The sequence below is a fragment of the Carassius auratus genome, chromosome 48, assembly GCF_003368295.1.
Source record: "Carassius auratus strain Wakin chromosome 48, ASM336829v1, whole genome shotgun sequence".
Classification (NCBI taxonomy): domain Eukaryota; kingdom Metazoa; phylum Chordata; class Actinopteri; order Cypriniformes; family Cyprinidae; genus Carassius; species Carassius auratus.
In genome coordinates, this window is record NC_039290.1 from 1,773,911 (window position 1) to 1,888,461 (window position 114,551).

At 37.0% G+C, this 114,551-nt stretch overlaps 3 protein-coding genes, 1 long non-coding RNA gene and 1 pseudogene across 7 annotated transcripts; 2 read left to right on the forward strand and 3 right to left on the reverse strand.

Moving 5' to 3' along the window:
* Positions 1 to 16,661: 16,661 nt before the first annotated feature.
* On the reverse strand, positions 16,662 to 20,382 carry LOC113065333 (uncharacterized). Its single transcript, XR_003278990.1, has 4 exons — positions 20,332 to 20,382; positions 18,246 to 18,415; positions 17,288 to 17,390; positions 16,662 to 17,099 (listed from the first exon to the last, which is right to left on the reverse strand). It is a non-coding gene; the product is annotated as an uncharacterized LOC113065333 (long non-coding RNA).
* Positions 18,410 to 20,893, forward strand: LOC113065332 (tachykinin-3-like). The gene is made up of 7 exons (XM_026236559.1): positions 18,410 to 18,942; positions 19,176 to 19,287; positions 19,373 to 19,472; positions 19,585 to 19,614; positions 19,697 to 19,750; positions 20,349 to 20,427; positions 20,605 to 20,893. Exons 2-7 carry the CDS (start codon positions 19,186 to 19,188, stop codon positions 20,621 to 20,623), a joined length of 384 nt encoding a protein of 127 aa, XP_026092344.1. The 5' UTR covers positions 18,410 to 18,942; positions 19,176 to 19,185; the 3' UTR covers positions 20,624 to 20,893.
* A 3,558-nt stretch (positions 20,894 to 24,451) lies between these two features.
* On the reverse strand, positions 24,452 to 26,393 carry LOC113065335 (glycoprotein-N-acetylgalactosamine 3-beta-galactosyltransferase 1-A pseudogene; annotated as a pseudogene).
* A 17,432-nt stretch (positions 26,394 to 43,825) lies between these two features.
* LOC113065476 (transcription factor Sp5-like) lies at positions 43,826 to 46,494 on the forward strand. The gene is made up of 2 exons (XM_026236727.1): positions 43,826 to 44,306; positions 44,773 to 46,494. The coding sequence occupies exons 1-2, from the start codon at positions 44,253 to 44,255 to the stop codon at positions 45,805 to 45,807; spliced, it is 1,089 nt and encodes a 362-aa protein (XP_026092512.1). The 5' UTR covers positions 43,826 to 44,252; the 3' UTR covers positions 45,808 to 46,494.
* A 1,272-nt stretch (positions 46,495 to 47,766) lies between these two features.
* LOC113065477 (rho guanine nucleotide exchange factor 25-like) lies at positions 47,767 to 110,273 on the reverse strand. 4 transcript variants are annotated; one of them, XM_026236729.1, is made up of 17 exons: positions 109,736 to 110,273; positions 107,753 to 107,891; positions 68,045 to 68,352; positions 67,182 to 67,265; positions 62,137 to 62,261; positions 60,331 to 60,397; positions 59,884 to 59,987; positions 59,576 to 59,645; positions 56,649 to 56,738; positions 55,676 to 55,768; positions 54,744 to 54,794; positions 54,400 to 54,477; positions 53,101 to 53,292; positions 52,813 to 52,993; positions 52,365 to 52,582; positions 51,335 to 51,496; positions 47,767 to 49,853 (listed from the first exon to the last, which is right to left on the reverse strand). In XM_026236729.1, the coding sequence occupies exons 1-17, from the start codon at positions 109,886 to 109,888 to the stop codon at positions 49,734 to 49,736; spliced, it is 2,235 nt and encodes a 744-aa protein (XP_026092514.1). In that variant the 5' UTR covers positions 109,889 to 110,273; the 3' UTR covers positions 47,767 to 49,733. The 4 variants fall into 4 exon arrangements, with proteins under 4 accessions (XP_026092514.1, XP_026092513.1, XP_026092515.1 ...); XM_026236728.1 differs by having other exon boundaries at positions 67,155 to 67,265; positions 109,736 to 110,266; XM_026236730.1 differs by having other exon boundaries at positions 67,155 to 67,265; positions 109,740 to 109,870.
* Positions 110,274 to 114,551: the final 4,278 nt, after the last annotated feature.

A 114,551-nucleotide genomic window follows, 5' to 3' on the forward strand; every position in this document is an offset into this window, starting at 1 on the left:
TTAACCAGCATAAACAAAAATAGTCTTTAGTCACAGTAGTGTTTCTAATGCTTAAAAAATATAATTAGAATTTGATTGATTCAAAGATAGATTGCACAAAAGTTTCATCAAAAGGGTGTCTTTGGGAACAACTAGAAATGATGTGGAAGTCAATAACAACAGAGACTTTTGAAGAGTACCTAAAAACAATGCAAGGTGTTATCAAGGCCAAAGGAAGCCATACAAAATAAAATAAATACGTATTACGGTAATTGTGTGTTTGTGTGCTTGTTTTTGTGACTTTGTATAATGACATGGGTGTGACACAGGTATTCCAAGGAGAGGGTGACTTATGAGGACATAACCCATGTCCCCACTTTTCAAAATGCTTATAAACCATACAGAATGAGTTTTTTTTTTTTTTTGTATAAGTAAAAATGCACAAAGTTTCCTGTGAGGGTTAGGGTTAGGTGTAGGGTTGGTGAAGGGTCATAGAATATACAGTTTGTACAGTATAAAAACCATTACGCCTATGGGATGTCCCCACTTTTCACAAAAACGTGTGTGTGTCTGTGTGAATAAAGGGATTAAACATAACAGATTAAAAAATATTAGGAAACAATTATTATTATTACAATTGTAACCACCGTTGCCTTTGGCTTGCTTGCTGTATGTATGACGACTAATGCATTTAACACCAACTATTAAAACAGTGAGGGTGTTTTTGACCACATAGACACAACAGTATGCATTTCTGTAAAGATTCTTTGAAAATGTTATGCATTTTGAAAAATTGCTTGAACATTTATATGTAAAAAAAGTAGGCTTTTGCGTTGAGAGCGTTTGGAAGCTGTGACATTACCGTGAGGGAAAAACCATCATCCAAAACAAACCATGGCTTATAGTCAGATTCAGCCGTTTATTTATGATCCAGAATCAGATCCCGAGGCTGAAACTGAACGAGAGCAGCAGCAGCAACGACTCGCTCCGAGCGGGGCTCGAACCCGGGTCTCCGGCATGGTAGGCAGACCCACTAACAAGGAGGCAGAGATATTTTAAGCAGTTTTACTCACCGCCTGCGGTTCCAACACACGATCGTCACCCTTTTTCGTTGGGATGGCATCATCCTTAAAGTCGGCATGAAACGGAAGTTGAGATAGTCATTTTTTCCTTGCTGTGACGTATATCCGAGTTAAACGGCTTCTGAAATTAGAAAAGAATGCAGGGCGGGGCTTGGTTTCGTCCATCGGGGAATTGATTGGATCGTTGGAGGTTGGGCGTTGCAAACAAAATGGATGCAGATTTGAATGCTAGTTTACATTCAGTTGTGGAGGATTTCTCTCCACCGGGGTCTCCACCGTTACCCTCCCATGAAGGATTTTTTATTGAGGAGCCCGGCGACGAGAACGAGGACTAAATTTTCAGGCAGGACTCCCGCAAACCAAGATGAGTCGAGTGAAGTTGTCGGTCAAGTTCACTCTCGAGAGTTTCTCTGAGAGGCGGTGCAGAAACGAGACAGACACCTATAGCTGCACCCTCATCGGCTCTGGCCGCACTCTTTCGCCATTGCATGTGACCGAAAGAGAAGAGAGGTCGTTTCGAGGGGGGATGGTAGGGCAATGTATTTGATTAAAGATTATAAGGGTACATGAATTTTAAAAAAATAATGAAGTGCACAGATAAATCATTTATAATAAAAACTACAATATTACATATAAAAAGAAGATTTGCCAAATTTGATTTCATGCCGACTTTAAGAAATAAACGATACGCAAATCCATCGTCAAACTGGGCCTTGTTTGTAAAACAAGCATCTTCGAAATGCAGGGAACAAACAAAAACACTTGCACAACTCCGTTGATGGTCTGTAAAAATAAACTCCATCCACTGGTCCCTCAATGCTGTTTTTTTTTTTTTTGGTAATCTGTGCAGGGTTGTCTTGCCCTGGCAACCAAAAACACACTCCTTTTGTGACATTTCGCGACGCTCTCGCTCTGATCAGTGAACGTCTGTTGTGCTCTCAGTGCTCTGCTATACGGGAGCGCGCACTCTTCCGGCAGACGTGCCCTCAGGACCAGGGCCGTGCAGAGACCTTTGGAGGGGCAGGTGCTCAAAGTATAAAAGGGGCACATGGAACAAGGCTTTAAATAGCGCGGTTCAAAATAGCAATACAGCAATATATTGTGATGCATTCCTTGCCGATTTGCATATTGATATGGATGATTATGTATTGATATGGCAGCAAATGCTGTGATGCAGTTTTGAAAAAGAAAAAGATTAGAAGAGACAATTTTACGTTTAAAAGTAAAAAAAGAAAAATTATTTCCACCTAATAATAACTCTGGGATTAGAAACTGAAATGTCTTAAATTGTCCCAACCTGATGGCTTTTTCTTCTATGTTCAACAGAATAATTAAGAACAGCCGTTATAGTAAAAACTATAGAAAACGCTTGTTCCTCTACATTTTCCTCTTTCTCACCAGCTTCTGTCTCCTGGCTTGCTTACCTGCTCTTTTTGTCACTTGTGCGTCTACATTTGCCTCTTTTTCTTCCTCTATCTTCATCTCCTCATCTGATCTATTACTTTCCAGTCTCTGTCCATCTAGGAACAAGGCACAATCTACTATTTCATTATCAATCTATTATTTTAACCATCACTACTATTCTTGCACCTAATCAATAAGTCCACCTTAAATATTGATACAAAACAACAAACAACTGAGTCATGCAATGAAAGCACTGTATAACTTATATAGGCTTATGTTTTATTTATTTTTCCTTTTTATTCAAAACAATTCCAAATATGCTTAATATATCAGGAAATATCTCGATTCTCAAACGTGTAAGTAAACGCGTTCTGCACCTTTATAGATTGTTATTTGATCAATAAATGGAAAGGTAGTGTAATCTATTAACTACACATAAAAACCCCGACTTTTTACTTAAGTGCCATATCATGCCATAAAATATTTTTAATACGACATTGCATTTAATGTAAATTTTAATAACAATATTGTAAGTTACTTATTTTAACACTTTCATTTTACAGAGAGTAAAGAACATTTACATTATCAAATAACATTTTCATTCAGTTTAGCCAGAGTTCAGGCACTCTCAAAAACTACCATTAAAATCACTGAAGCACTTTATATTACATTATGCACATCAGGATTTTTTTGTTTTTGTTTTCTCTCTCTCTCTCTGAAGAAAGAATTCGCTAAATAATTCAGTCAGCGATCAAGTGAACAAAAACACAGCGTTTCATGATGACTCTTCTGCACGTCTCCGATTGGCCATTGCATTCGCGCAACAGAACCGTTGATTGGTTATCATGAAGCGTGGTACGGAACGTCTCTGGCTCAGCGCCAGCCAGCGAACACAGATTTGAATTTAGCAGCTGATGCTGCGCTGAACGATCTAATCACAACAGTGTGATTATATCAAATATATAAAAAATATTATTCTGCTGGTTTTTTTTTTTTTTTTGTCTTTTGGAAGCTGCATTTAAAATCAACTTGGCTCAGGAATCTTTGAATGGGCATGACGCCTCTGCCCTCATGCCTGTGAAACGTTTCTCCCTCAAACAGCACGCTAACGTTACTCAACACTACAGGCTACACACCGCAATATAAACAACATATCTGCATGTTCTCACATCACGTCGTTCTTGTAAAATAATAATAAGTAAATAAATATCAAAACCACTTCGCTGAGAATGAAACACCACTTACCAGCAGCTTTGGCGGTGATGAAAATATCCTCTGACAATTACAAAATGCGCGTGCGGCGTGACGAATCATCCCGGTCGGATGAGGAGGTCGTCGTCGTCAGGTCAAAGGTCATCATGTTTGTCATCTTATTGACGGCTAAATTACCATTCAAAATTTGACTAATATTTAGATTGGGCATGAGCAGGCATTCACAAAAGGAAACGGTATGACAAAAAAAAAAAAAAAAGACAAAAGGGCACTTTGGGCACCAAAGGGCAAAGGGGCAGGTGCTCAAGCCACCTACCCACCCCCCACCCCCCCCACCCCCCTCTGCACGTGCCTGCTCAGGACCCATATAAGGAAATTCTGCTCCATCTAACATCACACAGAGCCATACTCGAAAAAAACTTTCCGAAACTTGTGACAAACCGGATGGAGTATTTTCACCGGCGGCGCCAGGGGGGGTCTCAAGACCCTGCCAAAAAATGCCTTGACCCCCCATTTGACCCCCCATCCTCTTCCTGATTAAAAAATATATATATTCGGGATAAAGATCCAAAAATGTTTCTCTTCAAACTACGCAGAACAATAATAAATAATAATTATTTCGACATTTATTCATACACTGAACCGAGAACTGTTTCTGTCGGACGCGTCCGATTCGAGAACCGATGAGCTGACGATAACTGCTCATGCGTGATTCAGTGTGAAGCAGACTGACACAGAGCGCATCTGAACCGAACTGATTCTTTTGGTGATTGATTCTGAACTGATTCTGTGCTAATGTTATAAGCGCGGGTAAACCAAAGGCTTGAATGAAGGGCAATCATCGCCAATGACGGCATTACATCGAGCGCAAAAGAACCGGTGAACCATTTTTTTCAGCTGGTTTATTTGATCGAATTGTCCGAAAGAACCGGTTCAATTGAGCACCTGCTCCTTTGCCCCTTAAGTGCCCTTTTGTCAAAGCAAAATTTCCTCAATTTTTTTTTGTAATAACATAAACTTTTGTGAATGCCTGCCCACGCCCAATCATAATATTAGTACAATTTATTAATAATAATTTAGACGTAAATAAAATGACCAACATGATGACCTTTCACCTGACTACGACCTCATCCAACCGGGAAGATTCCTCATGCTGCACTTTAGCCTGTAAACTCAATAATATCTATCTGGAAATAAATGTAAAAATATCAATGTCAATATAAATGCATAATATACCTGACATGAAAGTGCAGTGTGAAGGATATGAATAACAAATGTAGCCTGTCATTTGTTTACATTGCAAAGGTGTTTTTGTTGTTTAGTAGCAGAAATATGCAGTTATTAGCCATGTCCACTGTATTTTTTGTTGTTTTTCATGAGACCCCCCTTGAAAAGACCAGGACCCCCCCATTGCCCCCCCCCCCCCCCAATCAAAATTGTCTGGAGCCGCCACTGAGTATTTTGGGAACAAAAATACTCCTTCAAACGTACAACTTAATTTTTGAAACTTTGTCCATGTTTAGCATGGGAATCCAACTTTTTAACAGTGTAAAAAACTTAGTATGCATGAAATAGCATTTCACCCCCCCTTTAAACAACATTGATTGTAAAGTGTCACACAGGTAATTCTGGTAATGTAAGTTTATGTTTTAGGTTATGAAACGTACCATTTTTACCGGATTTTAAAAGTAAATCTTTCGTTTCGGTTCGTTGTTTCAACAGTACATTACACAGAAAGTGAGGAATTACATCCCAGCTCACAATTGTGGAGAATCACTTTCGCGCACTAGATGGCGCTGTAGGACTGATATACTCAAAGTGCATCAGGCGACTGGTCCGCCGAGGATTTTATACACCGTCTGTCTGCTGCAAAATACTAAAACAATTACTGAGTTAATAGCTAATAAACAGGCTTTATATGAACTAACACCTGCTGTAATGTGTTCATGTTTTAGTTGTAAACTAAATGAACTTTTTAAATTTTAATGCTGATTTCTTTAATATGCCAATATACATCATATCACACAAAATATGGGGACAGGATGTGTCTGTCTGAACTTGTTTACCCGTCCTCATCTGTTGCTCTATGAACACATTTCAGTCCATAATCTGTCGATGTTGCCATACAGCACATTATCACTTTTATCTCACTCTGAATAATATTTTTATTAGATACATCATTCAAAATGATTCAATCAAGTAGTTCGCACTCACCTTTGCGTAATTTCCCAATCTAGATAAAATGTGTATTTTCAAGGAATCACATTAATACTGGGTATAATAATGTTTATATGATGATAAACATTTAGGCACTTTTTTATGGTTATTATTATTTGTGTTAAATGTAATGATCTGTTAAGAGCTACATCCTATGTTGAAACACTGGTAATATAAAATAGACCTACAATGACAGTGTCATCACCAACGATTATGGTTTTTATTAATGCCTATCAATAAAATAAAATCTGCAAGGACTTCTAATATAGATCATTATTTAAAGAGTAACCATGCAACTGCTATTGAGAAGGAATGATAACACAGAGCTCTCTTCAGATGTTGGCATATACATTTATATGATCATATGTTAATGAATTAATATCCACAGGTCAAGGGTTTTGGAACAAGACACTTTTCTTTTTTTTTTTTTTTGCAGCGTACAGTTGCAAAAAGTGGTCTTTTTGAACTGAGCAAGAACCTTTCAGTTCAGTTTTCTGTAGTCTCTTTTATCTCCAAAGATCAAGGCAGATTCTGTTTTTCATAATATCCACCCTTTTAAAGTTAAATCAGTCTGTTCCCAAAATTTCAGAACAGTATCATCCAAAATCAAGGAACATGAACAGTTGAGCACTGAAATCTGAGTGTCATTAGTTCTATACTCCTCTCCATGACACTTGAGAGCAGGACGGAGCACAGCTGAAGTACACACACTGGGGTAGAGAGGATGGGTGCAGTGAAGAGGAGACAGGAAAGCTGTGGCAGACACACATTTCTCATAAGGACACGGTGTCAGGGTTTGAAAGGTTCACGCGTCGCGCTCTGCAAATGGGGATCTCCATTAGCTGAAATATGTGCCTGTGCTTTTACCAAAGATTTTAGCACTAACCTAACAGGTCTGTGGGGGTAATTACACAGCAAAATAACACATATATCCAACAACAGCAAATCGTGGAAGGTGAACGACATGCAGAGGAGACTATTAATGCACTTTTATATACTTGACACCTATGAAATATTCTTATGCTGACAAAACAAAACAGTGACAATGCTGAACTTGAGTTCTTTGTGTACGCTTTGAGATTATACACAAACAAGTAGTGGATTTCATTATAGTTTCTGTTCAAAAATCTTTGCACATTCAGTTATTACAAGGAAACTGAGCCACAGTGTGCCACTGAAAAAAGCTGAAATCCACTGTCTGACCCACAGTTAACAGTAAAACCCACTGCTTTACCACAATATACGATCAAAGTTCGGAATCACTTTTTTAATTATTTAATGTTTTTTCAAAGAAGTCTTTTATGCTCATTAAGGCTGCATTTATCTGATAAAATACAGTAAAAGCAGAAATATGGTGAAATATTATTACAATTTAAAATTTCATATTATAAAATAAATTATTTTTGTGATGGCAAAGATGAATTTTCAGCTGTCATTACTCCAGTCTTCAGTGTCACATGATCCTTCTAACATTTGCTGCTCAAGAAGCATTTCTTATTATCATCATCATCTTTGTTGAAAACATTTTTTGATGAAACTATGATACACATAGATTGGGAAAAAATAATAATAATACTTTAATTCAGCAAGAATGCATAAAAGACAACTGAAGACAAAATATTTTTATTGAAAAAATCGCTAAATGATTTCTAAAGGATCATGTGACACTAAAGATTGGAGTAATGGCTGCAAAAAAAAAAAAATAAAAGAAAAAAAAAATATATATATATATATATTGTGTGCAAATACTTCTTGTATTATTTGTGCAGTTCACTATGTTCTCTAACTGCCTAAATACTAACATATTGATTTTCCCATCCCTTCACCCACACCTCTTTATCATTCCCATAGAGATGTGCCTCTCTTTGCTATGATGCTCCGGTTGCACACATCTGGGTGAGAGAGCCTGGCTTTATGAAGCCCATCCACATCCCAGCGGTGGCAGCATACATGTAGAGTGAATGCTGGAGGCTACACTTCTCTGGAGCTTTCAACCTCTCTGTGTGACACCCATCTAAGAGAGAGAGCAACAAAACTAATAACTCGCGTCCCTGAGGGGCTGGGGGTTGGGGGCGGTTATTGTTCTGATGTCTGTTTGAAAGGACATTTGACAGCTTTCTTTCCCCAGTCATGATTATTTAGGACGCTACCTCAAACTACAATTCAGAACAGGTGTGTATCTTGCAATCTGACTTCAAAGGAAAGCAAACAATCCTGATAATAGGAGAGGGTGCAATTTGATATATAATAAAAAGTAAATTATATCGAATGATATAATAACTCTACTCCTCTAAACAAATTAATATCCCAGGCTTGCGCTGCCTCAAGTTGCTACTGCATGAGGGTTACATATAATTGAATAATACAAATGCAGGCTCTTGATTAAATAGACGCTCACAATGTTGCATCCGTTTACGTAAACTTATTTGAGCTAAATTCTGAGTGTCTTGGAAAGAAAACAAAAACAAACAAAACATAAGTGAAAATTATGACAATATGAAAATAAATATTGCAAAATATATCAATTATATAAAATATGTCAATTAAATATATAAACTATTATTCTCTGGATACAAAAATTGGTAAAGCCTCAGAATAAGGCAGCATCTCTCTTGTCAAAGTCAATATTAATGTAAAAACAAATACTTGAAATAATGATTTTAAGAACCACATTCATGTCTGTGACCATCATGCTATTTCAAAAGAAGTTGACTATATTAAAAAATAGCCTTATTTTGGAAATAACGTGACATGGTTTTAATAGTATGGTTCTATAAAATATAATAATATAAAAACATATGTGACCCTAGACCAAAAAAGCATTGTATGGGTCAAAATGATAGATTATTATTTTATGCCAAAAATCATTAGGATATAAAGTAAAGATGTTCCATAAAGATATTTTGTAAATTTTCTTACATAAATATATCAAAACATAATTTTTGATTAGTAATATGCATCGCTAAGAATTAATTTTCTCAGTATTTTTATTTTGTTGCACCCTCAGATTACAGATTTTCAAATAGTTGTTTCTCGACCAACTCAATGGAATGCTTATTTCTTTCAGCTTTCACATTATGTATAAATCTCAATTTTGAAAAATTGACAACTAAGGTTTTGTGGTCCAGGATGTGTGTGCGCGTGCGCGCGTGTCTGTGTGTGTGTGTCTGTCTGTCTGTCTGTCTGTCTGTCTGTCTGTCTATCTATCTATCTATCTATCTATCTTTACTTACTTATTTGTGTGTGTGTTTGTTTTGATTGTCCAAACTATAAAAGTATAGTTTTATAGTTTTGGAACACAAACTTACATTGGACTTAAAACCCAGATTCAGAAAGGGGAGTTTGTACATGCACATTCGTGTGCTTCCAGATGTTTCCAATAAAGAAGACATTATAATCTGTCTCAGTTTCCCAATGATGCTTCCCCTGAACAAAAGCTGGCAGGTTCAGGTGTGAGCGCATCATACTGATAATTAGACCAATCTCCCTATACATATCACGTCACAAGAGAAACTATAGTCGGACACAAACAGTTGTAGTCCTTTTCTTCTCAAAGCCTCAAATGAATCAGCCTGTAATAGATTCATTTGCAGGCTGAATTGTCTGTTTGGTTCTAAACAACTGACTACAATCCAAGTGGGGATTAAATGGGAAAACTGATAGATGTAGACATGCATAGCTGGAGGGATGTAATCACATAATTATAGATTTGCTTTAGCATTCATAGGTTCCAATGTGTAGCTTACAACAATGGACTTGTCAAATAAGATCTCAAAGCTAGATCCAAGTGCAAATATATTAATGTGGTTCAGCCTCAAAGGACCTTCTGTAAAACCGGTTATTGAATGAAATATAATTTCTAAGAAAAGAGGCAAACTGACTTGGTACTACATACTCTGCTCAGCTGCAGTGAGCATCCCAGCATTCATTGTGGATGAAACTAAAACAGCACATAGAAGAAAGTTCACATTGATGCCATCTTTTTACTGAGGAAACAACATCAAACTAGAGGTCTGTTAAGACCTTGTATTTTCATGTCATAAAGAGTATTCTTGCAAATTGAAAATGATCTATTATAAAGTGGAAAGAAATGTAGTTATGAACAGAATTCAAATAATATGTTAGAATAAATAAATTATTCACTAAATATTAAATGAACATTAAAATTGTCATTTCCCATCATTTTTAAATAATTTGTTTCACTGTTATTATTGCTATTAAGCTAAATACTATTAGATTTGATTGATATATAAAATGAATACTATTAATATTATTAGATATGTTAAATTAAATTACTTAAATATTACAAGTACACCACTAGACAAAACTGAACCCAAATTAACTCTGCAGCTCTGTTACCATTATGACCAATTTATTTTTAATTATTTTTTAATTTTAAAAAAATCACACAAAGCAGTATTTTAATCTGTCTTTAGACAGTCCCAAATTTTGTTGAGAGGGCTGCCAAAATTATAAACCTCACTTAAAATAAAAACAAAATAAAACAGAATTATCACTCATTTAATACCCAATTTGACTTTTTTCACCTCTGTTCAATTTAAAAAAAAAAAAAAAACTGCCATTTACATTTTCTGAACAATATGTGGCATTTCTTGGGAGTTGTATGTGATGAATGGATAGAGGAAACTGCTATTTACTGTGATTGTGTGTGTTATGACAATAATCTAATCAACATGCAATGGGCAGCTTGGATGGCAGTTGTCTGTTATAGAGCAACAACAGTTTGAGAAGCCTATGTCAATCAGTCTTGTTTGTGCATTTGTGTGTATTCGTGTACTGTATCTGCGTATGCATGTGCGTACAGAGTGTAGGCGTCGGAAGTGATGGGATGATGCCATTCAACAACTTGTCAGCTTTTCTTCTGGAACATTCTACAGAAGAACATCAAAGAGACACACAAAGACTCCAAACATTTGCAATGCATCAATGAAGATCTAGAAATAAAGCGTATCATAGCGAGTAAAGAATAATGCGAGAGCAGCAAATGTGCACAAGACAATATAGAGCTGTCATCATCTCTCATAATTCACAGCTATTATATCAAGTGACATGGGGGACATTGTCAGCTACTGTACATTTCTAACTGAAAATTTAACTCATCTAATGATGTAGAGGACGATCAGATACAGGGAGCATTTGTTTCTTTCTGTTTGCACAGACACCTTAAAACATTTCCACCATGCTTATAAATAAAACAAGTATAATATTTAAAAAAATTACTGTAAGGAATTTAATTCAGCCTATGGAACACATAAGCATTGTAAGCAAAGCATCTTATATATGTCAAGGCTGTTGACAAATTACATTCTACATGTTTTCTTCATCTGTCTTGACCAGTTTGACCCTGCAAGTGAAAGACATCAATTAAACTCGCATTTAGCCGAAAGCATCAATATCTGCAGCCCTACGAAGGCAACTATTCACATGCTGAGCATCACAGAACATCTTTATCCTAACTGACAGACATGACAACAACGGTGAAGCCAAGACAGATCACAGCCACTGTGGCCTTTCTAGAAAAAGACAGAAACACGTTCTGTTAGGAAAACTTAACCATTTCACAGCAAAGATAATATACAGAGAATATAAAGCATGGAGCGTTGCGTCAAAACGTGAATGTATGCAGTAAGGTAAACTGGAGAAAGACAGTTCTCTTAATGCTGTATTTATGGAAAACTTTATGACAGCTCCTCTGGAGGGCCATAAGTCACTTGATACCTGGAGATTTCAAGGGCAGAACACTAGGAGAAGTTCTCCGCTGTGTTATGTCAGAAACCATTAAGCAACATCTCTGAACGTTTTGAAAGCAATAATCATACCTATGTGTATGTAATGGATCTAGAGTCCACAGAGATGCTTGACTAATATCTTTAATAGGCCCTCAATTCTTTGTCCTCTTCCAAAAAGGAAACAAAAGAGAAAAATGTCAAAAGTAATGATAAGGTGAGAGCTGTATTATTGCTTTGGAAATTACTTTTACACCCATGGCCTTTACCCCTAGAGAAGCCGTATGTTGCCATGGCAATAAATCACCTTCCAGAGAGCCGCGGGGCCTGATGGTTATTCACGAGTCTGACCACGTTGTTTATTGGTGCATTCATTCTTCAGTCTCAAAGACACATTAAACCCCAGTTTCCAATGCCGATGTGAACATAGACCAGCTCTGATCATTAGAAAATGGGGCTTTGGGCCAGTTTTAGCACTTTGGAAGCGATCAGCCTTGAGTAATTGCAGGATTGAGAGGCATCTTAATATATAATGGATATCATTGGCTGCCACCGATTGGACGCTGAAAGAACTGTGGCCCACAGGTGTCAAGCAATGTGCAACATCGTAGCTGGAACAGATTAAGCATGCAGAAAAGGTACAAGAATAAATCTGGTAAAGATTGATCCCCCTTCCTGCAATCAGTGAATGCATAATGGCAGTCAGACAAGTTTAATCCTTTCCAATCTCACTTTCTGTTATTGCTTGGCCTATACTGTTCCCTGTCGTATTGCAATTTCCGTTAAACATTTTAGATGATCGCCAAAGGAATAAGAGGCAGAGGAGTTGAGAGCGCAGAGACTCTTATCTGGCTGGTTGGAAAGGATTGGTCTGTCACGGATGGTGTACTATCACTGGAATAAGCCACTATGTTATTGGGCATCATAAGAGCAGACGTACTCATCACATTTTGCGCCACATTGATTGAGCTACAACACTATTTCCTGTCTGAAGGGCTAAGAAACGTGTATCGACACGAGTGCAAAGGAAAGAAACACTACAAACTGTAGTCAATCTGAAGAAAAGAACCATTTCGTTCACCTGATGAATGAAGCTCACCCGTAACCCAACATACCTAACAGGTCTGAACTGAGAGAGGTGGCATCAAAGGACACTGCCTTCATTATGGAGTTACTTAGAGTTACATGGGCAGTTCATGGGTCAGTATATATACTTAAGCATTAATTTCAGCAAGATTTGACAGAACTGTTTAATAAGATAATGATTGAGAGGGCAGATGCAATTTCGATGGAGTCCTTGGACTGAGCCATTTCTACTGTGAAACATAATAAATGGGTGTTGATTTATGTCAGCTATTGTGCAACACTAACAGCAGCTATTTTGGCAAGGAAAAATTATGTAAAGGTGTGTTTTAAATGATTGTTAATATCACTCCATTGCTCCAAAGCCCTCACTGCAGACAATAGAAAGTGTAAATTTGACTCCAGAATAATACAGAAACCTCTGAAACGTGAAGTGTTCGATTTCTGCAGCATTAGCTGTACCAACCAATTTCCCCAAAACTGCCAGCAATAAACATAGCTCTGGTATTTGGTTAAACTTCCTGTGTGTGCTCTGTAAGAAGTCATAATGGTTTAGGGTAACATCTGGATGAGTAAATGACAAGTGCTCACACACAAAAGAGAAACTGAAAACAGTATAAGGGAAACTATCTTTGATAGATTTAGTCCGAGAGCTCTCAGTCCTTCCATTGAAGCTGTGTGTACGGTATACTGTCCATGTCCAGAAAGGTAATAAAAACATCATCAATGTAGTCCATGTGACATCAGAGGGTCAGTTAGAATTTTTGAAGCATCGAAAATACATTTTGGTCTAAAAATGGCAAAAACTACAACTTTATTCATCATCGTCTTCTCTTCTGTGTCTGTTGTGAGAGAGTTCAAAACAAAGCAGTTTGTGATCCGGTTCGCGAACGAATCATTCGATGTAACCGGATCTTTTTGAACCATTTGAAGGGGTTCTCCTCTCCAATCAGCATTAATCCACAAATGACTTAAGCTGTTAACTTTTTAACGTGGCTGACACTCCCTCTGAGTTAAAACAAACCAATATCCCGGAGTAATTAATTTACTCAAACAGTACACTGACTGAACTGCTGTGAAGAGAGAACTAAGATTTTCTCAAAAGATATTAAAAGTGCCCAAGTATTTGCTTTGTAATCAATTAAGTTTTTTGTGTATTTGTTCCTTTTGCATTACACCAATAGCAGATTTAGTCAATATTCTGGTGTAAGAATTGACATAATCCTGTGATATCTCAAAACTTATCATTAAAAATGATATCAGCTCACAGGGAAAGCAAAGCAATCAAACAATAAACGGAAACAGAAAAGTACAGCTAAAAAAGAAAGAGAAATGCTAATTACTGAACAGCCAAATGTCCAGAAATGCTGCTCATCATACACAGATATCACGACACAGCATTACCTTGACAGACTGAACAGACAATATAATACCTTCAAACAGCATTTTTTTGAAGGGCTAACTGAAAACACAAGATTGGATTTCCACTTATGTGCAAAGATTGAATCATTTTGTCCAGAGAAAACACAGTGGCAAAGCACTGATGAGGAGATATGAATGCAACAGATGGGAGATGCACCTTAACGACACAACATGCTGCCTAACAACCCTAAATGTCTCTAAGTGCAGAACATTCAACTCTTTCGATAAGAGGATGCAATCAGACTTAAATTAACATTTAGATGACCATAAAACCTTGAAAGCTATCAAGAAGGGGGAAAAATGTGAAATCGCTGTTCATCACGAAGACCTGTGGGTAGAAGCAGCTCAAAAAGGGATATGACTAAGTCTCACAAGTTATAACAGCTAATCAATCAAATTAGTGTAACGCGTATGTGAGGTCACACATGCAGGAGAGAGGACTGGGCTTCCTCTTGTCCATTTTATTTATGGCTCTGTTATGTCGCCTCTGGGTGACATGAGCAGCGGGGGATTCTGAGCTACATTGAACTCACCCTACTGTCAGACACATCCCTTACAAAAAACGAAGCCACCTCTGATGCTTCACTGGCTATCAACCCTTGGATGCCCCGGCAAAGCCTGTCTTCACATTTAACTCCCCTAAGCCTCGCTACTTCACTGACCCACCTCCGGCCCGGCTTTTAATAACTCTTCAGTTGTATCTGCTTCCTGCGACACTCTCCTGCATCTGCCGCCCTCTTTCTGAATTGCAATACTTTGCTGCTTTTCCTCCTCCATCCATAAAAGCCACCACAAACCTGCAAGGGGAAGTGAGGTAGAGGACAGCATGAGTGTTGTCCTGTCCTTGAGCTCAAGTCCATTCTAATGCTTCGATAGACACGAGGCTTTGAACTGTAATGTGGAAAGTCTAATACAAAGTTACAGAGATAGGGGTTACATGGCCTTCCGCAGCCCCTGCCAACACAGCAGAGGTGAGGAACAACAGCCTCCTGCCTTCATAATCTGCTACTTTATAGACCTGATCTGTACAAAGACGTGGAGGTTGAATTGTTGCTTTATATGCAGTAATTTTTTTGAATTTATGGAGGTTGCAGTTGATTCAGACACTTACATAAAATGTAAGAAAAAAACTATCAGTCTGTGCAAGAAACTGAACAGTATATATATATATATATATATATATATATTCTTTTTTTTTTCTCTCTGATTCAGACAATGTCCAACTGTTGGAAAACTGTGTCCATCTTCATTTCAGGCTGTAAACAAAAAGTGATTATTTTAAAGGGGGATGATTCTTTTCTATACCCACTGTAGTTCAGCGTCATCTATATCAAGAGATTTTCAAACTTTATCATGCAAGGACCCACATTTATGATGACTATGATGATGAAATATGAGGAACCCACTTTCTAGAATATAAAGGCAGTAATGATAAAAAAAGTGATATTGAAAATATAATGATGTTATATGTTTTGAGAGGGATATTAGAAAGACAACATTATTAAATATTATTTCAAATGAATTGATTTATTTTCCCCAAAATAAATAATTGGCTTATTTAATATCATTGTACTGACACAGTTTTTTTTTTTCCAATCTCATACATTTTTTTTACTGTCCATAAAATAATAGTTGCAGTTCATCTCATGATTTCTGACCAGTCTTTAGATTAGATGAAAGTGAATGTTAAAATCATTAATATTAAAAATATTTAATTATATCGTGAAAACGTTAACTTTGAAATTAAATTTGAAAAAACTTTGAAAAGTCATTTAAGTAAAAACACTACAGTCCTAAAAATGCATTTGTAGAAAAAAATAAAATAAAATAAAAAATACTAGGGGAAGTCGTGGCCTAATGGTTAGAGGGTTGGACTCCCAATCGAAGGGTTGTGAGTTCTAGTCCCGGGCCGGACGGAATTGTGGGTGGGGGGAGTGCATGAACAGCTCTCTCTCCACCTTCAATACCATGACTTAGGTGCCCTTGAGCAAGGCATCGAACCCCCAACTGCTCCCCGGGTGCCGCAGCATAAATGGCTGCCCACTGCTCCGGGTGTGTGCTCACAGTGTGTGTGTGTGTGTGTTCACTGCTCTGTGTGTGTGCATTTCGGATGGGTTAAATGCAGAGCACAAATTCTGAGTATGGGTCACCATACTTGGCTGAATGTCACTCCACTTTCACTTTCACTTCACTTCACTAATAAAACTGACCCCTTGCACCATTTTTGGTCCCTGGACTCCAGTTTGAAAATCCCTGATCATATCATTGATTTAGTTCATATAATAAGTTCATATAAATATCATATGTATATTTTAAAAGGAACAGATATATGCACCAGTATAATATACTTTTCTGAAGCCAACTTAACCATCATATTTCATATTGCTCAATAGTGATTAGTTCTCATCAGTCCCCGTTCCAGATGTGTTTGTCCTGGTCTGCCAACACCCTGCTAATCCTGAGCCTAGCTGAGACCAGTAATCTGACTTGTCAGTCACTCCATCATGTGTCAAAACTCATTTACTCATTTATTTCCATGCGCAGGACAACACAACATCATGTAAGCATTTACAAGAAAATACCTGGAATTAATCGAAAACCCACCAAAAAAAAAAAAAAAGAGAGACCAGGCCTTTTGAAAAGTTCTATGCAACCCTGAGAAAGATATTTCTATGAGCAGATTCATGATTCAGGACTTCTCATGTGCATCCTTTAGTAAATACATAATTTAAATGACATCCTAAGATAATTACAGTAAAATCTTCCTTGGCAGCAATACATAGCTTCCTCTCACGTTTTGAGTGTGCTAAATGATATCTAATACAGTCATGAGTTTACCACTATGGCATCCACTTCCTGTCATCATCCTCTCAGCAGCAGGGGCCCTCCAACCTAGCATGCTCCAAATAAACAGCCCTATGGTGTTTCTCATTGATACTCCCAGGATGTGGCTCTGTGATTAAGGGAAAGAAGAAGTCATTAATTATGGAAGAATGCAATTAATTACTTTTTCTTCCCCTACTGCTGTCAGATCTGTCTCCCATCCATCCCCATATCCTTAATCTGACCTGCTGCGTGATCCACACAGAGCAGGAAGAGACATATGTGGGTTGGGACTTATCTTAATACTAATCCGCTAACCTTTAGGAAAACCGTTCATTTGGAACTCCAACCTGTCCTTTGTTGTAGACGACATGTCCCCGCAAGTCATAGCTTGGTCCACACAGAACATCAGCAGTGACCCCTGTGGATCAACACAGTCAGCGATGAAGTCCAAACATCTGCATCAAAAGCATTATAAAACACACATGGTTTGCCTAGTAGAAGTACAGCATATTCACAAACATCCCTTGCAGTGAAAAATAATTAGCATGTGGGTACAGTACTGGCTCCATTGTTTGTCGAAATAATAATAAAGCCTTACGCAAGCAAAAATTTTTGACAGTAAACATTATTATAGCTATTTAGAATATTATTCCCTTAATATTTATGCCTGCTTTCGGTAACACTTTAGAATAGGTAACACTTATTAGTTGCTTATTAGCATGCTTATTACTAGAATATTTGCCATGTATTAGTGCCAATTAAGAACATATTAATGCCTTATTCTACTTGACCTTATTCTACATCCCTAATCTTACCCAATACCTAAACCTAACAACTACCTTACTAACTATTAATAAGCAGCATTTCAAGTTTTTTTTTAAAATGTTATATGAATAAAATATGTTGTATAAATAAAAAGCCATTGTAAATTTAGAGTTAAATGGGACACAGCCCTTGTAAATACATTCTTCACACTCAACAGGACACCATGTCAAACTTTTCATTTTGATTACTTCACAGAGGATGATGATGAAAACAATCAAGTCAACAACAACAAAAAATAATGTCATGACATTGATGATTGTGTTGGAGTCTCACAGGCTTTATGTTGATGTGGAAGTGGGTTAGTACTGTCCGGGCTGTTGCTATCATAGGTTTCTGTTGATAAACTGATCAAATCTGTTCTCTAACAGAAACTTCAAAACACAGCTGCCCTTTGCATGCTGCATACTGAGTGTGGGCAGCAACTAATGGATGTTCTCACTTATCAAACCTGCATGTCGCCGGGCCAGTCAGATGCCCCCTCAAGATGTCCATAGAGTCCGTGAGACACTGTTCTCATCATTCACCGCTCCATCTGTGTAATTGCTTCCTTGAGAGATTACATTCCCGCCAGTGACAGCACCAATTAGGCAGTCAGGAGGAAAATACGACAATAAGTCCCTACTTAGCAGAGAAAAGTAGCATTCAGATAGATATCAGCATAATCTTAATGAGTCAACAAACATGACATTTAGACATGCTCTCATGCATATGTTTGAGTTTGACCCACAGAGGCAAGAGACCTGTTTTCATTCAAGCCTGTTATTCTGTAACCCTGAAGGGGGGAAGAAATCTGGCAAAGTTACAAATATGAGATTAAAGTCGCAAGAATTAAAATCTGAGTAACTGATGAAAGGGGTTTGACAAAAAAAAATGCTATGGTTTGTCCTTTTAAGGAATGCCTCAAGCCTCTGATGTCAGGATCTCAATTGCACGGTCATCACTGATGCAGACTACAAACCCTTAAACCACACCTACACTGCGACATCTAAATGGACTTACTCACATGTTGCTATCATTTAACAATCATACAGGAGAGAATCCCTGTCTCTGTGTCTCTTGTCTCAGAGTCCATCACAAAAAGATTTAACTCCTCAAACCACAAACTGTAACTCAGCTGTTTCTACATAGCATTAACCTCAGCTTAGGTAAGTACAATACCTTGTAAAATGTATTTCATATTACAAGTTTATATTATCGTTTTAGATTTTTACATTTTTGTATTATTATTATTATTGATTTAACAATGGTTTTCTGCTGGTTTAGTGGTAAATTATACTTAATTACCAGTGTAAGAGAAAACATGTATAACTGCAATCAGGATTGTAGAGGAGAAACTTTCATTTTCTTTAAAATGTTGAAACAAATATTTTCTCCTCAGATCTGTAAAGATGTATCGTGGGCTAGTGTTACTGTTCTTGGTTTTGGTGCTGGAAACCCGATGGAGTGAGTCGAGCTGTCAGCAGTCAGAGTCTCATAGATCAGTTTCAGGCGTAAGTGACAGATTATGATCATCTAAAAGATATTAATATATAGTTTTGCACGAGCTGTATAATAAAAACTTAATTTCATGCACAGGAGAGTCCAAGTTTTCGGCTGTCGGCTCATAACACGCTGAAGAGGTATAATGACATAGATTATGACAGTTTCGTCGGATTAATGGGGCGAAGGAACGTCGGTGAGTGAAGAGATTTTTGTTGTTGTTGTTGTTGTAATTTTGTATCAATTTTACTTAAGTTTCCTACTGAAACATGTTTTTAATTTGTTTTGCGAATGCATATTTCCCCCAGACACAGCTGATATACCACCTCAGCGTAAAAGTAAGACATTTGAATGGGTTTTGTGCTTTCTTATTTTCTGTTTTAAATTATCTAAGAAAGCCTAATATATATTGTCTTTCAGGGGAAATGCAGGATATCTTTGTTGGACTCATGGGTCGACGAAACGCTGACCCTGGTAAGTTAACAGCTTTTCTCTTTCTTTCAGTGTCGTTTGTGAAAGGTATTAGTTACCAATAGATGACCGTTGTCTTGATGTCAAATTACATCTACACGAAATCATTTTTGTGGGTTTAGAAGGAATTGAACACGATCCTGAATAAAAACCGTCCTCGCGGGTTGCCCGAAATAAAGCTCGAACAATCGTTCGGTTTAACAAACAAATGACTCTTATGAGTTTAGGGAGTCAAAAACATACAGCTTAACCAATGCAGTCTGATTCACACGCGAATGACTCTTATGAGCCGGTTTTTAGTGAATCAAAATATACATCAGGAGCAGTGTGAATTAGTTTACGAACAAATGAGTATGTTATTTGAACTAATGGATCATTGATTCACACGAGTTATCGATTGAATCTGATGAATCATTTATTGAATGAATTCATTGAACCTTAAAGCGGTGACTGAATCAAAATCTGCAAGTTTTTATTACTTTTAGTCAAATCCAGCTCGAAAACCTGTAGTTAAATTTACATATTTGTAACTGTCTTTATTGAACCGTGTGGGTTCATATGACAGACTTACATCTAAGACTCACTGTATTTGTGTTGTCAGAAACTGGGCGTCCGTGGAGGAAAGAGAATCCAGAAACAGGCGCAAGAGGAGGCAACTTCTTCAACAAATGCAAACTGAGGTGAGCAATTCAGTGAAGCTGTTCTGCCATCTGGCTTTCTAAAGCTATTACAACACTTATCTTTCTAACGGCACATTTGTTCCTAAAGCATGTCTGAATATTATAACAAAATTACTGACTTTTCTTGTAAATGTATATACTTTTCTTTTTTTTTCCTTTTTTTACAATTTGTTGCAGGTTTCGTCGTGGGTTATAGGCAAATGAATTATTCCATTTCCAGTGAATCATCTATCCCACCCTTTCATGACAATTCTTTTGAGCAACAACAGAAAGTCATAATTTATTTTACAAAAGTTATAGAGCAAAATAAAATATTTATATAAGAATGAATCAAATAAACATAATTTCTTATGGTGTGATTTGTTTCATTGTACTGCAGATTATACTACATTTACCTAGATATATCACCACATTTGCATATCCACTCACATCCCCTGCATTTTAATATATTTATTAAGTTATTTTTGCTGTCTAATGTATAAAACATGATTTTTTAAAATAAAAAATTATCTCTGATCTCACAATGTTTTATTTCTTAAACGTCCAAAGCTGTATAAAATGTGGTGACTAAAGCCCAATCCCAATTCTATTTTATACCCCTTCCCCTACCCCTCCGCCTACCCCTTGTCCCTTGAAACAGAGTGTCAAGGGGTAGGGGAGAAAATATTCCCCTAATGATTGGGACATCACTACCATGACGTCACACGCCATCATACTCTTTCAATACACACATATACTGATGTGCATTAGAGCCTTTAATTATCGTTCTGTATTAATTAGCTGCTTACTGACACACACACATATCGGAAATCGCGCAGCTCACACATCCAGGAGAAAATAAACTTGTCAACGCTGCCCCACGACTTTTATTAAATACAGTTTAAATACTGAATCGCTACATTATATTCTCCAGCGACGAGAGGATACAATCGTTTTTAAGTAAACTCACTCTAAAAAGATAAACGCACAGACGCGAATACATGCAACTTCCAATTCTTTCTCTTTCTCTCTCGAATAGGCAATATTTGAGAAAATGGTTTAGAGATTTCTAATTATTGGGGGGATTAGCCCCCATCAGTGTCTACGGCAGTTATCGATCAGACATACCTGATCAGACATATGTTGTGGCACTATCATGCAGTCTGTAATAATATAACTTTAGCAAATATTAGCGATTTTTTTGCAAAAAATTATTTGAGTAACACGACACCGTTAATATGAACTCACAATTGAATGTAACATAAAACAGATTACTTTTCCTTAAAAATTTTATTTATGCCAAAAAAGCTTGCATTTCTGTCTTTTTGTTCGCTGTAGCAGCCATTTTGCCGAGATAATTCATATCCCTTCGTTTGAAGTGTGGTCCCGAAAAATATTAGTTTGAAGGGCTATCTGCCCCTTCCCCTTACCCCTACCCCTCCAACCAAAGGAGAATCGGGACACCCCTACCCACTATCAAAACATTAACAATAGGGCTTGGGCGCCAAGTTGCATTCTGGGACGTGGCGGCCATGTTGCCAGCTTCGCGAATGTAAACATACAGCCAGTTGAACGAGAAGAGCAGAGTTGGTAGAAAGAAAAAAAGATGTCAAAATCGCGAAAAGGTTGTGGGATTTATAGGGATACGCTAAATAGGGATACCCGGGACCGGTATGTGGACAAAATCGGCTCTATTAACGGTTTGGATCCATATGAAATTCCCAACAAATAGTGGAGTACCGACGGAGACTTTTTGCCGCACGTTTGCATTACAGATATCTTCGGCTACCTTGTTTGTTTTGTGAGCGCCTACACTTCAGAATAGTTCCGAAGCTACAAGTCAAGTCTCATGTACAGTTCACAAATGGATGGGTTCAGGAGCTGCAAATCATAGAAACGGAACAGCGGCAAAACAGTATACAGTAATCGGGTAAGCTGCGCTCTAACGTTACCTAGCTGCTAGTTTAGTAACCGTTAGTGCTAACAACCATTCACACATGGACTTTTAACAATGTGTTTCAAAAGTGTAGGGTTCTCACGAGGTTCTCACGTATTTGAGCTGTTTTCCCGCTGTCTTCCCGTTTTAGTATTTTCCTGTAAAATATCCCGTTAGCCCCTCCATCAGACCTGTCAAGTCTCTGTGTTGTTGTCCTGTTGCTACTCCTTGTCCTTCCAGCGAAACAGATGTTTTCAAAGCATCGTTTTGATTACTTGAAAGCAACCTTAGCGTGATGTTGGGCTTTTTAAGATAGCGTTGTTGTTGTGAGAGCACGATTTCACGCCAATCTGTAACTAAAGTCACGTGAGACCTAGCTTCACAAATCGCTTAACCTTAGTTAATGCAGCAGTTTTATAGTACGAATTTTTGCTGTCAGCAGAGGGATAGCAACAAAAAGATGAATGTTGAAATTTCCCTCATTTTCAATGTTGACTTAAGCTATATAAATTAATATTCAGATGTTATGGTCTCCGTAGTCGCGCCTCCAAGCAGGAAAGCGGTGTAAAGTTAATCCATTCTCATTTTATTTTCCCCATGGCTATTATGTGTTGCGCTATTGCACCCCACAATACAGCAACGGTTGAAAATGGTTAAAATAGATTTTTAATTCATCAAATTAAGACACACAGATGAGAGGGAGTATGTCTAAACACTGCGCAGTAGTCCGAGTGGCAGTAAAGGAAGCATTCAACGTGGCGGCCACGCCAAGTAATGACGTCACGACGCCCAAGCCCTATTGCGTGGTTTGATAATGCTAAGGAGTGTGGAAGGACGCGATCAGAGACGCGATCAGAAGACAGATCAGACGCATCCTCACGCGGGTCTAGAGATGCGATGCACCGCGTTTGCCATATATGCCCCATTATACTAATCTTGTTGATCGTTATAATAGCATACGTTTTCTGTAAAGATACGAATCAAAACAACTCAGCTGTCGAGTGAAAAACAAGTGAGATCGGCATCTCTTTCTAGTTTAAGTTTGTCGCGAAGCTACTTCCGCATGTCCACGCCACAGTTTCTACGTCAGTAAAGGCGGTAACAAAGGGTAACTAACGTCATTGACAGGCGACTGCACTGCCCCTTGTCACTGTTTAGAATTGGAATTTTATTTTACTATCTATGGAATTTTCTCATGATTTACAAGTAGATGAAAACATTAGAGATATTGTTAATATTCAGTTGGACAAAATATATAACTACAATTCAATTGCTAATGACCAAAAAGAGAACTTTACAACTTAAAAAATTGTTTTAACAGAAGAATAATTTAGGTGCTTTAAAAAATAATAAGCTTTGCATTTCTCATTTGAAATTTACTTTTATTGTTAGAGCTTCAGTATAACATTGATCTTAATTTAAAATGTAAGAAAATATATATTTTTTAATTAAATCGACAATCACACCTGTGTGATAGGTGCATCGGATAAAGGACCAATTATTCTTTACAATAAATTACAATAAATGGATAAACAAATATTTATCTATAACATATTTATAATTTTTTTGCTTTGATGTCATTCTATCATTAACATTGTTCGATTGAGCTTAACTTCTATTAAAAATGATTCTTTTCTGAAAGAAATTGCACAATTTTATTCCTAATCATATTTGTTTTTATACTAACTTTATAAACTCTGAAATAGCATATGTATCCTTTCTTGTTGCCACTCTGATGACCACGACAGGACAAAAAAGTGTTAATTTCTTAGATTTTGTATTGCTAGTCATTAACTTTCTAGTCACGAAACACATCATTATGTACATGAAAGAAAAACTTTCAACCACTGCAGTTGCCATTAAATCTATCCATTGTAGGTTTCACTTGCAATCACCTGAAGGAATTTCTAGTTTAGTGTGGCATTTAAAAAAATGAGAGGGCTAAGATTATGAGGTAATACCCTCTCAAAGTATATTTCTCAAACAATGTTGTTGATTTTTAGTCATACTCAAATTACTATCTTTAATGGAAAACTGCTTTTGACATTTTAATTATTTTTTTCTTTTTATGCATAGATGGTACTTAAGTTCTTAAAACTTTTCAAAAATTTAATTTTACTTTCATCATTACCAAAGTACAAACTAATTAGCCTTCTGTGTGTAGGAGACGGAAGCTGTGGAATGTAGAGAAATGTCATGAAGGACATGAAGGGCATAGAATATCTTAGGAAAAATGAGAATGACTGCATATTTTATTCTTCGCTACCATTCAAAAGTTTGTATTAAATTAAAATTGTTTGACCTACTTCTACAATTGGGTAGAAGCAGTAGTTCCAGTACCAGAAGGTCTTTGAGAACTTTCCTGTGAGATGATGCTCAGGAATGAAAGGATGGAAGGTTTCGCGGTGCAGTGTGTCCCTGGAGTCCACTGCTACCACCCCCATTTTATCCAGACACTGACCCATCGCTAGATCCTCTACTGAGGTGGTATGAGTGCACACTTTAGTGCTAAAACCCTCCACAAACCTTCTCAGGGCCTCTTTGTTGAGCACATAACCTGCGCCACCGCTCATGTAGCCCTGTTTGGTGTTTGGCTTGAATCTCTTTCCAAAGTATATGGGCTGCTCTGCAGTGTAGTTCGACAAGATCCAGCGCAAGTTGTCCACAACGAAGAATGTGTCATCATGAGAAACCAGTCTGCCTCATCGCCGTGGTTCTTCAGAGCATAGTGGAAAGCACGAATGGTCTTTCAGTACAGCAGGTCGCAGCTTTCTCCTGTGCTAAGGCCCACTGTGGAGAAGCTGCGGTCTTCTTCAGAGATCATGAACAGCACTAGGTTACAGCGACGGCTCCATGTTGCCTTCACATGCCCAACCTTTGACTGCAGATTACTAGGCCCTGTCATCACCCAGCACAAGATACGTACTTTCTTAAACAGCTCATCTGCGATGTGACCTTTCTCTCCTGTGTATTTAAAACAAATTTCATCGTTATGTTGCAATTTAATATAATAAAAAATATTATATTCATTGGATACTTTATACTGTAGTGATTCTAAGCATTGCATTTTAAAAATGTAAAAAGCATTGCACATAAAGAAAACAACGGTAATTGTGAAAAAATATGATTCAAAGTATGTATACCTATCAAGTAGCCTTATAAAAGCGATTTTACTTTACATTTATTATAGTAAAGTATTATACCAGCAAACTCAAAATTGGATTAAAAATGAACAAACTAGGCTATAAATTCTTCGTATTGTAGGCTTAGATTATTATATTATTATATAGCCTAGTGGGTTTTTTTTACTGATAGACAGTCAAAAAGACAAATTAACACACCACATATACTGAAGAAGTGGTAACAAAAACACAGTGACAGAAATAGCGTAGGGGCTGTCACATGATTAAGGATCGAGTCAAAAACCCGGGGACTTGTCAGACAAGAGGTGATGTGAGCTAATCACAGACTGAAGACCCAGGTAAAAAATTAATTAATCTTTTCTGTATCTTATAGCATATTAGTTTTGTATTGTTTGTAGTGTGTTCAACATTTGCGTAAGTACTAGATGCGTTGGGGAAGTAACACGTAACATTTTTATTACATTTTGCTAAAATGAACGAAATGACTCGAAAAATAGATTTGTTCATTTTGCTAAACGAGACTTGAAAGTCTGAGTCGGTAAAATGATCCAAACTTCCCATCACTACTTTGCATCAGCTATTATGTTGCAGTGCTTTTATATCATGCTACAATCATTAATGTATGTAACATAAATGATGCACTAGAGGGCGCTGCAGCACCTGGCTGGTGAGGGTGCTTGTGGTTGAACAGGGCAGATCCATCCACTCTTCAGGTAAGGTTGGCGGTGTTTTGTTTAGGCCCAAGTGGAGCAGGGTTGCTCTTGCCATCACGCTTGCAGCCGCAGCTATCCTCAAACCACACCTGTCTCAAGAAGACGTACAAGGTGCAACTGCCCACCTGGAAGCCCAGAGAGAAAGCACATCTTGTATACAATATATTCCCTGCTTTCATGGTGACAATTCAGGGATCCGGCCAACATTGGTCACTGTGAGGCTAGAAGAATACTGGTTACTTTAAGTGTATTAATTTTCAGTGATTGTTTTAACAGTCTGGATACAAAGATCCAAATATATTATATATATGTGTGTGTGTGTGTGTGTGTGTGTGTGTGTTGACTGCAGAGTTATCCCTTTGTATGATGGATGAAACACTTCTAAAAATAATCTAAATAATTCTCTATTATTACGGTTAGTTTTGAGAAGCAAGTGGGCAGGAGCATGTGGTGGAAATATAATCACAGGAGCGTTTTTACTGACGAGATGCGCATGAAAATCGCATTCGTTTTTTTTTTTTTGCACAGCCCTAACATCACAAAGCTAAACAGCTTTGCCCTTTGCGTTATAAGTTACAGAAACTGTTAAACGCATCAACTTAAATAATAAAATAGCCTTACCGGTTGTGGTCCATAAACAATGCCTTCTCCAGACAAAGAGGGAACTGCTCCATCTTTCAAGAATAATATTTGTGCGAATCCGGCATTAAACTGATTGAGATTGAGGAAGTTGTCCTCAGCAAGCCGTCCTCAGCAAAATGTGCTGCACATACTTTTACATGTGGATTATAATTTTCGGGAACAGAGTTAAACATAAATTGTAACCATTAGTCTCCAAGTACAGCGTCCCTGGGAAGCCCAAACAAAGATGATTGGACTCCGAGATGAAAATAACAGCGTTTCAACAACATGACGACAAACAAAAACACAGTCGGAGCGCAATTAGGCCACGCCCCCTTTTGTGAATTGTTGTAGGCGGAGGTTAGTAAAAATAACTGTGACGTCATTCCTGCAGGAACTAGAGGGATGTAGTCCAAACGGGTCGTTTTTTGTAGGTGAATTCTGTTAAATAAAATATCTCGCTTGGCATTGAACTTTGAGCTTTAGAATTTTACAGATATTATTTATACTCTAACAAGAACATTACACACTAACTAAAGTTTAAAACATGGAATCACAAAGAAGGGGGACAAATTTTATAACCTTTGTGTGTGATATTTGTCAGAGTACTTTTTGTCTACCTGTTAAGTAAAATGAATGTTGTTTCAAATCTGAAAACAAAAAAGTGTCTGTTAAAGGTGCTGTATGTAAGTTTTTGACTCTACTAAGGCATAAGAATCGAGCATCACGTTAGTTCAGTCAGGTCATGATAGTCATGCTTGCATCAGCTGACAGTCAGCTGTTCCTGACGTGTACCAATCCAGTCTTGACACCTATCTCCTGCGGTCTGTTTAAATTCCCATTATTCAGTTTCTCTCCATCGCATTGCTGCTAATTAACTCCCTCCTCCAACCCCAACTCCACCAACTGAACCTGTAATCTGATCTAATTTGTCCTTTCTTTACAGTGTCTTCATTGGAAGCAGTCTCCATGACATTTTGTTTACAACTCATGTAATTGAGAATTGTAATTATGTATGCTTATGGTTCTGTTCTGTACCCCAGGGGGGTTTGTCTTGCTGCTTTCCCCGCTCTGTCCAAGCATGGCTGCTTGGACAGGCGTGTGGAGTGTTGCCCAGAACATAACCATACCGCCAACCTGTATGCAATTATAATTGTCATTAATTGTATAATTGTTATTAAATATATAATACTTGACGGAAGTGGTCCTGATTGAAATACCATATGTTTACAGATATTTAGTGTAAAAACAGATACGACAGGTGGACTATGACCCACGCCAGTCTTGGGTTGGCTATTTAGGTAAGAGGCCTAATGCAAATATTATGCATTGTGTGCGTTACCATTTCATTTTTGGTTCTTCTTTAGGATTTATTTTGCTTGGATCCCTTCATGTGGGCTCCTGTGATGATATAATTTTCAGTCATTCAGTCATAATTTCAGCTTTTCCCCTCAAGAGGCCTCTATGAGAGAATATGAACTTTATTATCTTAAGAATCATTTTAAATGTGTCACCAGTGACTAAATGTGGAATGTAAAAGCTTCTGCGAAGCACTTTAATGGCAAACACTCGATAAAAAAAGAGACAACGAGTCTTTAACAACACCAGAAACAATGGACATGAATTGTGGACATGAACTGGGACATTAATTATGTCGCTTCATCTCGAAAAGAGTTATTTAATTGAGGTTAACTGAGGTAATTTGGTAATTAATTAATTTTATTTATTTTGAAGAGAGTTAAAATTATACTTGGGGTAGAAAATATAAATATATTATAAAGTGTATATTATAAATAATTTGACATTTTGTAGAATACTATGCCAGCTAAAATATCAAACTATAATATTTATTTCCCTTATTAACAAATTGTCTCTTGAAAATATTTTGCTGGCAATTTAATGTGGCCATTTCCTTTTCAAGACACATGATGGCGGCAGATCATCAGAACGTCCACTAAATTGACGAAATTCTACAGTACAGCTGGCACATTTGGGATTTGTTTTCTATCTCATAATATTTCTCTACTTTTTTATTATTATTATTATTTTGTGTAGAGACATATTACACAAGTGAGGGACAGAAAATGACACATTTGCCCTTGTGACAGATTTGCCCAGTCTTTATTTTATTTGTCTTGATTTTAACTACAGTATGATCATCCTATAATTTGTTGAATATTTATTAATTTATTAATATATAAATGATCATTAAAATGTATTGTCACAATAAAAATAACACCTTAGATTTTAAATGTCTTCGTAAAGAAAATAGAAAAAGCAGCATCAGATCACATCATCAATGAATACAATTATTATCGTAAGTCTTTTGTATAACACCAACATTCAGTGCGGCTGAGACATGGCAGCTGGGCAGTCCTCTGCACCAGTAATATTGGCTGATTTCCATTATAATCTGTTTGTAAATGCCACCAACTCTAGCTTAATGTAACAACAGTGGTTCTGGGTAAGTAACCAAAAGCATGTATCTAATTGGTTGATAAGGTAAATAGATTAAAACAACTCTTCATAAAAGAATCCTTGTGCTGGTCATGTAATTTCAAATTAAAATGTGTATGGCAATTAATTTTCGCACTTAACATTTGTCTTTCTGTGAACAGGCTGTGTACAGGTGCATCTCAAAAAATTTAGAATATCATGGAAAAGGTCTTTATTTTTTGTATTAAATTTAATTAAAAAAGCAAACTTTCTTATATTCTAGATTCATTGTACACAAACTGAAAAATATTTTACAAAAAAATTGTTTGTTTGTTTGTTTTAATTCTGATGGTCACAGCTTACAGCTTAGGAAAAAAGTATTAATTCTTTATTTCAAATATTAGAATATTAAATTTTGAGCTCGATTAGTTAGAATAATTTTGAGTATAAATACTGGGTACCTCTTGGGCTAGTTTAAAACATGCAACTACAATTATGGGAAAGACCACTGACTTGATCAGTAAGCCACAGAAGGTCATTGCTGAAAGGGCTGGCTGTTCACAGATTGCTGTATCAAAATATATTAATAGACAGTTGACTGGAAGGAAAAAGTGTGGTAGGAAAAGGTGCACAAGCAACAGGGATGACCACAGCCTTGGGACGATTGTCAGGAAAAGCCAATTCAAGAACTTTGGAAAGCTTCACAAGGAGTGGACTGAAGCCGGAGTCAGTGCATCAAGAGTCACCACGGTCAGACGTCTTCAGGTAAAGGGCTACAGCTGTCACATTCCTAGAACCAAGCCACTCCTGAACCTGAAAAACATCAGAAGCATTTCACCTGGGCTAAGGAGAAAAAGAACTGGACTGTTGCTCAGTGGTCCACAGTCCTCTTTTCAGATGAAAGTAAATTTACCCTTTCATTTAAAAATCAAGGTCTGGAGTCTGGAGGAAGACTGGAGAGACACAGAATCCAAAGTCCAGTGTGAAGTTTTCAAAGTCAGTGATGATTTGGGGAGCCATGACATCTGCTGGTGGTGGTTCATTGTGTTTTATCCAAAGTCAATACAGCCATCTACCAGATTTTGGGGCACTTTATGCCTCCCATCTGCTGATAAGCTTTATGGAGATGCTGATTTGATTTTGCGGCTAACTACAGAGCTAATGGCCTCTCTCTCTCTCTCTCTCTCTCTCTCTCTCTCTCTCTCTCTCTCTCTCTCTCTCTCTCTCTCTCTCTCTCATTTCCATGGCCTTCAGGGCTTTCTCTCGACTGTGTATCCTCTCAGGGGTCAGGCCCAGAAGTTGAACCATATGAGCCTTAAAAAAGCTACGGTTCCCATAGTAGATGGGTCCATTGTAGGTCAGGATCTTTCCACCAGGGACTTCATAGCACTGCAGTACAGAGGGATGAACAGTGTATAATCACATTGTCATTTACACAACAGAGATGTGACTAAGACAAATGTCAAGACAAACAGAACAAAGGTTATTTGATATGATTTCTAAATGCACAAAGGCCCAATTCTAATTATAGCAAATTACATTACATGTGTTAATAAGAAAATAAACTTAATATGATGACTGTTGACTCACTTTATTATGGTTGTTGATGGACCTGTAGATCTCCGTGTTGGCAGCTCTTCCTAAAACAAAGCAGCTGGCTCTGAAAACAGAAAGTTTACTATGAGTTCAGGGACATCTTTTTGTCTCAACTTTATCTCCCCTTTCCTTAAATGTGAATTTCATATCCGCCAGGATAGGAAGGTTGTTTTGGAACACAGGGGTCTGTAAGGGATACTGGTTCGCTGTTTTTATACAGCCCCTGAGCTTTGAAACGCATAATTAAAGGATGTAGTAAACATTATTATTAAAGCAGATAAATACACAAATCTAATTAGGTAGTTTCAATCTCAATTAAATTATGTACTCAATACCTCGTTTCACAGGGGCTGCTCTAGTTGGATTGATAATATCGTTATCTCTATACAGCCAGATTGATGCACATACTCTAATTCAGTGGTTCCCAGTCTTCCTCCCAGAGGATCCCTATTTTACATGTTATGTTCAACAACCCTTCTTAAATCTAAGCATACATTTAATTAGATTTATACAGAAGTCCCCGAAATCCACAGACAGTTTTGGTTTTAATGGAAAACTTGCACAAATTTATTCTGCAAATACATTGAGTAGTTTGCTATACAAAAATCATTACTCATTTCCAATATGTTTATTGCATGGTTTTGCTTAAAATTTATAGAGCTGAACTCCCTTAGCCATATGATTTTAATCTATTTTTATAATATATTATATTTTTTTCTCTAACAGAAGATCTTTCACTCATTCATGTTTTTATTGCACAGATTAGAGTGAAATCATAATAATTTATGTTTGGCGACCCTTAAGAGAGCACTAGTGACCCCTAGTGGGCATCATGACCCTGAAGTTAGTATACCTTGCTCTAATTTATACTATATAAGGGACTACATGAAAGGCCAAATAGTCATAATGGAAAGTGTCATAGTATTTTATACAAGAAACAGAATTATTCAATACATTTGTAACAAAGTGAGAATATAATGTCATAATGATACCTCTGTGTGCGACAGATAACTGTCATCATGGAGAGACCACCCCAATGGCCAGGCCCAGGTCTACATTTAACACAACTACCGAAAGCCAGGTTACAAGCCACACCATCTGCTCAAACATACATGGCAAGAATTGAAATTAATCAGCTGGAAACAATGCCAGTTAGAAGCTAAAGATACTTCTCTGGGAACGAGAGGAGGTAAAAATATCCAAAATCTATTTTGCTAATTCTCCAAAGATCTGGGAGATCTGTCTCAGGCTGGTCACAAGAACTGCCTTTATTGGATTGAAGAGAGAGAGACAGTGATGTTGCTGGTTACACTGGTAATTCTTTAAGTTAATATACTTTAAATTGTATGATGGGAAGGCTGAATTTTCAGCAGCTAGTCCTGTAATGATTTGGTGCTCAAAAATGTTTTTTTTTTTTTTTTTTTTTTTTTTTACCGAACAACAGCATTTATTTAAAAGCATGTACAATCTTTGATGGATCCATGCTGAATAAAACTATTAATTAGAAAAAAAGACTACTGACCCAAAACCTTAGAATGGTTTACATTATTATTTATATAATACATGTTTTATCAATTAACTAAAGGCCGTCATGTAATATTATTAATACAAATGTATGACTTATTGATTTAAAGACTGTCCCCTAGAGAAAAGGTTGACACAGGACAACCTCACACTTTATAAGCCGTAAATTAATTTTTTCACTCACAAGTCACAACCCACTCTACAAGCTCAGCAGGCATCATCCCTGTGTAATGACCTGCTGTTTGGGTCAGAGGCATCCCCTTAGTGCCCTCGTTTCACACAGGTAGACTGGTGATGGCTGTCATTGTGTTTCTCATCAAAGAGAGAGTTGTTAAAGATGCTGTGCTGTTCTGGACTATCATACACATCAGTGCAGGTGAGCAGAGGGGGATGGTCGCTGCCGAATCACTCACATTTCAGCCATGCCTATTCTTCTCCATGAATGTATATGTGTTTTTACCATATATAAAGTGTATATCTCATCCTACAGAGTTCTGTCTCATGAAGTCTGTGCAGAACAAATTCTGTCCATTTATTATGTGATACTACGATTATGAAAATTGCTTATGTAAGGCACCTCTTGTATTGACTCACTGGTTCCGCATTGACCCAGCACTGCTCTCTGCTGGATCAGAACTTGCAATACAGACGGTTGAAACTATTGTATTTTTCTATGAAAAAAGATGATTGATTAATACAGATTAAATAATCAATTTAATTGAAATGTATAGTATCTTTAAAACACACACACACACATTCCAACTTCCATATCGGAAAAACATTTTAAATGAAAATATTAATAATAAAACAGTAAACAGTACATCAATAAATATTCTATCTTCTGAATATTTTCACATACTGAAAATGAACAAAACTGGACTGTCTGAGCTCATTTACTCTAATTTTTTAATGCTTAAATTAATAAATGACAAACCCACAAGAAAAGGTATGCAGATTTATTTTGATGTGAACATTATCTTTTCGTTCATATGGATTAACTACTTTGATATATACATACATACATACATACACAGGACAGATCTTTACAACAAATGTGAAGAAGAGTAAAAGCAGAATGATAAATAAGCAGAAGGCACCCAACCTAGACCGATCTATCCATCTCTGCTTTTCCCCACTTTCACTTCTTTTATTTTTGAAGATCAAGCAATGGCAAAAAAGTTTTTTCTTTGATCCACACACACAAGTACGAGTTAATTTCCATTTTTAATTTTTTTTCTTCCTCTCTGTAAAAGTGCCAGCATCAAGATTTACCTTGGTGTGCAAATGTGCTGGAATAGGTTAAAAGGAAATCTCCCTGCTCTCTCAAAGCTGAAGTGCAGATGTTATGAAGTTAATTAAAAATTTAGCAATTTGTTTCTTCAGCACCAATTTAGGTTGCATCAAATGGGAGAAAGAAGAAGGGGAAAAATGTTGAGCTAGAGAGATGCCTCAACCTGTCACATTACACATTTGACTAGGAAATGTTACTACAGATATCTGGAATAAGTAAGTATTATTTTGTATTTATTATATTAAAAATAGAATTTACAGTGAGAATGAAAACTTTTGATTTTGTTTTGGCAATACACTCTCTTTGGTTCCATGTAGAACGTTTAACATCTAAAGTTCTGAGAAAAAAGTTTTTAAACAATTTTAAAAACTGGATGTTTTGAATGTTCAGAGAACATAATGGGAACATTAGCGAAATGTTCTTAGAACTTATTTTTGCAGGGCTGGGTAAAGTTTCCATTGCACAAAAGGTTCTTTAAAATAGGAAAAGTTTCTTTAAATTATTCAAATGTTCTTCACAATAAGAAAAAATAAAAATATTATTTTAAGAACTGTTTAATGAAAGGTTATAGACTAAAAATGCTATGGTATCCCTGAGAAAACACAAATTCTTTCAGAGTGTACATTAATTTACCCCAGACTGACAATCCGGTTATCATTTACTCACCTTGTAAAGGATATTTAAATAGAACTGTTTCTTTTCCAAAATACAGTGAAGGTCAATAAGGTCCAAAACACCACTGGACCCCACTGACTTTCATTGCACAGACAGAAAACAAAAAACAAATAAACTATGAGACATTTTAGCAAAATATGTTATTTTGTGTTCCACAGAAGAAAATATCAAATGATGACATTTTTCATTTTGGGAAATCTAGGTCCCTATCACATATCACATTACATTCTTTTTTCTGTTAGGGGTCTTTGCAGACAATCATGCATCTCCACCTCCATCAATACCTGTTGGCAACTAACTTGACCTGTCAACGCTCATTACTCACAAGCTTCAATATCCAGAGGACACGTGCACTGAGCATATTCCACAAGCTTTTTTAACAACTATCACAGTACAGTATGCCAGCACTCCATAAATAATTATCAGTGTTTACTGATATTGCATCAGATTGTTGACACAGACTGTGTGTTTCTTTCTATTCGCATCTAAATAACGATGCCGTGCAGAAAAGGTGTCAAGTCTCCAGGGAGGGTCTGCCAGCCCAGCCCCCCCCACCCCCTACTACCAACTGCCTGATCATGGCCATGACATGAGTGGGGCTTGGATCCTTGGCACAGGTGTTGCAGCAGCGCTGGCACAGAATTCCCATGCCCGAGCACACAGCCCAGTGTTAACCGCTATCTGCTGGCTCTTCCCAGCGGACCTGTGCTTCCATTGAGGGATATTACAAGTGGCAGGCGCTCTCCTCTGATCTGAATGTGCTCGGCACTCTCTCAGTCCTGGGTGAATAGTGCTTGACTTGTTCAATTTGTTTAGAAGCCTCATTCGGTGCTTTGAAGCCACGCATCTTAGCATAAATCATAACCTGTCTAGTTGCTCACAAGTGCTTTGAAATGCAGCATCTGCTTTGAGTCCCTGCTTTACAATTAGTTAGGCAACATCAATAGATTGACTAAATATCATCTTTCTTCATAATGAAGTGTTTGGGGTATACTGTATCCTGTAAAAGGAGAGTGTTGCCTTATTATTATTATTATTTTTTTTATTTAAACTTACCTGGATTTAGTGGACAGTTGGAATTCGTCTTTCAGATAGCTAAATGTAACAATCAAATTGGGATATGAAAGATAACCTACTTAGAGTGTATTATGGTTGTGGGGCATCGAACTTGTTGTTTACTCTTTCATCACTCCATTCCTGTTATCTGTTTGTTCATTTGTTTTGCAAACTAGAGCCGTCTGTTCTGTTGTGGGGAAAGAGGAAGAAGACAAGGAGTAAAACTGCCTCTGCTTGTCATCAGCGGGTGACGTGAACTCAATGAAGGAAAGTCAAAAACATAACGTACAGTAGACCAAGATGTCCTGAGAGGACTTTTCTCACAAATGCCTCACTCAATGTGTATCATTCCATAGGTGACACAGAAGTATGTCATTTGTTCAACGCAAATCTCACAACCAATTCGTAAGTATTTTACGAGGTAGCTTATTCGTACGAATTTATACGACCTCACTTGTACAATTTTAGTACAATTTTTGTCTAAACCCAAGTGACAGTTAGGTTTAGGGGTGGGGCTAGGTGTAGGTCATTCGTACAAATTCATACGAATTGTGCAACTCGTAAAATACGTACGATTTGCCAAAAATCGTATGAATTTGTACGAGTGTGGTAGTACGAATTCATACGAATAAGCCACCTTGTAAAATATGTACGTATTGCTGTGAGATCGGGATGCATTTGCAATTTTCTTTTTTATATCTATCTATCTATCTATATATCTATCTACTGCTTTTACTCTTCTTTAAACCTTATTTATTACATAGTCGTACGCAATGCTATATGAACAATATATAACCAAATTATCGTAAATTATAACAGTACAGTATGTGTTTTAATAACAGAAAAAAATAAGACATATTAATTTCAGTTCAGTTTAATTCAATACCAGGAAAGGTTATGATAGAATATAATAATGGTAATAATAATAATAATAATAAAAAGTAAAATCATGCATTTCTGGTTGTGTTATTTCTTGATATATACTCAGCTCTAAAATATTGAAGCAGCAAGGAATATGAAGCATACACTACAATAAACGCCTTGAATTTCATTGAACATAAGGTGTGGGAACCTACATTGCATATGGAAATGCCCATCCTTTCTTAGTACATTGTGCAAATTGGCATAATAAATTTGTATCAGGAATGTTTTTGTCACAGATCCATCACAGTAGGTTCGGTCTTATGTCTGTCTGCATGCTCAATTAGATCAAAGAAGCATTGAACCGGCGCTTTTCTCCATCATAATGTGCACCCCCTTCAACCTGCAACATTAGGAATTCTTTTTGCATCGAGAAAAGAAGTAAAAAAAGAGAGAGAGAAAAACACTTAAGTTTCTCATTTCCCAAAGGCAGCTATTTGATCAGTAGTCATAAATTAAAGGTACGGGGGTGCAAATCATAGCATGAGGATTAGATAAAAGCACCCCTCTGTCAAAAGGTGGCATCTTCAAAGCGCCCTTGGTTAAGCAGCACACAACAGCATGCCGCCAATGCCTGGCATGGCCTGCTGCCGGATGACATCTCTCTGTGCATTACGGGGGCTGTACTAACCGTGGGGGCCAAACAGCTGCTGATGGAGGTGTGTAAACACAAATAAATCCACATCTGTGAGCAGAGAGCTGCTCCTCGTGTCAGGGACTCTGCCACCAGCTCATCACTAATGCATTGCATGAGTAGATCGCATATGGCCTGAGATACAGGGTGGAGGAGAGCCACAGAGGGGTCTGAGTAAGGAGACTTCACCCGAAAATGAAGATTCTGTCATTAATCAAAATCTAAATGCAGATGTTTTTATCTTTTGATAGATTTAGTGGATAGTCTATCCAAAAATAAAAAAATTCTGTTCACATTTACTCATCCTCATGTCATAAAAGAATCTTAATAACCAAACTGTTTGTGTCACATTGACTCTCGTTGTAATTTTGTCTATGCAGTGAAAGTCAAAGGGAACCGAAATGTTTAGTTTATCAACGTTGCTCAAATTATCTTCTTTTATATTCTGCAAAATAAAGTTAATACAGGTTTGGAATGACATGAAGGTATGCATCATGTTTTCGCCATGGCATAAAAAAATAAAAAGTTAATTATGACTTTTTCATAACATTTCATTGTAATTTTTAGGTGCTTTAAGAGCGATTATAGACTGTAATGCTCAAAAAAGTATGTATGTATATATGGTATGTCTGTTCCGTGGAAAAACATAAAATAATAGCATGCAGATTTTTATTTTGGGGTAAATTATTCTATTAAAATGCATATGGTAAATATGATTAATTAATTATTTCCTGATACTTATTACTTAGCGTGTTAAGCTAATGCATTTTAAGCACTTCATAATTAGCATGTTAAACTATTGCATTTTCTGCACATCTAAGTACATCAGTTGTGTGCACATAAGAGAGTGTGTTTGTAGAAGCACCTGCATTTTATGAGTTTAAAGAAACACATTCTTTACAGTTAAGAAAACATTGAAGTCATTACTCACTTTTGTCCCTTCCATGTGAATCTCATCATTGTCAGACTCAAACGTCATATTACAACAGCTTTTCTTGGAATATAGGAATAGCTCCAGCCCAGAATGTTGAACCCCTCTAACCAAATGTTTTGCACCTGTTCCGTTAAGACTGGTTTTGATTGGTGATTACGCATGATAGGTTGTTTTTCACTCCATCTCCCAATGAAGTAAAGCAATTTCTCAGAAATGGTTCTAATGAAATAAAAGTAATTTGGCAGGAATATAATTTATTGTGAAGTAAGTTGACATTATAACAGAAATCTATGATTAGATTAGTGATTTCCACAGAGCAAAGCTTTCTGCCATGTAATCAAATGGAGGTACAGGTATCATACGTGTAATTAGAACAGCCTGACATATTGCTCACATGTCTCTCTGTAATTCTGAGTTTCTAAGGAAATTGGCTTGGGTCCATGTGCTGCACAATACCCACATTAACTCGGCATTGTCAGGTGTACTGACTATTTATTTTCTTTTGTTTTCAGTGTGTGTTTGCGTGTTATGAGCCATATTTGATTGATAATCCTCTTGTTCTTTGCTTTTGTTTTCAGCCGGGCTTGTATATTATTTATATTATGTTGCCTTAGACTGACAGCTATTTTGGGGAATTAGTCTTTATTCTTAAAAGGATTTAATGAACATGATCCATAAATAAACAATGTCCCCCTCGCACTGTAAATTAGTAATCATTCATTTTACATTTCAGATTTTATTTGCACACACCAACATCTGTTGTGTATGAGTTCAGCGCATTTTAATAAAGTGTCAGAGACTGAGTAATAAAGAATATTGTGGGTCCAAAATCCACATTGAAAACATTGGATTTAGGATTAAATTTAAAACTATAAATAAATTGAATAAGACATATTGGACACTAAGACATTCTGAAATACAAGCAATTCACTAAAAAAAACTTCACTATACAGTTCAAAGGTTTGGGGTCAGTAAGGATTTTTTATGTTTTAAAATGTCTTTCCAATGGTCCATTAATTGTACAAAATATACAGCAAAAACTGTAATATTGTGAAATATTATTAAATCAATTATTACAATAATAATAGGAAAAATAATACATTTTAAAATGTAATACATTACTGTGATGGCAAAGCTACATTTTTAGCAGCCATTACTCCATGTCACATGATCCTTCAGACATTTTAATTTTCTGCTCAAGAAACATTTCTTATTAATAAAGTTTAAAACAGTTGTTTAAAACTGACCCCAGACTTTTGAACAGTAGTCAGTATCATGTTGTCTGTCTTCCACTGAATCTGAGTGCTTGAGGTTGAATGTCTGGTCTTCAAACAGGGTGTCTTTTCAATATGTGAGAGTTCAAAGTGCTGAGGGATTCTTCAAAGCGTGAACACTGAGCAAATTTCTTTCAGATGGCAACTTTAGGAATTTGTCACATGACTTTGTGTGGGTCAAAGACCTGAATCGCTCTGGTTTACCATCCATTGTTGCTGTAGGATTAAGCAGTCAGGGTGTATTTAAATGACAGACGAGGCAGCTCAGTGCTGAGGAAGGGAGTTTTTCCTTTCTGTAAAGTCTTCACTCGCATTTTTACAGTTCAAGTACCCCCTCCATTTCGCGCTTTCCTTTCGTCTTTCGTCTCAGGGAGTGCAGGCGCATGTCGAGCGATTGTTGAATTGAAATATTGATGCAGAATATCAAAGCATGGGGTATAGCTCCTGTGTTTCCTGAACTAACCGAAAGCTGCTTTGATCACAGGCTCCTGTGATCTGACTTCTGAAGTTGTTAAGAGTACTGAAAAACAAAATGCAAACAAACTTCCAGTGCCCCTAGTAATGATAAAAGTTTTTTTTCTGACAAGTAGATTTTTTTGCTTTTGCATTTTCAGACACAAATGATGGAGTTCAATCTCATATTAATGCAAATGGACAGTTAATAAAGCACTTCATACGCATGCATCATTTTTTTCATCATAGTTTCAAAATGGCTGGTGTGAAATTTTCACAGTAAAATAACTTTCATTTCAATCATTTTCTTTCTTTTGTTATATAGTTTCTATATTTTGATATGTACCTATAACTTTAAAAGTGAGAAATGTGAGGTAACTCCCAAATGTGAGACATAACTGTGACACATACAAAAAACACACAAAAGCTGATTTTAAGAGATGTAACTCAGAAACATAGAGGGGGGAAATTCTGAATTGTGTTCAAAAAAAGTTTTATGACTAATTTTCTCAAAACGGCAAGAAACAAAGTTTAAATTGTGAGAGATCATCTTTTAAATGTGTGTGGGGGGGGGATAATTATGTTATAAAAAGTTGCAATTAATTAATTTATTTGTTTTTATTTTGTGGCACAAACTAGTTTTCAGATATTTGAATTCTTTTAGTGCTAATATATGATATTAGAAGCCCCTTCAAAAGGTGCTAAAGGTTCTCCATAAGGTTCTGCCATGCCTCAAGAATCCTTTCAATTTTATAATGTCCATTACATGTTTCATGTGATCTAAATATGCATTATATGAACCTTAAATGAAAGCTTATGCCAATAAAATCAAATATATTTGCAAATTCATTGGTAAGCTAGACCAAAAGCCCAGCATCCTAAACTATTCAACATTCCTTGTCGTGGTAATTATGACCAGTGCTGTTCCTGATTGTATTGATTAGTGTTTAAGATGGAAAGATGCAGGGGGCAGCAGGTTTTTACATGCACTCTGTCTCATCCATTATGCCACATTTGTCAAGTTGGGGGGTTTTGAGTCATTTAGTCCATGTGGGGCTGTAAACTGTCTTTAGGAGATGGCCAACAGTACAAAAGCTTGTGGCTGGCTGTTTGGAGTGCAGATGGTCAAGACAGCTGGGATAATTTAGTGATCTGAGACTCTTAAACTGCCCTCCAGACATGCTAAAAAACAGCTTGACAACATGCCTGCCATTGTTTTGTTCAGTTTATGAGGACATTGATCTCTGAATGAATGGATTTTGCATTTGTGATAGATAAGAGTAGAAATCTTGCTGTCTGGATCAATAACAATTAAACAAAAATGAGAAATGAGTTAAATTAAATCTCTCTCTCTCTCTCTCTCTCTCTCTCTCTCTCTCTCTCTCTCTCTCTCTCTCTCTCTCTCTCTCTCTATATATATATATATATATATATATATATATATATATATACATTCTATATCATAAATTAGAATTCATTTGCTAATTTAATACAATTATTTAAAACAATATTTGTCTGAAATTACATAATGAAAAACGTAATATGCTATATATTATATTTTTTTATATATAATATCATTTTGACATTTAATTTTCTATTGGAAATCTATATATTTTCTATTGAATTTTGCATTTGTCATGGGGAAAAGTAAGACATCTACCTGCCTGGATCAATATTACATTTTAGAAATTAGATTGTAGAAAAAAATTAAATCTACATACTATAACCATCCACATAATAATAGTTTAAACTGAAATTTAAAAAGGCTATGAGGAGTAATATATTTTTTGTTACACATATCTTATATGTATTATATCTAATTTACTACCACTTAAAATATTTACAAAAATAATATTTATAAATGTTGTGGGGATACAATAGTGAATATTAAACATGATTTTATACATTATAAAATTATGTATTTTGTATATAAGATATTACCCATATATATATATATATATATATATATATATATATATATATATATATATATATATATATATATATATATATATATATATATATATATATAATTTGTTTATATACAATGTTTTTAATAATAATAGTGATAGAAAATAAATAAATAATGATAGTAAATTTGCAATATATATATATATATATATATATATATATATATATATATATATATATATATATATATATATATATATATATACATATATATATAAATAACTTTTTTTTTAAATTATTTTCTTAGTGCAAACCATATAAATGGAAGAGCCAAACATTTTATGTCTGAAAGGATGCAGTAAACCAATCATGCTCAGGAAATAGTGTGCACCCACCTAACAGCAGCTGAAACCTCTGTTAAAGGCAGTTCTCCTGATTGCCTGCCATCTCTACAGCTTCCTAATGAAGGCTGGGATCTGCGCTTGCTTTGGAAATGAGTTTTCCCTTGAAAACGACTATAAGCCGTATCCAGGTCTATTTAAATGAGGTAACACGGGGAAGGTAAGCACAACCACTGGAGCATTGTTTGCACAGTTCAAAGTGAGGAGAGCATACTTTGCACTTCAAAGACACTCATCTGGGAGGCAGTGAGAGGAGTGGGGGTGGCTGGGGGGGAAGGAGGGGGATTTAGGGGACAGGAAATAAGAATCTGGGTAATTAACAACTTCTGCTCAGTTATAAAGCATGCAATAGGAGAAAGAGACAGCCTCCCCTATAAAGCTACAAAATATTTGATGTGTTATTTCATCCTTTACCTGTTCCCTGTTTTGACTATTATTTTGTTTTATTAGTTCTGCACACCTTAATTGCCCCCTTACAGGGCAGGGATGTGCTGTTTATCATGTTGTGTTTTAAAATTCAGTCTCTCTAACGTGGTTTTTACACAGAGCAACAATTTAGCAGGTTAATTTAGAACAAAATGATGTTGATGGTTTGTTCATATGTTTTATTAAGAATATGATTAATTAATTTGTTTTTATTTTAATGAACTCTAAGAAGTCAGTAAACAGAAAACAGGACAAATGTGTCTTTTAATAACTAGGAATAAAATATCCCAACAAAGTTATCTATCTCTATCTATCTATTAGAAACATTTCTTATTAAACAACTTATTTTTCGTCTTTCAGTGTGTGAATGAAACCACTAATTTAGTATAACTGAGTAAAATTATTTAAAGACTTTAAAATCAAATTTCGAGCAGTCACATTAACCAAATTTAATGTTAAAGCTACTCAATCTGACACATTTGACATAAGTTTAGCACGTTTCCTACGTGTCATCAAGTTCTCCATCACTGTGGTATATTTTAGCAGAATAATACAAAGCATCTGCTGGGACAAAGGTCGATTGTTATGCGACTAGAAGTGAGAGGCAACACATAGCAGTGAGGATTTTCTGTGCATTAAGATGTTAAATGGCTCTCTGACTTCAATGTAAATTCTCTGAGAGAAAGACTCAAAGTGTTAGATGAACTTTGGATGCTCTGTATTTAATCTCTTTAAAAGTGATGACGCCCTTAACTTGAACCCGGAGTGTGAAAATGTCACGCAGGGCTCTTTATTTGTAATATCACTTCAGATTGCGCACTACTGAGTGTGCAAATAGATTTATTTCATTTCTTTTGTTGCAAACTTTTACAAATTCCTGGTTAACTGGAATAGCTTCTTCGTCCGCTTTTATTAATGAGACAAGAATAATACCTAATTCGATCGTCTTCATTAAACATCATTTAGCGTCATTATTAATGCGTCGTCTTTCCAGAACGATCAGCTAATAACAGTTGAAGAGATTAAAAGACAGATTAACATAAAACTCAAACAGCCCACAGTGGACTAATATACATAAAATATACAAAGTTATAATTTGCAGTGGTTCATACGCACTTTTAACCACTTTTAATTCAAGTATAGGCTACTGATGGAGAAAAATCAAGTTGAAAATTAAAATCGAGTGGAAATCATTTGTTGATATTATTAAAGTTATTTAATGTCTTTATTGTAAAAAGCAAGTGTGCAAGAACCAGTCGTTAAACTTTTAAATATCAGATACATTTTAAACAAACTTTCTCAAATTGGACTCTTCTCATCAACAACCTGTAAAGTGAAGGGCTTTCACAGGTTAATATTTTGGAAAGTGAAATTAGAATGAAATGAAGGTTATAATACACACCCCTCTTGCTAATCTTCCAAAGATTGCCCTCCCCAATATTCCCCCTCCGCATCTCTCCTCCATTCACTGGCCCTCCTGATACATAGAAGAGACCCCGCCGAGAGGATCTTTTCCCTATAAAGAGAAGATGCGACCCCACTGCCTTTGAAATGATCCTCAGGACTTATTGCGACAGGCCCTTCAGTCGCACTTCAAAAGGAAGAGTCTTGGTTTGAAAGCCGCTGCTTTCAGCACAAAAGGACCCAGATAACCAGGAGCAAGAGCGCAAAGTGGACAAAGATTTACACTCGATAAAGGACAGGAGTAGGAAAAGAGAATATAAGGATTATTGATGATCACTATATCTAAACTCCTGCAACGGTAACCTGGTTGTCTAACGGGGTCAATCCGAGCAGGATCTTTGCGCGCCTCCTCGCCCACACGCTCTGACTTTGGCACAGTTACGCACTGCGCGCTGCGCTTTACGCAGGTGTGGATATCTTGAAGCTCCCGTGCACACATGGCTGCGTTAACCTTATCCAGAGCGGACAATTTCCTGCACAATTTCTTACAGGTACTGCACTTCTGTTCATGTTCCAATATCATAGTGACACTTTGGCTCAATGAAATCCACAATTTAGATAGCATTTTTTTCGCTGCATAACTTTTATTGTAGTGCAATAAAATAAAATCTATCTATCTATATATCATTTAAAATGTCATTATTTTAAGAACTATACTGAGTTTCAGAGCAGCTATTAAATGAAAAAGTGCAATTCAAGTTGTCTCTTTGGCAAGACTTTGTATTGTATTCAGTATATTCACTGTAAAAAAAAGTTATTTTATTAGTATTCTGGAAATATTTATTAATGTGTTGATTAAAAAAATAAGGTTTGTAAGGTTTGTAAAAAAAAATATTTTTTACAAATGTATATTTAATAGCTATAAATAGTATATCTAATTGTAAATCAATTCTGTATATATTAATTATGCTGTATGAAGTTTCATTTAGTTACAATTATTTGCTTTTTCCTCTACAGGATCGTACTCCCAGCTCCTCTCCAGAAAGTGGTCCTAACACCCTTTCCTTTTTGGCCACCACATGCAGTCAGGCTTGGCAGGAGGGGTCCCAGCTCCCTTACGAGGGGCCGGTGGGCTCTGCTTCCAGCATGTTTCAGCTCTGGAGCAACGACGTAGCCCCAAACTCCAGCTTGAGCACTCACCAGATGGCCTTCACCATGCCCAAAATGCAGTTTCCTGGCCACATGCAACCCACCCTGGGCTCGCACTCCCATCATCACCATCATCACCACCATCACCACCATGAGCTCCCCCTCACCCCTCCAGCCGAGCCTCCGTCTGCTTACTCGTTCGATCTGTCGCCAGTAAAGATGCTCTCCTCTCAGGCGCAGGGGAATGCATCATACTACACACAGCACAATGCCGTAGGTCAGAACTTTCCTAGCTTCCTTCAAAACGCTTCAGGAAGATCTCACCTAACAGGAGCTCATGTTGAGGACGCCCAGCAGTGGTGGAGTCTCCCTCAGAGTAACAGCGCATCTTCCGGGCATCCATTCTCTCTGGGACGCCAACTGGTTTTGGGCCACCAGCCTCAAATTGCTGCTCTTCTGCAAGGAACCTCAAAAGGTCTGTTGAGCTCAACCCGTCGCTGTCGCAGGTGCAAATGCCCCAACTGTCAGTCCGCGGGAAACGGAGGTGGTGCTCTGGAGTTCGGGAAGAAAAGACTACACATTTGTCACATTCCAGATTGTGGCAAGGTCTACAAAAAAACCTCTCACCTGAAAGCACATCTGCGCTGGCATGCCGGCGAGCGGCCCTTCATCTGCAACTGGCTCTTCTGTGGAAAGAGCTTCACACGTTCAGATGAGCTACAGAGGCATCTCCGCACACACACCGGGGAGAAGCGTTTCGGCTGTCAGCAGTGTGGGAAAAGGTTTATGCGGAGCGATCACCTCTCCAAGCATGTGAAGACTCACCAGAGCAGGAAGAGTCGGTCCAGTCAGCCTTCTCACAATGGGACCGATGCACTGCTAAGCAACATTAAGAGAGAGTAAAGGATGCTGAATGCAAAAATATCATACCAGGAATGAAACCAGAGACCCTTTGAGGCCATTTGCATCATCTACAAATTTTATATAAAATGTAAAATGGTTAAACATATATTCCAAAAAAGCAATAGATGCATGGGACAGTTTATTTTGAAAACACTGGAGCGAACGCACACCATGCTGCACCGATAATGATCTTTGAGACTTTAAAGAGAATTTAGTTCACAGCAGAAGTGATAGACCTGATATAAGTGACATTTTTATGGCAAAGATTTCTTATGTTCAAACTTTGCCCTTGCACATTTATTTAAAGAATATACAATTTCATTCAAAAGAAAATTCTCTGAACAGCACAATTGAAAGAATTTGTTATTTGGTGAAAATTTAATTTGTTTACTTTTTTCTATTTTTTGTTTTTTTAGGGAAAACTGATGCCTTATATTGAAATCATGAGTTCGGCGGGTTGCAATGTTTGCCAACATTATTCCCAGACAGATCACCTTAGGTCTTGTTATACAGTCTATGTATACTGCTAGAAATCTATTTCACTCTAAATCAAAATCCCTATAGTTTCAAGACGTGAACCAAATGTATATAATGTTTATATAGTGCACAGTTCTCTAAAGACCAGCATGTGAAATATTAATAAACATGAATAGCTGTGCAAATAAAAATCTTGTGCTTCGTTTTGTTCATTCCTTCGCAGCGTTTAATACATTGTAAAGCACACTTGCATTTAACAGATGTGTGAAGTTCAGCAAATGGCTAATGTTAAATTTAACATGGCGTGTTGGACCTCAGTGTTTTGCATTTATTTAAATGGTAATGCATTGTTTCCAAGGTGCCGAGGAAGCACTTAAAAACAAAGACAAATAACTGGAGAGTCTTCAGACATTTAACAGTTGTCACTAAATAGTCAGGCAATTAATGGGAACAGTGGTCTGACCTCCTCCCGTCAAGTTCACAGTCATGTTGTCTCCTAATGGCCGGTGTAAATAACAGACAACAGTTACTGAGGATAGCGTTCTACTGGAGCTCACTGTGAATGGACCCCCGGCTGTTTATATCCCACTGGCCGTGACAGAAGTCGCTTTGATTTGGGACCTTTGTGATAGTGAATGCTCAAAAACCCTCTTCCCCCATCTGTGTGCATGTGTAAATGAACCCTTTACTGCTCAAGAATGCATAGAATGTGACTTAGACAAATTAACCAGATGTCTGCATGTGTTAACTAGATTCCCTACAGCCAGATCACAGAAAGCTCACTGATTTGGAGGATATCTTTTTGTTGTCTTTTGTTTTAAAACATCTTTTAAAGATTAAAAAAATTATAATAAATTATAATAAATTATAATAAATAAAAATAAATAAATACTGCTGAGCTGCATCAAAACATTCATGTAAAGGTTTTCATCCATGCAGGTAAACATAAAGTGTCAGATGGAGTTTAATCATAAACAATTTAACACAACATTTTCAGTCAAAAAGTCCTTATAGACAAATATTAATTTTTTTCAAAGCAGCGATTTTGTATATTAGTTTAATTGGTTTAATATTTTGTGGATTAACTAATTACCACAATGACACCATGCTGGGAAGCAAAAAAGGTAAATTAGTGTTTTCAGGGCAAGAAAAGTTTACAGAATATAAGGGCAAGTTTTAGATGTTTTACATGTTATGATTTTATACAATTTATCATTATAATTTAATTGATAGTTGTTTTACTGCACAATTTCTTTTTTTTACGGAACAAATAAAACTGTCTAATGGCAGGTTTCACTGTGGTTTCTTCAGCTGTTTTGGGTCTTTTTATAGGTTTGTTTCTTCGATACTGACTTTCAAAATAATCATATAATAATTTTTTAAGTGTGACAACTAGCCCCAGTCTCCCCTATTCCACAAATACACATCCTCAATGACACCACACAGCAAACGTCCATGAATACAGCAGAAAAGGAGACACTGTGTGTTCCAAAACACTCTTGTGTTCCAAAAGGAACCAGTTTAATTTGATATAATACAATTATAGGGTTTGTCACATAGACATAGATAATGTCCAATTCTTTCTCTACATCATTTCCGTCATCATTTAGAGGTGTTCTTCAGAAAAGCATGCAACAATGTAAGATTCAAATCCACATTTGTGGAAAGGCAGTAGGTCTACAGGAAAAGCTTTCAGTTTATACAGGGCTAAGTCAAATTATTCGATTTCTGCTGATTTTAATATTACATCAAGGCAAGAGAAGATTGTTACAATCATTTTAAGGATATTTATGCGAATGCATCTGAAACATGCTGACAGTAAAGCATATGAGCTTTGGTACCGAGTTTTGCATTCAAAGTTTTAAACTGATCTGTGGAAAAGACTGATTGGTTGTGTTTACAGCGCTAGAGTCCTCTGGCTCCATCTGTTGGAAAGAATGTGCAATGAGCTAAACCGAGTGAAAGTGCTTTTTGATCATTTCAACATCAAAAACCAAACACATACCATCCCTTCTTTGGTGAGACATCTAACATTTTATGACAAACTGTATGTTTCTGACTTGATTTACAATGCCAGTCCTTTTTTATAACGAATGATTTGGTTTGTCATTAACTAATACTTTGCTTTAAAAAGAACAATAAAACGACTGTACAAAACACAATAACCAAGAAACCAAGAAACCAAAAAAAATAAACAAATAAAAATAAATGTTGAACATTTTTTAAAATAAAAACTGACATTTTTAGCTTTAGCATCTTTAGAACATTTCCCCCAAACTTAAACAAGTGTTTTAGCTTGTTTTCAAGTGGTCTATAAATGAACTGAATTACATTTTATGCTTAATGTTTTTGTGTAAAGGGTACTGGCACCTGCCTTTGGCACATAATGATATAACATTTTACCTTTGGCCTTCATTAACTTTAAATAATAATACTTATTATTAGTAGTAGTAGTAGTAGTAGTAGTAGTATTGTTATTATCATCATCCTCTAATAATTCAGAAACCTTCATTTGTATGAAAAGAAGTAATCCAGACAGTGTGCATTACACAAGGAGGGGCTGCAGAAGCTAAAAAGAGTCATTTAACCACAGCTAACTACTTTTATACTGTGCATTCTTCTGCCGTAACAACTGTGGTCCATCTTTCAGTCCTTCCCTTGAGCAAGTCCTCCTGCTCAACATGGCAGATGCTCATTGCGTGTCCTCCTGTAGTTGTGGAGTGTTAATACGAAGCTCTGCAAGCAGCGTCATTCACTGTCCACTAAAACAGAGTTGATTGATCTTCGAGAATTCAAACACCCAGTTAGAGAAGAGAAAGCCACGCGTCCGTGTCTCCATCCATGCACAGATCATTCTTCTAACTACGGTACGTATAAATTAGCTGCATTTAGAGTCTGTTTCCCCTTAGCTCCGTCATTAGAGTTTACGCAGCCCAAAAGAGCTTTCAACACAGACGGGAGACAGAAAGACAGCTTTTGTAAAGAGGCACCAATAGTGCCAAAACTTTAAAATCCAGCAAGAGCCCACTAAGGACCCTCATATGTTTATAATAATACAGTATGTTCTTTGCAAAATGCATCTGATGTTTGCAAAACGTTCAGCATTTTTGCAAGGATGAAGAATTTAGCACACAAATATACATTCATTCATACATGCACGCACGCACGCTTGCCCAGTCGCACCCTCACACCCTCAAATAAAGGTTTATTCTGGTTCCTGCTCCAGTGACCTCCCAATATAGGAATGGTTGATTCTCCTTTGAACAAAACATAACTTTAAAAGACAACTACAACAACAACAAAAAGAGAAATTATATAAAACAATAAAAAAAAGTCCCTAGGTCATTCGCATCACAGGTTTTGGATGAATACCACAAGATAACAGACGTGAATAAAGTCCAGACTGTGGCATGCTCTGGTGCAAACATCAGATTCTGGGGCATTTCCATTCACAGGTCATCCTCATCAAGCTGGGCTAAGTTACTGGAGCGCTGAAGAGTGGAGGAGGGACTAGGAACAGCAACGCGTCCCTCTCTGGGTGAAGATCTGCGGACACCCTCTCCTGAGCTCTGGGACACGATAGAGAAAAAAACACAGATGGTTCATTTTTCTTAACAGCATATAATTAACATCATGATTCTATGGAAGCCTGTTTTTGTGAACATAAAAGCCACAATTATGAGAAAGAAAAATCACAACCGTGAGCTATAAAATCACATTATAAGACATATATAATTTTTTATTTGCATTAAGTTGCACGTGAGATACATAAAGTCTCAGTAACCTTTTATTTACTTTTTTTTAACTCTCATAGGGCTCAACAGGATTCAAAATTTTCCCCAGACATTTCTTGTGAAATCTCCATTCATGAATATATAAAGGTTTGTGATGCGTGACAGCAAAGAAATTCTTGTCTATTCCCCGAGCAGAGAATAATGAGCTGTCACAAGCCTAGCGCAAGTCTAAAAATAGCTGAAGAGTCTTAATTACCAGGAGCAGCCCAGGATATTAAGAGTAATATTGTTGTTACACGGTTTATGACATGACTAAAATAGGCATGACTGAAAATTGTCACAACAGTTTCAGCAATGACGACATATTGTTTAACACTCCTGTCAGCTCAAGAATCTTTATTAGATACAAGAGAGACAGATGTGTTGTTGTCTTATGCCTTCCGCTTTTGGTTCTGTACAGAAACTTTGAAAGCTTTTCACACTTATTATAAACCCCAAAGATCTTATGCTTCCTTGGTATCACCTGTACTTGACTCATTTCTCACCTTCGATATAAGAATAGAAATAACAATCAAAATCCTAATAAAAGCACATCCTAAGAAACCCCTGTTTTTTCCTTGATAGAATAAATAGAGCCTAAAGAAATGTAATCATTAATTTAAATGAGATAATTTCAGATTTAGATATGGGAGATAAACTATTATAAAATTAACTTGGTTTTAAATGCATTGGGAAATGAAGTCAAAACAGCAATTGGATCCAACACCAGTCGGATCCAACAGCCTGCGAGAACAATCAGGCTTTTGATAGGGATCTGTTACTTCCTTCTCTCAACCTGTCTCCTTCCTGTTTGTAAAGGTCTGTTGCTCACAGGCCTGAGTAAAGAAGATAAACAGCTATTTCACACACAACTATTGTTGAGCTGTCATCAAAGCTCATTCGGGACTAGATACTGTTGTAGATGGAGAGGTATGTTTTAATAGGCTGCTGTATCAGAATAGGAAAACCCTCAGTAAAGCATGAGATTAAAGATGTTGTGAGATGAAGCGAATAAGAAATATTCAAGATTATGCACTATTTCTAATGAAATAAGTACTTTTTTTTACTAATAGAATTTATATTGAAACAAGCTGTGTTAAATCACATAAATCCAGAGCTTTTTTAGACACTGAACCTGGCCAAGTTTATTTTTTGTTATCGAATGTCTACAATTCACCAGCAGGGGGAGCAGGGGGAGCAGGGGGGGCATTTTTTCATTATCGGATGCTTAACGAATCACCAAGCTCAAATTCAAGCGGGAATATTGTGCACAGTACCTGTGAGGCTTGTGCGCTATAGGAACAAAGCCCGTTGGAGATTGTCTGGCAGTTTAGAGGTGCCTGGGAGAATGACGGTTCTTCAGAGAAGGCCAGCTGCACTTGAGTTGGAGACACTGTCTGGGAATTCAGTCTGGAGTCCACTGGACAGCGCTGTGTTAACTGTAAACATCAGAGAGAAACAGCTGTCACAAAATTACAAGAAATAACAAGGGTATTTATATCCATTTACAACATGAGATCAATCATTCGAAATTGAGATTTATACATGATCTGAAAGCTGAATAAATAAGCTCTCCATTGATGTAGGGTTTATTAAGATCGGACAATATTCGGCTCGGCTGAGATACAACTATTTGAATATCTGGAACTCAAATATTGAGAAAATATACTTTAAAGTTGTCCAAATTAAGTTCTTAGCAATGCATATTACCAATCAAATAAGTTTTGATATAAAAAAGACATCTAACACTAGCTTGCTCTATTCTTTTTCTATTCTATCTGTTTTTTTTAATTTTTATTATTATATTATTTAAAAGCCCTTGCTATGTGTACTGGGTTTAAGCTAACAGAGACTTGTTAAAGCACTTATATATCATTGCTCTTTTGTTGTTTTTGATTGCTTCCATTGTACTCATTTGTAAGTTGCTTTGGATAAAAGCGTCTGCTAAATAACTAAATGTAATGTAAATATATTTACAGTAGGAAATTTACTAAATATCTTTATGGAACATGATCTACTGACTTTTGGCATAAAAGAAAAAATCGATAATTTTGACCCATATAATGTGTTTTTGGCTATTTCTACAAATATACCCCAGCAACTTAAGACACACACACACACATACACACAGATATGTATATACATACACACACTAAACACCCCAAAATAGTACACCATTAAGTAAAGTACTGTAGGTCATTATGAGGTCAAAATACTATGATTTGGGATGCACTTAAATCAGCCTTGGTCTGATTGAAAATGTGAATGAGCACACTAAATAAGCAAACCTTGATTGAACTCTCTCACCTCTGGCTGTAAGTGGTCATCAGCGGGGACCTGGCTGGGCAGGTAGAGAGAGGGCAAAGATGTGTTACAGGAGCGCAGACAGGGCAGTCTGTGGCGGTCGATAGATGCTGAGGAGTGGGGCCTCAGACCAGCAACTGCTGCCAGAGGAGGCTTCATGCTACGGCCCAAACTGTTGCTCTTGCTCTCCCTTCTCTGGTACTCTATGGGTGACTGCAGGGCTGGAACACACACAAAACAAAACTGATAGTCATATTTAATTTGACACAAACAAAAACATTTTGAAGGACAGATGCACTGTTCTTCACAAGCAGCGTTTTTGTCCACTGGAAATTTGTGAAGTTGAATTTTCAATATTTTGACATTCAGTGCTTGATTAAAATATGTCAGCTACTTTGACTAAAGTTTATATTTCTTTCAGTAATAGCTGAGGAAACTTTTAAGGTCTCACCATTCAGGAAATTGCGTTGGGTCTCTAGTATTTGGCTCACGTCGCTGACCCAAGCCTTGCAGATGTCCTGCGATAAAGAGTGCAAGACAAAACGGACCGTGCTGCCATCAGCCCCCCGAGACGTCAGGGCAAAGCGATTCGGGTCACCATCTACACACGCCTCCAAACCCAGACAACTTATCTGAAAGGAGAAGCAAAGACACTGCATAATACAGAAACCTTACATGATAATAACTTCCTGATAGTAACTTCCTGATAAGTAGGAAAATAATAAAAGGGGAATCTCACCTTTATACTGTTCTTAAAAATATATCCAGGTAGAGAGAATCCTTTTTTCCTGTCTATTGGCTCACTGAAAATGACAAGCTGTTCAAATAGGAAGACCCGTCTCTCTTTAGCACGGGAGAGAATGCTGCTGTCCTGTTCTGTGACTGAGAACGTGTCTTGTTGGAGAAGTTTTCCTTGTGCTGTGATCTTCCCCTTATAAAAAGAGAAAATGTGGTTTTAGGGCAAGAGTTTTCAAACCCTTTTGGACCCTCAAATATGATGATACCCATCTGAGGGGGACCCCCTTTTTAAAATATAAGCACAGCTAACTGTATGTGTGTGTGTGTGTGTGTGTGTGTGTGTACCTGGTATGTTATGGGGACCAAATATCCTCACGAGGATAGTAATACCAGAAATTTTTACCTTGAGGGGACATTTTTTGGTTGCCATGAAGAAAACAGCTTATAAATCATACAGAATTAAGTTTTTTGAAAATCTAAAATAGCTAAACATTTTGTCTGAGGAGCATGTTTAAGGGTATAGAAAATAGTTTGTACTGGATAAAAACCATTACACCTCTGGAATGACCCCATAAAACGTGGAAACCATTGTGTGTCAGTGTGTGTGTGTGTGTGTGTGTGTGTGTTATTACTATTACATACACTTCTTGAAAACAAGACAACAAGAAGACATCATGTTACTTCAAAACCTTTTTGTTGGATTTTGGATGTCACTGTACATAAAAGCCTAAACAAAATATGAAAATATCTGGAAAATATTTAATCTGCATTAGCTGTTTATGTAGTATATTTTTTTCTTTACCCAATAGTATTTGCTTTACACTTTTTTATAATAAATATCATTCCAGAGAAGCTTTACAAAAAAAAATTAAAAAAAATAAAATAAAAACAATTATCAAACCAGGGCACAAGCTAAAAGCAAGAGAAAAAAATACATATGCAAAATCATATGTAAATGCTACATTGAAATGAAAATAGATGATTTTTTCTGAATAAATGGAAACTGTGATACATTTTTTTCAGAATTGTTTTTATGAAAAAAAGGAATAATAAAACAACATATATATGATTCATATATATATATATATATATATATATATATATATATATATATATATATATATATATATATATATATATATATATATATATATATATATATATGTACATATATATATAAAACTAGTACGTTTTTCTTGCAGACCCATTTTTGAAAAGCTGTGCTTTAGGGGATCAGAGACCCTCCTAGTATTTCCATAGACTGACAGCTTTAAACCACAGCCTGCGTCTGGCGCCATACCTCAAAGCCTTGGAGCCGACCCACGTTCATCATGTCATTGCAGCGCTTTGGAACAAAACACATCACCTCCACTGCTTTCTGTTACAGAGTGAAAGAAAGACAGAGATTAAGATGTAGAAGGACAGAATACAATAAAGAGATAAGTGTGGAAACTGACCTCAGTTTCTTACTAAAGCCTATGAGCAAGTACAGTGTTATTGATTTCTGTCTCAAACTGACACCAAAGAAAGAAAAAAGAAAAAACATGCTGGTATGCTCAATGAATCACACAATGTTCCTTGGTGGGATTATGTCTTTCAAGTCTTGAGAAATAAAACTTGCATCATAATTACGGTGTGTCATACCTCCAGCTCTTCAGTGTCCATCCCAGCCTTTGTGTAGTACTTGAGGAAATCCTGTCGCGAGACAAACAGTGTGAGCTCTAGAATGTTCTATTTTAGCATCAGGTCCTATTTGTACTAATGGCTTTTTGTGTGTGGAAACTAATTAAGTGTATTTTGTATTTTAGTAAACTGGCAGATACTTGAACATGAGAAGAAATGTGTGGGTGACTCTACAATTATAAAGAAGCCAAGAAAAACCATTGAGATTTCAGTTCAACCACTGAGATTTCAGTTCAATTTAATGGTACGACAATTGGCTACATTTTACTATTATTATTCCATAATGATTTCAGATATGTTGGCATTCCCAATCAGAGCAAAATATAACAATACATATATAATAGTACAGTATATAATAGTTGGAGTCAAACATTTTTTTATAAGTAATTAATCCTTTTATTCAGCAAGGACACATTAAATTGTTCAAAAGTGACAATAGACACTTTAAAAAGACATTTTATAGTGTTAAAAAATATTTTAAATAAACGTTGTTCTTTGAACTTTCTATACATCAAAGAATACTAAAAATAACTAAATGCATCATGGTTTCCACAAAAAAAAAAATCGTTTATTTTTTATTTTTTATTAATAATAATATTAAATATTTCTCAAGCACCAAATCAGCATATTAGAATTATTTCTGAGAATTAGAATATATAGAAAATATTGAAGATCATTTAATAAATGAAATTGTCAACATACAAAGTGTGGCTAAGGACATTTTTCTTTATTTTTCCCTCTTAAAATCAAATACATCTCCATCAATATTTTGAGAATAAGTTGATGTTCTAGTTTTATTTATGAATGTGGAATTGCTTAGACATGGTCCACAAAACACTTAATTGTAGGAGCCACTAGTGCACAAGAATGTGTGTGATGTGTGCTTGTTTCACCTTCAGAAGCAGCTGGTACTTCATGATCCTCTGCACAGGTTTGATGAGCAGGTCATTCAGCTGCAGCCGGTGACCCAGCTGCTGTTTCAGCTCCTGCACACAAACACACACAAACATTCACCTGATTTGACTTAATACAGAAGAGAGAAAGCCAGCATTGTTTATTTTTCTTCAGTATGAATACTATGTACAGTATAAAATGGTGTACCCATACGTTCTATTTCATTAGCGGAAGTATGCAAATAAAGCTTATTGCAATTCATATTTTATACTTTTAACAATCTTGACACACCATATGATCTGACTGCCAAAATTTAGACCAAAATCAGGTTTTAAAACAAATTATAAAAAAAGGTTGCTAGGTAACATGCAATGAATTTAATTTCACATACTAAAAAAAATAGATATATATTTATTTTAGTATGTGAAATTAAATTCAGTGCATGTTGCCTAGCTACAATTTATTGTGTATTGCTACTAATATATATATATATATATATATATATATATATATATATATAGTAGCATTACACAGTACATACTGCAAAGTATGCATATAGCTTATGTACTGACGAGATGGTCAAACATAGCCAAACACTTCCCATGATCCATTATCTCATAATGACCTACAATCTCAATCTATAAAACCTAAAGTAATGCCAGCTATCAAACCTTTAAATGTTTTGGCACAGCACAGAGAAGAATCCATTAAGTGTCAAACTTTTCGATCAAGCATGTTCCTGTTTTGTCTATTCCAAGAATTGATGGATCAGTCGGGGCCTTCATGCTGCCTGGACGATTATTACACACACATAGTGCAAATGGAAAGAGAGCGAGAATGTCTGCCTTGAGATATGAACACAAATGGGTTTGCGCGGCAAAACAGTCCCTCTTGCTTAACCGGAGCATCTTTGAGGACTCCACTAGTGTGTATATGCATGTGTTTGTGTAGTTGCACTTCACATGCACTTACCTCAAAGTAGGTCTCGATGTATTCTGACACGATGTGCTCAGACTTAGGTTTGTTCTGGCAATATACCACATACATGTGAAGCCGTCTTTCCTGTGGTTTGTGCAAACAGAGAGGACAGATTGAATTAGCTCAGTAGAGTAGTTAGTGTAGAGTGTATTTACTTATATTAAGTAATATTTATATATTTTGTTTGGTTTGGTTATACCAAGTAGTAGTAGTTGCATAAGAAGACTTTGGACATTTAAGCCACATTAAAATGTGTGAATTTTAATTGTATTATTAAAAAAAAATATTTTATTTAAATAAATAAAAAAAGATACATTTATTGAGAATTAATAAATTGGTCACTAATGTTAGGTTATCTTGTCTTAATTATTCTTTCCTGATCTTACTCGTAAACGCAGGTAGAGAGACACAGGGAGCAGTGGACATGTATCACGAGAGGTGATTCAATGGAAACTTTCAAGCTGCTGTAAGTGTTTAAGTAAGTTTAAAACTGACATTGCCTACAGTATAAGAACCGAATACTGTACTGTGATGCATAGAGAGAGAGATTACACAACTCTTATGGAGGAGCATGAGCAGAAGGCCATGCATAATTCAGCCCAATTATCCGCAATGTAATCAGAGCCCATTCTCTCTCTCTCTCTCACACACACTCACACAAACACACACACACACACACACACACACTGCATTCAAGTAGTAGAACGTTACAACTGGACACTACCTAGCACACCCACAGAAATAAACACTCATACACAGAATGAGTTGCCTAGAGACAGGCCAACTGGGTAGATGTCAAAGCATGAATGGTTCTGACAACAAATTGTAAAAGACTCATATGGACACTGCACAAAATTCATTTCATAATCAGGAATTTTGTTCTTTACATCTTTAAAACATGATGAGATTTGTTATCAGAAATGTTTTAAGTGAAGTGTGGTTAAGTATGGTGACCCATAATCGGAATTTGCGCTCTGCATTTATTACACACACATTAGTGAACACACACACACACACAGCAGTGGGCACCTATATTGCTGTGGCACTTGGAGAGCAGTTGGGGGTTCGATGCCTTGCTCAAAGGTCTCATCTCAGGGGCCATTTACACGACTACGTTTTCAGCCCAAAACGGGAAACTTTTTATGCATTTTGCTTGTTCGTTTACACAACAAAAGTGTTTTGGGGACTGAAAACGCATATTTTTGAAAACGGCACCGTTATCATTTCCGTGTAAACACCCAAAATGGGAATCTTTGAAAACGGTGACGTCACGCGCATGTGTAGTACATGCCGATTTTAAAGGCAAGCATGAAAAAACATAAACAACAATGGTGTAGTACATGGTACTGTTGTTGCTGCTCAAGAGTTTGCTAATGTGTGGATTTACTTCACCAATATCACAACCAACAGCAGAGATGCATCATATACAGCATATAATCGTCACTTCCCTACACTGTGACAGCGCCAACTACTGGAATGGCATTTACAGTATAATACAGCATTTTGACTGTTTTCGCAGATGTGTGTAAACAAATCGTTTTGTAAACATTGTCATGTATATGTGAAACTTTTTTAAAAACGCAAGGGAAAAACTTTTCAGTAATGTTATTGAGGGTGGAAGAGGACACAGGTTATTCCCTCCTTATCATATTAATGTCTTATGAATGAAGACAAAAATTATGAATGAACACAAATTACAAAAGGATAATGGGATATTTACAAATTAAATTGATTAAATTGAAATTTACAATATATAACGCATTCATAAAAAATAGTTTATTATGAGCTCATGATAACTAATGCATAAACTCACTAATTTGCTTCATTTATGCTTAAAACTAGAATAATAATAATGAATCAAAATTGTTGACTCAAAATTTAGCTTCAGGTATTTTGTAATTTGTGTTATTTGTTTGGTTATTTTTTACTGGAAAACAGCAAAACATACTAATTCAGATTTTCTTCCGGTGCAGTTTTTTTCCGGTGCCGTGACATGTCCTTATAAGACTTTTGAAGTCCAGCTGAAGGATTTTGCAACCCATTATCTTAATTTGTCTACATTACACATCAATGACTGGAAGTTGGAAAGTCCTGACATAACTTTGGTGTCTAACAACTTTGTTATGTAGTGTATGAGTTAAAAGAAGGGGTGAGAGCAGAGGCTGAGGAAATTAGAGCGAGAGATGGGGGAAGGTCTTGTTTGTGAAAGGAAAAAGTCTGTCCCCCACTCACCCTCCATTACTGTTTCTCATTACCAACCGATTTCCCACTATGCTTGCTTCACAGTTTGACTGAACCTTTCGATTTTTCTTATAAGTTTAATTCGCATTAAGTCTTTTTAAGTTATCACCCAAAGGGCAAACACTGACAAACGCCAATTTGTACATTAACAGCTTTTCATTAAAAAAAAAAAACACTTTGATTCATCACCAAAACTTGTATCACAGCATGTGGTAGCTTTTAACAAATTACTGCAAAGTACTTTCACAACTGTAAATCCTCACATTTAATTTTTTAACGTGTACACCTGTGGGTACCAGGATTTGTGTACTTATGTGTGTATGTCCATAGCGTAGGCCTGAACTCCTGAAATAGCACGGTGTGTAATGCATCAGTTATCAAAAGGCGTAGCTGTGGTTGTTGTTCCTCCTCTTACTTTTCCCGCCTCTTCCTCCCTTGTGGTTGTGAGCCAATGGACACAACACAAGCAAGCACACAGCCTCAAATGGGCCGTATCAGTAACAGGGTGTCTGAGGGGGGACAGAAATAGAGTGGGATGATGGGAGAATAAATGGGGTGTTAAAAACGGGCGTGCGTGTTAAAAACCCCTCTGTTTTCTCAGCACTGTTTACTCAGAAGTTCTGCTCACCCTTGCTAGAAACAGAGAGACAGATGAAAGACAGAATAATAGACAGACTTACATGTTTGATAAAAAGTTGGGCCAGTCGTTCCGGTTCAGCCACACATTTCTCCAGCTCACCCAGGAAATAACTGAGATCAGAATAGAGGGGAGAATCAGGCATTCAGCCCACCATAAGTCATCAGCAGAAATATGTGGAATCTGCATGCATTAAATTCCACAGATTTTTCCCCAAAATAAATTGCAAGGACAATTCAGTCTAAACTGATTTCAAGGTTTTGGAATATTCTGAAATATGCTGAAAGTCTTATCAGATTTGTGATATATATATACACACACACACACACACACAAACACAGATAAACCTACTCTCTATGCCAGTCGTAGATCTGATGAATATTCCCGAATACTATTTTGTCTTTTCCTTTCATATCTTCTGGAACTCCTTTTGCATTCATAGTGGCCATGTAGCCCTTTGAGAGACAGAACATGATAAACTCCCACAGCTCAAGACCCATAAAAACACTCTTTTATTATTGAATCTGAGGCATTTCAACTGTGATCACTCTCATAAAAAATGTAGATCAGCATATTCCAAATATTTTAAATCCAGGCACTATTACTTTGATTTATACTGTGATCAGTATTACAGCTGGGTGGAATTCAGGTCAGTTGATGCATCAAATCTAATTCTACGGTGATTAAATGCTCTGAAATGCATTTGAGTCATTCTAAGATTACAGGAAAACTGATAGCATTCCATAACAGAGTTGATCAAATCCACATGTGATTTGTTGATAGATATTTTAAGCTCACCTCCACAATAAGTCCTAGATCAGCTACATAGAGCTTTTCTGTCTCTGTCAACTCTTTCAGAACATACCTGCAGAAGAAAGGAGGTCAGCCTTCATTGATTTCATCAAGTCATTCAGTACATTATCAATGTGCTGTGAGTAATACAGGGTGTAATATTAGCAGGGTTCTGACTGTCACAGCACATTAATAATCTGGGAGCTAATTGTAGACCACATGAAGGGCCGCTTTATATTGAAACGTGTGAATATCCCTGCTGGAAAATCCAGTTTATGATGGTAGCTGTGTTTTAGAACATAGTAGCTGGTTTGTAGCTACACCAAGATGGCCATTGGTTATTATCATATCTAAAACAGTAATTAATATTATCTTTACCTGGATTAAGATGATCTTTAGCTAGTCTCTCTAGCTAGTTAATAAGGTCATTAGCTGGTCCAAGATGGTCATTAGCTGGACTAAGATTATGTTTAGCTGGATCAAAAAAAAAAACAGTTTAATCTGTATGGCCAACTGGCATCTGTTTAGCTAGTTGGTCCAAGCTAGTCATTAGCTCTTTTAAGATGATCTTTAGCTGGTCTGGCAGCTATCTTCTTTCAAAAATCAGTTTGACCTGTTATGGCCAGCTGGTAGCCGGTTTCTGGCTAGTTAAGATGGTCAGTAGCTGGTCACAGCTGATCACTGGCTCATCTAAGATGGTCATTATCTGGATTAAGATTATTTTTAGTTGGTTAAGATGTTGCAGGCTACCATGTTCCAAAAAACTGTTTGACCTGTTATGGCCAGCTGGTAAAGGTGGTCCATTAGGTGGTCCAAGATGATAATTAGCCCAATCTGAGAAGGTTATTAGCTGATCTATAGTTATCTTTAGCTGGTTTAAGATGATCTTTAGCTGGTCTACAAGATAGCATTTTTGACCACTTATGGCCAGCAGATAACATGTTTCTTATAAGACTGATAACAGCTGATAACATCTGTTTTTTTTAGCTGACTACCTGGTCTAAACGCTATTATGTTGGACAAAAAAGGTTTGACAATGTGATTTTAACTATTTGGTAGCTAGTTGCTAGCTGGTTGATAATAGTGGATTGAATTTTGTCAATAGATGGTCCAAGATGATCATTATCCTTAAACTACCATGATTCAAAAACTAGTCTGGCAACTTTAAACTGTTAGGACTAGCCTGTCAGTCTACCAGCTAGTTAACAACCACCGACTGGCTTAAAAGGATAGCCCCCCCCTAAATATGAAAATGACCCCATTATTTACTCAACCTCATGCCATACTAAATGTATATGACTTTCTTCTTTCAGATTAATACAACTGGAGTTATATAAAAAAATGTCCTGGCTCTTTCAAGATTTGTAACTGATGTATTGTACACGAGCTCATGTGGAGCCATGTGGAGTACTTTTATGATAGATGGATGCACTTTTTTTGGATTCTAATCTCGACCTCGATTCACTGCTATTATAATGCTTGGAAAAGCCAGGACATTATAATATAACTGATTGTATTCATCTGAAACAAGAAAGTCATATACACCTAGGCTTGAGGGTGAGTAAATCATGGTGTAATTTTCATATTTTGGGTGAATTATCCCTTTAAACTGGATTTTACACAGGGGTGACGTGTCTGTGGTGTACTGATGAACATCTGATGCCTGCTCTGTTAAATACTACAACTGAAATCTCAAAGTAATACCACGTCAAAGCGATTTAAATTAAGCATTTCTGTTACATAAGCAATCTAAAATAAGGATTTCCTATGTTACTTAACACAAGTTGCTGATAAAGGAGATTTCTCACACACATGCTTTTTTCTAAGGCACTCTTCCGATCTTCTTCGCTGTCTATAGTGTCTGATGATTGGCTGGAGTTGTCATCTATCATCACAGAGCAAATGTCATCAGCCTGTAGGCTGGTGCACTGGATAATCTGCAGACACAGAGGAGGATAACTGTGAAAAGAGATGAGACATAATGCTAAAATGTCATTCACTCCAGGGATGGCTGCAGGGACAGAGAGGAATGATACAGAGGAGAGAGAGCGGATTGGGAAGATATGAGCTGTTGTAATAGCTCAGGTTGCCTAGGTGACAGGAAGGGAGCATGCTGGGTCTGCTGGTGACAGTGACTGAATGATGAGAGGAATTGAATTCACCCCATGAAGAGACCCCATGAATTCACACTGTTCTCACAGTAACTCTCATCAGATTGTTTTGGTTGACATGGACCATTGTTTAAGTGGATGATAGATGTGCATACAGCCCCCAAGTTGTTCAATATTTGAGAGGAAAGAGGAAGTCTGAAGACGTCCTGTCTTTGTTAATGGGTTTGTTAACCACACCAGAGGTAAAACTAGGACATAAACTCTGCTACAAATCCACACACTTTGTCATGTTCCTCACAGTTTTTTGTAGTCATGCTTGTTAAGGATTTTTACAGAGCATCAATAAATCTGAAAAGTATCTTTTCCCAAATCATCTGTGATATGTCAAATCCTTTCAAAATCTTTTACAACTTTTTAACAAACGATTTTTGCTAATGAAAAATAAAATGGGACTGCATTATTCAACCACATAGCATTGTGCTAAAATCACTCAGATATGTTCCACACTTACAAGTGATTTAAAATTTAACAAATAAAATTTTTTGCTCCATAAAACAGCTTTGGTGACCATTAGCTTCCACTGTATGGTCAAAAAGTTTGGCTTTCATACAGGTTTGGATTTGGAACAGTGTTGCTATATATACAATTAAGTTTACTTTTTTTCATTTACTGTAACAACTTCAATAAAATAAATAAAATATAATATTAGATGAAAAACTTTGCATACTTAGCCTTGGCAACTAAATGAAAATTAAGTTGAATTACTAAAAGTACAAAAAAAGTTTTTTTTATTCATTTATTAATCGAAGGTAAAACAAAATATAATACAAATGACAAATGCACATAACAAAATAACTAAAAACAAAAGGTAAATAAATAGAATAATAATATATAAATTATAATAAAATTACACTGGTTTGGCATGTGGGTGAATTAATAAAATTTTTGGAGGAACTATCCCTTACAGAAATTATTTAGCATATTAATTTAGCAATCTGGTTCCCAGAATATACAGTAGGCAAAACTGCACCACACACACAATGGGTTAGGCATTTGTCATCTAACTGACGTGGAACGCTCCGTGGCGTAAAATATTATGCATCACAACTGCTGTATGACAAAATCAATGGTGATTGTGTACATCAACAGACATGTTACCATTTTGTTAGAATCAAAATATCTCTACAAAAAAAAAATGACTCCAATTTATTGTTTCCCTGTTTCTTAAATGCACTAAAAACCTGATAAGATCTGCTCTTTAACCAAAGCTGTTAATCTGCTTGGTTAATGTCCCAGTCACCTGCGAAGATTCACTTTATCTTCATTCTCAGGACCACAGTATCTCGCTCTTTCTCTGTGTTGTAGTCCAGCCTTACGCCCCACACTTTGCTCATGTGTTCGTGCCGTCAAGCCTGTCTGAGTATTGTATTACACAGTTGTGTTGTTTTCTGGTGCGGGTGGTGTTTGTGTGTTTGAGAGTAGTGTGATTACTCCTGCCTGGCTCACGGGTCTGCTTAGATCATTTCCAGATGTTTTTTTGGCACAGCCAACAGGAGAACCCCCACTCTTACACTTTACCCTTTTTTATCTGCCCAGACTGTTTTCCACCCAGAAGCCCAGAGACTTTACGTGGACCTTTAATAAAAAGCAAGATCATAATAGTTGTTGTTTTTCTAGAGGAAATTGTTAAACTTAGCTCGAGCAGAGCGAGGTTAATCCAACCTTCTTTTGCCCTGCTTTTTATGTAGGGTATGCGGGGACTCGAGTTATAGTTATATCATCAGTGGTTCCTCGTTCAAAGTGCTGTGTCAGACCTCCATTTGTGTGGGGAATAAAACAAAACAGCCAGTTTGATAAACATGTGCTGCGTTCCTCTGTCCGGGAGACAGGCCGGATCCGAGGAGTGCTTACATATTCATTCAGGAATTTTCCATTAGCCAACAAATAATAAACTCACGCTGGATCCCCACAGCAAATGTTTCTGTGTCAGGTACAAAAGAGGTTGTCAGCAGAAAGAAATGACTGAAATAAACTACACCTCAGCCTCACCATGGAGAAAGGCAGGAAGACAAATACCAAGTAATTAAACCCAATATAAACTTCAAAATGTTTATTTTGTTGTCCCATAAAAAATACATATTTTGGGGGGGTGAAATTACTTATAATAAACTCACTTTTGCCCACTGTATTACGGTTTGGCACAAAAATATAATACAGCACTTTTTCCAACATTTATAACAATAATAAATGTTTCTTGAGCAGCAAATCAACATATTAGAATGATTTCTGAAGCATCATGTGACACTGAAGAAAATTCCAATACCATCACAGGAATAAATGACATAAAAAATATATTCAAATAGAAAACCTCCATTATAAATTGTAGTAGTATTTCAAACATCTACAGTTTTTACTATATTTTTAATAAAAACAATTCAGGCTTGGTGAGCATAACAGACATCTTTTAAAAGAAAAATAAATCTAACAGAACAAAAAGTAGTGTCATTTGAAAAGACTAGAATAGTATAACTTACATGTCTAGAGTTCAAGCGGTTTCTATAATGAATTCATTTCCGATTATAATCACAGTGCTTGAGATCTCAGCTTCCTCCACTTGTTGTTTTGCACCTCTGGTCATAATTACCTTTCATCACTCACCTTCTGATGGAATGATGGAATAGAACGATAAATGTTACCGCATTTAGCCATCAATTTGGATGTACATTCACTCTCTTCTGGCTATTGTGATTGTCTCTGTGTGTGTGTGTGTTGTGCACAGTGTTTTGTATTAATTTATGTGTTCTGGCTCAGATAGTGTACATGCACATGCAAAAATATACAGCAGGGTACATAATGTAAGAATACATTGAAAATCTGAGATTAATTTAGCACTAGAAAGAAGAGGATGGAAAAAGGAGATTCATGTTAATGCTCCAGTTTAATTTTCACTGAAATTATTTTGTTGATGTTTAAGAAATTAATATTATAATTCAGGAAGGGTGCGTTATCATTGATAAAAAGGGCCAGTAAATAAGTGTATAATACTGAAAAAGCTTTTTAGTTCTACAGTAAATGTTCTAGTAAAATAAATTATGTTCTTTTTAACTTTTTTCAACTTATTAAAGAATCCTGAAAACAGTTTCCACAAAAATATTAAGCAGCACAACTGTTTTAAACAGTGATGATAATAAGAAATGTTTTTAAGTGGCAAATCAGTTCAAAAATTAGCTTTGGCATCACAGGAATAAATACAATTTTAAAATTTATTAAAATAGAAAACAGTTTATTTAATTTGCAACAACATTTCACTATATTGCATTTTTACTGTATTATAATTAAATAAATTCAGCCTGGGTATGCATAAAAGTCATATAAAAAAAACTGAATGACCTCTTTTAAATGGCAGAGTAATTTGTCATATAAAAATGTATTGAAATAGAAAATCCAAAATAGAAGTCTTTTGGACCCCACTTTACAAGGTGAACATATAAAGAAGTGTGTTTTATCAATGTGTGTTTTCACTTTTAAAGGTTCAACCTGTGGGATAGAGCCTGGAAACAAATGACCCATCTGTCAAATGACCATCTGGGCTCTCTCACCCTCAGTGTGGATGTAAACACATCAAGCCCCCGTGTGCAAGCTGACAGAAAGCCCCTTAGTCCCTTATAACCTCCTTACTTGTTTTCTCTTTCCCATAGTCATTCTTACTAAGAGACTCTGTAAAGCTGCCTCAGCTTCAGACGCCATGCTTAGAGACTTTTGATGGACAGTATATGAAGTCTGAAATTCTGATGTTCAAATGTTTAATTTGAGAGACATGAAGAAGCGGGTAAACAAGATACTTGATCAATGATCACACCTACAGTGACCCCAAAAAGCATCAAAATAATAATATCTGAATTATATCATTTTTAAATTAATTCTTTAAACATCACATTTAAAGAGTGAGCACATGCATACTTTTTTAAAACTTGACCTGAATTGAGCTTGACGATGATATTGTTGTCTTTCGTAGAGCTGCTTTAGAGCTGAATTGAATTTGTCATAACTGATGAATTTTGCAACATCGACACTGTAACTGAACTTAAAAGAGTCAACATCAATCTGACATGAGCTGAATAATTTGTCATTAGTTCTGTTGCCTTTCTGTTTATTACCATGAAACTGCTTTGAAACAATCTATATTGTACTGTATAAAAAGCGCTAAATAAGTGACTCTGGACCACTTGAGTCACTGGAGTGGGTGGATGGGTCAGAATTATAGATTTTTCTTTTTTGCCAAAAACCATTAGGATATTAAGTAAAGATCATGTTCCATGAAGATATTTTGTAAATTTCCTACCATAAATATATCAAAACATAATTTTTGATTAATAAAATACATTGCTAAGAACTTCATTTGGACAACATTAAAGGCGATTTTCTCAGTATCGCTTTTTTTCTTTTTGTACCCTCAGATTCCAGATTTTCAAATAGTTGTATCTTGGCCAGATATTGTCTTATCCTAACAAACCATACATCAATGGAAAGCTTATTTGTTCAGATTTCAGACGATGTATACATTTCAATTTTGAAAAATTTACTCTTAAGGTTTTGTGGTCCAGGGTCACATATATAAAGGTGACTTAACTTTTAAAGCAAAATATAAAAAAGTGATTGTATGGTTTTAAAAAAGATTCAAAATGAAGCCAAAAGTCTGATTCTGTCAATCTGACTTACTTGTGCTTGTCCTAATGTGGTGGATCCCTGTGGAGAGTCTGAATGGCAGCTGTAGGACTCCTGGACACCTGGATCGCAGTCACCAAGAGCAGGCAGGCCCTCTCTCCACTCCTACACACACACACACACACACACACACACAATAATGCTTAAAAAGAACCAGGAACCACAACCTTAACGGTCTTTCACAAATATCAATACTCAGGTCAAAATAAAGCTGACCCATAAGTCCTCTATCTGTGTTACTATGACAAGTGAGTGTGTTATTATAGGGTCACAGCGACTCAAGGTCACACTGAACAGTTCATTCAGACAGAGGCGAACCACAGGGCTCTAGTGAGCAGTTGGCTGCACAGTGTGTTGCAATTCACATGGCCGTAATGAAAACGAGCAACACCTGCACTGTGATATTAGCTGATGTTTTCTGTGAGAGTATGGTTATAGTTTTATATATAGTTATAGTTTATATAGTTATAGTTTTCATAATATTTTTTTGTTTTCTCTTTTAACAAATTTTAGCTAAATTTAACAAAGTCATTTTGTTGAGTTTATATATAAACATATATAAAGTCCTTCTATGTTTTATGAGAAAAGGGGATGTTCACACCACAGCTATAATTATAATGACACATGAGAACAATATTGTTGAAATATCTTTCAGAACAATTATTTTTTTCTTTTTGGCTGATTAATGATATATATATATATATATATATATATATATATATATATATATATATATATATATATATATATATATATATATTGACAGCCAATCAGAATCCACCAGACTTTAAAAAGCAATTAAAGCAGGAGACTACATTTATTGAGTCACTAATTTTAATTTTTTTATTTAAGGAAAATACTACACATCAAACAGTTTTTCTCACCAGCTCCTTGTCTATGACTGGCAGGATGGTGAACCGCTCCTCTGTCTGTGAGCTGCCCAGGTCTTGGCTGCTCCTGGTGGGTGGAGGTGGGGGTTTGCCCTCCAGTCTGCGGACCTGCCGCTCTCCCTTGGCCGTTCCGGTCGCTCCGGCGCTCAGCTTACGTACTGGATTGGTCAGCCATTTCTTCAGGGTGCTAACAGAACGACGGGAGCTTGGGGAGTTTGGGGCTGAACTGCCCGAAGCCTGGGGCGGGAGAGAGGCCACCGAGGTGGAAATACTGCCCTCACTGCCAGCGGCTGAGTATGAGTCTGTACAGACAGATAGAGGGAAGATAGAGAGAGAGAGAGGGAAGAGGAATTAAGTTGGGAATAACTGAAAGGAAAACAAAATAAATCTGTCTTATACATAAACATACTACATAAACACACTATAACACAAAATATGGCCCATTGGGAAGCATTTTTCCCATGTCAGATTTCAGGCCTGTGACTTGTTTCATCAACTCCAGGCACTTTTGACCCCGTGGACTTTCAAATACATTACAGTTCGAAAGCTAAGGTTAATTTTCGGAAAGTCTGCATTTATTTGATAAAAACAAGTAAACTAGTAAAGTAGTAGTTAGTATTACAATTTATAATAACAGTTCTCTCTATTTTAATATATTTTAAAAAAGCAATTTATTCCTGTGATGTCAAAGCTGAATTTTCAGCAGTCATCACTCCAGTATTCAGTGTCATGTGATTGTTCAGAATTGTATCTAATATTTTGATTCGGTGCTCAATAAATATTTCTTATTATTAACAATGTTCAAAACTTTGTTGTGATTTGCATTATATCTCATTATTAGCTCCATAAAACCGAAGTATAATCTAAAATAAACAATATAAAAGGAGTTTATTGTGCATCAGCTGGTTTAAATAATGACACACTTGGCTTACTTGAAGATCTTTCTGCTAAGCACTAAAAGAAAGGCGTACAATTATAGTTTATGGATAAACAATTTAATGGTTTTTGGAATGTAATGTGCTGATTAATAACTATAATTTTGAATAAAACAGTCATCAACACTAGTATGAGGAAAATAATAAAATAGTGTGCATATGCACCTGTTTTAAGTCCAATGGAAATTCTGCATGAGAATCTTTAAGTACGCAGTTGCACGCTGTGGTTACTGAATGCATGTGAGTGGGTTAGTATATGACCCGTGCAGACAGGCCTCGTGCTGCACATCTCAGTTAGTCCCACATGAGGACTCCTCAAACTGGTTTAGGGCAGACACGATGAAGCTAGAACTCAAGCTGTCGTGTGACCCTGGAGAATTAAATATAAAGTCGAGTATCAGGCTGAGATTGCGGTGCTGGTGTCAAAGGGACCCTGGGAAAAGAATGGGGGGAGGGGGTGCACAGGATGCACACTTTAATCCTTGTCCACTGGAAGGTCACCAACTTTTTTTGTTCTCTCTCTATGTTGTGCCTCACGTCCCCCACTACTCTCTTCCTGACCCAGAACAGTGGCTGTCTGAGGTTATCAGCAGCAGCATGGACAGCCATCGCTTGTTTCAGTCTCTCACTCATCTAATCCAGCCCCTGTTTGACCCCTTGATTCAGCCGAACACAACCTGACAGGATGGCACTAACACCCACACACTTTGCCCAGAGACGTGCTGTGACCAGATATAAGGCTGTCATTGTTGGTACTACATATCATTGCTAAAACGGCATTTAATTATTTAATTTATCTAATAGTAATTGTGATGTTAAGCTTTAGTTTACCCTTTTAAATGCTATTTCAACAGACTGAAAACTCAGTAGGCAGTTATAATTACAAATTAGTCATGGATTTTTTTTTTTGCGTGAAATGTGATTAACATTGGTTTTGCTCTCAAAACATTTTTTTTCGTGCAACTAAAGTGTTTTCTAATAGAAACAAAAAGTGTTTTGAGAGAAAAACTTGATTGAAACTTGAAAATATTTAAGGGGGAAAAAAGCCTCCGACTCGTATGGACTCGTATATGGTATTTTGTCCAGAAACAAAGGTTTGATTGTTGATCATCTTGATGGACTTATTACAAATACCCAGCTTTTTAGTTCACAAGATGTTAACTGATGTACTGAAGTGATTTGGATTACTTGTAGATGAGTGTAATGTTTATATTAGCAGTTTGAACAGCACCCATTTACTGCAGAGGATCCATTGGTGAACAAGTGATGCTACAGTGAGTAATAGCTTCGATGAAGAAACAATCTCATCTACATCTTGGATGACCCTTAAATAAATATTGAGCAAATTACATTGACTATACCTGAAGAAAAATATTGTTGTACTGTATACACTAATCAGAGAATATTTGTCTAAGGGACTCAAGACATAAGCTATTAAAATGGCCTAGGGGTCTCTCAGACTCCAGACAGAACAGAGAACCATGCAGAGGTCCAGCTAATTTATTAAGCTAATGTTTTGTGTAGCAAAACTGACCCAGAATATGTGCTGATAGAGAAACAGACCCCTGTCAAGATCTAGTCCATAAACTTTCCACTTTCGTTGGGGAATAATCAGTGTAATAATGGAGCTGACCTCAACCCAAATGGAATTCAGCAGAACAAAAAGTGGAAGGACTATAAATCTTATTGCTGGCTAAACAGCAGGGCAAAGCTGCTTTCCTGATACCATGCTGCTGTGTTCTCAGAGGGGAACAGTTCTCTGTGTGAGCGACATGCCAGACTATTCCTCTTGTGTCTCCACACGGGGCAAAAAAAGAGAGGAATGGTTTCATTCTGCACGCAGTATGGACCCGACGGATTAAGAAAGAGTGGCAGTTATGAAAAAGCAAAAATCAATTCATTACCCTGTTTTGTTTTTTAAAACAGGGAACTGAATGTTATCTGGAACTAAAGGCTGTTGGGAACCGGCAGCTACCGCTTACCATATCCTCCACAAATCAGCGGTGACACCCACATGAAACAATGCGTTATCCATCACTGTATCCCACATGCAGTTTTAAAAACCGAGGCATGTGTTGAAGTAACGTGATGCAATGCAGAAGAGCATGCAAATGGAGACCCAAGGTTTTTTTTGAAGAACTGTCACACACCTTGTAGAGTGATGCTGAAATTGCAGGAAGAGATGCTCCATTTTGATTGCTGGTAAACAGAAAAGCTAAATTGATTTGAAAGCTGCTATGCTTAAGTGCTGGTGGTGTGCATAGAGAGATCCTCTTAATGGCACTGGCTGAGTGGTCAACACATTAGGACGGATTTTCCTAAATAGCTAGATAGCTTCAGTGTAGGGGAAACTAGAGGGACTATATCATGAGATTTCTTTATGCATATGCACACTGTAATCAAACATTACACCCTAGATTTTTTTTCCAGTTGTTTCTAAGATTACATTGAGAGCAATAGAAGTAGATTTGTGTGCTGACAAAAAGATCCTAGCAATCTCACAATGCCAGCAGTTTTCAGAGATTCACAAATGTCAAAGTCTGCAAAGAAAACTACATTTTGATTATCTCATTCATTTCTTCTGAAACCAAATAATCCTAGCTGTGCTATTTACACATCTGAGATTGTTGTATGCTGTTAATTGTTTGTTATTGTTACCAAAAACTAAAAACGAATTATTAAAAATCTTTTTTTGGGTAATTGAAATGATGAAAATCTATTAAAAATGAATTTTGGTAATTCAAATTGAGAATACATATAAATATTAGATAAGTACAAAAAAATCCTAAAACTTAAAGTGAAATGAAACTTAAAGCTATATGGAAATATTAACAAAAACAAATAAAAATTCAACTAATATTATACTAGAATAACACTGAATCAGACATGACCTAGAAGTCCAGATCTCCTGTGGCATGAAAGAGTAACCTCTGAGCATTAGAAAAATGCCTCTAGCTTTGGTCTCTCTTCACCTTACGCAGTGTATTAGTGAAGCAACAGCTCTATCCTCAAACATCAAGTGGTTTCTGGGTTGCTACACTGAATATTTATTTTAATATTTACCATAAATTATAAAATGGTAATCAGGAGCTGGCCATTTATAATGGATGGCTATTGATATTACTACCTTGATCATTGTGGAACCTAATTTACATAAGGAGTGGGATCACATTTACATTAAAATTTTAATTAAACAACACAGAACACAACCCAAAGCCCAAACTGTAGCTCTAAACTGCTTAACTAATTTGGATTCAGTCCGATTTACTGAACAGAAAGTAGACACAATGTGAATTCTGCAATCTGTAAAAATAGGCAGAAAAACAATTTATGTGCGAAACAGGCCTATCAGGTTATTGGACTTCCCAGACCTCAGGGCTACCAAACATCCTTTTACTACAAAAAAAGAACATGCTGTTTTGTCTAAACGGCAGAAAGCCACGGGTCTCCGAAACTCCAGTCTCCATCACAGGAAACCTCTCCAGCAAAATGAGTGCCCACACAACACATTAGTCGAGCAAGACGGAAACGAGAGAGCACAGTGAAAACAACCCTGCACAGAGACTGAATAGTTATCTAAGGTTGGCTCAGTTGGACAGAAGAAAACAGAATTCCCCGCAGCCCCCGCTGGCAGGCCCGTCCGTAATTTCTGCAGAGCATGTGTTTCAGCTCAGAGTGGCTGGTGGGCTGTTTCATCAGCCCTCAGCAACAAAGTCAACATGAAAGTGTGAGTGGGGGGTGAGTGTAAGGGGATCTGAGATGGAGAGATGAATGGACGGAGGACAGCAGGGGCGCAAAATAGGAGGGAAGGGAAAAGGTCTTGAACAAACAAAAGCTTAAGGCACAGTGGATACAGGAAGAGACGGAGAAAGAAAAACTAACATGCTGTATCGCTTGAAAACAGACAGCAAACAAGACAGCAAAAACAACTCTATATAAGTTTGTAAGAAGTAACAAAAATAAGATGCCTGTGTATGTATTGTTGCAGGCATCCGTATGTTATGAAAAGGATTAGCTGCTTGCAAGAGTCAGATTTCATGTGACACATGTCTAACTCCAGGCCTGCAACATATATTCAAACCCACAAACTACAGCTGAGCACCATGTAGAACTGAATAGAGAATTTTTTTATGTTTTTATTATATTTATAAAAAATGTGGTTTGCCACTGAACTGCATTGATGCAGGAGTTAAGACATCAAGACAAACCTTGTATTTCACCAACTGGGGGATCTATCCCAGGCACTGCAAAGGTGTTCTAGATGTTTTTCTGACTGGGTTAAGTGTGTCGCTCTCCATCACTCTGACATTGGCTGACAGGGAGAGGAGGGGATGTAATATTTAAATGAAAAACTGCTCTCCTATCAGTCAGTGTGTGTTTGTGTGGTTGTGTGTGTGTGTGTGTGTGTGTGTGTGTGTGTGTGTGAACTCATTCCTGTAATGGTGTGTCTGAGAGCCAGGAGAGATTACAAAGAGGCATTCTGATAATGCAGCCACTGCACCGCTCAACAAAATTGATAATTAAAAGCTGAATTAAGAAAAATATTAAGCCGGAGCTCCCCTCGTCTCCAGTGATCAGCTAATGCTGTGTCGTTCTTCTAATTGCGCCATCTCTCTCTCTCTCTCTCTCTCTCTCTCTCTCTCTCTCTCTCTCTCTCTCTCTCTCTACAATTCTCTTCCTTATTTCTAATTCTCTCGCACTCCCGTCTGAGCCCTGTCTTTATAAGAAGTCTGGTGCAACAGAAGGGATTGTTCCCTTTTCTGAGCTTCACAATCTCTGTGCTCTTGGATAATGCAGATTCTAAGACACTTGCTAAAAACTTTCTGAGGAAGAAGCACAAAGCATACTTCTTGATGATCAAAGCAGAAAAGTTGTGGAAAATCTATGGGATTTAACATTTTATTTAAACTTCGAAATATTAGTGGGTAGCAGAAACAGTAGGGGAAAAAAATAAATAAAAGGTTTTATGATTTTGTCATTAAAGCAAACAGTACATTAAAAAATACAAAATATATAATTGATATCAACAATTCAAAATGTTTGAATTCAAAAAATATTTGAATGAGAAACAGCTATTTGAAAATCTGGTATCTGATGGTGCAAAAAAATCTAAATACTGAGAAAATCCCCTTTGAATTTGTTCAAATATAACCCAGCAACTTAAGACCGGTTTTGTGGTCCAGGGTCACATATGGGTGATATGAGTTATGTTTAATGCTAAAAAAGACGAAGATAGTGATGAATAATTTTGTTATGCTATGCTACATAATTTACAGCTCAAGAAACAACAAACCGTCTCACAAGCCATACAAGTATGCAAATGCTTGCAACCATGTAGAAATGTTAGTAATAATATGTGCATATGAACACCATTGTGTTGTGGAGTCCACCTTTCCAGGAATTTAGGCTCCATTTCCACTTATTGATTGGTTGTGTTAGAGTGCTGAGGCAGCCGCTCTGCAGGAGGGAGAGTGTTGGCTCTAATGGCGGCAATTTTCAGAAAGGCTCAGGCCTCTGGAGACCTGCAGAGCTTTAGTCAGCTTTGTTTGGCATGGCCACAGTCACTGCATCTGCACCTGATGCTTTCTCGGTCTTCCTACAGGACGGGAATAGATCTGTTGGACCATCAAAACTAACTTGGTCGAGCTAGTTAAGCAGCCAGGTAGGACATCAGCGAACAATATTGTGGACCTGCATCTAAAACACAACATATGCTGGTCTGTTAATCATGGACTGTAATTTATCAGAAAGTTTGGATGGTTTGAGCAGAACTTTAATGGAAAAGGCTTTGGAAAATATGATGCTATGAAGTGAGGACATTATTTGGGGGGAAAACTGCTTTAGCTGCATAAATGTGCCAAGAACAATTTGGTTTTCCATCAACTTCCTCTTTGCAGCTATCTGATATAGCTATAATCCAATTTCTGAAGATTGCACCTAACCCAGGCTTTCTCATTTAGACCCACACATTGAAGAAACACATTTTCTCTTTGATGGAAGACATCTTCTTCCAAACATATACCTACAACAGTGTTTCTCAACCTGGGCTTCAGCAAACTCACAAGAGGGCTTCAAAATTAATTAAAACAGCTTTAAGTAAGACAACACAAGCATGATAAAAGCTAAAAATATAGATATTTATTATTGTTAATTAATCTCCTCTACAAAAACATTTTGGTCTTAGAAGATCAAGGGTTCCTACATTCTTAAATTATCTGGATATATGCAGGAGCCTAATTCCTGAAAATGTCTTAAAATTATTAAAACTCTATAACTCCATGGCTATTTTTATAATGAATATACTTATTTCATCAGGTAGTAATTTCTAAATTCTAAATATAAAACTACTGAAAAAAATTCAAGAATATACAATTCTAAATATAAAACTACTGAAAAAAATTCATGGAGCCTTTAATTATTGTTGTGGACAAAGTTATAGATACAAACCATACATTGTCACACATTTACAAAAAAAGGTTTAAAGGGATATCTCACTCAAAACTAAAAATCTGGACATTTGTACTGTACAGACACAGCGACATTGTTCAAAATATCTTCTTTTGTGTTCTGCAGAAGTAAGTCATACAAGTTAAATTAAAAAAATGCAGCCAGAAGAAGTCTTACTTCAGCCATTGGCTCTTGTGTGTCTCGTGACCAATTGCATCATGCTATGGGAGTATCTTTTTGAATAATATGATACACATTGAAACACTTGCACATACATGTGAAACACTTGTGCATAGATGTGAAACACTACCGTATTTTTCTGACTATAAGCCGCACCTGAGTATAAGTCGCATCAGTTCAAAAATACGTCATGAAGAGGAAAAAAACATATATAAGTTGCACTGGACTATAAGTCGCATTTAATTAGAACCAAGAGAAAACATTACCGTCTACAGCCACGAGAGGGCGCTCCATGTTTTCAGTGTAGACTACAGGAACACTGAGCAGAATAGAGCGCCCTCTCGCGGCTGTAGACGGTAATGTTTTCTCTTGGTTCATTTCTCTCGGTTCATGTCAAATTAATTTTGATAAATAAGTCGCACCTGACTATAAGTCGCAGGACCAGCCAAACTATGAAAAAAAGTGTGACTTATAGTCCAGAAAATACGGTTTATATCTGTGCATATATATGAAAGACATTTATGCGCAAGTGATTCACATGTATGCGCAAGTGTTTCACATGTGCAAGCAAGTGTGTCAATGTGTATCGCAACCTTTAGGTGTGTATTGCAAATTTTCAATGTGTATTGCAAGTGTGACGTGACGTGAATTACAGCCAAGTATGTTGACCAATACTCAGAATTCGTGCTCTGCTTTTTGACCCATCCAAAGTGCACACACACAGCAGTGAACACACACACACCGTGAGGCCACGACTTCCCCGACTTGTTTCAATAGGGTTTTGTCTCTAACGGCCTCCCATAATTAAAACTTTATGTTTTACTCTCTTCTTCTAAAGGGGTACCTTGAGTGTAAAAAAGGGACCCCAAGGTGTCTTGACCAAGCGTCAATATATGACGAGTTGGAAGTGAGACAGTGTTGGCTGCACTGCACCATTAACATCATTTGCTCCGAGCCTGTGGCCACACACACCATCTCTCACTCTTGATCAGAGTGCTGTTTTCCTGACTGGCTGTGATTACAGCCATTTCCTGGCTTCGTTTTCCCTTGCAATGCAGCAAGACTCTTAAATGTAGCCTGTTGTTTATGGCCACAGCCTTATTTGGGGTCATGAGGAAAAGTAAGATGAGCAGTAAAATCAGTCTTGGTTTGGAAATTGCTTTCAAAATGCATTGAAGGACTATATTAATATTTTTTCATTATATGTTTTTTTACTTATAAAATTGCATCTGCATTAGCTGGATCATAAAAGTATTCCAAAAAAACTACAATAGCTTTTTTTATGGAAGTAGTAGTCTGATATATGAATGAATCTTTCTTTTGAGTCAGATCTTTTTAATGAATCAGTTTATCTGGTTCACTAGACCAGCATGATTTTTTCAAAAATCTGACTGATCTGATTCAGGTTGCAGCAGTCCCAAAATTCAGTAGTATTACAACACCAGAACTAAGAAAACTGGCTGGAGAATCTGCACAGATGATAAAAACCTTCATTCTTAACATCTTATAATTTTTTGGCTTTAAAATAGTTGAAATATCCTGATCTGCCATCAGTTCCCCACACGTATAAACAACAGATTTGTGGTTCTAGAGCAAAGACAAGCAACCCTCTGTGAGTGACCAATATGAATACTGAGAAACCATAGGCCATAAATGAAAAAGCACATGCACATAAACAAACCCTGTGTATTCCAGAAGTCACTTTCCTGGATTTATTGATATTCTGAGTATGGAGAAGGATTTGCCACTTGTTAAGAGGCAGTGAATGTAAGGTCTGAACACCATAAGCAGAAAAACACAGAAGTGTCCGGATATTGGAAGCATACAGCCAACGAACACAACGTATATGCAAACTCAAGAATGCACACACAGTCTGTCTTACAAAAAAATTACTGCCTAACGAAAACCCCCAAAATGCAGTCTGAACCCTGATAAGAGCACTTCGGTCCTCTTAAAAAAGTAAAGACAGTAGACTTCCTCTTTATCCGCCACAGCATCAGAGACGCCCTCCAATTTTGGCATATCAGCCCTTCTCTCAAGCGGCAGGCTGAATGAGTAAAGTTGAACCATCACTCTCACCACCACTCCATAATCTGATGAAATGACTGGATTTGGTGCATTTTGAGCACTTCGAAAAGTGAAAACTAGGTATAAAAAATGCTAAATGCACTAGTGATAGCAGTCTCACGCTCCAAAGCATCTGTATAAGAAGCTTACCACTCTATTAATGCTGTCTCTATGATGGTGTGGGAATTGAGCAGCATGGCACAAGCTCCACAGTGGTGATGAACTACTGGTCTGTGGAAGAAACCACGGCATTCCTGCCCGGCTGCTCCAAAAAGCCTTCCTACTGCAACCCCAGCCTCTTTCCTTCATTTTCTTGCCATGTTCCACCACAGATGCACAATCGCTGCCCAAGACTAAGATCGTAGCTATCTGCTTTCCTGGCTCAGGTCCTGCTGACACTACAAAACAGCGGTTAAAGAGATGTAAATTACAGCCCAGACTAGAGACCCGAGTCAACCCCGGCATCACCCCTCACTGCTGTTAGAGTGGCTGCGTGCAGGGGGTCACTAACAGGGAGTGAACAATGAGTTTGATAGCTCCTGATGACTCCGATTTTTATTTTCACTTCAAGCTTTAATAAGCACCACAGAATCCTGAATGTAAATGTCAATAAAACAAGAGAAGGGTGTATGAATGAGCTTGAGCCTGTGCAGAATTGCTCACCAGTTGATTGGTAAATTTATTAGGAACTGTATCCCAAGATGTTGATTAAATCAAATTGTAAGAACAATATTTGACTCATGCTGATGAAAACTATGTGAGTGAATCAAATCAAACATGTAGAAAACATTGACTACAGAAAATATCTGATATGACTTGCCAAAACAACATTTAACTTGCAAAAAGGAATACTTGACCCAATACTGAAAATCATTTTCTCACCCTCATGCAAGTATAACTTTGTTTCTTCTGCTAAACATAAAAAAGCAATTTGAAAAACAGTTGAAACGTTATCCTGTGTTCCACTGAAGAAAGAAAGCCATACAGGTTTAGAATTATATGAGGGTGAGTAAATAAATACAACATTTTAATTTGAGGTTGAACATTCCCTTTAATTTTCCATTTAGCAATATGTAAAGATTATACTGCAGCTGCAACAAACCTCTTTGTGAACACGCTTATGCAAGAAATATAATCAGGGTTTTCTTAGCTTAAGGAATTTGTTACAACTGGATCCTGAGGTTTTGCAATTTAATAAATGACGTAACAGAAAAGAGGCCAAATAGTCACTAAACAGAGGCCAAATAGTCCAAATTTTTGCACTGCAGTTGAGTGTGTCAAGAGGAACATTTTCGAAAACAATGACATCATACAGTATGACAAAATATCAACAAACTGCCAAACTGCATGAACTTTGGTTCATGTGGCAGGATTTTTTAGCCCAGATGCCATTGATTGGATAGCTCATGGAGATCATTCCAGAAGAGAAGCCCTGCATTACGAGGCAGTCCATGTTGGCACTGCCTGTTTGTGCACGGATCTCCACAATTATGATCATTAGAAGCAAAAAATCATCTCCCTGAAGTTGCCTGCTCATCCACCTCCCTGTTACTGTACCCACACACAACCACAACAAAGCGTCACACATTGCAAAGTGCACAGAAAACACAGATTTCTTTAGGGTCTAAAAGTCTCTCACACGATACTCACAGACCCCCCACAGACCAGTCGATATATACAGCGCACAAAACTGGAAAGCAATTTCTCGATCTAAAAAGGACTAACTTGATGCAGTAGCAGCAACAACAAAATCTAAACATTCTTAAAAATAACTATTACACGAGCAACAAAAAAGTATATACATATCTGCATTCAGATGGTCTTTACCCATCTAAGTATGTGGTTTTGACCAAAGGTATGTCGAAGTATGGAAGCTGAGTGAACCTGTAGATCAGAGTATAGTTAAATAAATATATAAATAAAAAGTATTCATCTTGCTTTCGATGTAGATCAAATGGCAGATGAGCTCAGCTAGTATCTGCAGTGATGTTTTAGTGATATTAAAGTCCTTTCTACTGATCAGAGGACAGATTAACCCCTGCAGACACTATCCTCATTGTTATTGCTAAGACAGTGCTTATTTGAAGATGAAAACTCCGTATATTTAACATACTGAACAGCGTCTGGCGGGGATTTAAAAATGAGGGACGGTCTGTATTTCCAATCTAATGAAGGTATTTAGCCTTGTTTTGTCAGCTACGTTGAGGTAGTTTACTGGGTGTCACCATCTGCGTGGAAGGATCTTTGCATCATGCTTTGTGTAATACTAACAAATAATGATGCTTCAGTGACTCACAGGTGCATCATATTTAGCATGACTGATTGCACACTGTGTACAGTACGTGCAGGCCAATAATGGTTGTTAAGCCTCCAGCGCAAATGTTTATTTCTTACCATGTCTCTCTGTTTCTTCTAAGTCGCATTGCCATGGCAACTAAACCCTAAGGGAAGAGAGTTAGGGACAAGCACAGAAAAGAAAAGCTGTCAGAAAGACACATTATGGGCATAGACTGCCATATGCATACACGTCTGAAAGTTCACTTTTCACAGCGAGCTTGTTATCGCTCACATCTCGAGCCAATCACCGTCATGTTCAGCACAAGAGATTGACTGATTGTGAAAAGGCCTACCGTGCACCATCAAATGAGTAAGGGACTGGTGTCTGGAGCATCAGCATCTGGTTACAGGAGGAAATCTTTCTTTCCTCCTGTAGCCTTTCTTTCTTTCCTCCTGCATGCTTTATTTAACTCATAAAGTCATAAATTATTAATATATATCATGGTATTACCATCTGCTATCAGATCGTAGGAACATGGTACCTCTCCAGTACTTTCTGTAAGGGTTCCTTCTTTTTCCCACACAGGTATTAACACATTTTTGGGAATGGAGCTTTGGTAATACCATATATTTTTTCTACATATACCTTACGAAAAAGTACTATGATGGTACCATGGTATATTCATATCAAATGGTAATACCCTGATACTTTATATGCAAGCCAGGGCCTTTCCAAGAATACCAGATATATGGATAGGCAGGATTTATGGAGACATTAATTATGATAGATGGATATCTCTGTGTCTTTCTATGTGCAGAAAAATGAAATTACAAAATTTCTAATTAAAAAATTCTTAAAAAAACACTGTCTGCTACGCATATTTAATTTCCGTCCAAGGTCAGAAGTAACTGTATACAGACATGGGTTTCTTAGTAAGCTTGTTGCATAATCGGATAACACGCTGGATTTCATAAACAAGCTATTATTCTCATGCTCGATCTGAGCCTTAGCCAGGAGCATCTGTCCTTTTTTGTATTCTGTGTACACGGAGTCAAGCTGCTGTTGGTCCAAGAGGTTAAAGAACTTCACCACAATTTGTTTGTTCACTACAAGAAAATATGGCTACCAGTGCTGTCCGTGAAGAGCCCTCGAGGAAAAACAACTTCAAGAGAAGGCCAACAATGACAGAAAGATCTTTGTGTTGAAAAACACAATTCAATAATGTGCCACTAAAATACAAATCAACAGTAAATTAAAACACTCCTCTCTCCGCCAAGATAAACACCAGAAGCGTGTGGCTCATTCTGGCATTCGTAATGTTATGAATCACAGAACAATTTAGAGCAGCGATGGTGTTCAAGGAGCAGCAGAATGTGGAATTCAAAAGAACCACGTCCTCCCTCTTTCTTTTTTGCTAAACAAGGCATGGAATGCACTCCTGTGTCTAATAACTTGTTCCCTCATTCTTCTCACCCGTACACTGATGCAAACAGCAAACACGATCTGATTAGCCAAATGACATTTGCAGCTACAAAAGATCTAAGGTCTTATGGGCAAAGATGGTCGATTTCAATTCACACACTTCCAGTGGTGCCAAATGAGCAGCTGCCTTTGAGATGAACGGGAATGCTAACGGATGATTTTGGGGAGTTCAGGGTCAGGGAAGGAAAGAGAGAAAGGGAAATGCTAAAGAAAAGAAGTTATGGTATCCAGCTGTGGACAGAAGTTTAATTTAGCCTGGTTAAGGGTGAGAGAGACAAAGAGAAAGAATCAGAAAGTGAGATTTGCCCCAGGAATGAACTTAACGCCTAACTTGATGTTCAGATTCCTCACAGGCATATCAAACAGATTTATCCCCAATATTCAGATGAGGCTATTTCTTCCTTTTACTGGAGGAGTTGTGAGTGTGTGTGTGTGTGTGTGTGTGTGTGTGTGTGTGTGCGCGTGCGTGTGTGCGTGTGTGTGTGCGCGCGCGTTTGTGTGTGTGTGTGTAAAAGACTGATTAAGAGATGGAAAGAGTGAGGGATGGAAGGAAAATATATCAGTGAGATTTACAATGATAGAAAAAGAGAGAGGAATGGAAGGAAGGAAAGAAAGACAGATAGAGAGAAAGAAGGGGGATGGGGTGTTGTGTTAAAAATATATCTTACTACTGAGCAAAGAGCAGTCTCAGCTTGCTTTCAGTTTTTGCTATTTTTGCAAAATAGCTTTTTCCATAATGCATGGAGGAATGAGACCTTATAAGTGGATGACAAAAAAAAATGTCTGCAGTTTCAAAAGACTTCAGTGGCTAGTGGGATTTGAACATATCTATCTATCTATCTATCTATCTATCTATCTATCTATCTATCTATCTATCTATCTATCTATCTATCTATCTATCTATCTATCTATCCATTGCAAATCATATCCATCTACTAAATATAATATCATCAATGTCTATCCATCCATGGATAGATGTATAGATATTATGATAGATGGATCTATCTGTTCATAAATCTGTCAGACATCATCCATCAGACAGATAGGCATTATATGGATAGACAGACAGACAGATATGATTTTGAGAGATATCAATCTATTCTATATAAAAACAGCTAGAGATTTAATAGTCAGTTTTGAATTTCTGTTTAATATAAAGACAGGTCTACTGCCACAAAGGTTGCAGGTTTAGTTCTAAAGAGCTCATCCAATTTGGTTAATGAGTTTGGCACTTAAACCCAGGTTGTTCCAAGCATACACACCATGGTCTTGCATGAAAAACATCTGCTAAATAGCAACTAATTACCCGTCCAATCAGACAGCCCCTTGAAGAGCCACTTATCAGTGTTCATGTGCAATGGTAGCAGATGAGTCTTTATTGTACGAGATAATTATTGCTGTAGTTGTGAAGCTCCCTCTGTCTATCTAGGTTGATTAGCTGCCAAGCATTATGAGAGCCAGCCCAGCATATTACAAGGCTGAGTCACTGGCCTCAGGTGGGCTCATGGTGGCCTGGATGTGTGTGTGTGTGTGTGTGTGTGTGTGTGTGTGTGTGCAGGAACCTGGGAATACTAAGACCAAGACAAAGCAAAAAACACATCCATATATCATCCATCCATCCACACAATTATTCACAGCGATAAATGTACACTCAACAGCTTTGCAAATTACGCACTCGTTTTCATTGACTCCTTTAAGTGGATTAAATTGGTACAGTAATGTTGTGAATAGTGAATGAGGGTTTAGGGGTGCAATTTCAGATACAGCCAATATGTCAACAAACAATATGGAGGAAGGGCTTGTGCACATTTTCCCCAAAATTTGCATAGAACAGGAAACATTTTTTATCATCATAGCAACAAGTTTCTTATTGGCTTAGTTTCAGAGTCACACAGAGAGGGCGAGACAAACAACTGTGGTTTTGACCATTTCTCCACCCTAATTGCCCTTAATCGTGCCTCTCAGGCATCACCCCAGTTGGCTTTTAAAATTGGCTTTGGGCAAAAATGAGAAAGGAAATCTGCAGGTGAAAATGAAGGCATGGGGAGGAAGAAAGCGTGGAGCCGTTGGTTTCAATATACACCACAGCCAAAGAAAACAAAAGCTTGGAGAAGAGGCCGTCCTATTGGCAGAACAACCAAAGCTAAGGTCCTAACTCGATTTGCTCACTTCTTTCCTGCCACTGGAGCCTGTCTGATATACTCACGTGTTCTCTGGAAAAGCATACATAAAAGCAAGATTACCTGTGGGTTTGCAACATACCACTGGAGGTGTAGAGGGCTTTGCAGTGGTAGAAACGCAATATAGCAGCAGATGTTGTGACTTACTGAAGAGTGGAACTGTCTCCCTCTTAATCACTACCATGACGAGAAGCAAATGCTCATACCCGGGCTTCATTAAAGCATCTTTCTTCACCAGCCATCTAAAGCAGATGGGTTAAGAACTTTTACATGCCTCTGAAGATCATGTATTACAGTAATGTAAAGCTGTTTTTAAGCTGGCCATTTTGTTGTCATGATACAAGTTGCATTTGCAGGATCATGCTGAGAGAGAGAGATGAGCTTCAAATATCTTTGTCACGACATGACAGGGAGAAAAAATAATCAACTATACATGATCAAAGTAACAACACATTATAAGTAAAGTTCATAGTATTTTTTTTTTCAAGTAACAAAGTGCATTCACTTAACCCGGTTTATTGTTCGAAATTTGAAAGATCCATTAAAGAACCAGTAAGATGAAAATTCTAAGCTTCCTATCACTGTTTATAAGTCCTGTACATTAGGTTTAAATCCATCCAAGGTTAAAAAACATTGTCATTTTGTCAAAATATCATTTTAAAATTACCTCAATTATCAGAGATCCCCAAACGGTTCGCGCAAAGCTGTTCAAAAGATTCAGTTTCCTTAAACCCCACCTTTCGGTTGCATACTGTGTTCTGATTGGTCAACTGACATAGTTTTGATTGGTTGTTCCGCACACAACTTCACGGTAAACAATGCGTTAGCATCTGTTTGGGGTGAATTATGTCTTATTCCTCTCACCGCGAAGCAAACAGTAAAATAAAAAACTTGAACAGTCTCGCTGCTTTTTCTTCTGTGTGGGTGTATTCAAGCCGCGCTCTTCAGTTTGAATCTGAATAGCACGTTCAGCGCGGGGGCATGGTCACATTAGATATAATGAAGGGAGACATGAAAAACGGACATCGCGTTGTTTTCATATGGATTACTTTATCACAGAATATCTGTTTTCAACAGCACTTATTTAGTTTTAAAGTAGGCATGTCAAGCTTTCTATAGATATCTCTCTCATGTCTCTTCGTTGAGTATTCACGGAGTTACACTTCATTTTAATGACGTTTTTGAAAACGAAGATCAGCGCAGACAGGCTGCAGAGAGCACACATACTGATAAGACGCTCGGGAGAAAACAAACTCATAACTTCATAATCATACTTCGCGTTGTGATTCGGAGATGCTTGTTGGTCTAAATAAAGTTGGTAATGAACCCTCTTTTATGGCCAAACGCTTTGAAAATCCCGCCTTGTACTCACCGAGATTAGAAAAGCAGTCATCAGTGAAATGTTGTGAACACAACAAGGATTTGTTGTACTGCTCTGGTATTGTGGTAAAAATGAATTTTAGCCATTGGTTCTTCTGATCTTCATTCTTTGGCAGTGAAAATAAAACAAACTTGCCTTTACAATTAAAAACACACTGTCTCCTCGACATGATGCTCTCACACCAACCAGAGCATCTGTGTGGGGGGTGGGGCAGGTCAGAGTTCCGTTTCTCTCAAGACGGTAGGCAGAGATTATTATGCAAAGTGTTCCTAGTGACGCACATAGAGATGGGCAAAAGATTTGAAATCTCGTTTCAGCGATTCAGAGTCGACTCCTTACTTTAGAAGCCAATAACTTTATAAATCGTGTACTTTTTGGTTTAATTACTTTGCACATTGTTTACACTGATGGACAGCTACATCATACACTGTAATACAGGTAATTTTTGATTTCCCATCTGTGTGGCTCTTTAATCTCTTTTCAGTTCATCTTAAAGCGATAGTTTGGAGAGTGTGCAAGCTAAAATTTGAAGACTTTCCAAAATAAGCAAAGAGAAACAAGAGAAATATTAGTGGTGCTTTTACAAGATAGAGGAATTTGATGGAATATTTGGGTTTCATTCGAGACACTGAAATTGCAGTGTTTCTTCTCAACAGGCAAGCTAAACTAAATTTTTTGTCACTCATGTTAGCTCTTTACTTTACTTAAGATAGTCCCAGATGAATAGTACGATTTTGTAAGGGTAAAAATAATCATAATGTTCTGATGTTTTTTTTTTTTAATTATGCTTTATTTCTGTAATAGTGCTAAGTGACACATGCAGGCACAGAAACTGCATACTTCACATTTAAAGAGAGCAGAAGCTTTCCAAAATCTTAGCAGGTGTAGGCAATTTTACTATTTGAGGCAAAAGAAATGTCTTTTCACTATCTAATCCAATTTAACCAGGAAATATCCATGCAGAACTCTCTATTTCTAGTAAATTGTATCCTAAAACAATTCAGTCAGTGAATGCTAATAAATAACATGACTATGTTAATCAGTGGGCGCCATTCCTGAATATTTTCTTAAAATGGTTTTCAGCCTGTAAGGCAATGTTCTTCTTAGTGAACACAGCTGCAAAAATCTACAACAAGCTCCTTTGTCCAGCTCATTTTAAGCAAAGATGTGTTTTTTCCTGAGGTAAAACTCAGCTTCCTGTTTCTGTCAGAGCCAAGCAAGTTTCAAAAGATAACACAAACTCTTAGCTCGGCTCAGACACAATTCTTGAGTTATGTCTCTTTGGACTGTTTGCATCTGTCCTTTACTTCCTCCCCATTTTCTCTTATTTTCTAACTAATAACATTAGCTGCAAGTTCAGTGTGATGCTAATAGCAATTACTTTGAAATGTGCTTTCTCAGCTGTAAGCTTTGCTGATGCTTGATTTCATAAAGTCAATGCAATGTGCCATTACGTCCAAGATTTCTGTTCCAAGTTTATTGATTCTCTAAGTGGGTCTATGAATGATACATACACACACATGCAGACACCCTTCTTTGCAACCAAGTATTTTTATTCAGATATCAGCGGGGAACTGTCTCAGCAACATAGTAATGGTCACCTTAATAGTGTCTGAGCAGATGATTGTCATGTAACTTGGTGCTTATTAGGATGAAGACAAGAGACATCATATGGTGGATTCCTGCTGGGTTTGTAAATAATAGCCATCTACAGCAGCAGTGTGGAAAAGAAACGGCTTTCACTGCTGTGCAATTACCAGAATGGTGGTTTGGCTAAAAAAGCTATGTGATTGCATTCTGCTGGTCTTTGGAAAGATGGCTATATACAACACTGGGGAACTGATGGAAGTGGGTTTTGGAAGTGGATGGAAGTGGAAGAGTTTTTTTAATACTGATGCATAAAATGTTAAAAAATCAAGCCTACGTTTTGTGCAATTATCTAATTTTTTTTCCTATAAACATCAAAACAAAAAAAGAGGGTGTATGCGAGTGTTGCATTGCACTCTCGGTATGGGATATGCATCTCTTTCAGAGATCTGTAGGGGTTTGAAAGGGATGTGCGTGACACTGAACCTGACCAATCTCGTCCAGTACAAGCGATCATGCCTGCCCCGCTAACCATGCAGAAAACAATACATCGACAGCCCTCCTGCTCCGGGCACATTCAGGTTGTGTACTTTATTCCCAGGGCTGAATAAACATTTAGCCCTCATCCAAGCGTGATTAAATGCTCTTACATAAACCAGCCATTTACACTCCCTTCTATCATAGAGAATAGAGCTTAGGTGTCAGAAAGAGCCATATAATCTCTAAGGCAGGAGAGACAGACTGGTAAAGGCAAAGAAGGAGAGGGTGGGAGGAAGTCACAGCTTTCTCCTAATGTGATTTATATTTTAGGAGGAGAGCTCGATACTAATGCCCAACATTAAAAATATATTTGCTGACATAGAGTAGCATTCGAAATCATCTACACATAACCACAGGGTAACGTCACTTCGAGACGGTCATCTTTGCTGGTGAAAGGAAGTATTTTACCATTTTCCACTTAAGAAGTGTTTTACATTCATTCCACGAGTGTTTAAAAATGCAGCCAGCAATTTTTGTTCAACTAATATGGCACTTAACTATATAGAGTTATAGTTGTGTAGTATGTAGTTTAGGGTTAAAAACACCCTTCGATGAAAATGAATCCCTTCGAAAGAGTAAAAAAAAAAAAAAAGGACAGGACTTTAGCTTCTAAAACAATTAACAGTTAGTTCTGAAACGTCACAGCCCTTTACGTGGCACTGATGGTTTGGCAAGACTTCAGAATGATGTCTGAGGTTAACTTAGATGATATTAAGTGATGGTAGAAAGCACATACTCTGGCTTAGAGGAAGAATATCCATTACATAAGCACTGGAGATTAAAGCAGAGGCATCTGAACTATGCCGGAGCCCCGCAGAGTCTAAACGATGATAAAAGAGCACGAGAAAAACTTTACATTTGTGTCTTTTACATAACTTTAGACTCAATTTTAAACTCATATAAAGAACCAACAGTATACAGTAGGTGCAATCAAAATATATTTTCCTTTGTAGCTACCATTTAACACAATATTTTACTCAAAGTTGAACTCGCTGCTGCAACTTTAAAAGAGCAGTTCACTCAAATATGTAAAATGTGTCATTACTTACCTTTATGTCATTTCAAACCATTATGACTTTCTTTCTTTTGTGTAACACAAGAGAAGATATTTTGAAGAACTGTTTTTGTCCGTATGATGAAAGTCAATGGGATACAAAACAACAATGGATCCCACTGACTTTCATTGTATAGACAAAAACAGAGAAAGGTTTGGACTGACATAAGGTTGAGTAAATTCAGACACCTACATAACTGGCTGAAAATGCTGAAAGACAAACAAAAAAGGAAGGGAAAGAGAGACAGAGGCTGTCCTTAGTCAAAGTCTCTCTGTTGAACAGAGCGAGAAATGTTTCTTTGCGGCCCCCAGTGTTTCATCCACCCACGTGCTGCAACAAACCATCCACCCACCCCCCAACACATGGCACCCTGTCCTACACGTAAACATGCTCCGTTTAATGCATACACATAAATGCACATGCACACACGCCATCTCTCGCTGCTAAATAATCTTATGTACGCCTTTGAGGGGAATGAGATGAAAAGTGTGAGGGGATGCCGTAACCAGGAGAAGTGACAGACATCTGTTGCCCCAGCTGAGTATGAACAGAAGAGAATTCTACTGACATGCAATCACTGCAATACATTGACACTCAATAATCACGAGCAAAGAGTGAGCATCTGCCAAAGCAGATTTAAAATTCGAGAAGCTTTGAAGAATATCCCAGCCTAAACAAGAAAATCAGAACACCAGTGTGGGAGAAAAACACCAAGAACAGCATGCAACAAAGTAAATATGACCAAGAAGCTGCAAACTCAAAGCACTGTTGTAGAGTTCTTATCCTTCATCTCTTTGTAATCAAGTCCACCATGACAGCGCTAAAGTCACTGACCTCTGACCCGGGCATAACAGCAGCCGCACTTTACCAGGACTTTCCGAAACAAGTGGTGGCAGGCACAGCCCCGATGGTGGTGGCCCCCCTTCATGGTCTACCCCAGTCACTGACCACAAGATTACCAGGCATGGGCATGGCACATCACACACACGTTCATGCCGGGGATATCCCTGTAGCGGTAATTCCAAAGAAGTGTGGGGGAGAGCCTTAAAACCAATCCCAAGAGGAGTTAAAGTCCTACTAGTCTGTTCACCCTCCGGATATCCAGTCTTGGTTTGTCACTGTACTGGCATGAAGACGAGTCAACAGCAGGCAAAAGCACAACTCAGTCTCCCTGTTTTTCCTCCCTCCTGCTCTCACTGTCTGCTCAAATGACAGACTGTAAGACTGCCAGAGAGAGAGAAAGAGTGAGAGCAAGCGAGAGAAAGAGGAGGGGGGTGAGGGGGCGGAGTTAGCAGCTTGACTTGCTGGTTATTCTAGGATACAGCTCCCACTCCCCCTTTTATCCCCTTCATCTTGCGTTTACTCTTCTTATGATTCTCTCCCTGCTCTCCATTCTATTTAACCATCTGTCTTGGCCTTTTTTAACACCTAACAGTTTGGAAGATCTCAGACGGGTGGTCCAAATTTTAAACCTCATATCCAAAATAAACAAGGTGGAATATAAAAATCTAGTTGTGAGCTTGATTAGATGTGTGAAAGTTACAGACCTGAGAAGACACACAGAGTTGGGGTGTAGTGAATTCATATATCATGTTTCAACTAGTAATGTTACAGGTTTTGATTTTATGTGTCTGTGTTCATGTATCTTGGAGGCTTGATACAAGGTGGTGAGTGTGCGTCTGTGCGCTTGTCACATCTGACTGGATGTCCTGTTGCAGTGCTGGTGATTTACAATGACATTTCAACACATGTGGGATTGTTATTGAGCTAAAGTTGACCTAAGGGATTTTGCTACCAGACTTAACCAGTGGTAAAGGCCAGTTTTTATTAGATATAATAATTAGGACCGCTAGAAGATTATGAGTTGTTTAGTGATACACAACCAATACTAAACTGAGTACCTAAAACTTTCACACACTGTTACATTTTGCATCTGAGAGGATAGTTCAAATTGTTGAATGACAAATATGTTAACTGAAGAGACACTATAATATATATTTTTTGTATGTTTTAGAAGAGTTAAAACAACCAGAGAGGATCTACATGGTGACAAATCCATAGATGAACAGGCAGGTTTTTAGTTGATTTATGTAAAAAAAATAAAAAACAATTGTGAGTTATTTGTAAATATAGTAACTATTCCATCCCGTATGTTCAAGAAAAAAAGCACAACTGCCACAAAAATGTATTAATATATTTTAAAGAAAATTAAAATAATAATGCTGACAAATCAACAAAAGATGGATACAACCTGGTTGCTGTTATTGATCTTTTAGATATGTACAAAAGACATAAACATTAACCCGGGTTTACAGTTTTACAATGTAAAATCTCTAAAGTATATTGAATGTGAAATACTGGTATATAATAAGATAACCCTGGGTTAAGAGTGATATTCACCAAAAAATGAAAATTCTGTTTTAATTTGATAAATGTCAATGTTTTGTCTGTCCATACAATATAAGTCAATGTTCACCAAAACTGTTTAACTAAATATCTTCTTCTATGTTCAGAAGGAGAAAGATTGATAAATAATGATAGATTTGACGTGTGAAATGCTCTATAAAGAGGCAAGGCATGCATGAGCAAAATGTGTTTAAATGTGATGCTAATGGCGAAAAGGAGCAGGAAATGGAGCGCAGACCGCTTCTAGAGTACATGAGCAGCTGGGGATTTTGCTGAGTTTGTGTGTGTTGATGGAATTAGTCTCTCTAGAGCCCAATTACACCGTGTCTACTGCAAAAAAGCAGAGAGGCTCCATATAAGTACAATAAAGAACATAAGAATGGAGAATTCGCTAAAGGATCCAACAAACAATTCCTCCACCAGGCCCTGTTTAAAAGATAAAAACATCAGGACTGAGATGGTCACACAATGCATGAAAATCAAACAGCCTGTTTTGTATATACAATAATAAACAGTTGAAGCTGTCATTACAAGCACTTCTAAATGTCTAAAAGCTTTGCATGTAAGTGTAAGATGATAAGTTCATTTTCATGTTACTTAGTTTCAGTCAGATTAAAGCAATTGTTCATATTTTTTGGACACTTCAGTCAGACTGCAATCATACCAGTTCAAGGTCAGACTACCAGACCTAGATAGATTTGCTTTGTTCAGCATTATACATGTTAACTGGGCTACCATTGGCCTAGCATTGTGTGCTTAATCTGAAAGACAAGAGATGACATGTGCCATACAATCTGTCAATATCTGTTAACGCATTGTTATACTTGGACAGCCATAAAGAAACTGTAGCTTGACTGCTGTTGCTCCATTACAAATGTGCATGTAAACATATGCTCGTCGTTGGCCCATCACTGTCACTCCTGTATGCTCAAGTCAGCAACATAATTAAAAACTAATGATGTTAATTTGTTATCACAAAATTGCTATCGGCATCTTAACACCTCCACCAGGTTTAAATGTTGTAAAAAGCAACCCTTCACGCTGCTGTGCTTGACTGTGATTTTACTCACAAGAACAAAGGAGAGCTGCATTTTCTCTTTTATAATCTATAATCCAACTACAAACAGAGCAAACAGTATTTTGATTTGGTTAAAAGGAAGACAAATTACACTGAAACTGAAAAAGCCATTTAAAAGACACACCGTCAGATGCAAAAATGAACGGCACACATCAAACAAGCAGTAATGTCCTCTCTTTCTTCCCTCTCAGTTCAACTACTTACTGCAGCGAGAGAAAGGGAGTTGCATGGCTTTGACAACAAGACGTTTGCATCTAATGTGTTTGCATCGTGATGTTTGTATGTAATCATAAGACAAGTTTTCTCTCTTCCTCTCCATAATCTCTCCATCCTCTTTCCCTAAACAGTTTGCTTTGCAATACTTTAGGAAATTAACCATGACAGGAGTGCAAATTTGGTTAAGCTGTTCTGAGCACTTGTTGTGTTTGCTCTTCCAGTTGAGGTACACTATGTTGTTTCTTTAAAGACATGCAAGCAAATCATTTTCGAGGCCGATTTAATATCTCCCTCAAAACCAACATACATTAACTACCTAAACTTGTAAAGGGGAGAATGTTATTGCCAAATGTACATATTCAGTGTACATATGCAGTGTACTTTATTTTAAAAAACTCTTATATCTCAACTTATATCTCAGCCATGTGATCTTGTGATAAATAACAAGGCTCACACTAAAGGTTTGTGCTGTCAGTATGGATTGCATTAACATTTCTGATCAGTAGAGGGAGTGTATACTATGTGCCTGGGCAAGTCTTTACCCATGTTACATTAACTACATTTATATAGACCTACTGCATTATATGCATTGCTACAGGAAAAAAAAAACTTTATTACTAAGGCTTAATTACTGCATTTAATGTATAGTATATAAATAAATATATTAATATAGTATTCATAATTAAATTTATATGTTATTAACATCTTAAACTACCACTAAAGTAGGTTGCTACTGACATATATCTTTTTTTTTATCAACTGTGAAAACATGTATTTTTCCATTAAATTTAATAGTTAATGGAATACAGAATAAGGTTATGAATGTCTGGTTAACCATAGACTGGTTTCTACATTAGCTTTATATTACTTTTCTGTGAAAACTACAAGAAATGCTTAGAATCCGAAAGGCTTTTTCTTATGCTGAACAAGTCAGCCTACAACAATTTTCAGGTTGTAATAAATAATGTCTGGCATTTTAATATTGTAATCCATCAGCACAGATACATTTTAGAATTCCATGGCAACAGGGTAAAAGAACCAAAGATGGAATGTACTCATACAACTCATACAACTCTTTTGTTATCTTCTCATTCCTCATCCTTTCCCTCCATTCTTCCTTCACCCTTCTATGTTTCTATTCATTCTCCCAACATCATTGCCCACTTTATGATTCTGCCCCAGCACGTGCATACTGTATTCAAACAAACACATAAACTCATCAACGCTCGTCCTCATACATACTGCATTCATACATAAGGATAATATAATATTCCAACAGGTTTTCCTATCAATAATTCATGGCCCAAATAGATAGTCCGACCTAAAACTCTCACCAATGAGCTGGACATTATTGTGATGGGAGGCTCAAGAATGATTTTGCCAGAGACTACGTTTATCAATGTCAACTCACATTTAAGTACATAAAATGAAAAATGAATATACAAATGGCTTAAAGTAGTGTTGGCTTTGCTTACCCACTCCCCTCCAACTAGTTGATGATGATGGATTCTGGCGCATCTCACTGCCTGCTAATTAGGCAAACAATGGTTCAAGATCTAACAGCTTTGATAGTGACAGGAACAGTTAAAATGCTAGTATAGAGGGTTCAAGGTCAGCAAGCTTAAATATGCAATTATGCAATCATGAAATAAGCAATACAACTGTCTCAAGGTAGTTTACATCAACTTGTATACATGAAACTTAAGTGAAGTTATTTCTCCAAACCATTCTAAATCATATTGTGCTATGCCTTCACCATACTGTTTTTATTGGGATGTTTAGACCTCTTGAATTCTCATTCTTTCTCTTTCTAAAAGCAGGAGCTCCAATTAAGGTATGCATGAATAGGCAGCAGTGTGTGGGAACAGAGAGACAGCTGGCAGAAAGCCAGCTGGCTGCAGTGAGCTGGTGTCGTATGCTCTGCACTCTGTTTGCTGGTGTGTCTCCCAACCCCAGCCAAGAGATTGGCCAGGACCCTCACAAAAATACATACAAAAATGAGCACACGCACTCACATATTCAAATATAATGGAAATGCACCATTTACAACTGAATCGAGAATTAAAATTTCTAATTAGTTGCTAAATGTGAAATTAGTTTGCAAATGAAATAAATAATTTTAATACAAAGTTCATCCATCCATTCTTTCATTAAATTATTTATTCATAAAGCACATTTAAAATAAATCACTATCAATGTGCTAATGTGCTATCAAGATGCACAAATAAGAACAATTATAAAAAAATAGAATCTATAAAGCAAATAAAGGTAAAATGTGAACCTGGACCACAAAATCAGTCACAACAATTTCTGAAACTGAATAAATAAGCTTTCCATTGATGTATGGTTTGTTAGGATAGGACAATATTTGAAAATGCCCAATAGATGATTGGTTTGCTCCATAACAGAGTGAATTGCAGTAATCAAGGCGTGATGTAATGAATGTATGGATACCTATTTTAAAGTTCTTTAGAGAGAGAAAAGATTGAACTTTTCCAAGACTTCGTAGATAACAAAAACATGATTTAACAACAGAATTATTTTGTTTATCAAACTTGAGACCTCAGGCAAATAACATGCCTAGATTTTTCACACATGGAGTAACAACAACTTAAATCACCAAGGTCCAGATAACCAAAGTCATAAAAATCACTTTGGACCAAACAGTATTACTTCAGTTTTATTTTCATTTAAGGCCAAAAAATTGTTTGTAAGCCATAATTTCACTTGCTGTAAACATGCTAGTAGGCCAATTATGGAGCTTGAGTCATTGGGCCCTATTTTAACAATCTAAACGCAAAGTGTAAATCGCACGGCGCAGATGCACTCTGAGCGTGTCCAAATCCACTTTTGCTATTTTAACGATGTAACGATGTTGTCTCATCTTCCATTCTCGTTAAGAGCCAGTTGCGCTCGTGCCATGACAGATTTGCTATTTACACGGCGGAATTTGGCAAGCGTAAAGACAGAACACGTCTCCAAGATGAAACGGAGCTGTTAGTGTGCAAGCAAATAGATAGCCTAATTCTGATCCATTATGACATGTAGGCATTTATATACATATATATATGCTGCGGTGCGTCCCTGTGTTTAACAAGCAGCGTGTACGCTCTTTAAATAACAAAAAAAAACATTGCGCCAGACTTTAGACCAGGTTTGAGCTGGTCTATGGCGCAGTCTATTTTCAGCTCCTTCAAATAGCAATGCTCCTGAATACACCTCTTTTTTAGACCAGCACGCCCATGGGCACAAAAATGAGTGCAAATTTGCTAATTAGATGATGTGGCGCTGGACGGGAAAATGCGAATGGCGCCGGACTGAAACTAGCAAACACACTTGCGCTGTGCCTTGCGTCGCATTGCGCCAGGTGTATTATAGGGCCCATTATGTTTAAATAGGAGGTATAATTGGGTGTCATCAGCATGTAAAATAAAATGATAGTTCATAAGTGAGAGTAGTTGTAAGACAGTTTGAACTTCAGGAAGAAGGAGGAGGGAATCGGCGAAAATTCAAATAAAACTTTTATAACAAAATAAACACAAAGCAGCACGACAGCCCCTTGCGGACAATTGCCCACAAACAGAACCAAAACACAAAATAAAATCCAGGCCTGGTCCTCTCTCATCCTTCTCTGTCGTTACTCCTCCTGTTATCCTTCCACAGCTCCTCCCTGGGACTCAAGACAGGTGAGTGGTGTAGGTGTTGCTTATTTTCAGTTACTCCACTGGCCTTGCTCTGTTTCCATGGCTCTCGGCCACACCCGTCTCGTCACAGTATCATGTAATGAATTTGAATTCAGAAGAGAATCTAGTTGAAGAAGTACAACATTCCCCAAAATTTTTTAGACAAAAGGAAGATTAGAAATACTGTTTCTTCATCATAAATATCCGGTGGGCCAAAAATCCCTGGCCGTTGGCCCCGAGGAGGCCCCGACGAGGCACGATCAAGCCTCAGAAGCCTTTCTTCTCTCATCTTTGGTGCTCTTTCCTGCTTTCCTCTTGCACATCCAGTGACCCACAAGGCCGTGACCCACAAGGCCACCCCTGCAACAGCAAGACATCAAAGTTGCAGCAAGCCATGTTGCAACTTTTCAATTACCTCCCCCAATCACCATCGAGTCAATTGCAGTTGCAATTCCAAAACCCGAGACTGCATCTGGAGATTCGTATAATGGCCAAGGCAATGCAAGTATCATACTTTTAACTAAACGAAACTGAGGTTTAGTATAAGCTGTAGACCCTGTTGTAAAACAACGTTGATGGTTTCACTTCCATCAACATTCACTTGCACACAAATTACATGAGTTATATAATTTCTTAGAGCTGATATGAAATTACACTGATTGCATGCTGCACTTTATGGAGTGTGGATGAAAAGATTAGTTGATGGTAATATTAATTCTGCTATTGATACTACTGCCCACATAGCAAATGGACTTGGCCCAAATGTGGCCTCAAGCTGGCACTGCTGGTCTCCTGTCGGCAATGGCATGTACCCTTTTAGGCAGAGCTGGGCCATGTGTGGCAATGATGGCATGGGGATCCGGCAAACAATATAAGGGCCGATTGTTGGTGGGAGGAGTGTGGCCCAGATCACTCCAGTGATATGTGGCCCAAATCAGGCTAAGATCTAGTAGCATATTATGTGACCCATAAACAAGATAAATACAATATTGCATGATAATGGTTAAATGATCACAGACATTTTAATGAAGTGTAGTATTGTTAAAATGTAGTCTTTGAAATGTCAAGTCAAAACAGAATGAAACATTATCATTTCAAAACTAAGCGACTCAGTCAAGTGCATTAAACTGCACTTAATTATAATTTTATTACATTTTATATTATTATTCTTGGTACAAATCATCTTAGAATCCATACATGAAAAGAGAGAGGGAGAGATCATTTAACCATTATCATGTAATATTTATTTGGTTTACCATGGGGCAAACCATTTTTATTAGTATGCTGTAATACACAAGCATTAAAAAAAATTATTATGAAAGTATTTTATTTTAATTTAAATCCTGTATTCATGTGATGCTTGATGTGAGGAACAGATCCAAATTCAAACCGCATTCATTGGCAACATGTATCTCCTTCCTCTGTAGCCATAATAAAAAAATTTAAATGTTCCGTTATGAAGTTTTACGAGTTTCGTTGTAAGGTTTCATCATAAATTGCCTGAAATTGCCTGAAATATTCTGATTTTTCTATTCAGTTTAATGTAGTTTATTGCCATAGTTTGTGTGTACCAAAGCATTTCACAAAATGCAATATACAAGCCAATAATTTGAAATATTACGATTCTGTATTCCCAGACAGCAATATAGTTTTGGCACAGATCCAGCCCACATCTGGCCTGAGTGAAATCCATAGGGGCCAGATGTGGGCTGGATCTGGGCTGAAACCGCTTGCTGTCTGTGTTTTTGGTCTGGGCTATATAATGGTGTGTTTCCACCGCAGGAACCAGGAACTAAATAAAAGTTCCGGGTAAAAAAATGCCCCCTAGAAAGTCCCTGCTGGCGAGGTGGTACTTTTTTAAAGTTCCAGAACTTTCGGGGGCGGGACTTTGGCGCTAAACATGCTGATTGGTTGAGTTCACGCAGCATTGGTTGAGTTCAACCACCATTTATTCGGATCAACATTTTCAAAATATTACTGTTATTGTGTCATGAAATGTAATTTTAAAAGTATTTCAGGCGAGAATGTAGTTGTTTAAAACTCAAATCTATGGTTTATTTATAAAGACAGCGCCTATTTAAAAAATGTGTTTCGCCGATCTTGTAGACGGTGAGTTCCACTCGATCAGCGGGAGCTCAGTCCTCATGTATCCGCCGAGAGCAGCCTCTCCTGGGATAGACCTTCTGATATGTGCCGCTGGCTCTGATGTCTCTTTAGTGGTTAAACATAACATATAATTCAGCTGCGGGGTATATCTAACAGGTTTTCTTTGGTCTGTATTCAATTTATCTATATGTTAAAATGAAAATAAAAAAGGCGAATTTATATAATATTTCGTTTCATTGTAATGGCTGCATATACACATTTCCCTGAACTAAGTACATTTCTGCAGTTGTTATTATGCTTAAATGAAAACGAAAGGAGGCAGTGGTATTTTATATCATATTTCGTTTTATTGTAAATACACAGTAAGGAAAATTGCAGTAGCCATGACGAGCAGGCTGAAGTTATCAAGTACGCTGCTGTTTATAGATTTACCGGACTTGCGTCGTCGCGGACATCACACTCCCGAGAGGAATGCACAAAGTCTGAACCAACTACCGAGGATGCACGTCCAAAATCAGCGTACTTTTTTTTTTTTTTTAATCAGCGGTACTTTGTATTGAGAAACGCGCGCAGACCTACGTCACCAGTCTATTTGCCTAATCTACCCGGTACTTTACACCGCGGTGGAAACGCAGAAAGCAACAGGTCTGGGGGGAAAAAAGTTCCTGGGAAAAAAAGTTCCTGGTACAAATGTTCCGGGTAATTTCGGTGGAAACGCGGCATAAGTCTCAGGTGTGGCTCAGATTGGGGAATCTGGTTTACTTAAGGCTGTGAATTGGTACCAATAATAAAACCTGTTTTGGCCCCGCTAAGGGTGATTAACTGGCTGATATACAGGCTGGTTATGGCCCATGGCCCTTTAATCCAGTTCTGGGCCACTTCAGGGCCGTCATTCTTTGCAGTACTTGGCCTGAGGGTAAAGTGATTGTGTGGCCCGGATCTGGGCCAGAACACATTTTTCTATGTGGGTGGCAGCTGATATAAATAATTGTAATTAATTATAATTATTTATATACATTTCCCTTTATAGCTAACTTGCTACACTATACACAGACTCCAAACTACTTCTGCTTCCATTTCCATATAAAGTCTCCTCTCACATCTTATTCTGATGACTAGAACAGCATGCATTTCCTCTCCATGCTTTATCTCATGGGATTTTAAAACATCACAGTGTTGAAATGCCATCTGTGGACCAGTTTTGTTCCCTTATATAAAAAGGCAGATCATTACATCTGATCTATGCAGATCACTGTCTCTGTCTCTATGTATGTTGTTCTCTCAACCCTGTAGCCAAAATGACAGTGACTCAACAATGCCAGGCTACATTTTTCTCATCTGCAGATCAAAGACTACCTCCCCAGAGCACTGTTCATCATGAGGACGTGGCTGAGGCATATGGGAAGTAGCAACATCTGCTCTGATGAATGACCAACCAAGCAACAGTTAGCGCCAAAGAGGCAAAACAAAACAGACCAATGTCCACTACATGACCCATAAAATTCCGAAACTCTCCCCTAAAACCACTGATCTTTCAACAACGCAATGCATCTCAACCAACAGTCACCATATATCAACCTCCAGTGGATAAACACAATGCCAAGAAATATACAAACAGTTCAACAGCTTTATGATGTTCCTGACACAGGCTTAAACTGTTCTAGGAGCTGATTGAGAGGATGATGGCTGATGGTTACTGGGTGTGAAGGTATGGCTTCTGGCCTTGAGCCTTGCCATTCAAATTTAAGTAGAAGTCAAATTTAAATTATATTAAAAAAGAGAAACTCATTCAAATAATTTTTTAATAGAAAGGTGGCGTTTGATTATACAAACACTGACATTTACATTCTAAATTGTAATTTGTTCTTGTGATGGCAAAGCTTCAGCAGCCATTATTCCAGTCTTCAGTGTCACATCCTTCAGAAATTGTTTTTGTTTTTTGTTTTGTTTTTTGGACTAGGGTGGAAGGAGTTACCACTTCCCAGAATGCATTACCTCTGATGTATTGAGATTCAGTAAATGTCTAATCCTGTCATTTCCACTGAGTCTTCTGAGGAGTGTAGCCAATTCTTTCTCATGAATTAAAAGAACGCCACTACTTCAGTTCTGATTTCTGGACATTAGGTTGGATAATCGACACACTGTAGCAATAAATGACAATATTTGTGTCACATTGGATGCTCAATAAATCATACAGACATGAAAGCACACACACACTGCAAAAGCCTGAGGCAACAACCACCAATTTTCCCCAGTGTGGCAGTACAGCTCCAAAACCGTGGTAACAAAGGCCCTTTTAAGGTTGGGACTTGCTTAGCCTAAGGTTCTCTTGGGAATTCTGAGTCCACATTCCCCCAGCTGTGTGTTTTTAGTCTAAAGAATATGTGGAAAGTGGGTCTTTATAATGGACCAATCTATGAATGGATGGCGATTTTTTTGCAGAATGAACCATAGAGGATTTTTAAGATACACCACTACTCAGTGTTTTATGTCAAATATCAGCAACCCAAAAATTATTTGCACAGCAGGCATCTTCTACTGTAGTGATGACAGCACGATTATTCTGAATGGAAGAGAATGATACATCAGCAACACAGCTTTGCTGTAACTGAATAATGAAGAATTATCCATAAAATAATTCCACTTTCCAATTTTTTTTCTAATTCCAATATTCCACTTTTTTGACTCATCCTTGCACGCACATGAACCACTAACATGAACAACTACTCTACATATTATGTTAAAAAATGGTTGTTTGGGTTGTCATCCTCAGCCAACCCTGTTATTAAAGAGCTACATGACGTGCTTCAAGACACGACTGTCTAAAAAATTACTGCTAGAATGGAAAGTGAAGCTTGGGGATTTGGTGAAGACTTGAGGGCTTCTATCCAAGGGAATGTCTTGAATGGACATGAGATTTTCGTAAAGAAGAAAAGAGAAAAGGAGTAAAAAAAAAAAAAGGGGTGAATGTGTGCAAGCTACACATCTGCATGTGATTTAGTGAATGCTGGCACTATCCCGTGATTCCACTGAAGCCACTAAACGGCATCTTGTTTCTAATCTTTAACAGATGGGTGATCTCCTGTGCCTCGAGCTCCTCTAGTAATGCAGGGGCCTCTTTAACCATAGGCAAAGCAAGGAATGGAAATTTCACCTTGAGCCCTGCAGATCTTATTGATAAGGAACTGAAAAATGTTAACTTGAAGAGAAAACGACTAGCTCTTTTGAGAACTTATTTGATTAATTAGGCTACTATTAAAGCAACAGTTCACCAATGCATTAAAACTGAGTCATTGTTAACTCACCTTCATGTCATTTCAAACCTACAAGACTTTCTTCTGTGAAACACAAAAGGAGAATAATTGTCTTTTTCCGTTTGCTATTTTCAATGGGATTTAATTGGATGCTCTGAAGCCGTCAATTAATAGCTCTGAATGAGAAACATCAAGATTTAAAGGCATATATATATTAGGGCAGCACAATTAATCGAATTTCTAATTGAGCTTACAATTAGGGATGTCACAATTGCATAATCGTTCAAAGCAGCAATTAATCATTTAAAGTTCACTTATATTTTTTGGTATGCCTAAAATTCTTTTTTTTTTTCTCTACATGTTATCTTAAGGGGTTTTCCATTGTTTTAATTTTAGTTTTATTATAACATTACAATACCATGCATATTTTTACCTTTTAAAGAAGAAATTAAGCGTTTGAGGCTTAATACTATAGAAAAGCAATAAAGGTTTTTCAGTTAGTGTTTTCAGCTTGTTTATTTTCATATAAAAATAAAGCAAGCAGTTGCTTCAAAGGTGTAAACATCATTCATTTAATTGTAAGTAATAATCACAATTACAATTTCGAAGGAATAATCGAAAATTGTGATTTTTGTCACAATCATGCAGCCCTAATATATACAAATCTGGAAGGTTTGTGAAATTAATTGTTTATTAAACATTCAAAGATTTGTTTAAATTATATAAATGGGTGTTTGCTAAATGCTGATGGTAAACAAGAAAGTATTGCAGTATTTGCTTTTCTAATAATATTAATTTAAAAGCAATAGTTATAATACTTTTTATATACCATTTGATTCCTTAATTCCAGTTCGAACTGATTAGAGACTTCTATCCATATAATAGGCAGAACTGTAGACGTCGACACCAAACAATGAAGAGGGAGAATGTGAGCACGGTGTGCACAGGCAGTGCCATTCTTAGCACCATCAAAATAAAAGCCATTTCGCAATACATCAGCCAAACAGACAAACTTATTGGCCAATGCTGAGATCTGAAAAATGCTAAATATGGTGCACTATATCGGCCGACCACTGATAAGTATATATATATATATATATATATATATATATATATATATACACACACACACACACACACAGTGTGTAAAAAAGAAGAAAAGAATCCCCCATACCCCCCTCCCCTTAAAACAATCACATATTGTTGCTTTATAGCATGAAATCAAGAAAGGCACAGTTTTTTTATCCTTTTGTATTTACTCAGTGCAACTTATAACTTCCAAGTGAGAGATATTACTCTGACAAAAAAAAAAAAAAAAAAAATGTATATATATATTTATAATATATATATTCAGAGAGAGAGAGAAAGAGAGAGGGGGGGGGGGGTTGGGGGCGAGTAATGGATGGCGGAGTGGGAATACATTTTCAAGTAATTACATTTTTGGATATACTATTCTTTTGAATCATTATTCACTTGAAACTCTCTTTGGCGAGTTCATGAGAAAAGCAGTAATATCTAATTTGTGAAAGAATCATTCTTTTGATTTGAATTCTTTTGATTTTAATCAGGGCTCAAATCCAGTCTGAATGACTCATTGATTCAATTGAACTGGACTGATCTGCATTCTTATCATAAGTAGATCGCAGACTTTTGATGCCAGTGCTTTATATGATCTACTTAGACTTATTATGCTTTTGGGAAACACAGTCCTATACTTAATTCATTTCTATGATAGAGACACAGTGGTGAAAGCTTTACTGGAAGGTAAGTTTGTCAAGAGAGTCAAGAGGCATTTATTTATCATTTGCATAGTTAACACTGGGAAAACTGGGCATTGAAAAGCTTGTGACGAGGCTTAGACATACAGGGATAATAACAGGACTATTCGGGTAGAGTAGTGTCTAAAATGTCAATTGTAGAGTGTCACAGAGATACATGAAAGAAAATTAAAGTGGCAGTGCAGATGCAATAAATAAACTTAAGAGCAGCACACATTCCGATTTTGTATTTCCGAGTAGTGAAATGTCCAAAATGTCATTGTAGTGTGTCACAGAGCTACATGAAGGAATATGTATAAAGTGTCAGTGCAAGTACAATAAAAGTTAACTTAAGAGCAGCATGTATTTTGGTTTTAGGTGAAGGATAGTTGGTTGTTTAGCAGTCTGATGGCTTGAAGATAGAAGCTGTTCTTCAGTCTGGTTGTCTGTGATCGGATGGATCATAAGCGTCTGCCAGATGGCAGTGTGGCAAACAGGTGATGAGCAGGGTGAGTGTGGTCCTTGATGATGCTGTGAGCCTTTCTCAAGCAGTGAGTCTGATAGATGTCCTGTAAGGCTGGGAGATTATGTCCAATGATGAAGTCTGCTGTTCTCACCACTCGCTGAAGAACTTTGCACTCGAAAGAAGAGCAGTTGCCATACCATACAGTGATACAGCCGGTCAGAATGCTCTCTATAGTACAGTGGTAAAAAAAATTTACGTTGGATGTTGCTATGATGTTGGAGCTATGCTAGGCAGAGCATTCAAGTGAACAGGGAGTACAAGAGAGGACTGAGTACACATCCCTGTGGAGCACCAGTGCTGAGTGTGAGTGAGGAGGATGTGTGATTGCCAATTCTAACCACCTGGGGTCTGCCGGTCAGGAAGTCCAGGACCCAGTTACGTAAGTGACTGTTAAGACCCAGATCTTTCAGGTTGGCTATAAGTTTGGTAGGGATGATGGTGTTAAATGCAGAGCTGTAATCAACAACAGCATCCGCAGATAGGTGTCTTTTCCCTCATAGTGTTCCAGGGCAGAGTGTATGGCCATTGCAATGGCGTCATCAGTGGATCTATCTGAGCGGTAAGCAAACTGGAATCGGTCCAAGGTGTCAGGTAGAGAGGAGCAGATGTGGGATTTGACTAGACGTTAGATGCACTTCATGATGACTGTGCTACAGGGCGGTAGTCATTCAGGCAGGAGACATTTTTTTTTTTTTTTTTTTTTTTTTTGGGAACAGGGATGAAGGTGGATTGCTTGAAGCATGTGGAATCACTGTTAGTCTCAAGGAGAGGTTGAAGATGTTGGTGAAGACATCTGCTAACTGGACAGCACAGGCCCTCAGGACATGGCCGTGTATGCCATCTGGACCTGGAGCTTTGAATAGTGTGTATTTCCGCAGCTACTGCATTCCAATTAACTAATCAGAATAGGAATATAACTTTTCGGGAAATATCTGTTTTAGGCTTACAACCAGAGTTAAGTGCTTCTACACTCTTGTTAATCAGCTATCATTTCCCACTGATTTTAGGAATAATTTATTGGTAGGGTTAGGTTTAGCGGTAGGAATTAGGTTAATTCTATATTTTTGGACATTAATATTGATCCAGGATCATCACAAGATGTTGATCCAGGACCATGTATTACTTGGCAAAATCACAGCGACCAACTTCCCTGTTAAGGAGTAATCATTTTAGTTATTTTTTTCTCATTTACACATTAAAACTAAACAAAATAAGTTTACTTAGAACTTTTACAAGGAAGCAACCCTGATTAAATGAGCACTGGTGCTTGCTCTTGGTATGTCTTAAACTAATATTTAGAAGCTACACTTTTGACACTGCAATTCATCTAAGCAGTCTCATTTGCGACAAACATCCTAGGGCTCCTTGCTTTCCTATACACCACATCCTGAACAGTTAGTGATTTGGCTACATGTTATATACTTCAGTAATTAGCACTCATACCACTACTAAGCCCTTTTTTGTTGTTGTTCTTATGAACTCAATTTAATGTGTTTAAATCCAAATAATCATAGCTGCAACAAGTAGTGCTTTTTTCCTGACATTGGGCAAAGACAGGTGAGTGGGTCTCCCATCTGGAAACCGTTCAGGGCAGCATTTCTTCCAGTTTTCGTCATGGAAGATTAGCAAAGATCGTTTCCCCTCTACAACTTGATTAAATAAGTTTGATTATCAGATCAGTCAGTACAGTTACAGGGTGTGATTCATTAACCAGCTGTTTAGACCTGTGACAGAGCCCATCTGATAAGAGCTCTGTTTCCTGAACTTACCTGATCTACACTCAGTTCACTCCCAGCCAAAACTCAGCATTAGCCTTATGTACCCTTCTAGACTTTCATTGTTTGACTGCAGTTAAAATAATAATACATATAAAAAGTGGACCTTTCCTGCTGTAATTGCATCCAGCTCTCAACAAATATATCACACAACCAAGCCGTGCTGATATTCAGCGTAACAGCAAGAATATTTCAATAAACAAGGAATGAATAATGGGTAACTTACATCTTAGACATAATATGGCCAGTGAATATGTCCAGTTTTGCTGCATTAAGAGTATTTCTGAATGAAGTAAAAGCATGGTCAACTTTTGCACATCTGCAAGCAATATGCATTATTGGCATTTATTTCCTGAATGTAGCAGTATGTTTGAATGAACCTGTTGACTGAATGATTCAATTACTTATTTTGTTTCTAAATTAATCTGTTTGAAGGAATCGTTTGAATGACAACTCATAATACACAGTTTCTAATTACTCAGAATCTCACTAGTTAGAACTTGTAAAGTATTCATTGTCATAAAGAATTGTGAAGAATCATGCTTGTCAAGCATAGATATGGTTTATTTTTCTTAGTTAATAGTTGTGGTGATGAAAAATTTGTCATTAATCACTTACCCCCATGTCGTTTCAAACCTATAAAAGATTTGTAAGCTTTCTACATAAATGTGTCTATCTGTGCATGAATCATTCGTGATCCAGCTTCACCAACAGAAAAAGTGAGTATAATGTTCTTTAATGACTGAATCTTTCCAAATCGCCTATTGTGCTGATTAGCAAGTTTCATGATGATTGCTTAAAGCAAACGTTCTCTCAGACAGCAGCTTGGAAGAGAGGGGCGGGGTCAGCAGAGCTCATTAACATTTAAAGGGAAATGCTATCCACCTTTTTCCTCAACGTGGAAGTAAGCCTATGGGTGAGACTTCCGCTTCATTAGCCACTATAGGTAAATAACGAGGAGAATAACAACGTGCAGTAAACGGTAAAACAGTGTGTTCTTAATTAAGATAACAGATTAAAATAATATGATAGGACAAATCAATTGTCAGTATCAAGCAGCAAAACAAACTGTTTTGTATAACTAAAAATAGCTGGACGCAAATGAGACCGGAAGCTATACCCATAGAATTTACAAATGGCGGCACCCATTTTTACGCCAGGAAAAAGGTGGATAAAATGGCTTGCTCTGAAAAGAGCTGTTTTTGACAGGGTAAAAAAAGGTGTTTTTTACACTACCATTGAGAAATTTGAATCAAACTATGATACAGACATGTTACATGACATCTGAAGAGCTATAGAGAGTGGACAGCTCCTTAAGCTGGCCGCACACTAAACGATTTTTCAAATCTTAACCGATTGTAAAACCATGGGAGACCACAGACATGAAGACAGTTCAACTGATTTTTAGCCTTATAATCCTCTGAACACACACACTAGACGATTTGTGTAGGGTGATAGTAAATACAGTTTGTACAGTATAAAAACCATTAAGCCTTATGGAGAGTTCCTACAAGGATAGGGAACCAGACCTGTGTGTGTGTACTGGTAATGGTTTATGAGGACACAAATGTGTATAATGGCATGGGTACTACAAGATAAATATGGTTTATGAAGACACTTCCTGTGTCCCTGTAAAACAAAAGGCTTACAAAACTTATAAAAATGTGTTTTATAAAATACAAAAATTGCCAGTAGTTTTCTGTAAGGGGTAGGTTTAGGTATAGGGTTGGTGTAGGGTGATAGAAAATGCATTACGCCTATAGACACCAGTAAACGACAAATGCAAGAGTGTGTGTGTGTGTGTGTGTGTGTGTGTGTGTGTGTGTGTGTGTGTGGTAAATGCTGCATCTCCATAATGAAGAATTTCTAGGTCATAGGCTGCAGGAGTAAGGAAGTATCTGAGTGCTGAGAAACATTTGATTACTGATAACTTGTTGCTTATATAAACCCCGTCTTTCATTCGTCAGACAAACAAGTAGTACAATTCAAACTCATGCCACTGGTTCAGCCACTGATACTAATATACTGCTAATAGAATGGTCAAACAAACAGATCAATGTTTTGATAGCAAAATAGGGGGAAATCAAACTAAAGCTTTAAATCTTAGTTGAAGTTCTTTTCAGCCCATGCTGAAACCATTATAATTTCATGTAAGCACCCGAAACATGCTGATAGTGTTAACTGCACTGTAAATATTTGGCAAACCCTAAACACTGTAGACCAGAATGTTTGTTTGTACTGTGGGCTGAGTGCAGCAGAAAGACGCCTTTTTCAGACCATAATAAGGATATCATTCTGTCATTAAGCATATTGCACAGTTCAAAACAACTCCTGATATTACATGTGGCAAGAGAGAGGCGTAGTTAAAACAGAAATGATAGCTGCTTTAAACAGGAACATGACCTTGCATAAAAATCAACACTAGCATACACTCTTGAAAAGTCAATTCTCAAACTCAAAGTAATATTCCAGTAAGGGATCCAAACTAGCTTAAACTTCTTGATCACTTTCAATTTGACTTCACAATCAATCGAAAGTGATCAAGAACATTAAGCCAGTGTGGATCCCTTACTAGAATATGATGTGCTGATTGACGAACCCTTGACTAAAGTTGAGTGCAGTGAACTTTTTTTATTATTTTATTTAAATGTACCTTGGCACTGCATCCATCACAATGGAGCGGATCACTGAAAACTTTAGTTGTGTATGTTTAACCTGCTAATACTAAAGTCAAGCAACATTTGGCTAAATATGGTAGTTGTGTCTTACTTGCTCTGTCTCTTCTTCGTACTCTTTCCAGGCTGTCCCGGGACATCTCATCCCAATTCAGTCCCTCTGTGTCCCACAGGCGCCGTTTTCCTGTTTTCTGATCCTGTGTCATACTCAGGTGCTCAATACCCTCCGAGTTCTACAACCAAAGATGGACAGTTACAAATTAAAATGTGTATTTTCAGTGGTCAGTATATATACAAAACCTTCCTGATGGGAGTTTTGAAATTACTTATTTTAGATATTAGATATTTATTAAAAAAAATGCTGATTTAATAAATTTTTAAGATTTGTACACACACGCATTTGAAATGAATTCTTAGTCATGTTTTTGAAAGGAGTTTCTAAACCCTATTAATGAAAAACAATTAAAAATACAGTAAAAATACAGTGATATTGTGAAATATTTTTACAATTCAAAAAACAGTTTTCTATTTTAAAACATTTAGAAATGTAATTTATTCCTGTGATGGCAAAACTGTCATTACTCCAGTCTTTAGAGTCACATGACCCTTCAGAAATCATTCTAATTTAATCTAATAGCTAATTTAGTATGTTTTCAGTGCTGTTCTCTTTGCCCTATATATCTACAGTAGGTTGAGCCATAACAAATACTGAAGGCTGCCAATAAAGATTAAGATTTTAGAGAACTATTTAAGAGATCCAAAGGTTCACTATAACTGCAAGATAATTATTTTCATAACAATAATATTTTGGTTACTGATTATCCGATAGACTTATAGTGAAATGCTATATTTTCATGCATGTCACATTTACTTTTATGTTCTTAGCAGAAGGTTTCCTACCAAACAGTCTTAACATTCCTCACCCAAATGTTTTCCTCCTCAGACTTTATTTTGGCAAGCGCAGTGGAACTAAAAACGCAAAAGAGTGGTATTTTAAACCATCTGCATTGTTGCTCTTAGACTATTTGAACTGTGTGTGTGTGTGTGTGTGTGTGTGTGTGTATTATTGAATATAGTATTGAAGAGTTTAAGTTAAAGGGTCAAATTATATATATATTAAAATATTCATATTTTTCCTGCTTTCAGTTTGAGTGACAGGTTCATCAGAGTGGTTTAAAAATTAAAAAAAATATTTGATTGCGAAAAAATAATAACCACTTTTTTGAAAGCCTTATAAATCAGTGAAGTACAGCTTGGCAGCAGTTTTAAGAAGACAGCATGCACGGTTGTTTCTGAGGAGGTGTCTTAATCAGCGCTAGTTTCCTGCGCCTGCAACTGCTCTTCCTAAACACCCAGGAGATTGTCTTTCATGTTTCACTACAACCTGTCACTGAGTTCTTGCATAGTTTTCCTCCAAAATGCTTCTCTTTTATTCTCTGACTGACTGCATTGTTTTTCCCTCCATTCTTTTCCTATCTGTGATGTGTTCTTCGTTTGATAGATGTCATTGTTATGACAGTTTTAAACATGATGTTCACAAACAAAGGGTCATTTTATCTCAATATCAACTGTTTTTCTGAAACTGTACACAATCTACACAAAATACACAATCTGGAACATGTTTGCAAATAGTTCTATTTGTAAATTGGCACACATTAATTGCAGAACTAACAAATCAGTTAGATTGGATGACTGACATTATGCTTGTCCTTAAGGCTATCATGCATTTTCTTCTGAATTCACTAGCCGTTAATCTTTATCATCTCTGAAAAAATAACAGGAACTGCTCAGTGAATTATGATTATGGCCGCGCTAAGTTACAGTAAATTTAAAATGCATGTGAATAGTTCTCCAAGCATGCAAAACCAGCTGCCGTTCAACATTTAGAGTTAAATGCAAATCATTTTCACATATATCAAAGCAAATGCTACTTAAAATAAAACCTAAAGCCTCTTAAAAGCACAAAATATTAAATGATGACAAATATTATTGTGCAATAGTCACATGTGTTTTGCATTAATATTGTTTACAAACCAACGACTAAGTACAAAGGTGAAAGGCCACAGAAGTCACTCACCCACTTCTGATTGGGTATCACCAGAGATGTCAGCATATCCGCCATAGCACCCAAAATCTGATCGGTTCGTCCCTGGTTCTTTGGAAGAGACTTCATCTTCCAGCAGCTTCTGTCTATGTGAATCTCCTTGTTGATCTTCCCTCCCTCCTTCATTATCCCGCTGTCAGAGCTTTGATTCACAGCCCAGCTCCAATTACATATGAACCTCTGGAACGCTCTTGCTCATAAATAACAAATTATGAAGGAGGATGATCTGTTTTTGTCTAGTTTAAAGTGTCCGAGAGAGTGCTGTTGTCCAGACTGAAGCGCCTTCTCTGGCTCATGTCCTACACACAGGTGGGAAGGTCTTGCTGTGGGTCTCAGTCAGGTCTCCCCCCACCTTCCCCCTAAAACCGGGGTTGTTCTGAAGAGAGGGTTAACCCCACCAAAGTAAACCGTAAAGATAGCTTTCTGTTCTTTCTCCTTTGCTTTTCATTTGAGAAAAGTAACTTGTCTTGCAAGTTCCTTGGCTTTTGGGACCTTTTGTGAAAAGAACATCTAACCACTCATGAGTCAGCTTTTTTAGGATTGTCGTTGCCTGCGTGTATATACCACCCCTTCAGCCGACTCCTCTCAACCCTTTCTACATTCATTCCATCTTCTGTTGTGCCTCCCTTGCACAACACCACACTGGTTCTTAGAACAATCCTAAAGTTTCTGTTCTCCTCCTCTATCTCCTACTTCTTCATCCTCCTCCTTTTCTTCTTGTACTTTCCCAGTCATTCTCTCCTTTTGTTTCATGTCCAGTCTGAATGGGTGACACGATGCTTTTGGCATGGTACAAGCATAAAAAGCAGCAAATAACCCAAATAAGGCAGCTGTGCTGGGCTCAGGGAACCGACAGAGCATCTGACAGATATTTCATAATGCCTGCCCAGTTTAAAACTTGCAACAAAGGCTTGAGGAGGAGGAGGCAAAACAAGTGTTTCTTAAAATTTTTGCCCTAATCCCTAATTTTAAGAAATTAATTTTATTCAGCAAAGATGCATTAACATTTATCAAAAGTGACACTAAAGACTTTTACATTGTGACAATAAATTATATATTCAAATATTTAACATATAATATAAAGTGTAAAGATTTAATATATAATAAATGCTGTTCTTTGAAAAAATGTATCATAGTTTACACAAAAATATAAAGCAGCACAACATAATAATAATAATAATAAACATATTTGAATGATTTCTGAAGGATCGCATGACATAATAAATGACATTTTAAAACATATTAAAATAGTAAACCGTTATTTTAAATTGTAATAATATATAGTCTTCTTGTTGAGTGTAAGAGACTTCTTTCAAAAACATTTTATAAAATCTTACTGTAAGTCACTTTGAATAAAAGCATATGCTAAATGGTTAAATGTAAATGCATTGTCATTAATATTATTAAATGCCACTTTTAAACCAAAACCAACCAATATTTAAAAAACAAAAACTAAAATGAAAACATTTTCATAAAATACAAAAGAAGCATAATAAGCACATTATAATAACAAATATTAAAAGCAACTGGAATAAAACTAAACTAAAATACATTTAAATGATTCTTTACAAAATAAAATGACCAAAAATTAGTTTGAAACTCAGTATAAAATTTCAGTCAACTTCATAAAAAATTACATATTTCACCTGCCAGAGTGTTTGACATCTTTAAACATACTTTGGCAACCCTGAAATACAAAAATCTAAAAACTAAATATACTAGAAAATCTAAACAGAAACTTGAAAAACAAACTTTTTTCATCAGGTAGCATATGTATTCTGCAAGAAATCACTCATCTAATTAACCCGCCATAAAAAGGCTTTTTGCTAGACTTTTGTTTACTTGTCTAGAACCTGTGCGAGACCCACGCTTACTTTAGCCTTGATATTTTCCAGGTTAAATGAATGGCCATGTCATGATACACATACTTGGGTGGCCTACAATGTATATGTGTGCTTTTCTGAGCAGAGTAGACATACACATTCCTGAGTCTGCTGCTCCTTCCCTCTTCACCTGACCTGGAGTCAAGACACACTTTTATACAATTACAAACGTTAGTCTTATTCTCTCTCTTATTACAGCCCAAACCACACACAAATTGGGGTCAGATTTTCACCTAGATAGATTCTTCTGTGATGGTGTGCTCACAAACACTGAGAGTCAAAGAAGAGGTGGACGGTGGAAAGCAGAATGTAATCCGCCTGAGCCCCTCCGAGCTGGAGCCAAACCGTGTAAAGATGGGCTGTGGAAACACTGCCAAGAGTCTAATAATAACTCTGCACATGCTGTCTTTAGCACAGCTTTTGTGACTAAACTTAGAGCTCAGTAGCCCGTCTTCCGGAAAACACACACCTCATACATGTACACACACAAATGCATCATATGGTAGCCTACTAATAAAGTGAGCTTCAATGACAAAAATCTGTTAAACTAGTGCTGGTCTCTCTTGTACAAAGATATCAGGACTTTAAAAAAGTTTACAACAACAAATCATTAGAAGGACATTTTGTACTTTGAACATAGCAACAGTGTGCTGTATATAATTATGCTATAATTGCACATAATGCTATAATTGCATTCACAAACGACGAGTCACACATTCCTCATTTATTACAACTGTCTCAATAAATATGACGACTTGGGAAGTTCATTTTCATAAGGAGTTCACAAATAGTACAAATGAAAGCACACTTAAATTAAGCATGTCAAATCTAAACTCTGAATTGTGCTGAGGTCGATTTTGTGATGGTACACTGAGTACCCTAAGAACACTACATTAACAACACCCTATCTAGTAACAGATGCAGTAATGGTGCAGTTTGCTGCCCTCTGTTGGCGAAATTAGGAATATACACTTAAAAACACACGTGTAAACCAGAAAACACTGCGATGGATAATTCACGTGGTATTTAATTTACCATACACATTTGAACCAAAACATATAAGATTTCATTTCTATACAATCTTCTCTTGTGGAGAAAGTCGCACCACTTGAATGATCTCTAAGGCCATCTGAGCTTCCTCTTTCTCTGTCTCATTTCCTGAGACTTTTCCCTGTAATAACTCTTCTGCTTTTGGTCAGCAGACTGAGAAAATAACTGTGGCCGCACATCACTTTTCCGAATCCAACTCATCCAGCCAACCTGAAGTGATCCAGCTCTAAACTACCCAAAGATTTGGCTGCTTTTGTTTTCCACTGAACACTTTGCACACAGGTTTTATATATATTCATAAAGTCAAGGTTATATATGAATTTAAAGTCATTGAAAAAGACTATGAGGGTAACTTGCACTGATTTGTATTTTTGGTATTTTGGAGTCATTGTGGTCTTGAATAGAGATTCATTAATAATGGACTCCAGACTAAATTAGTACAGGTTTCTTACTACAGAGATTTGCTATGATTGTCTGTGTTGTAACAAGGCTATTAATTTAGTAAAAAAAAAAATAATTATATTTGAAATATACAAGTCCAGTCACTCATGTTCGTTTTGCTCACAATATTCATTCAAAGGCCCTTATAAAATGGGCCAAAATGTATTTTGTGGCTAACCAGCAAATGTGTCAGCTCAATTTCCTGGATAAACTTGAATTTAAAATCCTTGTACTTTGTCTGTTTGTTCTTGTGGCTGTCCACAATACTATGATGTCATGCTTAAGGGCCTTAATTTAAGAATTTCTGCTTTCAAGGATGCTGAGCTTTCAAAGAAGTGAATACGAAGAACATTGGGCCTCACTAATCATTTCATACATTTTGTATATTTCTGTGGGCAGAAAAATTTCTCGAGCAAAGCTTCCTTCAAATTCACATTGGATTAATTTAGGCCATTGGGAGTATGTGAGTTTTGTAGATGTGTGTATATTTTTTGGTTCTAAATATATCATACATTTATGATACATTTTAAGTAAAGTCAGGTCACTTTTATTTATAGCGCTTTATACAGTACAGACTGTTTCAAAGCAGCATAACAGAAATAAAAAAGAAATCAGCATTCTTAAATTTCAACAATTATAAAAATTACTATACATTTCTGCTCTAGAAAAGATTATTATTCAGCTAAGGTCAATTCAATGAGGAGTTGGTTTAGCTCAGTGGCAGTGTCAATGTTAAAGTTCATCAATTACAAAACAAGTTCTATCCAGCTATAAAGTAGCTCTAAAGAATGAATATTTTTCATTTAACGAATGAATATTAATCTTATTCAGATAGCCTGAGATCCGTGTTATTTCAGTTCAATTTAATCACTTTGGCAATGTTGCTAAACTTCCTCAATAATGAAACAACTTCAAAAGCAGCTCTACCAAAGACAAATAGTCTTAATCCAGTTCGGTTCAGTTCTCATATCAGGTTTGTTTTTATCAAGTATATCAGTGCAGTCAAATCAATATTTCTGAAAGCTGATTCTCTTTAAAGTCTTCTTGTAAGCCCCAACAGTTTCTCCTTTGAACTAACTATGCAAACCTATTATGATTTCAATGCAAATGCTCTTCTACATTTTGCAAATGCACCTTCGTTAATGAGACGCATTGTTTTGAGTGAATCATAATTTGGGGGGATTTTGGAAGTTCCTCAAAATGTGTCCACTAATAGTGAATTACAAAAAGCTTGATTACATGTCATGCATGGAAATGATTTGGAAATGACCAAACTTCATTTAACACTACCCAGCACACACATGTTCTGTGAGCTTTACTGTTTTATCGTTTTATAAGTGCAAAATTCTATAGTGGTTGTATTGTGTGCTCTAGTTAATTATAAAATAGTTCGTTGCTCTTTTTTAGTCAGTCAA

Coding starts and splice junctions, on each gene's coding strand:
- LOC113065332 (XM_026236559.1), top strand. CDS start 19,186: ATGTATCGTGGGCTAGTGTTACTGTTCTTGGTTTTGGTGCTGGAAACC. Junction 19,288..19,372: donor CTCATAGATCAGTTTCAGGC/GTAAGTGACAGA, acceptor TTTCATGCACAG/GAGAGTCCAAGTTTTCGGCT. Junction 19,751..20,348: donor TCGACGAAACGCTGACCCTG/GTAAGTTAACAG, acceptor TTGTGTTGTCAG/AAACTGGGCGTCCGTGGAGG.
- LOC113065476 (XM_026236727.1), top strand. CDS start 44,253: ATGGCTGCGTTAACCTTATCCAGAGCGGACAATTTCCTGCACAATTTC. Junction 44,307..44,772: donor TCCTGCACAATTTCTTACAG/GTACTGCACTTC, acceptor TTTCCTCTACAG/GATCGTACTCCCAGCTCCTC.
- LOC113065477 (XM_026236728.1), bottom strand. CDS start 109,888: ATGAAGGAGGGAGGGAAGATCAACAAGGAGATTCACATAGACAGAAGC. Junction 59,646..59,883: donor ATCTACGACTGGCATAGAGA/GTAGGTTTATCT, acceptor TTCTGATCTCAG/TTATTTCCTGGGTGAGCTGG. Junction 55,769..56,648: donor ACATCGAGACCTACTTTGAG/GTAAGTGCATGT, acceptor GTTTGTGTGCAG/GAGCTGAAACAGCAGCTGGG.